At 54.1% G+C, this 137,791-nt stretch overlaps 6 protein-coding genes across 10 annotated transcripts in view; 4 read left to right on the top strand and 2 right to left on the bottom strand.

Annotated features, from left to right (window-relative positions):
• The window catches only part of LOC128846849 (bactericidal permeability-increasing protein-like), a 21,126-nt gene extending 3,955 nt beyond the window's left edge, over nt 1-17,171 (top strand). Inside the window, exons 2-16 of the mRNA XM_054046098.1 lie at nt 940-1,076; nt 1,820-1,934; nt 4,599-4,727; nt 5,882-6,037; nt 7,036-7,099; nt 7,849-7,909; nt 8,258-8,349; nt 9,047-9,223; nt 9,897-9,956; nt 11,982-12,149; nt 12,389-12,456; nt 12,849-12,891; nt 13,664-13,727; nt 13,846-13,922; nt 16,995-17,171. Coding sequence (XP_053902073.1) covers nt 974-1,076; nt 1,820-1,934; nt 4,599-4,727; nt 5,882-6,037; nt 7,036-7,099; nt 7,849-7,909; nt 8,258-8,349; nt 9,047-9,223; nt 9,897-9,956; nt 11,982-12,149; nt 12,389-12,456; nt 12,849-12,891; nt 13,664-13,727; nt 13,846-13,922; nt 16,995-17,036 — 1,419 coding nt within the window. The 5' untranslated portion in view covers nt 940-973 and the 3' untranslated portion in view covers nt 17,037-17,171. The remainder of the gene's footprint in view (nt 1-939; nt 1,077-1,819; nt 1,935-4,598; nt 4,728-5,881; nt 6,038-7,035; nt 7,100-7,848; nt 7,910-8,257; nt 8,350-9,046; nt 9,224-9,896; nt 9,957-11,981; nt 12,150-12,388; nt 12,457-12,848; nt 12,892-13,663; nt 13,728-13,845; nt 13,923-16,994) is intronic.
• Nucleotides 17,172-18,177: 1,006 nt separating this feature from the next.
• LOC128846937 (cytochrome c oxidase subunit 4 isoform 1, mitochondrial) lies at nt 18,178-28,746 on the top strand. Its single transcript, XM_054046223.1, has 5 exons — nt 18,178-18,354; nt 20,184-20,280; nt 23,793-23,954; nt 27,099-27,230; nt 28,257-28,746. The coding sequence occupies exons 2-5, from the start codon at nt 20,184-20,186 to the stop codon at nt 28,391-28,393; spliced, it is 528 nt and encodes a 175-aa protein (XP_053902198.1). The 5' UTR covers nt 18,178-18,354; the 3' UTR covers nt 28,394-28,746.
• A 1,033-nt stretch (nt 28,747-29,779) lies between these two features.
• On the bottom strand, nt 29,780-61,027 carry BCL2L1 (BCL2 like 1). 4 transcript variants are annotated; one of them, XM_054045574.1, is made up of 4 exons: nt 60,881-61,027; nt 58,746-58,814; nt 56,281-56,957; nt 29,780-32,413 (listed from the first exon to the last, which is right to left on the bottom strand). In XM_054045574.1, the coding sequence occupies exons 3-4, from the start codon at nt 56,830-56,832 to the stop codon at nt 32,276-32,278; spliced, it is 690 nt and encodes a 229-aa protein (XP_053901549.1). In that variant the 5' UTR covers nt 56,833-56,957; nt 58,746-58,814; nt 60,881-61,027; the 3' UTR covers nt 29,780-32,275. The 4 variants fall into 4 exon arrangements, with proteins under 4 accessions (XP_053901549.1, XP_053901548.1, XP_053901550.1 ...); XM_054045573.1 differs by having other exon boundaries at nt 60,923-61,027; XM_054045575.1 differs by lacking the exons at nt 58,746-58,814; nt 60,881-61,027 and adding an exon at nt 57,439-57,488.
• A 4,038-nt stretch (nt 61,028-65,065) lies between these two features.
• Nucleotides 65,066-96,608, top strand: TPX2 (TPX2 microtubule nucleation factor). 2 transcript variants are annotated; one of them, XM_054044926.1, is made up of 17 exons: nt 65,066-65,116; nt 76,872-77,041; nt 77,335-77,457; nt 78,981-79,116; nt 80,804-80,938; nt 81,749-81,871; nt 83,352-83,485; nt 88,602-88,759; nt 89,670-89,841; nt 90,030-90,168; nt 90,745-90,961; nt 91,207-91,305; nt 92,179-92,355; nt 93,251-93,397; nt 93,934-94,045; nt 95,288-95,454; nt 96,221-96,608. In XM_054044926.1, exons 2-17 carry the CDS (start codon nt 76,939-76,941, stop codon nt 96,329-96,331), a joined length of 2,253 nt encoding a protein of 750 aa, XP_053900901.1. In that variant the 5' UTR covers nt 65,066-65,116; nt 76,872-76,938; the 3' UTR covers nt 96,332-96,608. The 2 variants fall into 2 exon arrangements, with proteins under 2 accessions (XP_053900901.1, XP_053900902.1); XM_054044927.1 differs by having other exon boundaries at nt 65,078-65,116; nt 76,912-77,041.
• A 7,437-nt stretch (nt 96,609-104,045) lies between these two features.
• MYLK2 (myosin light chain kinase 2) lies at nt 104,046-119,943 on the top strand. Its single transcript, XM_054045875.1, has 14 exons — nt 104,046-104,150; nt 105,260-105,486; nt 105,822-105,908; nt 106,850-107,225; nt 107,755-108,551; nt 109,585-109,690; nt 111,330-111,423; nt 111,737-111,846; nt 112,608-112,749; nt 113,791-113,861; nt 114,284-114,412; nt 115,095-115,247; nt 116,047-116,179; nt 117,450-119,943. Exons 3-14 carry the CDS (start codon nt 105,857-105,859, stop codon nt 117,528-117,530), a joined length of 2,244 nt encoding a protein of 747 aa, XP_053901850.1. The 5' UTR covers nt 104,046-104,150; nt 105,260-105,486; nt 105,822-105,856; the 3' UTR covers nt 117,531-119,943.
• A 10,783-nt stretch (nt 119,944-130,726) lies between these two features.
• On the bottom strand, nt 130,727-136,311 carry FOXS1 (forkhead box S1). The gene has a single exon (XM_054044955.1). It carries the CDS (start codon nt 136,243-136,245, stop codon nt 134,668-134,670), a length of 1,578 nt encoding a protein of 525 aa, XP_053900930.1. The 5' UTR covers nt 136,246-136,311; the 3' UTR covers nt 130,727-134,667.
• Nucleotides 136,312-137,791: the final 1,480 nt, after the last annotated feature.

The raw sequence follows: 137,791 nt of genomic DNA, 5'->3' as shown, positions 1-137,791 counted from the left end.
TACATTCTAATAGGGAGGGGCAGAGTATCCCCCATTGCCCACCTGCCTCTGCAGCATCCGGTGCTGCCCCGCTAGAGTGACTGTGCAAGACGGACCTGGGTCTGATCCGGCCTGGCCATTCCCAGGGACTGTTCGCTCCTGGAGTGTGAGCGCTCATCCTGGGCACAGGACGTCAGCTCTGCCGCCTGCCTGGGTGCCTGAAGAGTGATTCATAACTAGCAAACAGTGAGCGATGAACCCCCAACATGTGCATGACTGTGTGGATTCTGTGTTCATGCAAAGGGCAGCTGCTTCCCCAACAGCTTGTGTGAGAAAAAAAACACCTTTGCAATCAGGGGCTCGGAGGGAAATAGGCAAATCCATCAGCCGGGCCTTTCTCTCGGTTTCCCCTTTGAGTCACTGTGTGGGGAAAGGACGCGGTTTCGCTGGCAGGCCGCAGGAACAGCGTTTTAGCGTCACAGGCGGTGTGAAAAACGGCTCTGTTGCAAATATCAGTAACAGTGGAAAGCACAAGAGATAAAGCTTTCCTGCCAAGTCATCCGAGGGGGCCGGACATCACAGCGTGTCCTCTCCAGCCAGCAACCCATATAAAATGTGGGGATCATGTCTTGGGTTTATCCCCGGGTGTGCACTTGGAGTGACGGGTCTCCTCAGGAGCTGAGGTACTGGCTAGGGTTGTATTCACGGGTCCCCAGGCTGTCTTCACTCTTCCAGACTTGCCAAGCTGCTCCGTGGGGAGAGAGAAAAGTGGTTTCCCATGGACGTGGCTCTTGCGGCAAAGGACTGGCCCAAAGTCATGCTTTAGAGCTGAGCTGGGAACCCAGCCCCATGCTGCAAGCGCCAGGCCTGTAGCTTTCCCATGGGAAGCTGTGGGATGGGTGCTGGGAGCGCTGGGCTGTCACATGCTGCTAGCCGCATGCCTTTGTCTCCCTGCTCCAGGTGGTGAAGAAGATCCCAGCTCCGGTCCTAGAGGATGGTTTGGGCATTTGTCTTTGTTCTGCTGGGCGCTTGCTGTCAGGTGGAGGGAACCAATGCCGGCCTGAAAGGCAGAGTAACACAGAAGGGCCTGGAGTACGGTCAGTTATTACCCTGTTTGTTTTTCACTGGAATTGTGGCCTGTGCTCTCAGCCCGGAGACATCCCCAGGGCCCTGCTCTCCCTCTGAGCCAGGAACGGGCTGGCATCTGTTCCTTGGGATCCACGCTCTGGGAGCAGCCTCACCACTCACTGCAGCCTGTGCTGTAGAACAGAGGGGGAAGACCTGGTTCAGCCAGCCTGGGGAACGTTCCCAGAGCGCTCCTTCCCCTGCATGCCGTGGGGCAGCGTGGAGGGAGGATGTGAGACTGTCACTGCCTTCCTGTTCCCACAGCCCCCACCTGCTCCCTGCAGTGCCCAGCCACGGCCCCCGGCGGCTCCCCGCAGTGCCCTGCCACGGCCCCCGGCTGCTCCGTGCAGTGCCCAGCCACGGCCCCTGGCTGCTCCCCGCAGTGCCCTGCCACAGTCCCCGGCGGCTCCCCGCAGTGCCCTGCCACGGCCCCTGGCTGCTCCCCGCAGTGCCCTGCCACGGCCCCCGGCTGCTCCCCACAGTGCCCAGCCACGGCCCCCAGCCGCTCCCCGCAGTGCCCAGCCACGGCCCCCGGCCGCTCCCCGCAGTGCCCTGCCACGGCCCCCGGCGGCTCCCCGCAGTGCCCTGCCACGACCCCCGGCTGCTCCCCGCAGTGCCCAGCCACGGCCCCCAGCAGCTGTCTGTGGGCCCTGCCACGGCCCCTGGAGGGTCTCCGTAGGCCCCGCCGTGACCCCAGCCTGCTCTCTGATTCAAGGTCAGCAGTTCGGCCTGGAGGCGGTGAAGTCACTGCTGAAGAAGGAGCACTTCCCGGATCTGAATGGTTCATACAACATCCCTCTCATCGGGGACGTGGGCTATTCCGTGTCCAGGTAAGAGCACGGCTCCCAGGCCCTCTGCACCGGACACCTCGGGCTCATCACGGGAACTCCTGGGTCCTTTGATGAGAGTCGCTCGGGGCTGGGCATGGGCAACGTGAGCTAGTTTAGTGCTGCAGGAGCTGCCACCTCACACATCCATCCATCCATCCATCCGTATGGAATGAGAGAATGCCCTCCCCCCATGGCCTGCCACTCCCCTGGGGCCCCGACCCCGCAGGAGACAGGCGGGATCTCATCGGAGGGGGTGTTCCCTCCCTTCCATGCCACGGGACTGGCGTTCTCAGCTGCGGGGTCGGGGCTGCCTGGCACCACGGTATTGCGGTTGGGTGGCCCAGTGGTGCAGGCACCAGCTGGGTTCAATCCCCGCTCCACCCCGGACTGCCTGTGTGCCCTTGGGCCATGTGCACTATGTAAGGGGACTGTGGGGCTCGCACTGAAACTCTGTGAGGGTTGTTTGGTTGATCCTCTCCCAGTACCAAAAGAAAGGGGGAGGGCCAATGGGAAATCAGGACCCTAAGACTGACAGACCCCAGGGCCAATGGGGAGAGGGCAATGCTCCAGGTCAGGCTGATTGACAGGGCAGCCAGGCCAATGAGGGAGCCAGGAGCGTGGTGTCCCGTGTGAGGTGGAACGGCCAGGCCGGAGGGGCAGAGCTAAGGGGAGAGCAGGAGCCCGGCTGGGCTGAGAGCAGGGCCAGAGCCGGGGCCAGAGGAGCAGCCCTGGGAGCTGAGCTGGAGGCAGGGTGCGAGTGGGGCTGAGGCCGGGGCCGGGGCCATGCGGAGCCAGGAGTGTGAGCGGCTGGGTAGTCCAGGGGCCCCAGGCCCCGGGCCCAGCGCAGGGAGGCCCCAGGCATGAGGCCTTGCAGGCCGGGCTGGGAGGGGCTCGTGACCCCGACGGGGGCGAGGCTGGGGGGACGGGCCCTGCCCCCTAGCACCTGTGGGCGTGTGGGCACCGCCAGAGCAGGGTGCGAGCCCCAGTGTCATGGCAGCGCAGCCAGGACCTGGGCAGGGGCGTGGGCCCTGCGAGGAGCAGGCTGAGAACATCCCAGCGCCCCCGAGACGGCCGGGTGTGGTGCCCCAGGCCCACGGGGGAGGGTGACATGTTTCCCTTTCACCTACCCCGTTTTTTTTTAAATTGGTTGCTGTTTAAAAAATTGTATTTGCTTGAACTCAGTGCGGTGAGCAGTGGGGCAGGGAAGTGTCTGGTGCAGAGACAGTGCCCCGGAGTGGGGACACCCTAGCCCCTGTCCGACGTGACCACGACAAGACTAGGGGCCCAGCCTCCCAGGAATCCTGGGCCCAGCCGTGTCGGGGTTACGAGGACTCTGCCACACAGGAGAGAAGAGGGGAGCCCTTGAGGTCAGGCAGGCCCATGTGTAAAGGAAGAGGGAGCGAGGACTCAGATTGTTTCGCTAGCCCATTTCACCGGGGTAGTGTATAAACCAGGAAAGGTCCCCACAATAGTGGGACCATTCCCCCACTTACAATTAGATGGTGAGGTAGGGTGACCAGACAACAAATGTGAAAAATCGGGACGGGGGTGGGGGGTAATAGGAGCCTATATAAGAAAAAGACCCCAAAAACGGGACTGTCCCTATAAAATCGGGACATTTGGTCACCCTATGGTGAGGTGCCCAGTTGCTGCGGTGATGGGTATTTTAGCTGGCTAGACTGTCCCTGCCGGCCATCTCTGTAACAGTCTTACCTCCTGCTCAGTGACCCTGGCCGCAGGACAGTGCCGGGGCTCTGAGCCATGAGCTGCTTCACAGAACCTGTAACCTTTGCCTCCAAGATCAGTCAGATGTCCTGCCCTCTGGGTAGTGCCCACTGTCACTCAACTACTGTGACTCCAAACTGCACCCGGGTGGCCAGGGCTGGAGCTCGATGCACCGAGCTGGTTTAGGTGCATTAGAAATTAGGCACCTGAGTGTTTTTCTTGAACTTCCTCCGCTAACAAATCCTCCCATTCCCCCCGGCCTTCCCTCTGTGAGTGTCTCTCACCTCCTCTTAGCCACACGCTCATCTCCCCTGCATAGGTGATCCCAACTGACCTGCTTCCTTGTCTCACACCCCACCCAGAGAGCTCTGCCCTGACTCGCTCTAACACACACACACTCACACACACTCACACACACACACACACACACACACACACACACACACACACACACACACACGACACACCCATAGATCTGACCTGCTTTCTCTCTCTCTCCCACACTCCCAGGATGCAGCAGCTGCAATAAATGTCCCTTTCCCCACCTTGCTAAAAACAGTGCTGCTCCCCGAGTATTCTCCTGAAAATTGTGGCCAAACACTCACACATACATACATATGCACACCTACCCGCATGCACACACACAGGCACACACACATCCATATGCAGATGTGTGCGTGCACACCCACACACACAGCCCCCCCCAAACACACACACACACACACGCAGGTGTTGTCAGTTTCTCGAGAACCCAGCAGCCAGAGGGGCTGTGCAGAGGGCAGCCCCTGGAGTCCATCCCCCAGCCACACGCACTGTGGAGCGTGGCTCGGAGGTTCCTGGAAGTTCCCGAGGTCCCCATGACAAGCTGTTCCTGGGGCGCGTGGGGGAGCATTTGGCCTTAGGGCAGTCGGGCTGATGGGTCTTTCTGCTGCTTCGCAGGATCCAGATTCAAGAGCTGCAGCTGAATGAGTCGGTCGTACGCTTCTCCGAGGGGACAGGCGTGAGGCTCGTGGTCAGCAATGCCCGCATCCAGCTCCACGGTGTCTGGCGAGTGAAAGTTCTGTTCGTGTAAGAGCTGCTCTGCTGCTGGTGCGGCCACTGGGAGCCCTCCATAGCCCCAGGGACAACGGGGACCCCACCTCCACAATCCCCTCAGCTCCCCAAACTCCCACCCAGGGCCAGAGCCAGCTCAGATGCCATGTGCTATTCTCCACCATAACCAGAGCTGGGTCATCTCCACTGGGCGGGGGCTCTGGGGCGCCCACCTGCAGATGGGACTTGCCCAGTGGGAAGGGCAGGGGGGCTGGCGCTGGCATTAGAGATGCTGACACAAGGTCTGGCCAGAGGCCAGTTTTGCTCCGGGGAGCAGTCGGACGGGGCCCTGCTTTGCGGCTGCTGTCTCCAGTGCCGCCCTGTGGTGCAACCCCAAGAGGGTAACGTTGAGCCTCCTTCCTGCCTGTGCTGAGAGCACTGATCCCCCTGCAATGGTTACCAGCTCCTTAGCCCCCCCACAGGGACCGGCATTGGTTGGGGGCCCCAAGCCCTGCAGAGCCCTCATTTCCTCGCTCGGGCAATGGGTCTAAAAAGATGCGAGTCCCTTTCCTAAAGGGACCAAGGGAAGGGAGCACCAGATGCCTTCTCCTTTGCGGACATATTGTTCCCCGGGGCCATCGGTGACACAGTCTGGGGGGTGTTCCTGCTACCTGAACCTTGGTGCAGGAGCATAGCTGGAAGGGAGGGAAAGGAGCAAGAGGGAACCTCCCCTGCCATCCCCTGGCTCCCCTCCGTGGCTGCACAGGTACAGGGAGAGAGGGGCAGATTGGGAGGTGCTGCTCTGGGGCGATGGAACAGAAGGTAGGGAAAGGAGGTGACGACTCCGTGCTGGGGTAGTGGCACATTCTGGGCAAGGGGTGCTGAGTGCAGCTATTAGGGGGGCAGCTCACAGAAACCACGGGCACAGCTGGCAGCCTTGTGGGCAGCTGAGCAGAGAGGCCAAGGTCTGGATGGGTCCTGGGGGCACTGCTCCCCCAACCCCTGGAGGAAGTCCCTGCAGCGCAGGGCAGTGCGGGAAGCTCTCTCCCTCTGCAGGTACAGCTCCGACTCCGCTCTCCAGTGCCGTCTCCCTGGGGCTCTCACCCCAGCCTCTGGGCCTGTAGATAGGGCAGACCGAGCTCCACTAGCCGGCAGGTGCTAAACTGCCCTGTGCTTTCCTCCCTTCCCAGACCCGACAGCGGCTCCTTTGACCTGAGCGTGAGCGACCTGTCCCTCTCCACCGAACTGGGGGTGAGCAGGGATGACAGTGGCCGTCCCCAGGTGTGGAGCACCAACTGCCGCTCCAGCATTGGGAGGCTGAACGTGAAGTTCCATAATGGAGCCAGGTGAGTTCTGGCTTTCTGAGGCCCTGCTACATCCCTTACCCCCGAGCCGGGCTCAGCTAGGCTGCTTATACTGTCAGCCCCCTTACAGGGGGGGCACGCTCGCTGTGGGGGGCGGCTGCACTCTGCACATCACGGCCTCTCTGTCCCACAGAGCCCGGGCCTGCTCACTGGCTGCACCTGGTGTGGAAAGCACCACGCTGAGGCTTGGACCGCAGGGCTGGCTGGGAGATGGGGGCAGGTTCAGAGCAGTCTTTTCAGAGGGGGAGTTGGGACCAGATCATGTCCAGGGTTTTATTCCTCTGGGTCGGTCAGGGTGTCAGAGTCACTCTGCCATGGGAGGCCAAACTACATTTTTCCTCACGGTTTGTGGCCAGGCCAATGACATATGGGGCAAATCCCTCCATCCCCCCAGATCTCCCATTGGCCAATAGCAGAGTTGCACAAAGAGGGAGGTTACAATATGGCCCTTGTGTACTAAGTGAGCCAGAAACGGGCCAAATCACTCTTGTCCTCAGCCTCAGACCTGGGGAAAGGTGACGGGGGTCTCTGCAGGGCCGGTGCACAGCCTGCCTGTTTGCTTGGCCACTGCCACATGCAGTTACCCTGTCTGAAATTGTGCAAACTAGGCAGACAGTGACACACCTAGATCACTGAAAATCGGGGTCGTGGTGAGCCAGCGCCATAGGCGTAAATGTCAGTATCCCCTGGAGATGAATGGGGGCAGGTCACATCCCCTAGAGCTGTGGTTTCAGGCTGTCTGCAGACTCAGGAAGATGCCACTGCAAGCGCTTGCACTTGATAGTGAATGGAGGGCAGTGGAGTTTCGTCCCAAGGCTTTGAAGAGGTTGACTGTTCAGAGTGGGATTTGCCAAAGCTCTGGGTGCTGCCCTAGACAGCCCTGGGAGTGTTATGGAACTGGGCCAGCGCTGAGTGCTTCGGGAGCCCCCGCCCATAGCTCTGCGCTAAGCACTGACTCTTCTCCTTCTCTCTCCCCACAGCTGGCTTTACAATCTGTTCACAGGGGCTCTCCAGGCACCCCTGCGGTATGAAGTAAATAGGCAGGTGAGTGTTCACCCTGCTGAGAGCAGCTCCCCGGCCCTGTCTGCCAGGACTCGGGAGGTAGGAGGAGGGTGAGATCCGCAAATGCTGAACAAGTGTCTTCCTTCCCGGCCTCTCCTGCCAAGCACTAAACTCATTCGCTCATTGCTACTAGGGGAGCTGCTGGGTACAAGGTTATCAGTAGGGCTTGCTCCTACACCTTCAGCACAGCGGTACAGACCTTTCTCGTTTGAGCTAAAGGAGTAACTCCATGGCAGCATGGTAGGCTGTTATCCACTATTGGATCAGGCCACTAGAGCGAGATGTTGGCCAGTGTGTTACACTTAGCCTTATTGCACCAGTGCAGGTCACTTCAGGCCTCCTGCTTAACGTACCTGGTACATGGGGCAAAATATGGTCCCATTACCATCCCTGCCCCTGTGTGTCATGCTGCTCACCTCTTCGTCCTGGGGCAGTGGAGAGCAGCTCCTGGGTGGGGATTGTATCAGTGTTTCTATCTGAAACCCAGCTGAGAACCCCAAGGCCATTCTGTCCAGAGGAGTGCTCTAAGCATGAGGAAGCGACAAGGAAAGGACGGCAGGAAATTAAACAGGAGTGGATTAGAACGTATCCACACACCCGCCCCATTCCCCTTATGGCTGACCCTGCTTCTCTGTCGAACCAGCTCCTCCATGGCCCCACAAGAGCCCCTGGCCTGTTCTTTCCCCTGGGAAAGGGTTTCTGAATCCGTAATGGTCTCTTTTTCCATCCAGCTCTGTCCTGAGCTCGGGAAAGGGATCCGTGATCTGGAGCGAGTCCTGAAGACCATGCAAGGTAGGACCTGGGAGCCATGGAGACCTGGAGCAACGTGGGGGGCAGATGGGATGAGTCGTCTGAAAGCCTGAGAATTGGGGCAAATATCAGGGAATCCTTAGGTGGGGAGTCAGCGTGTGAGGGAGCAGGACGGGAACGGGCAGCCCAGGCTGAATCCAGGGTGCGCATTCGACTCAGCTGGTGATTAAGAAGAAACGAAAAAAGACAGGCTGGTCCCCCAGCCTTTTCCGGGGGGCGTCGGGCCTGACTCAGACGAGCTGTCTGGGCGCTATTGACCTGGGAGGGGATCTGAGGACTCACCGCTTTGGATTGTCCTGCAGTGTTCCTCTGTCTCTGGCTTCTCTGCAGTCTCAGCCCAGATCGACCCCTTTGCTGCAATTGACTACTCCTTGGTGAACAAGCCAGTGATTGCCAGGGAGCATGGAGACATGGACCTGAAGGTAAAGCAGCCAGGCTGGGCACCAGGCTCCCTTCAGGGAGGAGGTAGATTTCCCAGAACATTGTGGACGTCTTCTGGCCCAGATCTGCTGGGAGCAGGGCACCTGCCAAGGAATAAAGCGACTGCCTGGGCTGAGAAAAAGGAACGTTTGTAAAGGGAAAATCTGCTCTTCAGGGGCAAAGTGGGAACATCTAAACCTATGACTCTCCTGCTGGCAGTGCTGCCTACGCAGAGTGCAGTCCCGCTGGCTGGGCACTGCACCCCTCCCTGGGCAGAGCTACCAGTGCGACTTGCCCGCCATGGACCCACACCTACCCCTGACTCCAGTCAGGTTCAGTCGCTCCCCATTAGGGCTGATTGCCTGTCTCTGGAGTGATGGAGCCTGCGGCTTCCTGCGTTTCTCAGGCCAGAGGGACATTAGATCATCTGCTCTCACCTCCTGTCTTGCCAGGCCAGAGAGCGCCCCTGTCCCCCTTGCATTGAGCCTAGTGACTTGTGTTGGGCTAAAGCAGATATGCTGTTCTGTGGACCGCCCTGGACGTGCCGGCAGAGCCAGGCACGTGTGGCTGAGTCCCAAATCCACGTTATTGCCCAGCAGTTGCTGTGATTGTCTCCTAAGTGGCCCACCGAGGCCTGACCCAGCAGTTGCCCCATCCCCGGGGAGTGGCGCGTAACATGTCCTGTCTCCGTCCCTCCAGGGTGAGTTCTATGGCGTGGGCAAGCACAGAGAGAGCCCCTTCTCCCCCGCCCCCTTCCTGCTGCCCGACGAGGGTGACCACATGCTGCTCCTCGGCCTCTCCGAGTTCTCGGCCAACTCGGCTGCGTTCGTCTACTTCACGGCGGGGGCCTTGCGGAAAAACTTCAGGGACGACATGGTACGGCACTGGGGCAGCCAGCGATGTAGGACGAGGGGGGGCCACTCTGCTTTCTGGGCGGGAGCAGCGGGGAGCCCCCTCCTCTCCCTGATTTGGCTAAGCAGCTCCCAGTACATCTCCCCCTTCCTCCTTGCCTGGTGTGGTGAATGCGCCCCCTGCTCTTTCAGCCCCAGAACAGGGTGACGCTCAGGAGCCCATGGGCCCTGTCCAGCTCCCCCAGGAGACCCAATCTTTCCCGAGAGCTGCATCCAGTCGCTGCAGGAGATTTTGCCATATGATTTCAGTGCTGGCTGGAGGGGAGGCTGTTTATCTACAGAGCGGGTGCAGCACCAAAGCCAGCGTGCCCCAGCCGTGCCCAGGAGGGACCGCAGCGTTGCCACCGTCTAGGTTCTCCCAGGCTCGGCCCTCGTTTGAGGTTGCTGACCTGGGAGCGCTGTACAGGTGCTCAGTGCAGGCTGCCAGCTGGCAGGTTTCTGGGCTCAGCATCATCCCGGATATCCTGGGTTTTTGCATCTCAGAGGTGGCAGCCCTAGGGGAGTTGAAGGCAGAGCAGCTCCAGGCAGAAGGCCGCCCCGCCCATTGGCAGTCTCCCCCGCCTGTCCCGGGTGGCCGTTGCTCAAGCATTGGCACGTGCTCCCCCAGCAACCTGGTGTCTCGCGTGTTTGTGTTGCAGATCCCGAAGCACTCCCCTGTCCGGCTGAACACACGGAGCGTGGGGCTGTTCTTCCCAGAGGTGAGTCAGCTGGGGCAGCTGTTCTGCAGACAAACCTACACAGGATCGTTTCAGGGGGCAAGACAAAGATGTCACATTTATTATGATAACAATTTGATCTCTAACCACTAGCTAATACCTTAATACTTATACACACAGACACACAGACACACACACCCCAAATGTTCTGCAGCTGCTAGCTAGATAATTACCAGTCCTGAATGTAGCTTGGGTTCGTAGCTTGTGGCGGTAACTGGCCAGGAAAGCCGGGCACAAGGACGAGCTGGGTCTCTGTTGGGCATGCACCGATGCCCTTCCATGTTGGCAGCAGAATGTTACCCTCCAAAGTCTCCCATCTCACCCATCCTTTTTTTAGGCTTTAGTTTGAATTCAGAGTCTATGGGTCTTGCTGTGTCACGCTGCCTCTGGGTTTTGGTGATTGATCACTCTGTGATTTTCAGCCTTGGACCTGGCTTTGATCTTCCTTCTATTGTATCTTTGTTCTTCTCTTTTTGGGGTGGACTCTTCTTACTTTGTTAGGGCTCTTGTCTGCATCTTCAGCCCTTGGTGTTTGAACTCTATTTAATCAGGACAGGCTGGGGCTGGAGGTTGATTCCATCATCCATACATACCTCATTCACACATCTAAACTAAACTAATAAGATTACAGCAGGGTTTGCAAAAATGAAGGTTGCAGCAAGCCCTTACAAAATGGAGTGAGCGTTTTAAAATGGGGTTTGAATTACAATATGGCAAACAGTGAACAGAAGTTACAATTGTCACGGAGTGTGGGGGAGTCAGGGCCCTGCACCCCTATTCCTGCGATTCCCCAGGACTCTCAGCCAGCCAGTAAAACAGAAGGTTTATTAGATGACAGGAACACAGTCCCAAGCAGAGCGTGTAGGTACAACCAGAACCCCTCAATCAAGTCCTTCTGGGGGGTTTAGGGAGCTTAGGCCCCATCTCGGGGTTCCCTGCGTTGCACCACCCAGCCCCAAACTGAAACTAAAAACTTCTCCAGCTGCTTTCTCCCCCCTCCCCTCTGCTCCTCCTCTCCTTTGTTCAGTCTCCCGGGCAGAAGGTGTCACTTCTCCCACCCCCATCCTGGCTCAGGTTACAGCTCAGGTATCCTCCTTCAAGGGAATTCCCCCATCCCCAGTGCAACTTCCCTGCAACATTCCCAAGTCAAATCCGCCCGCTCCCTACTGCGTCACAACAGGATAGACAAGAGTAGTGGATGGCAAACAGTGAACAGAAGTTACACTGTAGGCAAGTGTAAGGAATGGTGAACAGTGAACAGAAGTTACACTGTAGGCAAGTATAAGGAATGGTGAACAGACGTGACAATCCTGAAACAGTGCAAGTCTCAGTGATTTAAACGGGAATTGGATCGATAGTGAAACTTACAAAGGCAGCAGCTGAACAACTGGGGCTCTTAACAAGCAGCTTAATTGAGCTGAGCAGCAGTGGACTTAGGAGCTCAACAAGTGGCTTAATTCTCAAGTAGCCAGTTATTGGGGAAACCGGTTTTATGAATGAATGTTGTTTCATTCATAAAACTTTACGTGTGAAGTTACATTAATAAAGGGAACAATTAAAAACAACGTCATTGATCAGTTCTACACAGCTCTTGTGCCCTCCCCGCTGCGCCTGGCATCGTTAAACCCCAACCCTGGGGAGGGCACCAGAAGGCTGGGCTCCCAGGCTGGCTCACACATAACCGACAGGCTGTGCCCATCCTGACTCTTCCTCGGCCCTCTGGGAGTTCAGACCCCCATCCGCGACGGGAGAGGGGAAAGGGGTCACGTGCCCATGGCCGAGGGTCGGTGTCATGCACTCCCAGAGGGTGTGAGTTATGGCTCAGGGCTATGTACACACGGGGTGTGTGTCCCCCTGTGTACATACGGGGAGACGGGGTGAGGCTGCACGGCCAGGGGGAGGATGGTATCCCATGCCCCGGACGGCGGGATGTCTCTCTGGCTCGGGGCTGGTCACTGGCCGTTTCTGTCCATCTCACGGGCCGCTCTGTTGCTCTCCCTGGCTCAGCTGAAGAAGCTCTACCCTGACATGCCCATGGAGCTGCACCTGTTTGCCCGCAAGCAGCCCCTGCTGACCTGCCGCCCGGACAGCCTGGACCTGGCCCTGTTCGGCACAGCCGAGGCCTTCGTCGTCCTGCCAAATGCCACTCTGGCCTCGGTCTTCCTGCTGGACCTGGTAAGTGCTGGGCACAGCCCTGGGCCCACTCGCCTGACATCCTGGATCCCGCTCTCCGAGGGGCGCAGGCGTATGGGTGCAGGGCTGGCGTGGCCCCAGCTCTCCGTGACCTGGGGTGTTGGGGGAGGGCTGGGGCCCTGCGCTCTGGGAGGGGATGGATATTGTGGGGCCTCGGGGGCCATGTTTTAGCTGCTCTTGCTGATAACAAGAATCCAAGTAACGTCTCTCTTTGTTGGCAGGATGCCAGCCTGGCCGGGCAGCTGCATCTCGACTCTGCCAAGGTCGGGGGCTCCGTGGCTCTGACTGAGTGAGTCTGGGGTTTGTCTGGAGCCTCCCCTCCCCTGCCCCCAACCCCAGGGTTATGTCCCAGCCAGGGGCCCTCGCCCACAAGAGGTTCTATCCCCTGGAGTTTATAGCCCAGCCCCAGCCGCAATCTGAGATTTATATCCCAGCTGGACACCTCCACCCCAGGGGCTTAGGTCTCAGCCCTGGGGGTCCCATCCCAGCTGGGAGCCCCACTCTACACCCACCCCTCCCCGCCCAGCGAGAAACCCAACTCAGAGCCCTCCCAGCCGCGCTGCGTCTCCTGAGCTCAGCCTCCCCCTCGGCGCCCGGCCTGGCTCCGTGGGACGCTGTGAGCCGCTACCGCTGTGGGGAGACCCCGCTCAGCCCTGACCTTTGTCTCTGTGTCTCCAACAGCTTCAGCCTGTCCGTGGTGCGGTCCCAGGTCGGCTCAGTCCAGGTGAGCCATGCCGGCAGCCGGGGCTGGGCGGGCGGCAGGGAAGGGTAGGACGAGGCGGTTTCCAGGGGCGCATTGTGCGCAGCCCTGCCTCAGGCAAAGCTGCCACTGAACTGCAAGGGGAGATTGGCCTGAGGACTGCGGGGCGTTGAGCTCTGACTGCAAGTATAAAATCCCAGCAGCCAAGCAGATCCCAGCGCAGCTAGAGCGCACCCCCGCGGCGCACTGGGCGTGTGTAACACGGGGCGTCAGCGGGCGGGATCCAACCTGGGGCCCCTGGTGCTTAGTGCATGAACCTCTGCTAAGGCTGGCGGAGAGTCATTAACCTCTAAGTGGCCTTGGTGCCACTAGATGGGACAGAACCACCCCCAGGAGGCGTGTGAGTTACACGTGTGCACACAGTATACATACACACTCCGAGCCTGTCACTCCCAGTGGCATGACACCCGCTCCCACAAACACTCATCCACAGCCTGTCACCCTCCCTCCTACAGTCGCTCCCACTCACATACAGCCTCTCCTTCCCCTTGTTCCCACACTGACCCCAGCACCGTTAGCACCCCACGCCTGGCCATTGCACGCGCAGCTCCTCTCCGGCACTGCCCAGCTGGGTCCCATGGTGTCCCCCCAGCACACAGACAGCTGCTGTGCCCCCTGGCCCACACAGACTCAGGAGCAGAGGGCACGGCCCCGGGGAGCCGGGCTCTGTCCCGCACGGGGCACGGCCCTGCCGGCCCCACGGAGCCGGGCTCACCAGCTGGCTTGTGTTCCGCAGGTGAAGACGCTGGAGACCCTGCTGAAGCTTGCGCTGCGGATGGTTGCATTGCCAATGGCGAACAGTGAGTCCTGCCACATTTCCGCACCCCGTGTCCCTGCTCTCGGGGTAGCAGTCCCCCTCCTGCCCGCCCACGGGCTCTGGGTCCTCCCCCCTAACCAGGGCTCCTTTCGTCTCCCCAGAGAAGCTGAAGAAAGGATTCCCTCTGCCCAGCGTCTATAACCTCAGCCTGGTGAATCCCCGTGTCAAAATCAACCAGGTAGGGATCAGCCGTGGCCTTGGCTCCACGTCGTCCCCAGTGTCTGCACTGGGAACCCCCAAGCCCATGGCCAGGTGTCTTTTCAGATGGTGGGGGGGAATCTTTGACCGTGATTTCAGGGGCTACCTGAAAACTCTCCTATTTTTTGGCAGACAACTTAGCAATTATCTGACGGAGCACTGTTTCTAATTCCTATATAGAATAAAGAAAATTAAATCAATATTAGCCCCACTCACCTCTAATACCCACATGTTCTGACATCTTCTGGCCAGTCACTTAAGGGACACTGGTTAGGTTTAAAATTGTAATGTCTATTCTTACTCTGTTACTAATTCTGCGGGGAGAGAGACCCCGTCAGGACTCCTGGGTTTTACTTCAGCTCTGGGAGGGGAGTGGGGTCTAGTGAGTTACAGCAGGGGGAAGATACATCTGGGGTCTACATAAGAACATCAGAATGGCTAGACTGGGTCAGATCAATGGTCCATCTAGCCCAGTGTCCTGTCTTCCGACAGTGGCCAGTGCCAGGTGTCCCTGAGGGAATGAACAGAACAGGTCATCATCAAGTGATCCATCCCCTGTTGCCCATTCCCAGCTTCTGGCAAACAGAGGCGAGGGACATGCCGAACATGGTGTTGGATCCCTGCCCAGCCTGGCTAATAGCCATTGATGGACCAATCCTCCAGGAACTTCTCTAATTCTTATTGGGAAACAATGGTATAGTTTTGGCCTTCACAACATCCCCTGGCAAAGAATTCCACCCGTTGACTGTGAAGAAATACTTTTGTTTGTTTTAAACCTGCTGCCTATTAATTTCATTTGGTGACCCCTAGTTCTTGAGTTATGAGGAGTAAATAACACTTCCTTATTCCATTTTTCCACACCAGTCATGATTTTATAGACCTCTATCAGATCCCCCCTTAGTCGTCTCTTTTCCAAGCTGAAAAGTCTCAGTCTTATGAATCTCTCCTCAGATGGAAAGTGTACCATACCCCTAATCGTTTCTGTTGCTCTTCTCTGAACCTTTTCCAAATCCAATATACCTTTTTTGAGATGGGGCGACCACATCTGCAGGCAGTATTCAAGGTTTCGATGGCGCGGCGCTCTGTGGGGTGTTTGGCAGCACGGCGCTCCGCGGAGGGCGGAGGTGTTCGGCAGCACGGCACTCCGCAGGGGGCGAGGGTTTCAACGGCACAGCGCTCTGCGGGGGTGTTCAGCAGCACGGCGCTCTGCAGGGGGCGGAGGTGTTCGGCAGCGCAGCGCTCCGCAGGGGTTTCAGTGGCGCTCCATGCGGGGGGGGCTTGTAGATAAATCTCTGATAATTTTCATATCACTTTACATTGTGCCTCTTCATATAACCTTGTGGTGGGTCTACCCACGTGTGACCTCTGTTTTCATGGGACTTTGTTTCAAAGCCTCATTTAGAAACTTTGCATTGCCCTTGGTAGAATATTATAGCCCCTAAGGATAGAATAAGATAGAAGAAAAATTTCTTTTTGCTAGCAGTAGAACAAGAGCTCTCCCCCCCCACTCTTAATCAATTGCCCTGTTGAATGAATGAGGTGTGAATGAGCAAGGCATGGAAGGCAGCACCTCCAGACAGCCTCAACTGTTGGAGAGGGGCTAGGAGCCAGACCCAAGGACAATAAAACGTGTCAAGTGGGCTCATTAAAGACAAGCAGACATACGGACGGCCTCGGGGGTTAGAAGCAAGCACCTTCTTTTGGAAACACCCTCTTTGCAGCATTGGGACAACACTCAAAAGAAAGCAGCACAAAGGACCAATGGACACAGACACAGAGTTTGAATCTGGTATAGATTTGCATAAGAGGAAAGCTGCTATAAAAGTGAGGTGTCTTGCAGAGGACCCCGGGTCTCGTCTTGTCAACATGGGAGCATCGATCCGGATCGGCAGAAGCCCGGCTCCACCCCCTCCCCCATCTAACTCACCTGGCCAGTGAAGTTAAGGGGAGCAACTAATTGGTAACAACAAGACGGAGATTGTTTGTGTGTGTGTGTGTGTAAGTGTAATATATTATATGCATATGATACAGTGTTAATGAATACATGTATTACTAATAAATGTGGCGTTTTGCCTTATTCCCCCTGAAAAGATCCTGTGCAGTACTTTAAGTACAACAGGCTTCAGCAGTGCAGCGCTCTGCGGGGGGCGGGGGTGTTCGGTGGTGCGGTGCTTGGTGGGAGAGGGGGGTTTCGGCGGCGCGGCGCTCTACAGGGGGCGGGGGTGTTCGGTGGTGCGGTGCTTGGCGGGAGAGGGGGGTTTCGGCGGCGCGGCGCTCTGCGGGGGGCGGGGGTGTTCGGTGGTGCGGTGCTTGGCGGGAGAGGGGGGTTTCGGCGGCGCGGCACTCCGCGGGGGGTGTTCAGCGGCGCTCCACGCGAGGGTGTTCAGCAGCACAGCGCTCGGCAGGGGTGTTCGGCGGTGCTCTGCGTGGGGGGGTTCAGCAGCATGGCACTCGGCGGGGGGTATTCGGCAGCGGGGCGGGGGGGTTCGGCGGCGCAGCGCTCGGTGGGGGAGTGTTTTGGCGGGGCAGGGCGGGGCGGCGCTGGGGGGGGAGTGTTATGGCGGGGAGGCGCTTTTTTTTGCTGCTTGGGGTGGCAAAAAAGTTAGAGACGGCCCTGATTCTCGCCATTTATTCCTACCTTTTGTTTCCTCTGTTTTAACTGGAGTGCCTGGCAATGCTTTCAGGATCATCTACTGATCCTTAATTTAATGTAATGACAAGTCTTTTGTTACCTTAATCAATCGGCCTCTGTTTATAACAAACTCCCTGCCGCAAAGGCAGAAGCCGGGAGCAACACCGAACTCATCCCATGGCAGTTCGGAGCGCCACCTGGGCCTAGAATGTGTGCTGGGGGCGGGGGGGGCAGAGGAGCTCTACTGCCCCCCCCCCCCCATGGTGCCCCTGCTCTTGGGTCCTGCAGGGGCTCGCTCACACCTACCCCATCAGCGACTCCTGCTGGGGGACTCTGCGCCCCCTATGGCCAACGCTCCTACCCCACAGCTGCTGTCATTAAACAGGGACGGACTCTCAGCCTGCCATTTTGTCTTCACAGGGGTTTGTGTTGGTAGCCACAGATGTGCAGTACCAGGCTTGAGCTGCCGTGGCTGGGTAGCCCCCCGTGGAGAGAGCCGCTGCCCCACAGGAGAACGCACACAGCCCATGGCTTCCCTCGCCCCTGTATCCTGCTGCCGCCTGCCCTGAAGCCGGCCTGGAGACCACGGCCAGAGGGGGCATTTTCTGTTATTTTAAGTAAAACTGAATTTTTTATGCACTCAGTCTTGTCATGTTAAAGCCTCCCCTCTGACCCTCCCCCTCCAGCAGTCCCCGCTTCGCTCCAGATCTTCCCCTCCCCCCAGAGACCTTTCAATCCCCCTAGCCCTACGCCAGCATCTCTGATCCCCTTGCTGTCTGGAGGGGAGGGGGAGAGACAGCTTTAAGCCCCCTTTGCACCTCCCTGTTCTAGGGTTGGCCCCTACACAGGCAGCCCCCGGCCTGCTCTAACTGGCTGGGCTGGCTACGGCCGCCAGGGGCCTACAGGGTCGTGCCTCTCCGTCTGTCCCCCCTTCTCCCCAGCCCCGCCCGCTGCACATCCCTTCCGTCAGGGGCTGCGCGGGAAGGGAGCTTAGAGCCGGGGGTGGGGTGGGTGAGGAACACGAGGCCCCAGCAGCAGGATTTCTGGGGCGTGCCGTCCGGGGGGCCCGCATATCCCCCGGAGCCGAGGGTACAATGGGTACGGCTCGCAGGGAGTGTGGGACGGCTCCCCACAGCACAGCACCATCAGGCAGGGCCCAGGCCCCTCTCCCGCGCCCTGGGCCGACGGCAGGGCCGTGGGAAGCCGGGAACCCAAAGGGAGCATGGGCCTGCAGCTGTGCTCAGGGCTGGGGCCCAAGCCTCACAGGGGGTCACAGGTCACCGTCTCTGCCTGCGTCAGGCTCAGGAACCAGCGGCCTGCAGACCCGTGGCTCCCGCCCCCCTTCCTCCCCTGCCTGAGCCTGGCTGCGTCAGGGACTCTTACAGTGTCTCTGGCTCTGGGGGGCGTCTGCCTGGGAACTGGCCCCCTGCCAGCCGGCTGGAGGGATCCATTCCAGCCCACGCAGTCCTGCCTCTAAAGTGCTCGGCCCTGAGGGCTGTGGGTGGGAGGGGGAGTTTGGGGGCTTGAGCAGCGGGATTTCTGGGTGCCCCCTCGGAGGCCGCGCGCTGGCAGGAGGTGGGGGGGGGGGCCCTGCAGGGTGGTATGTTCTCCCACAATCCCACATCTGTGCAGCCGAGTTCTTCTAGAATAAGAGTCTCTGCTGGCCTGGCCGGCGTGTGTGCGCTGGCCCCGTGCCCAGAACCCAGCACAAGCTGCACTTCGGGGACGCCTGTTGCCTCCATTTCCCAGCCGGCTGCAGCCCGCCCTGCCTCGTCCTGCAGTAAGTATGCACGACCCTGCCCGCTCCGGTGCCGGGGGCCAGCGGGGCTGACCGAGGCAGCCGGAGGCCCAGCGACCTGGCACTGCCCTCTCGCGTGAGGCCGGGGGCTGCAGAATCCACAGGCTTTCGGTCCCAGGGCTGGGCCGCAAACAGGGGCTGGATGGTTCTTGGGGCAGGGACGCTGAGCGGCTGCTTCTGTTCTAGCTGCACTTTGGAGAGCAGGCCGGCCCCCGGCCCCGCGTCTGAGCCCTCTGGGGGAGAGAGACAGGAGAGGGGCAGTATCTGAAACGCCACCGGACTGAAGGGGCTTCCCAGGCTCCCCCTACACTCAGGCATTTTGGGGGGGGGGGAATCCTTTCGGCTCTGACATCAGCCTCTAGTGCACTTGGGTGACCCCCAGGGTGGGAGCAGCCCTGGGCCCCACTGTCTCCGCCGCTGGCCAAGGGCTGGGGGCCTTTGTCCCGTCCCTGCGGACCCGTCCCTGTACCCTGCCCGTGTGGGTTAGCTGTGTCCTGCTGGTAGAGGTCAGACAGGACAGGGCCCTGCCAAGTCCCAGTCGCCTTATTTAGAGCGTGGAGGCTGAGCCAGCTGCGACGCCCCGAGCTGAAGGGCACAGAGCCCTCCCCGTGGCTGGGTACGGAGCCCCAAGTGCCCAAGTCCTGCAGCGTGAGGGGCATGGCCAGTGCCAGGCTGGCATTGCGGGGTGGGCTACCATGGCAGGTAGGGCTGCCACCTCTGAGGTACAAAAAAACCAGGACATCCGGGATCGTCCTGTGCCCATACAACCGGCCAGCCAGCAGCGTGCAGAGCCGGCTGGCAGACTGCCTGGCACAGGGACGAGCCTGGGAAAACCTGGCCAGGTGGCACCCCTCATGGCAGCTGACCTGCAGCAGGCAAGCCTGCTCTCCTGCCTGCCCACCAGGAGCAGAGGCTGGTGCTAGTGGGGAAGAAAGCTGAGAGGCCTGGTAAATAACAGGAGAATGAGTCTTGTCAGGCCCGGGCTGGAGCGGCTTGCAATGAAGGCAACGAATGCTCTGCACACCCAGCCCTTGCACCCAGCCTGGAAATGCACTCGCTGGCTGGCACTGCAGGGACCAGGAGCAGGGACGCTCCGGCCGCCTTCATCCAAGCCTCTATGGGCCCTTCCCAAATGCCAATGCTCCCAACACCCCCTTCAGGTCTTGCAGTTGGGGAAACTGAGGCACAGAGAGGGGGTGTGCCTAGCCCGATGTCACCCAAGGAGTCAGTGGCAGAGCCAGGAACAGAACCCAGGTGCCCCGGCGCAGTCCTGTGCCAACTCCCAGGGCTGCTGCTCGTGCCCTTGCCCCCTGGAAGCGGGTTCGGGATACAGTCCTGCCTCTTTCCAGAGCAGTTACCTGAGACAGGATCCTCCCGCCGTTTGCTCTGGAGCGATCCGTGCTGGGGAGGGCTGGGCAGCACCAGGGACGATCCCGCCCTTCCCTGCCACCAAGGGGCACCAAGAGATTCGAGGCCAGCTGGGCTCTACAGCCCAAGGCCTTTCGCCGTGAGCCTGAAGCTGCCATTGGGGAGGGGATGTGGTGCTGGGGGCCGCTGACCAGCCAGGCACCCACCCGGCTGCCAATCAGACGGCACCGGGGAGTAAAGAACGGCCTTCCCGGGACAACCCACTCGCTGCAAAAGGCTGCTTGGTGAGGCACTCGAGGATTCGAGCAAGACTGCGGGGGGGCTCCTGGGTGAGGGGGCAGCCGGTGCGGGTCCTTGGGGTGCAGCTGGGTGGCGCTCTCCCCCCTTGGACAGCACAGCACAGGCGCCCGCGTGACAGCGGTGCCAATGCTTTGATCCCACAGATGCTCTCGCTGCCGGCCCTGCGCGTGGGCACCCTGGCCAGGAGAGGAGTCCTGGGCGCTGCCAGCATCAGAGCAGCACATGGCCATAGCGGACATGGTAAGAGCCCTCCCCTCGCCGAATGCCCCTGCGAGCCAGTTTGGGGGGTCAGGGGAGCCAATGGAGACTGGGCCCCCACTGGCTCTGGTTTCCTCGTCAGGCAGAGGAGGGAGACTGGTACTGGAGCTGCGGCTCCAGGGGGCCGCGTAAGCAGCATTGCGTGTGCCTGGGGACCAGCGGATCTCCACACCACAGGCCACCCCGCTCTGCAGCCTGCCTCTAGCCGGGGCTGCTGGCACGTCGGAGGCACAAGCGCCTGGCCTCAGGCCTACCCTGCCGTTAAACCCCCGCGACTGGCTCAGGTCAGTCGACTCGAGCTGGCAGGACTGAGACATGGCAGAGCTCAGGCCGGAGCGGGCTCTCAGACCCAACGGTGCCCGTGCAGCCAGCGCCCGAACATCTACGCTGCCATTGTACGGCCCTGCAGCCCGAGCCCTGCCAACCTGTCAGCTGACCCAGGCCACCGCAGGTGTGTTGTTCAGTGCAGACCCAGATATTCCCAATAATACCCTGAGTGGCCAACCCTACACTCTGGAGAACAGGGAGTGGATTCCTTCCTGACCCCTGCATGCAAACTGCTTCCGCCTTGCAGCATGGGACTCGGTGCCTCTAACCTAGCACTTACCCAGCATTGTCTTCGCTAGGCCTCAGAGCACCGCGCAAGCACTACGTGAATCACTGAACATTTTGCTCATAAAATGACGCAATTCTCTCTCCAGTCCTGCTCCGGTCTGAGGCTGTTCTCCCCCAGGGCTCAGCCCACCAGACCTGGATGAACTCCTGGCCCTATTGAAGTCAATGGGGGTTTTGCCACTGACGTCAATGGGGCCAGAATTTCAGCCCCGTGGCTGGAGCCTTCAATGAATTCTCCTACGGCAGATATTTGCTTGCTCCAAATTGCTCATATTGCAGCTACTCGTGATTCTTTCTCCCATAGGGATGGGGCTATTCGCTAACTTCCTGGCTCTCCCAGCGTCCTGGTGCCGTTTAGCCCCTGTGGGCCCTAGCGAATAGAACAGACTTGGGTGGGGAGTGCTGGGGAAGGCCCCGACTGGTAACCGGCCGAGACTGGGGAACGCTGGGCCTGGGCCCTTCTTTGTGCTGTATAAAGTGGGCCTGAGAAGGCAGTAGGCTTTACTTCTCTTCTTCTCCTCTCTGCACCTTTTTACATTAGAAATTAGGGTCCTATGTGGAGAAATGAGGCCACCCCAAGCATGAAAGTTGAGCAACTCTGCAGGATTGGGATTGTTAGTCAGACTGCAGTAAACAATAAGCACACATTTAACTTCAGTGAGTAACTCACATTTGGGAGAAAGGAAGTCTTTGTTAAAGATTCAATGAAGGTATGAGCACTCGCCCGACACATCCTTTAACACTAGCCGCAAACTCAGGGAAAATCAGAGGTCGTCTACTCCAGGCCCCTGCACTGAGGCAGGACTAATATTAGCTAGACCATCCCTGACAGGTGTTTGTCCAACCTGCTATTAAAAACCTCCAGTGACGGAGATTCCACAACCACCGGGGGTCATTTGTGCCAGTGCTTAACTACCCTGACAGTTAGGAAGTTTTTCCTGATGTCTAACCTAGATCTCTCTTGCTGCAATCCAAGCCCATTGCTTCTTGTCCTGTCCTCAATGGTTAAGGAGAACAATTTATCTCCCTCCTCCTTGTAACAACCTTTTATGTACTTGAAACTTGCTGTTACTACTCCTTCGGTCTTCGCTCTCTGGACTAAGCAAACCCAATTTTTCCAATCTCCCTTCTTCTGCCATGTTTGCCTTTAATTGTTTTTATTGCTCTTTCTCCAATTTGTCCACATCTTTCCCCAAGTGAGGTGCCCAGAACTGGACACAATACTCCAGTTGAGGCCTTATCAGTGCTGAGTAGAGTGGAAGAATCACTTCTTGTGTCTTGCTTATAACACATGTGCTAACACATCCCAGAATGGGTTTTGCAACAGTATCACATTGGTAACTCATATGTAGCTTGTGTTCCACTATGCCCCCAGATTCCTTTCCGCAGTACTCCTTCCTAGGCCGTCATTGCCCATTTTGTGTTTGTGCAATTGCTTATTCCTCAAGCATAGTACTTTGTATTTGTCCTTACTGAATTTCATCCTATTTACTTCAGACCATTTCTCCAGTTTGTCCAGATCATTTTGAATTCTAATCCTGTTCTACAAATCGCTTGCAATCCCTCCCAGCTTGGTATCGTCTGCAAACTTTATAAGTGTACTCTCTATGCCATTATCCAAATCATTTATGAAGATATTGAATAGAACCAGACCCGGACAGATCCCTGTGGGACCCCACTCGATAGGCCCTTCCAGCTTGAATGCGAACCACTGATAGCTATTCTCCAAGAACGATTTTCCAACCAGTTTTGCACCCACCTTACAGCAGGTTCATCTGGGCTGTATTTCTCTAATTTGTTTATGAGACAGTCATGTGAGACAGTATCAAAAGCCTTACTGAAGTCAAACTGTATCACATCTGCTGCTTGCCTCCTATTCACAAGGACTGTTACCTGTCAAAGAAGGCTATTAGGTTGATGTGACATGATTTGTTCGTGACAAAAACATATTGACTGTCACCTTATTTTTTTCTAGGTGCTTACAAATTGATTGATTGTTTCATTATCTTTCTGGCACTGAAGTTAAACTGACTGGTCTATAATTCCCTGGGTTGTCCTTGTTCCTCTTTTTATGCCCTTTTCCAGTCCTCTAGGCTCTCTCCTATCCCCCACAAGTTCTCAGTGATAACTGCTAATGGCTCAGAGATCTCTTCAGCCAATTCCTTGAATAGTCTAGGATACATTTCATCAGGTCCTGCTGACTTGAAGACATCTAACTTGTCTAAGTTATTCTTACCTTGTTCTTTTTGTATTTTAGCTTCAGATCCCACCCCACTTACCCTGATGTTCGCTAGGTTAGTTGTCCGATCGCTGCTAACTTGTATGGTGAAAACAAACAAAAAAGACATTTAATACTTGGGCCATTGCTGCGTTTTGTTATTGTCTCTCCCCCCTCCCCCTTGGGTACTCCTGAAATCACCAGGGTAAAAAAAAGAGACAAAATGTTAAAATCCTTGTAGCCGCCCCCTCACCTGCTCTCTCTCCATCAACAATGGAAATTAGCCGCAAGCCCAATTCTCAGGCCCTTGCCGGTCACCTGCAGCAGCTTTAAAGCGCTGTTCCCAGTTTATCCACAAGATGACACCAGTGTCCGTTTCCCACAAATTGCTGCTTGTGTTACCCTGTTAACCCCTTAGGTCCTGCCCCTGTTAACTAGTTGCTGTGTGCACCTTGCTTAGCTGGAGCGTGGGAATAAGACTTGCCAGGGTCCCCATACCGCCCTGGGCCGGGGCTGAGGTGACACCGTGCAGACGCTGTACAGATGGACGCTCCCGGCTGGCCGGGCTTCCTCCGGCACTGAGGGATGGGGGAGCTGGCGCAGGGCACGGGGGCAGCGGTAGGGCTTGGCTGAGGCCGGTCTCTGCCATCTCGCTCTCTAGTGGCGACTCAAGAGGACATGTCGGTGCCCCACTACTACGACAAGCGCAGCTTCCCGCTCCCCGACGTCCCGTACCACAAGGAGCTGGGCACGGAGCAGAAGGCCCTGAAGGAGAAGGAGAAGGGCTCATGGAAGCAGCTGAGCAACGAGGAGAAAGTGGCCCGTAAGCGGGAGGGGGCGGAAGCCCTGTTGCTGGGGTGGGAACAGGCGAGGGGGGAGGTCATGGTACCAGAGGGGGGGTCGGGTCAGTTACCTCCCCTCCATCCTCTCTACGCCGCGTCCAGCTCCTGCTTGTGGGCTGGGGGCTGCCTGGCGACCGAGCAGGTTGTGGCTGGGGGACAGCGGGTGGAGGGACGGGCCGTGCTGCTGGGCCTAGGGAACCGGGCGGGCCAGGGCCTCGGGAGCCAGTGAGTGACCTGGATGGGTGGGGGGCGGGAGAGCCTGGGCTAGTCCTGCAGGTACCCTAGCCTGGCTGAGGGGCTTTGTGAATGGGGCTTGGGGGGCTCCTACAGTGTAGGTGCAGGGTGAACGCCCCATGCCCCATTCTGGCTGAGGGACGGAGGTGCTGGGCTATTCAGAGATGTTCCAACCAGCTAAACCACACAGAGAAACCATAACCACACCTCTCCTGGCCATGGCATTAGAGATCTCCCCAGCTCAGCATTACTGTAGGTCTGCTTCATTTAAAGGAAGGGAACTCTGCACCCTCCATCCATAGGCAGCGAGTTATATGGGCCCGTAATGCCCGGGCTCCACCAACGTTATATTTTCAGAGCCATCTTGTCCATAGGATGGACCAGGGCAACCGGTACGGGCCCCGCACTTTGGGGGGCCCTGTGCTTCAAGGGGACACGGGGTCCAGGGTGGCCTGGGAGGTTAGTGGGGGGCCTGAGACCCAGCCCCAGCACGCCCCTCTCTGCCTCTTCCCACCCCCACCCCACCTCTGCTCTGCCCCCTCCACCCCACCCCCATTTCACCCCTTCCCCCAAGCCCCCACCCCTGCCCCGCCTCTTTCCGGGTTCTGCCCCCTCCCCCAAGCAATGCTGGGAGCCAGTGGGGCGGGGCAGGCTGGGGCCAGGTCACTCGCTGCTGCCATCGCTAGGCCCCCCGCTAACCCACCAGGCTGCCCTGGACCCCACGTCCCCCCAAAGTGCAGGGACTGGAGCAGTTGCCTCGGCCCATCCTATGGACGGGACGGCTCCGCTTAGACCCAGTTTGGGCAGCACCAAAAATTATACAAACCTGGCACCCAGGCCTCCGTGGTCTTTGAGCGTGTGATTGCTGAGAAGCCTCCCTGGGCTCCCTCGTGGTCCGTACCTGGAGCCCTGGGCTCCTGGCGTTGGCTGAGATCAGCACTGGCACATGCCGAGTTGGATTCCCCCCAGATATCCCTCGCTCGGAGCCCCATCCTGCAAGCTGCAGCCTCCCCAGCCCTGCTGGCTTCAGCTGGAGCAGAGGGTGCCCAGCATCTGGCAGGGTCAGGCTCAAGTCAGGCCTCCAGTCGGTGATGAAACCCAGTGCCCGTGGAAATTTTAGCCCAGGTCTTTAAGTTGCTGAGGCCCAAAAGCCTCTGAAAAGTCAGCGCCAGGGAGCAGCTCCCTACCCTTCTGCTGCCAACCCCCTTGTAACTTGCATTCTCCGCTCCGCCATTAGTTGACATACCAGGAAACCAGCTGGGGTAAGGCCTTAAATACGCTGCTCCCCCAGGGGAGTGTCCGCCAGGGAGGGTGCTGTGTCACCCCAGAAGTCTCGCTCACAAGAGGAGCCAGCCAAAGGCAGCCGGCAATTTATCGATAGCGCTCTGTCCTGAGCAGGCAGCAGCCGAACAGTTACATCTGTTCCAGGTCAATGCATCTAGTCACTGGGGAGTGAGCAAATATTTATTGCACCAGTCTGCATCTGAGCTAGCCCAAGGAAGCTCTGTGCACATGACAACCTGCTGGCAACAACGAGTAAACTGCCCTTTTACGCCGGGACAAAACTTACACTCAAGAGCTTGGAAACACTGAACCCCAGCCCCACCCAAATCTGCATGAAATACACAGGCTGCCCCTGAATCCTTGGCTAGACAGGTACCAGCACCTGTGGCTGAAGGGCTGCAAGTGGGGGACAAGAATCACCACCTAGATCAATGCACGGAGCCACAAAGGACTGATACGTCAGCTGGGTAACCCCGAACTGGACTCTGTCCTTGTCCTGTTTACAGCTGAGCAAAGCAACTTCCAGGGTCTTCCCTCCCCTAGGCCATTGTCCTACACCATGGAGAACTTAACCCTGGCCTTGGTGCTCTCAAGCGTATCAGTGCCTTAGAAATGCTAATGAATGAGCCCTGGGAAGCATCATCACCACTGCAAAGCAGCCACAGTGAGGGTGAAATGTCTTCCCTGATGTCCGATAGCCCGTAGGTGGCAAAGCCCAGATCTTCTGCTCCCAGACCATGACCCAACCACTCCAGCTCCCTCTTTCAAGCACGGTTCTACCACCGTTTCCCCGGTCCGGGTGCAGACGGGTTTGTCTCTCTCGAACACCATCATATAGACTCTCCCGGGTGTGTCTCCAGTAGAAAAACGAGTCCTGTTTTCAGCACTGGGCCAGTTTCACCTTTGCTGCCCTCAGCAGTAGCACTAGTGTAGATGGGCCCTGCTGGCCTCACCACCATGGTGCTTAGCCCTGCTCAGAACAGTGCGAGAGAAGAGACCCCGAGCCCTGGCTCCACCATTGGAGCTGCACCATGCTGACAGGAGAGCTCCCCAAAACAGGCTGCTGGGCATGGGGCTTCATGCTTACCCTGTTGGAAGCTGGTGCTGCCCCATTGTTGGCCCAACACGGGCGGACAGACTTGGAAAGCAGACATCTCTGCATTTGCCAAGCAACAGGAGCCGTTATCCTGGGACAGTATCCCAGTCCCTGCGATTTCAGTGCTCTTCCCATCTGGATTCATGGTCTAAACGCTTGGACCATGTCTCTAACCTGCCTGTTAACTGCTGTCCAAGTTCTGCCAGAGCAGGCCTGACACTCCAGAGCCAGCTCACCGGAGGAAAGGCGGGTCGGGCAGTGCAAGGAATAGCCTGTGGGAGCAGCAGATGGGATGAGGGGCGGAGGGAGCTCTGAGGTTAGCGGCCAGTACAAAGCCTTTGCCAGAACGGTCTGTAGCTCCCTTTACAGACAGGATCTGGAGGCACCCCCTAGGCTGCAATCTCTGTGCTAACATGGTCTCTCAAGCAGCCCCCGGGGTGGGGGAGCGGACCGGCTGTCAGAGTGGGCTGGGGTTCTCTGTGCCGCCTTAGCCTTGTGCCTGTCTCTCTAGTCTATCACCTGAAGTTCAACCAGACCTTCGCGGAGATGAACAGGCCATCCAACGAATGGAAGACAGTGCTAGGAGGCATCTTCGTATTCTTTGGCATCACTGGATTAATCGTGTGGTGGCAGCGAATCTATGGTAAGGGGGGATGGACCGTATGCTTGTAGGACAACACGTGGGAAGGCAAACGGGACATGGCTGGGAGGCAGTAGTGACAATCTACTGCCTCTGTTGAGGCTCCCCCTTCAAATCCCCATCCCCAATCATTCTGTTCTAGGGGTGTCCATGTTCCACTGCCCAGAACTTCCTGCCCCAGCTTGAGTTGGGATTTGAGAGACACGTCATTCGAACCCTGGCTCTGCTGCCAACCAGGCCTGGACCTGCAGCTGGCCACGTGCTCAGGCCTGGGATGGGGGAAGAACTAGCAGGGTATGGAACTGCTGGGGACCGAAGCCCTGGCTTCTGGCACTGGGCATAGAGGAGCTGGCGAAGCAGAGCTCGGAGCACAGCTGTAGGAGACTTCTATCCATCTGGGCATGCCCTCGAGCGGGTCTGCTCGTAACCCTGCCCAGCCGAGCCCCTCGAAAGAGCTGACACCTCGATCCAGCTGGGGCATTGGTCCTCAGCTCCCCTGAAAACCCCCTCTGGCCCCTGTTGGCCTCACCCCCGGTGCACACAGGCTGCACGAGCCCAAAGGTTTTCTAAGCTCCTTCTTTAAAACAAACAAACAGCCCCAAATATTCTCCCTCACACCCTTCCCTGGGGAAGCAGCCTTCAGTGTAAGCCACGCTTCAGCCAGCAGAGGGCGCCTGAGCCTCTGGCCGCCCCCTGCCCTTGGCCAGGCCAGCTGGTGCTGCTCGCTATGGGGCCGGGCAGGGGCTGGTGCCCACGTAATGCCATTGAGCCAGCCACGTTCCCCAGCCCAGCCTGGCCGTGAATTGGGAGAAGTGGGGTGGGGAGGAGCACAAAGCCGCCCGTGAGATCGATGGGAGCTGCCAGCGTCCAAGGCTGACCTAGGCCTTCAGCCAGGCTGATCCCCACGCCCCGGCGGGAGGGGAAGATGGGGAATAACGGGGCCACGGGCACGGCCCGTCGGGCGGAGAACTGGGCAGGCTGGTCCTGAGCGAATGGGTGCTCTGAGCTCTCCCCTCGCCGTGTCCCCAGTGTTCCCCCCGAAGCCACGCACCCTGACGGACGAGTGGAAGGCGCAGCAGGTCAAGAGGATGCTGGACATGCGCATGAACCCCATTCAGGGCTTCTCCGCCAAGTGGGATTACGACAAGAACGAGTGGAAGAAGTAGAGGGGCCGCCCTCTACCCCCCGCCCCGCCCCAGCCACAGCGGGCAGTGTCTGCACACTGCCATTCCCAGAGCAAGGGGCCAGCGCTCTGGGGGAGAGCAGCTGGAGCAAAGCCACTCTTGTCTGGCTCCCCAACCCCCATCCTTCGCGGGGCTGCCAGCCCCACCACCTGACCCCTCGTGCCTTGTCCGCAGCTCTCCCTCTCCTGCTCTGGGGCCTGGTCCTGGGCAGCGAGCTGCTCCAGTCTCCGCCCTGCCCCACTGGGGGATCCGTCCCGTGGCCCGGCCTGTCTCTGGTGAATGAGCATTTGGCATTGTCCAGTCCCTGCTCACATGGAATAAAACACTACAGTAAATCCACGGTGTGCAGCTTGTCTTGTACCTGACAAAGGGGAGGGGAGGAGAGCCCCACTGTTCTCAGCCCCTGGGATCCTGGTAACTTCCCCCTCAGAACCTCCCCCTGCGTAATCCACTCCTGTCCCCCAGGGTACAGCGAGGAACCGTTCACCCTCGCGCAGTTCCTTACAGCACCACCTGGCCCACGGTCCTCTCGAGTTACTTGGGTCTTCTCCCTTCCCTGATCTCCAGTTCTTACCTGCTGGGAGGCAGAGATCTAGGCCTGTGTTCGTCTATGGAGAGGAGCCAGGCAGGGTGGGACCCCAGCCATGGGCACTGCAGGAACCCAGGGGCTAGTGTGCTCATGGGAGCATTTGAATGGAGTTCTGGGAGCGCAAGCAGCTCCATTCCTTCTCCATCCACCAGCCTGCGCAGTGGCATCGGGCTCAGGCCGCTCCAGGTGAATCTCCACAAGTGCAGTTCATTCACTTAGCGCTTCACAGGACGCATCTTCAGAGCACCTTGCCAGCAGGGCGAAGAGTACTGGGCTCCTGCCTCAGGCTCCTGCCTCAGGCTCCCTCTGGGCCCACGGGGAATAAGCGACTCATCTGAGGCAAGGAAGGGCCAGAGCGGCTATTGGAACCCAGGCAGCTTTAGCGCCTAGTGTTGGGCTCTGGCAAACCTCCTCTTTCAGAGGGAGGGAGGGAGGGCCATCTGGGCACCGCTACGCTGCATCAGCCTGGCGCTGCGGGGCTTGGATAGGCACATTCTCCACTCGACACTGCTGGTGCATGCCGCTGTACGCTGGCTCCTGCAGTGTGGAAAGGGGTTTCAGTGCAGGCAGAGCAGAGAGGACACAGGTGTTTCCACATGACACTGTCTCCACCTGCCATTGGCGGGGCTGGAGTGACTAAAAGCAGCCGGTGCCCTGTCTACACTAGCATTGCACCGGTGTGGGAATTGAAGACAGGGAGCAGCAGTAGCTGCGTTTTGCAGGTGCGCCTCTCAGCAGGGACAGGGCCCTTCTCGGCAAGAATCACAGAACGACACAGCTCCAACAACAGAGTTTATTAATAGGATTGAGCCTCCACCTGCAAATCAAAGCATTTCAAATGCCTGCCACAAGCTGTGTCGGGAGTGACTTTCGCACGCAAAGGACTGGGTGGGCCTAACCCCACACTGCCCGGCCAGCACCGTGAGAGGCTGAGTCAGGAGCTGAGAGTGCAAGGTGGCTTCTTAGTGTCTGTGGGGACCTGCTCTCTCGCCCCGGTTCTCCTGGGGGGACCTGGGGCCTGCCCTGTGCAGAGTGCACAGCAGATGCCCTGCAGGGTGATGGGGGAGCACTGTCAACACACATAAATACAGACATACAGTTAACAAAAATAGTATTAGAATATTCACAAATGAATAAAAACTACTCTCGGGTATTTACAGCAGAGCACAGAGAAGCCGTACAAGGAGCAGACACCTGCTAGGCCTGTCGGGCGCGGACGCTGGGCTCCCAGGAGACGGGGGATGTGTCAAAGCCAGCGTCACGTTAATGCTTCAGGGGGATGAAACGCCAGTCAGGCACTAGCAGGGCCCAGCTCCTCCTCAGCAGCTTGCAGGAGAGAACAGGAGGTGCGGGGCTGCCAGCGGCACAGAGGACAGCCCTCCCCAGACCCGCACCCCGCACGTGGAGGGAGGGAAGGGCGGGTCCCTGTGCTAGGAGCAGGAGATGCCACGCCCTGTGAGGAGGTGAACGCACACTGGAGATGGAACGGCGGCAGGGCCGGTATTAACCCAAATGCTGCTGCTACTCAGGCAATCCCGAGCACTGCTAGAGCGTGTGGCCAGACTTGGAACTCAGCTAAGTGGAACTCTCAGGAAGGCGGGCAGGGGCCTTCCTCCATCTCCAGCCCCTTCTCTCCCTTGCCAGCTGGGCTGCCTCCGGCCGCACTCCGTTCCAGCATCCAGGCTCCTCCATCCCCTCGGAGAGTTCAGGCTCCTGCTTTGCCCCTGGCCCAGGGACGACGATGCTACAGCTCCCTGCTCCTGCTGGTTCCCGCTGGGGCAGCACTCGCCTCTCCCCCTGCCCTCCCGCCCAGCGATGAGGAAAGAGACAGACTCTGCTGCTACCCCAGAGGGTGTGCGTAGGAAGGGGGCGGGGCAAGCAGTTCCATCACTGCTGGGGCAACCCCCACTTCACTCCTGCCAGGCCCTGAGCAGAGCAGTGTTTACTTCTGCCCTTGCTGCAAGCTCCTTGGGCAGCAGCCACCGCGGGCTCTCCAGAGAGCGCCGCTAACAGAGGCAGGGAGCAATTAGAAGCCAAATGTAAACACCTGCCCTGGCACTGCTGCTGACACCGTGTTTTTCTCTGTCCGTGAGTCCCCCACCTGGCATTACCTAGGGGACTCCAAGCAAGAAGAGCAAACTCAGACATGCCTGGTCCCCAGAGTGGGGAAGCGAGCGGCTATTTCCTGCATTTTGCAGCCCCAGGCCCATGCTTGGAGCAGCCGAGCCGAGGCCCGCGGGGTACCTGCTTGGAGCGGTGGGGTGCGGGGTGGGGTGCTCGCAGCATGTAGGGAAGAGTGGTAGCCTAGGGCAAAAGGGAAGGAGGCGGCACAGTGTAACTCACTGCAGAAACCTACATTCATAGGGAGAGAACAGCACGAGGATCCCACTGTGCCCATGCCTGGGGGGACAGCCCTAGCCGAGTGCCCTGGGCTGGGCACAGCCAGCGTCGAGACGGGGCCTTGGCCGCTGGAGCTAGACCCAATGGGACAGCAGATTCGGGCGCATGCAGGAGGAGGCTCCTGCAGCACAGGGGAAGGATTAGGCCCTTCGGGGCTGGGGAGACGCCTACTGTAAACTCTACCCCTTAACTAGAAGAAATGGTTTGAGGTCTGCTAAGGGCAGACCCGGGGCCCTGGCTGCACCTAACCCCTTCCTACCAGCTCCAGGTGCCACACACAACAGCCAGACAATCGCAGCACCAGCTGACCTCACCAAGACCGCCCGGGAGGGGAAGCTGCATTGATGGTGAACAGCAGATCTCCCTGGTTCAGTCTGCCAGAGGCCCACTTCTCCTTTCTCCCCACCTCCCTGCCACGCCCCCGGCCAGAACACCCCTCTAAGCACTGGGGGCTCTTGCTAGATATGCACAAAGCCTGCAATGACGGTGGGGCTGTGTGGAGGGGGCGGTGCTTGCCCCTAGAGCCTTACCCGAAACATCTCCCCTCCCCTCCCGCCCACACAAAACGTGCGTCTCCCCTCGCCCCCCGGGGGAGCACGTTTCCACCCCAATCCCTGCTGTTTGGTGACCTAGGGCACGGGCTGGGGCCCCAGCAGCCGTCAGAACAGCTGCCTTGGGCTCAGGGGCTTTTAGAACCAACAGTAAGTGAAGCTGGCAGCACGCAGGCCCCAAGAGATCTGTGGGGCAGGAGTCCCCGCCCTTGGAGACGGGCTGAGGGCGGGGCGCTGCCCCTCGGAATGATCGCGTTGCTCTGGAGTATAGTGTGGCGGGTTTTTGCCGTTTGCCACAGGCCCAGGGGAGGAGTCAGGGGCCGGTTACTTGCGGCTCAGCAGAGAGCCCAGCAGGAGCACTCCCGCCAGAGTCGCCCCGGTCAGAAGCCACCTGTTGAAATGCTCCTGGCCTTTCCTGCTCTTGGCAGCAGCGTCGTTCCCGTAGAGCTCCACAAACCGCTCCTGCGGGGAGAGAGAGAGAGAGGGGTTAGGGAGCTGCAGAAGCCGGGGGGTGGGGGGCAGGGCAGAGCTCACATTTAAACACCAGACAATGACTAAACGCGGGCTCCATCTTGCGAGTGGGAGAGGAGGGGATTCCTGAACTGCTGCTCGCCCAGGCGCTCACCTGGGCCGAGTCACAAGGCCTGTTCTCGAGTCAGGTGACACTGCCCAAGGCGGGCCCTGCACGAGTCGGTAACTGGCCTAGTCTGCGCTAGAAAAGTCTCGATGTGCCAGCAAACCCTCCTGGCGCACATGCAGCTTATACCAAAAAAAGACTGTGCCAGGAGAGCTTATACCAGTTCCCTGAAGGAAACCCACAAGGCCGTTCCCAAATGACGCCACACACCTCGTTCACAGTGACTGGGCCCCCAGGCGCACACACCACGGCACCATCGCAAGCAGCCTCCTACGCTGAGTGGGGCATGAAACGGATTGGGAGATCCCCCCCGAGGGCGGGGGGAGGATGGGCTGCCTCGCCACATGCCAGTGACTGCTCCTTCACCCCCAGGCCTCTCTCCATGTTGAGGAGGGCAGGTACTGATAAGGCTCAAAGGCGTCTGTGACAGGCAGCAGTCAGGAGAACACCCTTCTACCCTGCTCTGGAAGAAGCCAGCCGAGCAGCAGCCCAGACACCCAGGACATTCCCTTTATTCAGCTCTTTTTTCCTGGAGTTCCCCCACACCTAGCCTGGTCGCTGCCCCACAAGGCTGCAGAAAATGAGGGACTTGCATGGATTAAAATACCTATTAAGCTTCACAAGAACTCTGTCCCATTTGGCTGGGAAATCCAGGACAAGGTACGCAGCCATTCCAAGTTCTGAGAACATTCACCAAGGACAAGACAATTGGATCCCATTTTCAGCACTGGGGAAAGAGAACAATGAGTGTGTTCCTGTTGCAGGGGGGTCTTGCAAAACCCAGAGGAAGTGCATGTGTGCATCCACTTCCCAAGAACCAGAAATAACTCAACTGCTGAAAAAGAGAAGGGCGAGCCTTGGGCACAGTGACGAAAGCTACCGCATGGAGTCGGATGTGGACGTTTCCTTTGAGAACCACTCTAATGCCTAGACAAATTGGGCCACCCGTGTTTAAAAAGAAAATGATTTCAGAGACACGCTAACTAACAGAGATCCTCTACCAACAGTGTAACAAGGAAGAAAACACCTGCTACAAATACATGAGAAACAAGAGGAAGACCAAGGACAGAGGAGGCCTGTTACTCAATGAGGGGGGGAAAGACAATAACAGAAAATGTGGAAATGGCAGAGGTGCTTAATGACTTCTTTGTTTTGGTTTTCGCCAAGAAGGTTGGTGGCGATTGGACATCTAACATAGTGAATGCCAGGGAAAATGAGGTAGGATCAGAGTCTAAAATGGGGAAAGAACAAGTCAAAAATTACTTAGACAAGTTAGATGTCTTCAAATCACCAGGGCCTGATGAAATGCATCCTAGAATACTCAAGGAGCTGACTGAGGAGATATCTGAGCCATTAGCAATTATCTTTGAAAAGTCCTGGAATGTCTCCCGTCTTCCAGAAGACTGGAAAAAGGCAGATATAGGGCCAATCTATAAAAAGGGAAACAAGGACAACCCGGGGAATTACAGACCAGTCAGCTTAACTTCTGTACCCAGAAAGATAATGAAGCAAATAATTTGCAAACACCTAGAAGATAGTAAGGTGATAAATAACAGTCAGGATGGATTTGTCAAGTACAAATCGCGCCAAACCAACCTGATCGCTTTCTTTGACAGGGTAACAAACCTTGTGGATGGGGAGAAGCAGTAGACGTTTTATAGCTTGACTTTACTGCCTCGCATGACCTTCTCATAAACAAACTAGGGAAATACAACCTCGATGGAGCTACTATAAGGTGTGTGCACAACTGGTTGGAAAATCATTCCCAGAGAGTAGTTATCAGTGGTTCAGTGTCATGCTGGAAGGACATAACGAGTGGGGTCCCACAGGGATCGGTTCTGGTCCAGTTCGGTTCAATATCTTTATCAATGATTTCGATAATGGTATAGAGAGTACACTTATAAAGTTTGCGGACGATACCAAGCTGGGAGGGGTTGCAAGTGCTTTGGAGGATAGGATTAAAATTTAAGATGATCTGGACAAACTGGAGAAATGGTCTAAAGTAAATAAGATGAAATTCAATACGGACAAATGCAGAGAACTCCACTTAGGAAGGAACAATCAGTTGCACACACAAAATGGGAAATGACTGCCTAGGAAGGAGTACTGCGGAAAGAGATCGGGGGTCACAAGCTAAATACGAGTCAATAGTGTTATGCTATTGCAAAAAAACATAATTCTGGGATGTATTAGCAAGAGTGTTGTAAGCAAGACACGAGAAGTAATTCTTCCGCTCTACTCCATGCTGATTAGGCCTCAGCTGAAGTATTGTGTCCAGTTCTGGGCGCCACATTTCAGGAAAGAGGTGGACAAATTGGAGAGAATCCAGAGAAGAGAAACAAAAATGATTAAAGGTCTAGAAAACATGACCTATGAGGGAAGATTTAAAAATTTGGGTTTGTTTAGTCTGGAGAAGAGAAGACTGAAAGGGGACATGATAACAGTTTTCAAGTACATAAAAGGTTGTTACAAGGAGGAGGGGGAAAAACTGTTCTTCTTAACCTCTGAGGACAGGACAAGAAGCAATGGGCTTAAATTGCAGCAAGGGAGGTTTAGGTTGAACATTAGGAAAAACTTCCTGTCAGGGTAGTTAAGCACTGGAATAAATTGCCTAGGGAGGTTGTGGAATCTCCATGATGGGGATTTTTAAGAGCAGGTTGGACAAATACCTGTCAGGGATGGTCGAGATAATACTTAGTCCTGCCATGGATGCAGGGAGGGGACTGGACTAGATGACCTCTTGAGGTCCCTTCCAGTGCTATGATTCTATGGGTGCAGACTTTGTCCATGTTCTGCAGAGCCTCTGCTTTCCCATCTTAGCCCGAGAGCTGCTGGTGCCGCCACTGCTAGGGACTTGTGCATTTTACATGCACACTCGCCGTTTCTGCCAAAGGCTGGATGGATTGTTAAACGTGTTTAATCTTTACAGTATAAAACACATTGAATGTTTAATGTTCCAGGTTAAAGTGGCTAGAACAGGTTCTGAAAGGGAAGCGCTGTGTAACTGCATTGGGAATGCTCTCTCTCTTCAGCGTACGTGTAACCAATACAGCGCTCAGCAGCTGAGCTGCCATCTTACTGTTGGCTCATTTCTGGTTTGAGCTCCCCTCCCCGGGAGGGAAGTGTGGGGCAGAACTCTCCGTGAGAGATCAAGGGCGGAGCCCTAAACACCCATCGGATCAGGTCCCCAAACTGCAGCGTGGGCACTTGGAGGCTGCCTAACGGCAGAGAGCCCTGGCCCTTCCAAGGGGCAGGATGGGTAAGCTCCCCCAGGCCTCAATGGCTCCTCCACAGATTAGTCCCCACTAGTGGGGCACAAAGCACTTCAGTTTCCTCCACAGAACAAGCACCAATTGCAGCTACTCTGCCTAGCTGCCAGGCCTGCAGGCATTTACCCCTTCCACCAGGCGCACCGTGCCCGCTGAGATCAGTGAACTACCCATTACACCCTCCCACCCACCCACAAGTTCTTGGGGACCTGCCAGAGACTGCCTTTCACCAGGGCCCAGTACAGCACTGTCACTGTCAGTACCCAACAGGCATCAGGAGTTTCTCCGCAGCCAAGGGCGTGGGAGAGAAGAGGTGGGAGATTGGCATCTGTGTTCCCCCAGCAGGCCCCATGTAGGTCAGCCTTTTTCAGGCATAGGCCCTGAATGGACACAGAAGCCCTGCGCTCCTCACCCTGAACTGTGTGTAAAGAGGGCAAAGGGAAGCACAGGACCAGTCATGAGAGAAGCGTGTGTCAGGGAGGGGAGAACACCACGAGTGCAGGACAGGAGGTGCACCACAAGCACACAGCGCGCTGAACTCGGGAAGAGGGGCGGGGGCAGCAGGGAGACAGCGGAGCTTTGTTTGCTGGGGAGGCTGGACTGGGCAAACCGTTCCATGACTGGAGCCCAATTTTCTATGGTTACTCTAAGAACAAACACCACGTCTGTTATTGTCTGCTCTGTGCCCGCTCCTCTCCTCCCACCCACAGCTCACGCCCAGGGAGACACACCGGCCCTTCTGGCAGCAAACTCCCTCACAACAGTGTCCTGCATTCAGCATTATCAAGCTCCAGGAGTCATTTCTGGGAAGCTGGGTGTTCTGGGACAACAAGATCCTTGGAGTTTCAGGGCACAGGGCAATCTGAGGCATCTACCAGGAATGCAGCCACTCAGGGCTCTGCCTGGTTCCTCCCAGTCCTGCACCTCCTGCCAACAGATGGCAGGTTCCCGCCCCCCAGCTGAATGTTGAAATACATGGAGATTTAATGTGTGCCAGCACAGGAGCCCACTGGAGCCCAACTTCCCCTCCCATGACAGAGAGAAGGGACAGGACAGAATCAGAGGGACAGTGTGGGGGGCAGCTGGGAAGGTAGTCGGGAGAGGGCAAAAGGACACAGTGGCTTGGATTGGGGGGGGGGGGGGGGGGATCCTCACCCCCTACGGGACAAGCACTGTCACCGTAACCACACCCACCCAACTGCATTACTCCTGCACCACTAGTGGCAGAATCCACCCTCAGCCCATAGCCCTGGCAACAAGAGCTCCTACCCCACTCTCCCCTTGCTAGGCTACCCCCCCTGAGCAGCACCCAAGGCACAACTTCAGAGCACTGAGTGCAGTGGTTTTGGAGGGCTGGGGGGTCTCGCACTAGCAGAGGTCTGCCCAGCGGGGCCGGGAAGCTCATTCCCTGAGCTGGGTAGACTCCCACCCATCTTAGAGCCCCCGAAGACATAGGGTAGCCCTGGGGCTGCATGGAGTTGAGAGCAATGCACAGAGCAGGGCTCTCGACCTGAAGGGACATTTCCAATAGTCACGGCAGGAAGGCAGCTTGAAGACATCCATGGCACCGCCTCAATGAGACGCTCAGTCTGGCTAGAGAGCAGGCCCTGACTGCATGCCCAGCCACCCAGCAGAGCCTTGCACCAGCAAAGCTGGTCTGAGAGCCGAGAATGACTGAGGAAGGCCACACCCTCCCCTGAGCTGGTTCCTTGGAAGGGTCAGAGCGCCGGAGGGCTGGACAGGACCTCAAGAAGATGCCTTTCCAGGGCTGGGGGGTTTGCTGATCATCTGGGTCCAGAGCCCATGGAAACATCAGCAGGACACCAACTCCTTCCCACCTACCGAGACACTCCAAATCTCCAATAAGCCCCACCCCAAAGAGTTCCATGAACAGAGCACCGACCCCACCCACAGGGATAGGGCTGCGCTGCAGCTGCAAGAGGTTCTTCCAGATACAGCAACACAATGTGGGCCAAATTTGGGTACCCCGTGCCAAGTGCAGAATTCCCACTGGAGTCAACAGGAGCAATGGGCATTCACCAGGCTTTTGTTTAGATATCTCACTATTAAGCACAAGTCTGACCCTGGGGAGGGATGGGGAGATGAGAAATTCCTGCTGTGGAGGGTATATACCTGCTGCAGGTAAACGGCATGGCTGTCCAGCAGAGACCCTGGCACCTACCAGGGCAGAAGCTCTAATCCACAGCAATCCTGGCTCTCATGGAACGAGGGGTCCAAGTTCAGTACGCAGCAGACTACAGAAGAACTTTACCCCCGGCAGCCCTGAGGTTTATCAAGCATGCCTGTCGGTCAGATTAAAGCAGGAACGCGGCCTTGCAAACGTTTCCCAACAGCATTCCAGAGAACAGGGCAAATCTGAGGCTAGCTTTGTTCTCCTAACTCACTGGGTAAGTAAACAGGCCTGCTTCCCTGTTATGCACAAACCGCACTGCACAGGACTGGAGACCAAAGCGGGCCAGTGAATGGGAATCGATACAACAACAAACAACGGTAATGAGAGCTTGCCAACTGAGCATCTCCCCGCCCCACAAGCAACTGATGGGCCCCAGACACAGATTTGCTCCCAGAGCACTCCATGAGAAGCTCTGTGCTCTGGACGAACCTGACCCGGGCTGAGGGCCCCTTTCCTCCCCCACAGGAGCAGGGCATGTATTATATTCAGACTGCCGTTTTCCCAGCAGGATTGTCTCCTGAATAAATAAGGCTGCGGTAAGTCATCCAGTCTGGAACAGCACAGATAAGCTTGGAGTGACCCTGTGTCTGTATCACGCCTTATTGTGCGATGCACAGAAATCAGACAGGCGGCAGCTCTCTGCTAAATCCCCTCCCGCTGCCAGAGCCTTTAGAGGGGTCTCCTGACTCCCACAGCTGTGCCAAGGAACTGCATGGAACACCTGGTAATGTCCCCATTAACATCCAGACAAGACATCAAGAGACAAGCTGTGACTGTTGCCATGGTCAGCTACGTGGGTTTCAGTTCCTAAGCTACTGCTGTGATTGGCAAGTCACTCAGCCAATTGCTTTTAAACTGGCTCCTCCCCATAAGTCATAGAAAATGCAGCTCACTTCCCCCCATTACTTAGAAGATGTGAAACATCCTGATGCTCCATCACCGCTCCTTGCAGAGCACTCACCCCTCCACACCTTGCTGTGTACACACGCTAAGGTTCTAGCAGATGACCAAATTCCAGCCTGGAGTAAGCAGGGATTTGGGGATTTTCAGACGCCCCTGGGCTTTGCACCTGCTTGCCCCAGGACTGAATTTGGCCTGAAGCCTGTCTCATTTGTCACAGACCCTCCCCTTTTGTGGGCTGCTGCAGAGATTGATAAATGTGCAATTTCAAAAGCAAGTTTTTCAATGGCCTGTTTGGAACAGATGGGGGTCATGTAAAATCCCAAGCGACACCAATTCGTGCTGTGGCCTGGAGCAAATCGCTTACCCTCTCTGCCTCAATTTCCCCCTGTAAAATGGGGATCATTTTACCTCCCTGGTGTATTAATGAGGACAAATTCATTCCTGTTTATATTGTGCTTCAAAGCACCTAACAAGTAGTTCACGCTACAGCCAGTTGGACAGGGCCCAGACCCAGGTGTCAGAGGGTCTCTGTGGCTGCAGCCTCAGATACACACTACTGCTGTTTCTCAACTGGATCAGGTTGGCGACCCCTTTTCCCAAGTCAAACTTTTCACAACCCCCTTACACGTTTTTACTCTGATTTTTACAGTGAATATAACAGTGGTAACAATAAGCCCCTATAGAGGCGGACGGAATAGTTGACCTTGAGGGCTCAGGGTGTGCGCAGAGGAACAAGATATTTTTTTTTAACTTGAGACTGTTCTAAAGTTTTCAACACCTTGTGAGTGGAGTCTCCTGTTCGCCTTTCTTGTCCCCCTGAGGGCTATGACCTACTGATTGCAAAACACGCTCTAATGAAATGAAATATTAGAGGACCCTAGGCACAAAGCATTCCCCGGGCAGCACGGACTCCTGCTCACTTATACCATGTGCCTCACCATGCCAGCCTTATTCTTCACCCTTCTGTTGGGAAGGATGTACTAGATGTGGGTGTCTACAATCCCATCCATTGAGAGGAACAGAGAAGACGGATAGGTTTCACTTCAGGCCTACAGCTCCTTTGGACACTGCAGACCTGTTATATTGTATCCCCTGCACCATTGCTGTGGGGAGGGACAGGCCACTGATGTAAGACTCCTGCCCAGAGAGAAAGAGATCAGGATTCTTGTATATTTCCAACGTCCTCCCTATTTACAGGTGGCAGTGGGAAGGTCAGCATGCTGTTTGTGATAACAGAGAAACCGAGCCCTGAATGGGTTGGCAGTTGTGCCCAGCTAACACACAGGGATGCTACCAATAGTGCAGCCCACATTTTGGAAAGTGGATAGATTTTCCCCTCCAGGATTGGAGTTTAACACATTGGGCATGTCAGCCTTAACAATGCCCCTTTACACATAGAGAAGGGAAAGAGAAAGCCCGCAGCCTCCAAGCATGTGTCTCATGCAGAGAGGTCAAGGGGCTGCAGGAGCATTGTGTGACCTACTGCAGGAGATGGATGACAGGGAGCCGGTTCCAGATCCCAGGAATGGATATTTTAATTTATAAACTGCACTCCGAACAAAGTCTCTTTCTATTGATAGATATGAAAGGCAGCAGGACTGGGACAGAACACTGCACGCTTCTGCATACTCCGCGCTGGCTGGGGAGTCACATGGTATGGCATCAGTGGGAGTACACAAATACCATCACATAAGAAAGGTTTTGAAAAGGGAGATGCATCCCAAAAGCAGACAATCAAAATTTTGGCCTTGCTCCATGCGAGCGAGCCAGTGTTCAGCTCCCCTCGGAACCATGGATACCCAGTTTCTTTCTATTGGGGTCATTTGCTATGACACACTCCCACCAACGTGTCCAGAACACTTGGGGAAGCACTTTGCTCCCAAGGAATGGCTAGTTAATGATTCCCCATTCCCTGGGCAGGAATGCATAAGCTCCTCCCACTGCAAACAGCCAGGTGTGGATATGCATGACCCTGCCACTCCCCAACCTCCATGCTGAGTGCATATATCACCCCCCCCCCACCAGTGTCCCTGGTAACACAGTGTTTATTCAGAAGGGTCCACGCAGTCATTCTGTAGACTCACAGCCCAACAGCTCCCTGATCTGCCTGTTCTCAGCTGGGGCTGCCTCACAAGACAACAGGGGAGAAAAAGAGACAAAGGCACTGTCTCTGGCCCTGGTCAGGTGCCCTAGAGCCCTTTCCATCCCTCCCGCCACTCCCCCAGATGCTGCAGTCTCCGCATCCTCTCAGGAAACTGCCAGACCTTTGTTTTTAGGGTGACCAATATTGCTATGTTGGGAGGGGAGGGGGGGGGAAATCAAGACTGTGGACATTATTTTATTGAGCCCAATGCTAAATAAGGGGGGGAAATCCTTGTTCCCCCTACACAGTCCCCAAGCACCTCTTGCCCTGCTCTAATAAGGCTTCCAGGAAGGGGGATGCGTTGTCAGGCAGAGTGGTAGCATGCCTTGGTAATTGACAAGCTGCCATATTTGCATAGATTTGCAGCACTAAGGGATTTAGACACATTCTCATCACAGCCCCAAAAACGGTCACAAAGAAACTAAGAACTAAGTCTTTCCACTTGGTAATAAAACCAAAGGCCCCTCCCCCACAAAACACCGTGCAGCTGCATCGACACCCTAGCAAACAGAACTGCTCCAGGGAGGTAGGGAGCGGGCACCCAGCAGAACGAAGGGTCTTCGCTGAGGCACGAGAGCTGAAGCAGGCTGGCTTGGCTGAGTGTCGATAGGGCAAGCAGGCTGGCTTGGCATTTTGTTTCTGGTTTTGATAGTATCGGTCTCAGAGCTTGTGGAAATCATTAGAATTCTTCTTGGAAGTTGACTTGTTTTGAAGCGCTTATTTCTAAGAAAAGAAAGTGTTTGCTGAGCAAGAGATAAATGGCATCTGGTGAATACATGGAGCTATCAGGCACTACAGGCAGGGAGCGACAACAGTGGAGGAGCATGGAGCACCCCTCCTCTTCCTCCAGAACCAGAAAACACGCAGCTAACATGCAGCTGGCAGGGCACCGAGGGCGGCACAGCAGATCGGCCCCCCTCCCTTTCCATGTCGACGTGCCTGGAGAAGCCAGTGAATTCTGTGGAAGTCACTAATACTCTCCATTCCAGCCACAGTGCATGGGGCTCTGCCCCCACGCTCGGTTCCCAGACTCAGCAAGCCCAGCCCGGGCCCGGGCAGGCTGGCAGAAGGGACACGGCTGCTTTAGCGCAGGATTTGGTGGACACACTGGAGACTAGCGAAGTGCAGGTCCTCCTAGTTACCTTCCAGTTCATGCACTAACCCAAGGCCTCACTTCCCTTCTACCTGAGATCTAGCCCCCCAAATGTCAAGTTTCAACCTCTTCAGCCCCGTGTTCTGGATCTCAGACTAGTCCAGACATGTCCAGATATTTCTAGCCTCCCTCAGTCACCTTTATCTGAGAGGAAATGTTTAGAATTCCTGAGTTGCTCAAACGATGACTCTCTGATAGCAACAGCACGTTACAAAGAGGATCACAGACAGTCGGTATTGGCTTACCCCATCCTCCCAGGGGTAGATTGTTTTACAATAGGCTCTCTCTGCATTTCACACATCCCCTCCTTTCCCCCCACCCACGAGTCAACAGATACACTAACAAGGATGGGGCAGTAGGTGATAGTGAAATAGAATAGAAGCAATTATGCCAATAGGTAGTGAGATATCACCTCACCTCCAAGTCATCATCTGGTTCAGCAGTGCCGTTCAGCATCTCTCTCTTTGTTTTTGCCACCCCACCCTCCCTGCTGGTCAGAAGACATTGTACATGCACAGAATCAGATTCACAGCCCATACTCCACTCGCCACCCGACCCAGCACAAAAGTAGAAGGGATCCTCATTCCCCTCCACAGCGCTGAAAGCATGATACCCTCTTTCACCTACACTGAGCTTAGCATCCTGAAGGTCCCACAACACTTTACACATTTAAACAAATATGCAAAGTAGGCAGTTACCAATCACTTCACCCACCCTACAATACAGCCACCTCTGGAGTGAGATGCAGCAGCTGTTTAAACAGTGCCAACAATGTTAACCGGGTGTGAAGAAGGTATCTCAGTAAATAACCATAATCTATCAGATTTGAAATTTGGCCAGGACACTGGCATTCACATCCCTATCTGGAGACTGATGGGAACTAGAGCTTTAAATGTATCAGTAGTACCAACCCTGTTAGCTGGGTTAGTTTCATTCTCTTGTGTCTAGGTAACCATCTGAAACGCTAACACTAGACAGGTGGGAAAGAAATCAGTTGCACTCTTTATAGTGAAATCAGGAACAGGGCCAAGTTCGAGTGAAGCAGACAAAGTTCCTTTTCAAGGTACAAGCAGGATTCAGCGAGTAGCAGTGATCCATGAGGACAGGTGAGGGAAGCAGATGTAGGGGGATCATCCCTGTCTAGTCTCTGGGCAGCAACATATTGTCTGAGCCATGGCTGGGATACAGAGGAGAGCAGAGCAGTTAATAGGGGAAAGAAGGGGTTTGGGTACCACGAAAGATTCCTTGGTGTGGCATGGCTGAAGTGCACTAGCATGCGAATGGGTCACCTGGCTCTTTGTACAGCAGAGGAGTCCCTCCTATAGCAGAGGAAGTGTGAGAAGATGACAGGGAGGGAGCATGGTCCTTTGCAGAGCCAGTCTGGGCAGGGTTCAGAAAAAAATTCAATGGCCTTTCACACAGAACATTCCATGTGGAGGAAACAGGCAACAGATCAGCCCCAGGGCCACACCTTCCACCTAGCAATGGCACTGCCACACCTGCTTATTTACAACCCAAGCCTGTAAGACAGGAACTGTTCCAACCCAGTGACTAAACACACAGCGGGGTGACCACCACGCACACAGCTCTCTCTGCCACCCCAAAAGATCTGCTTGGAAAAGAGCAGCGTACCATTCGAGAAAGACACCCAAAACAGTTCAGCAAATACACCAGGCTTTTCATTCAAGGGTCTCAAAGCACTGTCTACTCTAAATATTAATTAGCTCTCAAAACCATCCTATGATGTGGAGCACTATTATCCCAGATGGAGAAACTGAGGCACAAAGCAGTTTAAGTGACCAGCCCAGAGTCATATGCCAGTCTGTGGCAGAGTTGGGAACACAATCCCAGGCTCTTGACTCCCAACTGCTGGTGTTTAGCCACAGGACACTGTTTCCCCTCAAATGAGGCTCTCCGTGTTTCTAGTATACCTATAACTGTAACAGCAGCTGTGTTACTGCTAAAATACCTATGATGCACCCCAGCCACCGGCTAGCAGCTGCCATTCGCATTTGGATTAATGTGCACTTGGGAATGGTTTCATACAGAGATGAGCAAAACAAGGTGTGGAATAGGAAACACCCTGGTTCCAGCAAAGCCCAGGAACAACAGCTGCCCTTTACTCAACTCACCACGTGGGACTGGCATGTACAAACCTGCAGATGAAGCTCAATGGAGAAAAGCACTATCAGAAAAACTGAAAACAGGAGTATTCCCAAAGGCTGCTGCTAGAATCCTGTAAACACAGCTCAGCGGGTCCCCACGTGACTACTAGAGCCCAAGAGAGCCCAGAGGTCCCGTACTCCGTCTCTCTCCATCGCAGAACCGGACGACAGGCTGCAAACCGCACGAGCCCCCTGCATGTTTGTATGGATGCTCAGATATCCCTCAAAGCCAGGACCTGAGCGTCAGGCAGCAACAATGTCCAAGCAGTTATAACTGCCATTGGTGCAAAACACCACCCTTGCAATCCAAATATTTCAGAAAATATGCCATCTCTCCCCCCACCCCACCCCCGCCACGTCCCACGTCAGACATCAGAGAACAGGCCTCAACCCCTCTCCAGAGCTGCTCCTCACACGCGGCTTTGCTGTTGCGCCCCTAGTGTTCTTTCAAGTGCTTTGTCAGTAACTCACTGCCAGCTTCCATGGCGAGTGGGGGGAGACACAAGCAGACTCTGCAGGTGCAAATGCTTCAGGGACTCAGTTTTAACTGTTATGCAAATGACTGACCTACATGGAAGCAGCTGGTTAATTTCAATTACAATAGCAGGGAATTCTGGGTGATGTGAACCCTGAGTCCTCAGCAATCACTGTCAAACTCCAGGATGTTGCGACCCAGGGCTGTGTAGAGATAAAACCTCTGCCATTCCCCCATCCCACTACACACACACACAGCAGGACACCAGCATTTGGTAAGGCACACAGGCTGTCCCAGTTTGCGGAAGGGCTCCAACCAGACTGGGTGTTGGAGTGGAAAGTACAATAAACCTCCAGAGTTCAGTGCACACGACAGCCAAAGCCAGTACTTTGCTAAGCAGAGAAACAGTCACTAGCACATTCCATTCCTAACCCTGCTGCCAGGGACGCTTGTCAAACTGGTTTCATCACCAGCTTCACGGAACCTACAATGTGCTTGCACCACTCGGAGATGACAAGTGTGCACCAGCATTTCCCAAATGTGTCAGAGGGGTTATCCAGAGAGCTGCAGCCCGGAGTCAGCCTGGCCTGGCGAAGCAATCAGCCATCAGATGAAACATTAATGTGCAGCAAAACAAGAGCTGGCATGAATGACTAATCCACTTGCATCCAACTTTCATCAGTGAAAGTTATTCCCCCAGAATCATCAGGGCTGAGCCATAGACCAGAACCAGTATCAGGAACACACAGGAGAGGGAGAGCTGGGAGCCATGAAGCCATAATACAAAAGTACAGTGAGGAACATGTAGGTCGAGCCGGATCCACTCAGGAGATTAGCACCTGCTGGGAATGGGATTGCATTTCCTTGGACTAACCCATTTAATGCCTTTTGGAAAACAGTCTCTATGCGGCTTCTCCCCACTGGACAGATGGTGTCTGAGCCCCAACAGGGCAGACCAGTCTGCTGGCCTTTGGTGAGAGAGGCACATGTTAGGGGCAGCAGGAAGACTCCTTGTCTGGTGTCAGAGCTATCTGAAGCCTAGAAGATATTAGTGCAATGGCTGTGTGCCTAGCGAGGCTGCTGTGTAACACAAGCATCTCCTTTTGGGGGAGACCATGCCTTCAGCACGTGGTGCCCAGGGAGAGGAACTAAGCTGCATTTTCACCCAGTCACACTCTTCGCCCCCAAGCATTAAGAAAGTTCCTGTATCCTTGTAGAACTGGGTCTGAGGCAACAGTTGCTGCAAGGAGGCAGCTTTTGCAAAGTGTCAAGTACCAGGGGGTAGACGTATTAGTCTGTATCTACAAAAACAACAAGGAGTCTGGTGGCATCTTAAAGACTAACAGATTTATTTGGGCATAAGCTTTCGTGGGAAGAAGTGAGGTTTTTACCCACGAAAGCTTATGCCCAAATAAATCTGTTAGTCTTTAAGGTGCCACCAGACTCCTTGTAGCTTTTGCAAAGACACAACCTTTGGGCTTCATTGAACCCTGACACCATGACCACATTCCTCATTCTCTGGGGCCAGAGCTGGGGTGTGCCCTACAGTGCTCTCGGACCCATGACCAGAGTGCAATATTGTCATTTCTTAGGCATTTCCCCCTAGACTGAGAGGCTGGATGCAAGAACATGCTCCCCCACAAAAAACATGCCCTGGGAAAATGGTCAGGTTTGGGACTAGACAAGAAATCGGGACCCACTCCTCCTTCCACACATGGACCCACTCTGATTTTAAATAGATTGTCTCAGCCCTTCTCTCTTGGGTAAGTCCCAGGAACCCTTTGAGCAGAGCTCCTCCTCCCAACACCCCCCTGGGATGGAGCTGGAGAAGGGGAGGGAGATGCACTCATTTAGTTCCTGTTAATCCATGTGAAAGCTCAAGTGATTCGGCCCATGAAGTCACTTAGCAAGAAACCTCCTGACCAACAGGAGAGGGAGCCAAATAGGTCGGACTTCCCTAACATATGCAAGGCAAACTACTGCAGCAGAAGAGGGCTCCTTTGGCATGCTCTACTCTGGGCCTTAGTCACACACTGAAAGCAAATAATTGTTTCATCCAATAAGATATTGGTGAGCCACATGATTTCAGGATGGAATAAGCATAACCAAGCACTTATGGCCACAGGTTTATAGGAGTTTAAATCAGATGCCCTCAATACACAAAGCTGGGGCTTCACTTGAGGGCTACTCATGACCATCTGTACACAGCCTCCATTTCCTAGCCAGCACAGCTAGTCACTGCCTGAGACAACAGCGTCACCACAGCTTTCCCGCCAGCGGAATGCCATTAATCTGCTCCCACTGAAGCCAATGGCAAAACTCCCATGGACTTGTGAGTGGGACCAAGATCATGTCCAAAACACCAGTGAAATGGTCCAGAAGGGATAGGAACCATCTGAATGGAAGCTGTCCTGCTGCTCCCCTCCTCTCTGCACTGACCAGTCCCAGAGTGCAGCAGTCAAACAAGCCTTTGCTCTAACTCCAGTGCACACAATGGTGAACCTGGCAGCTCGCTCCCACATCTGGCTGGGTGTTGAGAGCCCTGTGATTCCCTCAACTTTGCTCGGTTTAGTGCGGAGCTCTTGGATTCAGGTGAACGACTGCACTGGTATCAACAGCAGCGGGGGGTGGGGGGGGAAGATGGGGGAGAAAAATAAAAGATCTCTCCTCTTTCTCCTCACTCTGTAAGGGGTCTCCAGGTGCTCAGACACCTGTGCTGTCAAACAGACAGTTCTGTCCATTCCCCTCTCTTCAGCCCAAGCGTACGATTCTATTTCCAACCAACAAGTCAACCCAGCCTGCACCTGCTGCTTTTGTCACGGGCAACGCACCTCACGGTATGCTATACATAGTTTACAACAGGACAGAATCCTGCTTCAGAAGCTCTGGCTGCATGCTGGCCTCCCTCGGAACGCCGGGTTACAGAGTAGCCCAGAAGAGGCTGCAAGTTAGTCCACAGGGTATAAAGCCCACTGAAATCAGAAGAGTAGATTTAACTCCACGTTCATTCAACTCTCCGCTCCCTTTAAAAGGGGGAGGGGGGGGGGGGGAGGAGGAAAACCACCACCACCACCGCATTCAAATAATCCCAGAGGCAACAGAAACTTCTCTGGTTAAAAGCAACAGAGGGTCCTGTGGCACCTTTAAGACTAACAGAAGTATTGGGAGCAGAAGCTTTCGTGGGTAAGAGCCTCACTTCTTCAGATGTAAGTAATTACTTGCATCTGAAGAAGTGACAGGTTTCAGAGTAGCAGCCGTGTTAGTCTGTATCCGTAAAAAGAACAGGAGTACTTGTGGCACCTTAGAGACTAACAAATGTATTAGAGCATAAGCTTTCGTGGGCTACAGCCCACAGCATCCGAAGAAGTGGGCTGTAGTCCACGAAAGCTTATGCTCTAATAAATGTTAGTCTCTAAGGTTCCACAAGTACTCCTGTTCTTTTTACTGAAGAAGTGAGGTTCTTACCCACGAAAGCTTATGCTCCCAATACTTCTGTTAGTCTTAAAGGTGCCATGGGACCCTCTGTTGCTTTTTACAGATTCAGACTAACAGGGCTACCCCTGATACTTCTCTGGTTAAAACTCCGAAGAGGCCTTTTAATTCCATCCCCTCCTCCCTCCCTCCCCTAGAGGCAGGTGCCAGCACCAAGGGCATTTGGGTCCCCATTAATGGGATCCTAAGAGACAGCAGTGGATCAGTACACGTGAGCATGTGCCTGGGAGAAAACACGTGCGGATGTAAAGATGCTGGCTGCATGGAGGAGCTGTGCTGGGCGTTTCCGCCTGGAGGTTGCCCTTCCCAGCACTGGTGAGCTCCTGTATTCGCTCTCTATCTAAAATAAGCACAAGGATAAAAATAAGTGAAATGCCTAAAAATAAAAAACAAAGCAAGCAGTTTTCTGCACCATAACTAGGTCACCCAGCTCGCCGGCATGCGAGTTGTGGCAGAAGGCACACAACCTTACAGGCCTCCTGAATTCAAAATCAACATGTCTCTCTTCAAATTTTCCTGTCACGAAACCCACACCTGCTCCCCAGTAACCCCCAGCTGGAGCCATCTGTTAACGGTTCTGCCCTCCAGTCAGCTTGGGCTGTTTTGCTTGTGTGGCAAACTGTAACCTTATCCCCCCACCTGAACGCTGCAACAACGAACGCTGCCCCAGAGGACACAACCGAAGCTGCCCTGTGCGTTCAGACGAGGCCACGCTTCCTTCTTTAGAAACAGACCGATGGGCCTGATGCTGTGAAGTGGAGAGAGCTCTCGCAGGCCCAGCGACAGGGGCTCCCCTTTAAGTGCACACCAAAGGGCAATAAGTAACTAAGTTTGAGAAGCCAATAGACTGTCATTGTCACTGGCACAGCACAGATAGGACCGGGGAGTTCTGGGAATGTTCAGAGATAAGAACTCTGGCCTTGGAGAGGAAAGCTAAACAGACAATCCCAGGTCCCATCCCAACCAGGGCAATGTCTGTGAGGGACCAAAATGCTTCCCTTCCCTGTTACCAATGTTACTCTTTAGCCACTTCAGAACAATGGGTTTTCCAAGAGCAGCATCCCTGCCAGGAGGGGCAGCAGGAGAGGAGAGCACCACTCAGCAGAGAGAAGGCCACTGAGGCATGACCTGGAGGATGCCAATAGCAGTTACAGCTCCTACTGCTATCAGTATACAGATCATCACGAGGTGGGGAGACATCTCTGCCTAGCAATTCTGCTGTTGTCTCAGAAACAACCAGCAATCAATCAGGGATGGCTCCCACTTTTGTTATCAGATATCATTAAGGTTCTCAGATGAGGCCATCCTCATTCCCACCTCCCCTCCCAACCCCGCCAATCCAGTTTCTCCCAGGACTGGTTAGGCTTCGCAGTTGCTAGGGAAATAGTTATTTGTCCTAAAGCAGTGCTCCTGGTTCTCTATTCCCACCGCATTCCTACTTTCACTCAACAAAATGGGGGCGAGGGGGGGGGGGTGGGAATGGAGGAGAGGGGAAAGCAAAGAAGAGCTGCACAGACCCTGATACATCACATAACCGCTCAGCCTCCACCACACTCCCGCTGAGGGCCTGCTGTGCATGTTCCCATTCAAATTCTACAAAGGGAGGCTTATGTAGTTTCTGACATCCAGTTAGGGACCCCAAAACGAGGTGTGGCCGTGCATGTCAGGCACGTGCATAGAAAGCAACAATTTCCACGGGGTGAGTGAGGGCTCACCATTCCCAACCCCTCTGGCTGGGTCAGACAAGGCATCTCAATAGCACGGACATGCAAAGACCCAGGGCAGCTCACAGTCGGGGCCTGAACTCCAATTTCAAACACCACCAGCAGATTGGGGGAACGAGAGTTAACGAGAGCATCTGAGAATCGGTAACAGTGAAAAATAGTTTGGAAATGCATCTTGGGGTATTTTTAAAGTACTTTGTTTTTTGAATCCCAGGATCTCAGAGAACTTTACAAACATGAATTCTCACAGTCCACCCTGCAAGGTAGGGAAGTGTTATCAGTGACAGAACAAGGGGGTGAGAGATCAGGAGTTCTGATATGCAGATTCCTGCTTTAATCACAGACCTTCAAAAAATGTAATCAAATTGCACAACACAGAGAGACACCACAGAGGAAAAAGACAGGGAGAGAAGAGAGGCAGAAACTGAGTAAGTGGGGTGAAGAGTGAAAGTCTGCAAAGATTTCTTTCCATCTTTCACTTTTTAGCAGGCAGGAATTCTGCTGCTGGGCTGGGACAGGAAGCAGCAATGGAAGTCATTCCAATGGCATTTCCTGAAGAGCTGTACAGAAAAGCCTCCCAGCTCCGAATCAGTTTGAGAAGATGCCAAAGGTCTGCACACTGAGCAGAGATCTCGAACAATCCCATTGTTCAGACTGCCCCTATCTGCAAGTAGCCACCCTGCCTCTCCACCTGGTACTGAGTCAGTCTTCTGGGGAAACAGATCAGCATGATTGCAGGGAGTGCCTGGATATACCCTCCCTGCTCCACACAAGTGAGACTGTGAGATCGAATCTGATGGAAGAGAAGACAGAATCTTCAGGGCTTCAGCTGGGAGAGAAGAGAACCATCTGGTGTTCCGAAAAATATTGATTTAACCCAGGCAGGTGATGCCTAGAGAGACATCTTTCCCCAGCCCTAGACAGCACGCAGAGTAGATGAATCGGTGGGATATCTGTTTGGAAGACAGGAGGAGGAAAGAAAATAGGAAAAGCCAGTTGCCTGATAATGCAGGAGTCTTACAGTTAGAGAGCACTTCATTGTCACAAAGAGGAAAAATGAGTTGTTCTCAGAGAACACCTTAAAGCTGTCTCCAGTCAGTCAAAGCTGACTGTGCACCTGGAGATACCATCCTTTGTCCAAGATGTCATACTGACAACTTATGGCTATTAAAGATCCCATGGCACTTCTATACAAGAGTCTTACTTCTGGTACGCTAGCCACAATCCAGTTTGCATAATTGTATTTGGATTTCACTTGTAACTTAATAAGAATACTGTATTCTTCTATCTTGGTATTTATACCGTGATCATCACAAATATCTAGTCTTCATTCCATGTCTTCGAACTATCGTACAGTGTTGCTGTGTGTTAAACGACTACATTCCACCCAGAAATAGCTGTTTTTCCTTGAAAAATGTAGTGGGTTCTCTAAAGCTCTTTTAAACATGCAATATACCTATTTGAATCAATGCTTACTCCAACAGGAGTTAATCTCACAGAGATAACTACACACCAAATCTTGGTTATCCAAGCTGTCTGATCAGCCAGTGAACCTCTCGCTGCCCGAATCAAAAGGTCTAAATAGGCATAATTAAAGACACAAACTCCCTTGGATGGCAATGGGAGTCCTACATGCTAGGAACAGAGATCAGCATACCAAGACAGGAGGGCTTGAGAGCACATCTGGTTTGCTCATCCAACCCAAGCATTGATTTAGCATCTGCACACAGGGCAGTCACAAACTCTACCACTAAGTCCACCTCAGCCGTCTCTCAGAGGGCGAGATGAATGCCTCGACATGGTTATTCCCAATCCCCACAGTGGACAGAAATCATAGGAGTAGACATGAAGAGGAGCAAAAAGTCTGCCTGAAGGGTGAGACGCAAAGTCTCAAGTTTTCTCTCTGAAAGCAGAGGATGTATGCAGAGCACAACTTGCCTGTCATACAAGTGTCTGTGTCATTGCCCATCATTCAAAAAAAAAAAAAAAAAAAAAAAAAAAGTGACATTAGAAAAAGGACTCTCCATAATCACATTTTCTAGAGGGTTTTCTCCACAAAGCGCCACAAGTCTCCATCCTGCCGCAATGTAACTCAGCAGGACTCCGTCCAACCTGGCTACCATTCAGCAACTGGGAAAATCTGGGTTCATAGACTATCAGGGTTGGAAGGGACCTCAGGAGGTCACCTAGTCCAACCCCCTGCTCAAAGCAGGACCAACCCCAACTAAATCATCCCAGCCAGGGCTTTGTCAAGCCGGGCCTTAAAAACCTCTAAGGAAGGAGATTCCACCACCTCCTTAGGTAACCCATTCCAGTGCTTCACCACCCTCCTAGTGAAAAAGTGTTTCCTAATATCCAACCTAAATCTTCCCCCCTGCAACTTGAGACCATTGCTCCTTGTTCTGTCATCTGCTATCACTGAGAACAGTCGAGATCCATCCTCTTTGGAACCCCCTTTCGGGTAGTTGAAAACAGCTATCAAATCCCCTCATTCTTCTCTTCTGCAGACTAAACAATCCCAGTTTCCTCAGCCTTTCCTCATAAATTATGTGCTCCAGCCCCCTAATCATTTTTGTTGCCCTCTGCTGGACTCTTTCCAATTTTTCCACATCCTTCTTGTAGCGTGGTGCCCAAAACTAGACACAGTACTCCAGATGAGGCCTCACCAGTGCCGAATAGAGGGGAATGATCACGTCCCTCGATCTGCTGGCAATGCTCCTACTTATACAGCCCAAAATGCTGTTAGCCTTTTTGGCAACAAGGGCACACTGTTGACTCATATCCAGCTTCTCGCCCACTGTAACCCCAAGTTCCTTTTCTGCAGAACTGCTGCTTACCCACTTGGTCCCTAATCTGTAGCAGTGCATGGGATTCTTCCGTACTAAGTGCAGAACTCTGCACTTGTCCTAGTTGAATCTCATCAGATTTCTTTTGGCCCAATCCTCTAATTTGTATCCTATCCCTACCCTCCAGCATATCTACCACTCCTCCCAGTTTAGTGTCATCTGCAAATTTGCTGAGGGTGCAATCCACACCATCCTCCAGATCATTAATGAAGATATTGAACAAAACCGGCCCCAGGACCGATCATTGGGGCACTCCCTTGGGTTGGGCAGGTCAGAAGAAGGGGGAAGAGGTTTCATCTAGTCCATTCCCCTTCCAGTGACGTCCAGTTTTTCAGACTTCAGATAATTCTATTGGCATTGCCTCCTTGGTGTTTACATGTTAAGCATACAGGAAATCAGTACTTTAGGGAACTGTTTGCGTTACTCCAATGGGACAAAGCTCAATGCCCCAGTCAAGAGACAGGACAGTCAGCATCAGAAAACAGCAGTATATTCTCCAGTTCCCATTTATTCATGGAATTGCACAGATGTTGCCAGAACCTTCAATTCCAGCCTTTACTTTCTGACCAGATCTCTATTAGAAATGGAAATGAGTCATTCATCATGAATCACTCCCAGCCTTTGCAGAGCTCTCAGAAAAGCATTATATTCACACCCACTCTAAAAAAGCAAGGATTGCTCTCTGATCATGGCATCCTGGCCCTCCATCCCAAGCACCACAGCAGCTCTTTCATTTTCACCAGCCTCAGGAAAGCAGGAACTCTTACCCAAAAAGACTGTTTGGAACTACTCCTGCCCTCTCTCAGGGATTGGCAGGCAGTGAAATGCTGCCATACTCTAGAAAACAAACTATTTTGATACATACCAGGAGCAGGCCAGCCAGAACTCGCATTCCTCTGTTTGAGACTTGGCTATGGCACCTTTTTGTGAACGGGCCAGGCAATAGCTGCTCAGCACGTACCATACACACTGTAGGTGAGCAGTAATCCTGTGCAAACAGGACAATGACAGAGAGATTACTCCATCATTGGGCCAGGAGGAGCACTCACTGGTTCAAGGCTCAGGGCAGAACTAGCTAGGAAGAAGCCAATGGGTTCTCTCTGCACCTAGAAGCAGTGGGAACGTGAAACAGAAGATATCCAGAACCCTCCATCCCTATTAGGATGGCTGAACTTTTACAAACAGTTGTGATGCAATCTTAACATTAGCACCATTGTTAGCAGCAGCAGAGCTGAACAAGATTGGGAAATCTGGGGGGGGGAAAAAAAAAAAAAAAAAAAAAAAAGGCCTAGTGCTAACAAGGCCAAAAGCATCACTACCTAAAGCTATCAAAGCTCCAGTCTGGTGTCTGGTTCGAAGCCCCTGTAACGGACCCGCACAGTAGATGCACCCCACATCTCTTCTCCAGCTATCAGTGTAGATGAACCTACAGAAACAGCCCAGACCTTCTCTTTGGCCATCAGGGGCATTTGCATGGCCTCCCTGCACCAATGGCTGTGTCCCGTAGTTCGGCCAGCTTGCAACAAACAATACAAGCCAGCCAAGGCAGCTAGAATCACAATCAGGGATACCAGCACAAAGCTGCTTCTCTGTCTGGCAAAAAAAATGGCTAATAGCCATCTTAAGAGCAGGAGCCAGTGGGTGTGTCAGACACAGAGGAATCCTGCCCCTCTTGCAATCTGCTGAACAAATATTTGTTTCAAACAATGAATTTGTGCTCAGACAAAAAGGAAGCGCACTGTGAAACTCTTGGGGTGGGGGAGGGGATTGCAGAGACCAGTGACTTTCCATCAGTGATTTAATCTAAATCTCCCAGGGAGTTCATTTACAAAATCAGATTGCATTATCGCCTAGGTCTCCAGGATACAACCCAATTGTCACCAGCAGCAAGAGCCACAGAGACTGGGAAACCTATTCCAGAACTAATCTCTGTTTTTAAAAGCCAAAGCTGGAGAGGAGAGGGATGAAACCCAGCATTCAGCCGCTGCTAGGGTGATCTACAAGGCCAGAGAGCTAATGGGCCAGAGACAGCCTGTTGAGATGGTCAATGTAACATGAAACAAAATTCAATCTGTTTGGGTAGCCACACCCCAGGCAGTGCCCCAGGACAATTACATTCCAAGCATTCCTGGGCCCTGGGTGCGACATCCTCCCTTCTGCCTCCACTCCTTTACTTTATCCTGGATCCAATGCTGGGCTTCCCTGAGCTCCAAGAGGCAGATCAAATTCACCTGTGCCAGGAGCAGGTGCAGAGCAAGGCTGGGCTGAAATAATCTTGTCTCCATATTCCCCAGCACCTCCTCAAGTCTCCTCTAGCTTTCAGGGTGGGCTACTGGTTGTGGCTGCGGGGCTGTGAAGGGGAACAATTTTCAAAACCACAGCTCATCAACGGGCCACGGAAACAATACTCCAGTGCTTAAATGCCAGTAGCTGAAGAAGTGTTTTTTTTAACCCACAAAAGCTTATGCTCAAATAAATCTGTTAGTCTTTAAGGTGCCACCGGACTCCTCAGTTATTTTAGTAGCTGGAACTGTCCCCCCTGTCCAGCCAGCACTAGTACATAGAGCCACCAGAATGCAGGAGTTAAAACAAGGTGTAAACTAGGCCACCCATCTCCCATTGGCAAAATCCCCTGAACCTAACAAGTTCCACAGTGCAAGCCATCTGGTGATGAGCAGAATAGACTGTGGGCTTCAGTGGGAAACACCTACTCATGTTAACACAAATCCATTAAAAGGGTACACACCTCAATTCTCAGACTACATGGAGGACAGATACCCCGGGGAAGAAGGCCTACTTTATTTGTGAGCAAATCAGAAGGTGAATTCTTATCTCCAGAGGTGGAGAGCTAGCATATCATCCATCACACTTGGCTGCAAAGCCCATCCCCAGCATTTTAGGATCATTGCATTAACAAAGATGGAAGGAAGGTTCAGTCCTGAGCTGGGTTCCCGACCACTGTCGGACATGCTAAGGAACAAGGGCTTCCATCTCAAGAGCCAGCCTGGATTATGGGGGCCGCACAAAGGGTTCCTCCAACATCCAAGGAGGCAGAGAAGCAAGAGGGATTCAGACAAGCCTGGTTGGTGGGCACAGTACCAATTCTTTTTGCTCTGCCACAATGGAGTGACCCCTTGTGGCAAACCACTAAGAATGCGCAGGGAAAGGCCCATTCCAGTTGCATTTGTTTCACTATGGACATCTAGAACAATTACTAGCATGCACAAGGCGTTCAGACAGTTACATTTTAATCAGACTTGTACTAAAGCTGCCAATAAGGTCAGATGAGTGGGGAGCACGGTCCCCTTGGAAGTGAGACAGTTCTTACCCAACCGCCATTCTCTTGGATCCAGGGATCTAGGTGGTCAGTCAGGTAAGTGGTCATCCATGAGACGATGCGTCCAACCAACACCTGCATCTCCTTGTCGACACTCTCCACGCACAGGGCTCCTCCAAAGGAGAAAAAAGCCACAATGCGCCCCCAGTTCACTCCGTCCCGGAAGAGTTCATTCACCACCTGCTCAAAGCTCTGGTATGCCGTGCCAGGGGTGATGTGGAGCTGGGAAGTGAGGTCACTGAAAGCCCTCCGATACCTCAATTCAAACTCATCTCCTGCCTCTCTCAGTGCCTGCCTCACTCCAGTTGCCGGAACCCTTTCATGGGCTTCAAGGCTGTTACTGTGCCCGGCAGCCCCATTCACCACGTGGCTGGCACCCGGGTGCCAGGATGGACTCCCATTAGGGACGCTTGCCATCTCAGCCTCTTCTGCAGACTCAGTCCTGATCTCATCCTCCCCCTCGAACCGACTCCAGCTGTATCCCCGCTGCGATAGCTTGTAGGAGAGAAAGTCAGTCACTAATTCCCTGTTAGTGTTTGACATTTTCACATTAGGGGGATTCTCATGGAGTCCATGGTCCAGAACACAAGCTGACCAATGTGCTTACCAGGTCCAGACTCTCCTCTCCTCTGGAGTCAAGGCAAACATCTGAACCCTGAGCAGACAATCTTTAGAGGGAAAAGAGAGGCAAATAAACTGTTAGTACAACATTATACTCACATTTGGGGCATTAACATCAGTAGCTTCTTCCTAAACTGAACCCTCAAGTGTTTTTGCAGCTATACGTTAGGTAGAACCTCAGAAAACTCCTGGAAAACCATCAATTTCTATGAGAACTAGGCTGAAAACCCTTGGACTTGCTTCTGAAACAGCCACAAGTCACTTGCACATGAAATGCAATCAGTTCAGCCACCTCTACATGAATCAGGGAAAGCCTGAAAGCTCTTTTGTCATGTAGCTGCGCAGAAGGTTGAGGGGTTTCTACACCTCTGCATAAGGTCAACAAGGGCTCAGTGCCCAGCCAGCCACTGCTGCTAGTCTCAATCTAAGCTTCCGAAGAAAAAGCAGCTCTTGCTGAAGTGATCATGCGACACTGCAGGCTGGAAATTTGAAAGCAAAGAAAGAAGCTTTGGAGCCCCAAGAGCTCACCCTCTGCCTGTTCCTCCATTACCTTGATTGAGTGGTGCATGCAGCTCTGCTCTGCTGCAGTAACGCAAAAGAACCCTCCCTCCCTCACGCCCCCTTCCTCCCCGCCTCCCAGAGAAGATCAAAGCTCTTCCTGTTTTTTTTTTTTTAAAGGGACGGGTACTACTGGGTGAGGTGCCTTGAAATATTTGCTTGTGCACTAAAAGAACAATGCAGCCCTCTCTTACTTCTGTCAAGTAACATTTTCCAACAATTAGAGAGGCTCAGTCTAGAACAATAGCAGCTGCCAGCCTGCACAGGAGAGTTGTTTTAAGCTTTACAGCATCATTTTCCTTTTTCCATTCCAGAGAGGATTAGCCCTGTGTTGAGTTTCACCAGCTACCAGGTGCATTGAAGGTGCACAGTTCACTATATCTCCTCACTATATGTTCCATTCTATGCATCCGATGAAGTGGGCTGTAGCCCATGAAAGCTTATGCTCAAATAAATTTGTTTGTCTCTAAGGTGCCAGAAGTACTCCTGTTCTCAGTTCCTCTTTGCTGGATTTAGGTGCCACAACATCCTTAGGAAATCCTATAACAGACCCCTTATGTGTTTTACTGGAATCCCAGTTATAGGTTCACACCCTCAACCCTACTTTGTTAGCAAAAGTTGGGAGAGGAAGTCACATAATAGTTTCAGAGTGCCCAGAAAAGCAAGTAAAGACTGGAAGCACATTAAATCTATGCTGAATTACTTCTGATGTAGTTAATCATTGCAGAGGGAGGTTTCCAGGGAAAAGGAATGCATACAATCACATATAAAAGTGGGCGAGACTTGGCACCCTTGAATTTTGAGGGAAACCCTGAAATATTACCAGAGAACCCTAGACTGGTATAAGGACAGAAATAACCCTACAGAAATGTGCCCCAGATACATTCTTTTTCAGTGTCTTACCATCACAAATACAGTCACCCTCTATCAGGGAAAGGGGGCCAGGGTTTTCTGTTATTCTAAATATTCAGAGCTTTCTGTAACCAGTTGTATTAAGAAACCTTATTGTTCCACAGAGAAATCACCAGGTAGTTCAGTCACTGACTGAAGTTACCTTCATCTCAATACTCTTTATTAAAAGCATTTTATTCAGTTCTATGATTTTACTAGGAGCAGCTTCTCTCTGCCTCATTTCCACCCTGCCCTAGGTCCTACAAGGGGAAGCAGCATAGGGTGGCCTCACCTAAACCCAAGGATCTGTAACAATAGACAGGATACATAGGCTCCCTATCAGAATATGGACTGGAGAGAGAACATACATGCGTGTTTCTACTCACCCTCTAGAGAACCTGCTGAGAGAAAGCTCTGGCCTGGGAAATCTCAGTTCACCGCCCCTGTTGGACCAGCTGCAGAGGAGAAAGACAGCCACTGACTCAGCACGCAGTAGGCTGCTCCCTGACCCTCCCACAACAAAATGCATTGAGCTCCCCAGCTCCCCATCCCGCATGTCCCTCCCCCACTAGTCTTCTAAACCTTCCCTGGCCCCACCCCCTTTCCAGCCCCCAGATCTTTGGAACTCTATACATAGCAAGAGTCCCCTCCTGCTGCTGCCCTCTCTCTCAGGCATTTGTAGTAAGCTCCCCCACTCAGACACCTTACATAGAGGTCTGAGGTTTTTATTGTTATTTTGTTTTTAAATTCATTCTCCTGCCTTCCTCAGCGCTGGAAGCTTTCAAAATCACCCTCTGAAAGCAAACAGGCTTGGGCTAGTTCTTATATCCTCTCCTGAGGAGCTCCAGTGGAGAACTATGTGTTGAGAAGGCTTTGCTCTTGCAAGTTTCATTTGGTCTCTGTCAGCCAGAGCAGGCCCTTGGCGTAGAGCACATTTGTGTCACAGGGTCACAGATGTGATCTCCAAGATAATCAAGATCTAGTATGTATTGTTCCTTAAACGCAAAGATTGTTATTCACCTATCTGAATTATTAGTTGGGTTAAAAAAATAATGTAGTTAAATTCCTGGAGGATAAGGCCACCAATGGCTATTAGCCAAGGTGGTCAGGGTGTTGCTAAACCTCTGACTGCTAGAAGCTGGGACTGGATGACAGGAAATGGATTGCATGTTAATTGCCCTGTTCTGTTAATTTCTTCTGAAGAGTCTGGCAGTGGCCACTGTGAGAAGACAGGCTATTGGGCTAGATGGACTATTGGTCTTGCCCATTATGGTTGTTCTTATGTTCTAGAATGAACTGGGAACCCCTGGACTCTTTTAAGTCCCCATGTGATGAGCTCTTAGCAGTTTCTTTCTTTAAAGAAAGTCTGCTGCATGCTGCACAAGTTAGAATTTCTATGTAGCCTTCATCTTCAGACCCAGGTGGACTTACAGTAATTAACTGAGAAGCAAGGAGAGAGTTGATTACAGTGGTTAAGTACTCATCGAAAAGAAACAGCTGCAATCTTCTGGCAAGGTGGTAAAAGGTGGTCTTTCTTGCCAGTTTTGCAATCCATATATTTGGAGAACCCAAAAGTTGATACTTTGTTGTTTGGAGGGATGCACACCATCAACAGAGGGTGCAGAATTAGAACCCATGGCATTTCATAAACTTTCCAATAGGTCTCACGTATATGTTGAAAAGGAGACTGGGCATGATTAATTCTTGCAGGATCTGTTGGGATTAATGAAGCTCACTCAGTACTATGCCACCAACTCCTGATAGGTCTTGCCTGTGAATCAGCAACATTTTTTGTCTTGTTACTTTTTGGATGAGGGAGGGAGGCTAAAGTTCCAGCACCCTTTATTGTGAAGAAAACCCTACAGATGTAACTCACTGATGCTGAGAGCTGGAAGTTTGTCACAGTGATCATAGCTTATTCATAGTCTCCTACAAGCATCCAGGGCAGACTGTTGGGACCCTAGCAACCCACTCCTGTGGGACCCTCTTTTTTCATGGCTGTGGGGGAGGTACCAATTCGTTGCTGCTGATGGCTCTCTGCTACCAGAAACTCCCTCTTAGCTGGTTGCCCACAGAGGAATTGGCTTCTTTGCTGAACAGCCAGTGTGATTTCTCAGCCAAGAGAAGCAGGATGGTCTAATGGGCTAAGCCCAGGATTCCTGCCTTCCAGGCACCGACTCTCTTGGCTTTGGCAAAGCCATTGAGGAGTTCCGCCTTCCAGTTCTCTCGTCCGCGTGCGATGGGGGGAAAGGACACGCACCTGCGGAGGCTTAGGGGGTCAATGAGAGAATGGCTGTAACCCAGGACCTGAGATCTGCCCTAGCCAAAGGCCTTGCTGGGGTAAGCCCCCAGAACTGGGAGCCGGCCGAGGGAGGGGGACAAACAGCAGGAGAAGAAGAGGAGACACACTGTGGAGATGGAGATCCCCCTCCCCCCTTCCTTTCCCCTCCCCCTCTCCTTGGCCCCGCCCCCTGGAGGGGGTCAGGGGCGGGACCAACAGGCATCCTCCCATTGGCAGCACCTGGTTGTCACTCACGCCTCGCCTGCGCCACTCCGCTCTCACCTCGGAGGCCGGCGAAGAGCCCAACCCCCTGCTCCCCGCCCCCCACGGAGGAAGACGCCGGGGCAGAGATCGCTGGGAGCCCGCGGGGCCTGAGCCGCTTCAGCGGCCTCCTTCCCTGCCCCCAACGGCCGCCTTGTCAGGGCTGGGCGGGGCTGAGAGGGGAGTGCGCATGCGCGAATGGGTCTCCCGCTTGGGGCGGGAACGTCCGGCCAGGCCTGGGCGTTAATACCCATGCGCGAGATGTGTTCCGCTGAGCGTGCGGCGGCGCACGCAGGAGTAGTGAGCATGCGCAACACCCCGGCCTGCTGTGTCAAAGCGCAGACTTTGGCGACCCCGCGTGAGCGCCCTGGAGAAGTGGAGATTTAAAGGGACCGCGCCGCCTCAGTGATGTCACTATGCAGCTGTCGGGCTGGGCCACGCCCAGCTGGAGGGGCTGTGCCCATAGCAGCCCATCAGCGCCGCCTCTGTCCTGTGGGGTTGGGTATCCTGCGTGGGCCAGCCCTGTCCACAGCCCTATGGGGCATCCACTCCCATGCCTGGGGCTTAGATGCGGAAATGCCAGCGGCTCCCAGCTGGAAAGCCACAGGGCTGCACCTATGCAGGGTGAGCAGGCAGCAAGTGTGAAAAATCGGGACAGGGGATGGGGGTAGTAGGTGCTCATATAAGACAAAGCCCCAGCTATCAGGACTGTCCCTATAAAACAGGGACATCTGGTCACCCCACCCCACACGTATGGTTTGTCCCAGCTCTTTCCCTCCCCAGGAAGAAAGAAGTGGGGGTGCAATGGAGCATTTTCATAGAATCACAAGGGTAGGCCTGGAAGGGACCTCACAAGGTCATCTAGTCTCCTCCCCTGGGCTCACAGCAGGACTGAGTAATAATTCGACCATCCCTAAGGCATCTAACCTGTTCTTAAAAACCTCCACTGCTGGAGATTCCACAACCTCCCTGTAGGCAATTTGTCCTAATGTCCAACCTAAACCACACTTGCTGCAATTTAAGACTATTGCTTCTTGTCTCAGAGGTTAAGAACAATTTTTCACTCTCCTCCTTGTAACAACCTTTTACGTACTTGAAAACTTATGTCCCCCCTCTGTCTTCTTTTCTTCAGATTAAACAAATCTAATTTTTCATTCTTTCCTCACAGGTCATGTTTTCTAGACCTTTAATCATGTCTCCTCTGGGCTTTCTCCAATTTGTCCACATCTTTCCTGAAATGTGGTACCCAAAACTTGACATGATATTCCATCTGAGGCCATGCAACAGAGTAGAAGAATTATTTCTCATGTCTTGCTGGGTTGTTTTAATTTTGTACATGCTACTCTGCATCTGTTAGCAGAGGCAGGTCAAAGTGTGCAGGGTGTAACCCCTTGGTGAGTGTGTGTTTTTCAGGTTCCCCTCGGTGCCTGTCTACAGCAGATATGAGTTGTTACAGTCCCCAGCTACAGTAGCTGAAGCTGTAACAGCTGCTGTTTTTAGCTCTGGAGTTCTCCAGTTTAATCCCCAGTGTATTGGCCAAGAGGGGGGCTGGCACCCTGGAGTCACAGCTGCTGGAACTAGGGTGCTGCCACACTCCCTGGCTTCAAGCGGTTTCCATCATATACAGGGCTTATAGTTTGGATCAATGGCTCTCAGCACTCCCACTATACAAATAGTTCCAGCGCCTCTGCCTGGAGTTTGCTGCAAAAGTTGGGGGGGTTTGCAGTGGTGCTTATTCCTGGGTGAGTTCCTTACATATGTTCACATTGGCCCCTGTAATGGTGGGCAGTCACCCCAGGAGTGTCCCATGCCAGTCCTGTGCAGAACTGCAGGCACATCTCGGCCTCACTGTCCCTTAGTGTACTTTCACTAAAGTCCCCAAAAGCTTATATATATATATTGCCCTGTGCCCCTTCAGGTGTCTAGTTTATTGAATCCAATGGCAGAATGTGTTACACATGTAAACCTCCACCTGAAGGGGACCAGGTTAATTTTAGTCCATCTACGCTCCTTACCAGTGAGGCCCTCTTGACCCAGGACCTTTACTGGAGTCTTTGCCGCCTGTCATCAAATATGAAAGGGTTTCTCATCTAGGTTCAAGGTTCCTGCAGAGTTCAAGCCATAGCAACCCTTCTCCAGAATAACATATCATTCATTTGTGAGCTGGAATTCTTGCTACTACCTGGTGAAATCCTCTTGGGGGAACTAGGTTTTGTTAGGGCTTGGTATTCACAGGTCTTTCCTTCCAGATCCTCTTCCTGCTAGGAGTACTCTTCCTCTGTTTTCTTTCCTAGTGAATTCCCTCAACTGCTCCCCTAAAAAGCCCTTTTCTTAGGAACTTCCTCTCTCTTCTCTGTACCCTGTCTGAGCCTTCATAACCTTTATAAGGCCCAGATGCTCCTTACCTAATTAACTGCTGCCCAGTTACTTAAGCAATTGACTCATTCTTTAAGTGGATTTGGGTTGGCTCATTCACCATAGCAAAGTTCGTCACCAGTAGACTGGGTGTCTGACTCCCTCAGGGGCCAGCCCCTCTGACAGTCCATGAGAAAGCTCTGTCTCCTGCATGGACAAGCTGCACCCTATGGTAGAAAGCTTCATTGTACCTAAGGAATGGAGTTGTCAGTTGCAGTCTTCGTCCCTGAGTTCTAGGTGATCTTTTAGATATGCTGGGGTCAGGCTATTTTGCACTTTGAGGCAAGAACTGAGAAATTGAACTTGACTCAGTAGTCTATGGGAAGCTAGGGGAAAGAGGAAAGGACAGGCTTGATGTGCTTGCACGCCTGTATTACCGAGGAGTAGGGTGACCAGATGTCCCCATTTTATAGGGCCAGTCAAGATATTCAGGGCTTTTTCTCATTTAGGCACCTATCCCTTGTCCTGATTTTTCACACTTGCTATCTGGTCACCCTACTGAGGAGATACGCTTAGGGTTGCCAACCCTCCTGGTTTCACCGGGAGTCTCCTGGAATTGGGCTTTATCTCCTGGAGGCTACTGAAGCCAAACTGGGAGATTGTAGGTACTAAAAGTCCAGCGGCACAGCAGGGCTAAGGCAGGCTCCTTGCCTGCCCTGGCCCCACGTCGCTCACGGAAGTGGCCGGCACATCCCTGCAGCCCCTGGAAGAGGGGCAGGGGTCTCCGTGCACTGCCCGCGCCCCAAGCACCAACTCTGCAGCTCCCATTGGCCAGGAACTGCAGCCAATGGGAGCTGCGGGAGGGTGCCTGCAGGCTGAGGCAATGCGCAGAGTCCCTTGCCCCTCCCCCAGGGACATGCCAGCCATTGCTGGGAGTGGTGCGGGGACATCAGGGCGTACAATACCATATTTTACTGCTAGAGATAGGGGAAATATTTCAGCAAATAAACGATTTGCTGATAAATGCAGTTTCGGCCAACCCCAAACTATTTGTGAACACATCACGTTTTGACCAAACCAAAAATCGAAATGGTTATTTAGACATTTGCACAATGCAAATAAAGCTACTGAGAAGTGTGTTGGTGTAAAGTTGGCTAGGTGTGTTGGCCCTGATCCTGGGAGGTGCCTGACTAGGGAGACTCCTTGGCCTGGAAGGTGATGAGGGAAAAGGGCACAACCCCCTAGCTCTATGCTGGGGGAGATCACATGGCTCGACCCACTGAGTGGGAGGCAATAGGGGCTGGAGGGGATGGGAGGGGGTGGGAGACCCCACTGAGTTGGGGGAAGGGTTTGGTATGGGGATAGCCCAAGTGCCAGTGTCACCTGTAGTCTACCTGCCCTACCTCCATAGTTACATCAGATTCACAATGGACTATTCCAGCCACCAAGAACACCAATTGGAACGTAGTCAAACCGCGCCCTACTTACTGAAAGCTGATTGGCCACTTCATCCCCAACGTTGAAAGTTCCTTCTCGGATTGGCTACGCACCCCGGCTCCCGGTGCCTTCTGGGAGCTGTGGTTTCCACGCTCGCCTGCCGTGCAAGCCGCCCTGAGTCTAGAGACTACATGTTCCAGAAGTCTCCGTGACGGCAGTTGGATTCCTGGGAGAGCAGGGCGGGCTTGTTTTCATCCGGGTACTCGGCTGCTTCCCGCGGCTCGTCCAATCTGCGCGTTCGATGGGGACGGCGGCCCGCGGTGATTGGTGCGTTTGGACCAGGGACCGTTGTTCAAAATTGTTAACGGCGGAGCGAAGCGGAGACTGGCGAGCAGAACGAGGCTGGGGCTGGCGGTAGCGGGGGTAAGTGGGTTTCGGCTCCTCAGCAACGGGGCCCCTTCGCCCCCCCCCCTCGCGGGCTCGGGTTTTTCCCGCCCGTCCCTAGGCCGCCTCCTTCCCCGGCGGGGGGGCGTTAGTGGGTCCCCGGAGCGGGCCCCTCTCCCTAGGTCGTGCCTGGGGCGGGGGCGAGCAGCCGCCGGGCCAGCTCGGTGCCTGTCGCTAGGAGGGGCGGGCGGGGGTCCGAGGGTTTGCTCCAGGCCCGTCTCTGACCCGACTCAGCTGCCACGTTTGCCGAAGTTTTCACTAACTCAAAATGGGGGGCGGGTGTGTGTGGGGTGTGTGTGTGTGTGGGGGGGTGTGTGTGTGTGTGGGGGGGGGGGGTGTGTGTGTGTGGGGGGGGGGGTGTGTGTGTGTGTGTGTGTGTGGGGGGGGGGGGTGTGTGTGTGTGGGTGTGGGGGGGGGGTGTGGGGGGGTGTGTGTGTGTGTGTGTGTGTGGGGGGGGGTGTTAATAGTCCGAGGAGTGGAGATGTGGCTGCAGGTTTTGTCTCTGTTCTGCAGGCTCTGCTGTGGCCTGGTCGGTGGGGGCCTGGCTTCTGGGGAGGTTTGGGGGTGGGGGGCTTTGAAGGCCAGAGCAAGGGTTTGGGGGAAGGTTTCTTACTTGATGGGGAGCACTTCCTGAATGTCCCGTCGTTCCTTGATACGCTGTAGGGTGGGTTTTAGTGTGGGGTGGGAGGTGACAAGCAGGGGTGTGTGATCGGTGGGGTTTTGATGTATTGAAGCAGGTTCTTTCAGGGAGTCATGGTAGCCTGTTTTATGATGCTCTCTACTTCTTTGGTGAAAAGAACAGGAGGACTTGTGACACTTCAGAGACCAACAAATTTGTTAGAGCATAAGCTTTCGTGGGCTACACCCACTTCTTTGGTGAAATAGCCTTGTTTAGAGAAGGCAGTTTCCGTTATATCCAGGGTTTACAGTTTGGTTCAAAGACTCTCAGCACCCCCACTATAAAAATTGTTCCAGCACCACTGGCCAGGTGCACCAGGTGTGAGTGGGTAGGCTCAGCCCAGCAGGATCCAAATGTGGAGGGGCTTAGTATGGGGGGGATCCAGATGTGGGGTGAGAGGTTTCTGCATGGGGCATTCTGTGTGCAGGCAGCTCAGGGGATATCTAGAGGCACAGGGGGTCATTTGGGGGGGTGTTTCTGGGTGCAGGGGCAATGGGACTCTGCAGGGGATCTGGGTGAAGGTGGTTGGGGCTCGGCAGCGGGGTCTGGGTGTGGGGAGATGGGGCTTGGTGGGGGGGGGCTCAGTGGGTGGGTCCAGATGTGGGGAGATGAGGCTTGGGGGGGGTGCATGGAGGTGGGGCTTGGTGGGAGGGTCTGGGTGGGGGCCCAGGTGCAGTTGGTTGGGGCTCAGTGGGGTTTGGGTCCAGAGGGGGGAGGAGGTAGCAATTGTCAGGGTGAGGGTTTGATTGGCCTGCTTCCCGGGGAAGCCCCAGCTGCTGCTGAAGGGATGCCACATCCTGGGCTCCTGCTTCCCCCACCACGATTTCCCCTATCCCCATTTCATCCCCCTCCCCTCACTCCCACATTCTCCTCACCCCCCCCCTTTCCTCATTTCCCCACGACCCCTTACCCAGCTCTACTGCGGGCACTCACTGTTGTACAGAAAACCTGAAGGCTCCCAGCACGCAAAAGGGGAGCACGACTGGCACTAGAAACCAGGAGGCGGCGTTCAGCTGCAGAGTCAGGGGAGTCCAGACGCAACCTCCTTCAGCTGGGCAGCTCTGCGCTTGCAGAAATTGGGGCAGGGAGGCAGCAGCAGCAGCAGGTAACCCTGTGTGCCCCCATGCCTTGCCTCTGTTTGGGGTAGGCAATCCCCCAAAAAGGGCACCCATGGTCATGTCCGTTCCCCCCACCCACCCTTGCGGCTTCCCTTTTCTTTCCTGCCGTTTTCTGCAGGGAAGCACAGGCATTCTGTGGGGAGGATGTTTTCTGTGGGTGCGCAGTCCTGCAGAATTTCCCCAGGAGTAATGTATACTGTCTCTTGGCAAAAGCTTAACTGGTAAGTTTTGAGAGTGTCCAGTGATGGGGCTGGATGCTATAGGGAGAATGCCCTTCAGGGATAGGGGTACACCTGGTGTTAACCTGCAAAGCAAAATAGGACTGGCAGAGTCCTGAGGAGAGAGTTTGAGTGGTAGAGCAGTGCTGTACAAGAGCTGCCACAAGATAGACTCCCTCACACTTGAGGCAGGGGGTAACCAGATGACCTATGATACTGGGTGCCCTGAGAAAGTGTCACATTGGGCAAGTTACTTACCTTGCCCTGGTCTTCCCATCTGTAAAATAGAATAATAATAAGGATTTTAAGGCTTATTCCATTATTTATTGAAAGGCACTGTGATGTGACAGCAATGTAACAAGTTACTAACACAGGTACATGTCAAGACACAAGTTTAAAAAAAATATCTGGCCTTCCTTCAGTCACTCATATTCAAAAGCAGTGTTGGATGCTTTTTGGTCATGTTGCCAGGATGGACAAAAATACCCCATCACACCACTTTCAAACTCTCCATAGATGCGCAAAGAGGTGCATGTCCTGACTCTACCGGGGGCAGCCCCAGAGATTCATGTATTTGCAGGATTGAGCCACGTCTGGGAAATTCACTACACAATGCCTGCTGCTATGCCATCATCTGTGGGGTCTCTGGTTGGCACAGTCGTCCTCGGTAGACTATACATGTTTGATGTTGATGAGTCTTGAAATTCAGAAACACTCTGGTTACAAAGTCTGGAACAAAGAACCGTTCTGGATCTCCATAAGAGAGAGTCTTGTCTTTATTGACAATCTTAAATCTATACAATATTAGACTAATCTAAAATCTGAAGAGATGTGTACCTGCTTATTATGAAAACTGAGTACAGTGATTCTTTTTCTTATGTTCTAATCCAGTGATTCTCAACCTGTTTACCATTGTGGGCCACATCCAATACTATCTATGTGGCCCCGAGGATGTCACATGGGCCACAGCTGCGGGCCGCAGATTGAGAACCACAGCCCAGATCTTGCTTCCCTGAATAAAGTAGGCAAATGTGCTCAAAAATATCTGAGGCCATTGGCCACTGAACTTCGTGAAAATCCATGAGTTTTATAGATTGCTTAATTATTTGCTCCATTATCTTTCTGGGTATAGAAGTTAAGCTGACTGATCTGTAATTCCCTGGATTGTTCTTATTTCCCTCTTTATAGATGGGCACTATATTTGCCCTTTGCCAGTCTTCTGGAATGTCTCCTGTCTTCCATGACTTTTCAAAGATAATAGCTAATGGCTCAGGTATCTCCTCAGTCAGGTCCTTGAGTATTCTAGGTGACTTGAAGACATCTAACTTGTCTAAGTACTTTTAACTTGTTCTTTACCTACTTTAGCCTCTGATCCTATCTCATTTTCACTGGCATTCACTATATTAGATGTCCAATCACCATCAAGCTTCTTGGTGAAAACTAAAACAAAAGTCATTAAGCACCTCTGCTATTTCCACATTTTCTGTTGTTCTTTCTCCCTCCTCCTCACTGAGTAATGGGCCTACTCTGTCCTTGGTCTTCCTCTTGCTTCTAATGTATTTGTAGAATGTTTTCTTGTTTGATCTTGTTTTGTGCCTTGGCCTTTCTAATTTTGTACTTACATGCTCGTGTTATATGTAATTCATTAGTTCTTTGGAAAGTTGAGTAGATCTCTGGTTGATTTTTAGGGCTTGTCTATGCTTGAAAACGATTTTGGATAAGGTTTGGTTGTAAATTTTAAAGTGCAAGAGTTACTCCTGAATAATTGTGGCACTCTTATTCCAGAGTAAGAGTGCCTTGTTCCAGTTTAGCTTACTCCAAGGCACCCTTATTTTGGAATAAGAGTGTCAAAACACTGACGTTGTGCAGTCTATATGGTTTTATAAAAATATGATAAGTGAATATAATGTAGTTGGGATATACTTCATAGGTCTCTTGTAAGGTATCAATACAAAGCTTATAATCTACTGAGTGTGATCATCCTACTTGTATAAATGTACCACTCTTGTATCTAAAACTAGAAATATAAAATATAGCTCTGAGGGCCTATTGTAATTATGCAAAGTATGGGCCATTAATGGAATCTTGATAACTCCCATTAACCAGGACCGTTGTCTGCAGATGGCTGTGTTTTACCTGTGAGTCTTCCTGTATATGTGTGTGCTGGCAAGTGGGTAATGAAGTCTTACAGTGACATGTGATCATGTCACCTGAACTGGAATCCATCTTTAACCTGGTGCTTTTCCAGTGAGAGGGGGTGGAAACCCAGAGGGACAAAGGGTTCCCACCTTATGCAAAAGATAGATATATAAAAAAGGGGTGGAACAGAACAAAAGGGGAGGAGAGGAGCCATCATGAAGAATCCCCTAGCTACCAACTGAGCTGGAACAAGAGCTGTACCAGGGGAAAGAATTGTGCCCAGTCTGAGGGGAAAAAAAAACTTACTGAAGCATCTCTGAGGGTGAGATTATCGGTATCTAGTTTGATTAGACATAGATTTGTGCATTTTATTTTATTTTGCTTGGTGACTTACTTTGTTCTGTCTGTTACTACTTGGAACCACTTAAACCCTACTTTCTGTATTTAATAAAATTACTTTTTACTTATTAATTGACCCAGAGTATGTATTAATACTTGGGGGAGCAAACAACCGTGCATCTCTCTCTATCAGTGTTATACAGGGCGAACAATTTGAGTTTACCCTATACAAGCTTTATGCAGGGTAAAACGGATTTATCTGGGTTTAGACCCCATTGGCAGTTGGGCATCTGCGTGCTCAAGACAAGCACACTTCTGTGAGCTGTTTTCAGGTAAACCTGCAGCTTTGGGGCAAGTAATTGAGACCCTGGGTCTGTGTTGGAGCAGACGGGAGGAGTGTCTGGCTCAGCAAGACAGGGTGCTGGAGTCCTGAGCTGGCAGGAAAAACGGGAGCAGAAGTAATCTTGGCACATCAGGTGGCAGCTCCCAGGGGGTTTCTGTGATCCAACCCGTCACAAATGCATAATTATTCAGGAGTAACTCCATGCATAGAAAAGTCCGTTTCTGAACAGAAACTGACCACTTAAACTCTTGTCCTTTATGTACTCTATGAAGTGCAGTACTGTAACTAACTATGTTTGTCCTTTACAAATGCAGCATATGTAGGTTAACTAGCTGAGCAGAGCCAGAGTGAGAACTTGGCAAAGTAGATGTGCCCCATCCCTGCCACCATAGAAAAACTGTCCTTTGATGAAAATGGTGTCAGGTCACTTTCCCAGTGCAGATCATATGGAAGAAGAAATTTTCCTATTCTGCTATTTAACAATGTCCTACAGGAAAAATTGAGGTGGGATGCCAGCATTTATTCCTAGCCTCTGGTCAGATGTTTTGGTTAATCAGTGTACCTGGGATTTCAAAATGCATATCAGCACCTCGTCTTTGAGGGGTGCACAGTATACATAAACCACAAACTGACTAAACTCATCTTGGTTATAAATACACCTCTACCCCAATATAACGTGACCCAATATAACATGAATTCGGATAGAACGCGGTAAAGCAGTGCTCCGGGGGGGCGGGGCTCCGCACTCAGGCAGATCAAAGCAAGTTTGATATAACGCAGTTTCACGTATAACGCAGCAAGATTTTTTTTTTTGGCTCCTGAGGACAGCGTTATATCAGGGTAGAGGTGTACTAGAATAAATATTTCTAAGGAGTTGTCAAGTCATCTTAAACTCCATAATCTACCTAGACTCAAATGGCAGAGTCCAGAGCTCAAACTGATGTGCACAACTCTGAGATGCCATTCTAGTAAACTACTATTCTGCTATAACTCTCCATTGGTTGGAGAATGGATGCAGAGTGTGGGGAATGGGAAAAGAGACTATAAATGTCAATCTGAGCAAACAGTTAGATAAGGAAATGTGTATCTCGGTCTCATTGGAGTCTAATTACCAGCTCCCTGCTGGCTTTCTAAGAAACATGAGGTGCACTGTGTACAACTGGGGAAACATTCCCACTTTATTAATGCTTGTCTGACTCCTCTTAGCCACATAAATGTGCAGAACATAAGCGTACTTCTAATTCAATAACTGCCTCCCCATTATCAGGCAACATTCTCTAGATATCTCACAGTAAGAACAGAAGTAACTTGGCTTCACAGTGAGCTGTTAACTTTACAGCAGTCTGGCACTGGAATCTTGCAGTGGATACAAATATTTGTGAAATTTGATGCCTGATGCTCCAGCTTGGCAGATTGGCTTGTTTGGAGGGGGAGGGCGAAGAATGCAGATGACGCACTTGATTTAAAAAAAAAGTTAGTAGTGTTGACAGAAACCCAATCCTGATTAAGAGGGACAGGAAGGCATCCGATTCCAGCCATGTCTTGAGCTCAGTTACAGTTGGTTTTGGCCATGGCTTTCTTTTCTGCTTGCCTCTTATCAGTTTTTTAAGCTCTTGCCCTGACATTTCCACAATCATGTAGATGACTCTTCTCTAATGACAACTTTCTCCCTAGCTACAGCACTTCTATGTTAGGGGGACTGGAGGTTTCTCAAGTATGCAGCAAATTTTGGAAGGGAGGGTCCATGAGTTGTAAATTACAATGGCACCTGCTAATAGTACTCTGATTTATACCCAGACAAACCTTCCTGCTGAAGGGAGCCAACCTTTTTTAGGCATATATAAATTGCTCTGGACTGAAACATGCCTGGCTTGTTTAAGCAGTGAACTATTCTGTTCAGCTTCTGGTGATCAAGAATATCGCCCGCCTCTGAAGTGGTTGTGTTCGTATACAGCAAACGGCTGATAAGGTTTCCGCTCCCCCATATCTCTCTTGCAGCATACATATTGTCTTAATGTTTGCATTACTCCTTACTATATGAGCTCTGATGAAAGCACAAATATCTTGTGTGCAAAATGTTAAATGATTGCAATGTAAGGAATTGTAACTTAATTCTTGGATTGCTCTGGTATCCGAGAGTCTCTAAGGCCCTGTCTACACAGGCAAGTTTCTGCGCAGTAAAACAGCTTTCTGCGCTGTAACACGCGAGGTGTACACACTACCAAGCCATTTAGTGCACAGAAACTACCCCAACGAGAGGCGTACAGCTTTCTGCGCCAGGGCTACAGTGCTGTGGTGCCACTGTAGACACCCTGGTCGATTACAGCACTGCAATTGGCCTCCCGGAGGTGTCCCACAATGCCTGTTCTTGTCTCTCTGGTCATATGTTTGAACTCTACTGTCCTGCCCTCAGGTAACCAACTGTCATGCCCACCCCGTAAATTTCTTTCGAATTTTGAAAGTCCCCTTCCTGTTTGCTTGGTGATGCATGCAGTGGTTTCAGCACATCTTTCCAGGTGGCCATGCCTGCTCCACGCACCAGGCGATCCCCTGCTTGCAGCAATGCTGAGCTGGTGGTCCTAATCAGCATTTGGGGAGAGGCTGTCCAGTCCCAGCTGCACTCCAGCTGTAGGAATTATGATACCTACAGACAGATTTCACGATGCATGACAGAGGCTATGATCAGGACACATTGTGCAGGGTCAAAGGGAAGGAGCTGCAGAACGCCTACTACAAGGCATGGGAGGCAAACCGCTGCTCCGGTGCTGGGCCCACGAGCTGCCGGTTCTACAAAGAACTGGACGCGATACTTGGTGGCGACCCTACCTCTACTGCGAAGGCCACTGTGGATACTTCGGTGGCTCACATGCCAGTCGAGAGTGGACTGAGCCAGGAGGAGGAAATCTTGGAGGGGGGCGGGGACCCAGAGGCAGAGATGCATGCAGCCAGGAGCTCTTTTCTACCCCGGAGGAGGCTAGCCAGTCTCAGCTGTCGGATGTTGGCGAAGCGCAAACAGGACAGGAGGCTCCTGGTAAGTGGATTTGATTTTTGGGAATCACTGAAACGAGTTGTTGCGGTCAGAAGGGTTGCAGAAAGCAGGCGTATCTCCTACCACACGCTTAGTCTGAGCGGCGGAACACACTGTTGGTTGACTCCCTCACTTCACAGGAATCTGCCTGAGATCTCCAGGAAACTTTTGTGGCGATACTGGGCAATCCGCTGTGGCAGGTTCTTCGGCAGACCTGCTTTGTTTCTTGTCCCATTAATGGTAATTTTCCTGCGCCACTGTGGGGATAGGAATGATTATCAGGCTTCCTCTCCCCCCACCGTGCTGGCTCTCCCCACGAGCCATGTGCCCAGTGTACAGCAGGGTCCAGGAAGACTGATTTTTTTTTTTTTTCCCCTGCCCCTGTGGCTACTCACTATTTGGGGAGGGTCTTGCGGCTCATGAGGACTTGCCTGGGGTAGGCAAGTTAGTGACAGGTGTGTGAGTACTGGCTGTGGTTTTTAAATCCCTGTTCTGTGTGTTGCAAACAATACTGCTTCTGTAAAATGTTGCATTTAAACTTCAGAGAGATGACCTTGGGAGAGCCTAGCCTCCCTCTTTGTTATCGGCAGCTGAATGACTGCACGGAATTAGAAAGCGGCCAAGAAGAACTAAGGAGGACTTTCTGAGTAGTGATATGATGCACTCAACGTCCAAGAGAGAAATTTGAAGGAGTGGCGGGACAGCAAGAAGAGGGACCGAAAGGAGAACGTGGCAAGCCAGAATGAAGACCACAGAGCGGCTCTTAAAGGTTATGGAGCGCCAAACAGACACACTCCAGGCGATGTTAGCTCTGCAAACCGAGCAGCTCCATCCTCTTTTTCCCCCCCCCACCTCTGCAGCCACTGTCACAAAACTCTTTCCCATGCTCCCGCCAGACGCTGCCAACACACACTTATCAACCTCCTGGCTCCAGTCTATACCTGCGGTATTTCACTCCTCTCACCTCACAGTCCAGCACTGCGGACTCCCACTACCCACTGCATTCAACACCCATCCCTCTGCAGTTTGGCCCTGCTGAAGTATAGTGCCTGCTGCATTGTACTCTAAAGGAGAAGGTTGGATATGATCCCAGGACATACACAAATCTTTAGCCATCCCAGGACCCCACCTCCTCCTGGGACCTTCCCTTCCCCCATTCCCCTCACTGCTGATGTGATTGTTTGTTTGACTGACTCTCTCCTCTGGTTGTTGTTTTTAATAAAAGGATTGTGTTGGTTTGAAAGCAAAAAGAGCCCTGCAAAGCAACATACGCTTATGTTAAACCCACATATTGCATCATCTGCACCACTCACCTCCTGTCATTACAAGCACTGCACTCCTGAGCAGAGCAACAAATATTAGTGGCTTTCAGCTTCAAATTGCTGCCTCAAGGCATCCCTGATCCTTATGGCCCCATGCTGCACCTCTCTAATAGTCCTGGTCTCTGGCTGTTCAAACTCAGCCTCCAGGCACTGAGCCTCTGTGGTCCAGCCCTGAGTGACACTTTCACCCTTCCCTTCACAAATATTATGGAGCGTACAGCACTTGACTATAAGCATAGGAATATTGTTGTTGGCCAGGTCCAACTTCCCATAGAGGCAGCACCAGCAGGCTTTTAAACGGCCAAAAGCACACTCAACAGTCATTCTGCATTTGCTCAGCCTGTTGTTGAGCCGCTTGTCAAGTTGCCCCATGTATGGCTTCATAAGCCATGGCATTAAGGGGTAGGCGGGGTCTCCCAGGATCACAATGGGCATTTTGACTTCCCCTACAGTGATCTTCTAGTCCGGGAAGAAAGTTCCTGTTTGCAGCTTCCTGAACAGGCCAGTGTTCCAAAAGATGTGTGCATCATGCACCTTTCCAGACCAGCCTGAGTTAATGTCTGTGAAACACACACGGTGATCCACAAGCGCCTAGAGAACCGTTGAGAAATACCCCTTGCGATTAATGTGCTAGGTGGTCTGGTGCCAGAATTGGAATATACGTGCCATCTATCGCCCCTCTGCAGATAGGGAAGCCCATTTGTGCAAAGCCATCTACAATATCACGCACATTGCTCGGATCGGAGCTGTGCACTCTGGGCAGCTAATAGCGCTGCAAGTGCCACAAGTGTGAACATGCTGTTGTGCAGGCACCTGACAGTGTGAACAAACAGCGGTTTCCCTTCAACACGCTCTGAGGGGCGCTATAACTCCTGGCACTTAAACTTGATGTCTACACTAGCAGAGTTAGTGTTGTATCGTGTCTCCAACTTCTATTGTAATTAAAGTTGGGACTACTTTTGCTGTCTGTCAGTGCTTCTTTGACTAACCATAAGGTCTGCTGTTGGCATTCTGCATACATGGACAAACCTGTGGGGGCAGTGATGTGGCATTCCCCATGGGTTTACATTGCCGTCCTGTATGTATGCTTAAATAAAGAGACATTGCAGCAGTGTTGCTTAGTACACGTGTCTGTTTCTGTAGTATTGCAATTAAACATTCACTGTACAAAGGCATGGTTGTACTGAATGACTAATGTTGCTGAGAGTCCTTTTTTTTTTATGGAGGTGTTTAATATAACAAAATGGTAGCAGAACTCCAAGTTGCTTATGAGGGCCACACTAAAGTGTAGAAGGTTTCTCTTTATCAGACTAAGGACTACAACTTGAAAAATTGGTTTCAGAGTAGCAGCCGTGTTAGTCTGTATCCACAAAAAGAACAGGAGTCCTTGTGGCACTTTAGAGACTAACCAATTTAAAGTGCCACAAGTACTCCTGTTCTTTTAACTTGAAAAATGTGTTTGCCAGCAATGAATGGGAAGATTTCCCTACCCAGTGTGGTTGGTGGGGTAGGAGGGCGCACAGCAAAGCTATTGCAGAACTTACAACTTTCCATTAGAAATAAGCTTCTAGCCATTACAGCTGCAAAACTTCCACCGTGACCTGATGCCATGGTTTTTATTTGACTCTCTAAACAACTACAGTGCTAAAGCTGCTGCTTTTGGTTTTGCCCAGCAGTAGGTTTAAATTAACAAGACTATAGTGTTTCACCACTGTCCTCTGTGGAATTGTGAAACTGTTCATTCCTCCCGAGCTAAGTGGGAGAGGGAATAGAGTGGCAGAGACCTATTTTCCTCTTTATGGCAGCCAGGAGGCTATGCAGAGGACAGAGCTGCTTCTCTCTTCCAGTTGGAGGACTAGGTGTGGCATCATCTTAAAATCTAAGCTTTAGACACTTACTAGCATTGATCTAACAAATGGAGGACCCTCTGCAGGAGCTAGGGTCAACACTGGTAGAATATTCAGCATCTGAGTATCTGGGGGAGGGATAGCTCAGTGGTTTGAGCATTGGCCTGCGAAACCCAGGGTTGTGAGTTCAATCCTTGAGGGGGCCACTTGGGGATCTGGGGCAAAATCAGTACTTGGTCCTGCTAGTGAAGGCAGGGGGCTGGACTCGATGACCTTTCAAGGTCCCTTCCAGTTCTAGGAGATGGGATATCTCCATTATTATTATTATTAATTATCTTCTGTGGATGGCACAGTGGCTGGGCTTGTCCGCACAGTGTTAGCCATTCAGCAGTGTTCAGGGGTGTGGCATGATTCTTTCATGTGAATCTAAAGCTTTCTAATAAGAGAGTAACAAACTTTAGGTAAACCACTGTTATAATTTGACATGAAAAGTAGATCCAGATGCTCTGTGCAGTTGCAATAATACCTAGTGCTTCTGAGCCCAAGTAGGAGTCTTGTCTGATGCATTCTGTCCTCCATATCTAGAGATGCTTGATACTGGTGACTTTCAGGGTCTAACATTTCCACCATTGTGTGGAGCAGTAACAAGTCCTATTGTGATTTAGAGTAAATAACCTAAATTTAAAACTTTTATTTTCCAGTGATTAATCTAAAACTGATTTGTGGTTGTACATGTGACAGACTTCTGGGGACAAGAGTGAGGTGAAAATGTCTCATCCAGAGTCTTCCTATTCCTATGATGCAGAAACTACCTACATCAACTTCAGGACTCTGAATGATGATGACATGCAGAGTGTAGATTCATGGTTTGGTAAGTATCTTAGAGTTTGGTGTCTGCTTTCTGCTGAGGTGAGGCTTTGGGAAAGTAAAATGTCCCTGCCCAGGGAAACTGTCTTGTTAGGCTTGACTTCTATAGCAAGTAGGTTATGTTGAATTATGCAGTAAATGACATCTCTTAAAACCCAAGTACAGTAAAATGCTATCCCTGATCAGAACTAGTGAGTTGACGACAGGCTTAACTAACATCATAATTACTTGTATACCATGTGGTATTGTTACAAATACTTAATATAGAATGTGTTGACAGTGTTTACTCTTTCACAGATCTGAAAGCCGGTTCAGAGAATGTCCCTCCTGCAGAGAATGTGGCAACTGTCTTGCAGCACAAGCCTGCCTCTTCAAAGGCTAATCTTCCTCACGCTATTGTTTCACCAATGGTGAAATCCAGTAAGTTGGCACAATTCTGAAAAAATAACCTCCATCCACGAGAAGTTGAGAGGCATTGGTGCTAAGTGGCATAATGGCTTAGTCCAGCATGGTTCTGTGAGCTTGTTATGGTCTTGGAAAGATATGACAGAAATGTCTTAGTACGCTTGCAGAATTGCTACTTCACAAGCAAAGTTTAGAAATGCACTCTGGAGACGTGTGAAATTTTTTTCCTGCCTTCTTAGATTTGTCTTCTGACCAGACTTTGTATTTGGTCATGCCTTTCTACTGTCCAATTTAGAGAGGTCTCTCAAACACTCTTGCTTCTGGGGTTCTATGTTTAACTTTTTCCTTTTATTTGTTTACACAGTCTTCAGTTGGGTTCTAATACTAGAGATGGTGTCAACTCTAACCCTGGTGAACTTTCTATAAAGAATCTTACATGTGCCCAAGACACCATACCCATCTGTCACCTTATAAACACACTTTCCTAGATTGTTTCCCCCCTGCTGATGGGGGGGGAAATGCCACCAATAGACCCACCCCCATCTTTGTATCCAGTTCCAAGATCGCTACATTTCCTCCTTAAGAGTTACCTGCCTAAGCCACTTGCAGCACATTTTATTGGGAGCACCTATGCTCTTCCGACCAAGACAAGCGTGGAGTATCCTGGTTTCAGAACTCTTTATCCTGGTGTGCTTTTCTCAGAGAGAGAACTATGTGAAAATCCCACTCAACAGCAGAATTATTTGTAAAACAAGACATTAAAATGTAGAGGGAAGGATTTGAAACAATAAGTTCTTATCATAACTAGACTTACAGTTGGCAAAAGTTAAACTAGATAAGGCATTTTTGTCTTAAGTTGCAGAAAAGAGAACTAAAAACTTACAGATTTCAGAGAGCAAACTCATAGGTCTGATTTTTTTTTTTTTTTTTTTATTAGAATCCCTGCGTCCTATTTTTTCCTAGAGCAAGGGAGGTGTGTATGGTGTCTCAACACTTCCCGATGGTCTGCTAGAATATCTAGAAACATTAAGCCCTTGGCTTTCTAAACTATCTCCATAGTTGAATACTAACATCTCCTGAGGCTCAGTCTCTAAAAATGTGTGTGGGTGGGGGAAGGGGCGGCCTTTCAGTCTGTTCTGTACAGGACCTTCTTAGTCTGTTACCATTTAGCAAGCTTTTATATGGTATTTTCTACTACCCTCTTTTAGGCTATGTCTACATTACCACTTACGTCGATATAACTTTTGTCACTTGGGTGTGAATAAGCCACCTCCGAGTGATGTAAATTACAGCGACCTAAGCGCTGGTGTGGGCAGCACTATGTCAGCAGGAGAGCTCCTCCCGCTAACCTAGCTACTGCTGCTTCTTGGGGGTGGATCAATTAAGTCGACAGGAGAGCTCTCCCGTCAGCTTACAGGAGCTACATTAGAGAGCTTTTAGTGGTGCAGGTGCAGCTGTGCCACTGTAAGCTGTCTAGCATAGCCATAGCCTTAACCTGTTCCAAAGCAGAGACTAACTTCCCTGTTTCACCCAATTAGGTGAAAACCATGAGATGGAGAGGAGAGAAATGGCGCAGGCAATGTTGAGACCACAGAATATTGTTGGTTCTCTGGCAGCCTGGAAAGTCCCCTCAAATGATGATTCACCTCCTGCTCCTTCAGGAGCTTCTCAAAGGTAAGAATGCTGGTCAGCTTAACCAAGTTCTGTGAGGCCTAGTGGTGATCCTCATCAGCAGCATGCCCAAGCTGTGTCCTGGGCTAGGTGGGCAATGATGGTCTAGCAGTCTCAACACTTCATGAATGTTTCCATATAGATAGAACTGGAGACTGATATTGGCTTAACCCACCACTACAGAAAGTAGGATTTAAGTGGTTCCTGTCAATGGGTCTGTTTCCTAACCTGAAGGCCCCATCTGTAGGGGTAAGAAGGTAGTTCAGTTTCATACCTGTTGGCTGAGATAGCCAGTTGTGCTGGTGACTTCCAGGATGTGTAGATATCTGGAATTGGACTGAGGCTGTAAGAGTCCTGTGACGGGTTGGATCACAGAAACCCCTTGGGAGCTGCCACCTGATGTGCCAAGACTACCTCTGCTCCTGTTTTCCCTGCCAGCTCAGGACTCCATCACCCTGTCTTGCTGGGCCAGACACTCCCGTCTGCTCCAACACAGACCCAGGGTCTGAATTACTTGCCCCAAAGCTGCAGGTATATCTGAAAACAGCTCACAGAAGTGTGCTTGTCTTGAGCACTCAGATGCCCAACTCCCAGTGGGGTCTAAACCCAAATAAATCCATTTTACCCTGTATAAAGCTTGTACAGGGTAAACTCATAAATTGTTCGCCCTCTATAACACTGATAGAGAGAGATGCACAGTTGTTTGCTCCCCCAAGTATTAATACATACTCTGGGTCAATTAATAAGTAAAAAGTAATTTTATTAAATACAGAAAGTAGGGTTTAAGTGGTTCCAAGTAGTAACAGACAGAACAAAGTAAGTCACCAAGCAAAATAAAATAAAATGCACAAATCTATGTCTAATCAAACTGAATACAGATAATCTCACCCTCAGAGATGCTTCAGTAAGTTTTTTTTTCCTCAGACTGGACACCTTCCAGGTCTGGGCACAATTCTTTCCCCTGGTACAGCTCTTGTTCCAGCTCAGGTGGTAGCTAGGGGATTCTATATATCGACACTCTCACTCTCACACTCTTGCAGTTCAGGTGACATGATCATATGTCACTGCAAGACTTCATTACCCCCTTGCCAGCATACAGGAAGACTCACAGGTAAAACGTAGCCATCTGCAGACAGTGGTCCTGGTTAATGGGAGTCATCAAGATTCCATTAATGGCCCACACTTTGCATAATTACAATAGGCTCTCAAAGTTATATTTTATATTTCTAGTTTTAGATACAAGAGTGGTACATTTATACAAACAGGATGATCACACTCCGTAGATTATAAGCTTTGTAATGATACCTTACAAGAGACCTTTTGCATGAAGCATATCCCAGTTACATTATATTCACTTATCATATTTTTATAAAACCATATAGACTGCACAACGTCACAGTCCCTTTGCTGTTGGTGATACTTAGAAGTTTCTACTGAGTGACGCTGAGTTCAGACTTGCAACCTAGATGCACAAGGGGGCTTTGTACCATAGTACAAATAACAGAAATGATTTAGGTTTTCAATTAGCAGTGTAACGATTAGCTGCTATTAATCTCCTCTTTAGCATATCTGAATGTAGTGCTGTCTGGATTTCAGTGACTCTTTCCAGCAGATATTGAAATACACTATATGGAACTGATTGTCTTTCTCAAAGACTACTTGGGAGACTTGACACTGTTCTTTCCTGCAGGAGGGTATCCAGAAGACTGTCAGCACAACAGAAGAATTCCCAGCAACGCAAACGTCAGGCCAAAGTCAAAGCAGAGAGATGCACTGTCACGTCCATCAAAAAGGAAGATGTTCCACCCACCAAGAAACAGAAAATGTACATCACCAGAGTCCTGCTTGGGGCTGGGTGGTGGGAGTGCTGCTTTTTATCTCTCAAATTACTTAGAGTCCATTCTTCTGATAGGCTTCAGCCTAGATGAGTTGGACTTGCAGGCTTAGGTAGAGGTGATGGAGACCTGGTTCATGATACTAATTCCGTAACACATGAATCCAGTGATTTGTTTTTGTTTTATTTTTTCCCTCCAAATTTGAGGAGGAATGCTGGGCGGGAGAGGGAGAGATACAGCGAGTGATTCAGCTTTGAGTTTCTTAATCCCTATCACTCTGGGCCCAGTGCTTCTGTGAACTGTCTTAAACTCGATTCATGCTACTAGTGAGGATGGAGTCGAACAATTCTAGACTGCGAGAAGAGAATGTTTCTCAAATTCAGTTTAAATATGACTCCACTATATGCTAGGAAACTTTGGATCAAGAAAACAATACGCTAGTGCAGTTGGCACAGGATGGGATGTATGCCTCGGCAATTACTCTTTCCACCTAACAGAGGAGAGTACATACATCAAAGCCCATTCTGGAAGGAGAATCTACATTCTGAAACTTCAGTAATTAGTCTTCCCTTTTGCAGCTTTAACAGAGTACCAGGGAAAACTAGACCACCAGTGCCATGCTATATGGCCAGGTAAGGCTCTTCCTTGGGTTATCTTCAGATGACTGGTGAATTCACTAGGTGTTTGGGATGTCCAGGGCATGTTAGTGAGCGCTAGAACCAGTGTTGCACTGAAAACACTGGCATCCAGGAATGGCTTGCTCAGTTTTGTGTTGATCTTTATCTATTTTGTCACTGTAGCTCTAGCAGTAGAGAGAGAATGACTGAGGTATCGCTGAACAGAGATCACTCCCAGAGCACTGAACTCTCCCCAGCCAGACCCAAGAGCAAGCTGACCATGCCTACCACGCCAACAATGCTGAAGTACGTACAACAATCCCTTTTGTGCTAGTAGCTGTAATTTTAAAATGACCATTTAAGGAAAGCTTGTGGTCTCAAGTCTTACTATTATATGAGGAGGTGGGAGAGGCAGTGTGCCCGCAAGTGTTCTGAGCATGTGTGCAGTAATCCTAAAGTACAAATGAGGATGTAGCCCAACTAGCTATATGTGGACTCCTTGAGATACAAAATCAAAGACTGTAGTTAGCCAAAAATATCGGCTTTACTCTGAACAGTGTCTCTGGAACTTGAGAGTTAGACTTCTGCACTGCAGATCTTCACTTGATGCCTCTTTGAGGTGGGAATGCAATATCCAATAGAAATGGGAAGTTATGCTTGTTGAGATCATAGAGGTTTGGCAAGGGATTAGTATCTCCTCAGGCTGTTGAAGAGAAGCAGGTAAACCTCCTGTAAACTTGTTCACTCCTGTGACCGGGGTCCTAGTGGGGGCCAGCTGTAGTCATTCAATTAGGGTGAACTGCAAAGAATGGAGCAGACAATCCCCAAAAAGCTGGTGGATATTCCAATACTTACATTTTTCAAGACCGCATAAAACAGCTTCTTTATTACCTCACTGGTTACTCAGAAGTCCAAACAATACAGTTCCCTTAAAGGATCCAGCCTCAGGCCTCCATCCAGGCACCTAAGTCAAATATGATGATTTCTGAAAATCTTATTTCATCATATAAAAGAAAAGGTTCTACCAATCCCAAAGGGTTGGAGACATTACCTCCCTGGTTATTGAATATTCCAGATCTTACCCAAAACACGCTACAGCTAGTTCTTATTAACTAAACTAAAATTTATTAAAAAAACGAAAGGAAGTATAGTTGAAAGATCAATATACATACAGACATGAATTCAATTCTTAAGATTCAGATTCATAGCAGAGATGGTGAGCTTTGTAGTTGCAAAGAGCTCTTTTAGAAATAGTTCATAGGTTATAGTCCGATATCCAAATATCATATTCAGGGCATACCAGCATAACTGGGACCTGTCTTGCAACTCAAACTTCCCAGATGAAGCCCAAGCAGATCTGAGATGACCAAATCAGGACCGAAGGATCTTTTGTACAATTTAATGTCCTTTTTTGCCAAGTTGGTATTTCCTCGGGGAACAGAAGGTCATTAGGATGACTTTGAAGGAGGTCCATCACTAGTACTTAGCTATACAAATTAACATAAGGCCATTTGCTTGTTCCTCCAACATTCAGGGTACACTTCAAAGAGAGATGAATACAGAGATATCCCATGTTTACAATTCATTCAAATGCTAGGATGTTCTTTTGATCTCTGAAATATCAGAATACAGCATAGACAGGGACTGTTGATTACATCATTGACCCTACTCGTACATTATCCCTCCACATGTCTTTTGAGAGGTATTTATTTTGCAGGATGTTTAACCCTTTCTGGCCATGCGTCACAACTCCTCTCTAGCTTTCTGACATACTTCACTCTTTCAGGAGGAAGTATCTTTCTGGCAAGCTAAAGAGCACAGAGGAGCAGGAGCTGGAAAAGATGAAGCAATTGCAGCAGGAGACAATGGATCTGCGCAAAAAGAATGAAGAGTCCCTGATAGCTGCTATTGCTGGCTCAGGTAGGCTCTAGCTAAACATGGAGGCTTAGCATCCCATGCCCTCCTAGTGACCCGCGAGGGTGTGGCTATGGATAGTGCCTTCTGGAGGGAAATGTCAACGTATGGCCATTTCTAAGAACATGGAATGCAGTTTGAGCCCCCTTAGCTGTTTGCTTCTCACCTTCCCTTTCTTTGGTGGGTGTACTCTAAGTAAAATGCACTGATCCTGACATGGGCATCTGAGATATCCTGATGTCACTAACCCATCCACAGATTGTCTTGGGTCTTGTATGAATTCTAGTCTGGAGGGTTTGGGTTGATGCATGTCATGGTTCCAGGGACAGAGCAGCACTTCCACTTCTCAGAGTAGAATCCCATGATTCACCCCAGTTCTAGACTGGTTCCTTGGCAGGTGACAGGTCCCAACAGGGTTTGGCACCTGCCAGATGCTTTCCTTTGGGCATGTCCTCAGTATGAAAATGCAGTGACTAGACAGCTTCTCTGAAACAAAAGGGTAAAAATAACAAAAGGTCTACATACATATCTTCTTACTTATGCTTATCACTTCCCTGAAGACTTGGGGCTTGTCTATGTAACCCTTCTGCCCGTCTGAGTTGGCAGCAACAAGGGCCGGGTTCAGTATTAATTTGGTTTAGCTTAATTCAGTTTTGTGCCAAATTAAGGTCACTTTAATTCTGAACAAGAGCATCCACACAGGGACTTAATGCCATTTAATGAATCTATGTTTTAAATTCACACCTTTAATTAATTGGATTAATTTTCCTGAGTGTCTACCTGTAGAAAAACTGTTAGATAGTCCTGACTTAACCTTGGTATCCCTGCTTTCTTCAAGTGCTTGTTCATGTCAATTCCAATCAGATGACTCAAGGCCTCTGTTCTCAAGCGGAACTTGCTCTCCATGTCAATGTTGGAGAACAGAGAGCGGTATGCCTCGCGTGCCAGACTTTCTGAGGGGGAGGCTATTTCCTATATGCGTTTCCGCCTATCCCTCTCGTTCACCAGGTGCTCCTGAAGATACGGAGGGAACAAGCTTTGGTGATATTGATAGCTCCAGCCTGGCCTCACCAGCACTGGTACACATCACTCCCTGTCAAGTGCCATAGTTCTTTAGTTGGGGGGGTTAGCCCCCCCCGACTCTCTGGAGCCGTGGTATGCCGCAGTCCCCAGGGTTTAAAACCTGTGGGGTCTGCACTAAGCGCATGCCAAAGAGTGACCCTCATGCCTTTAGTTTAAGGTGTCTGGGGAAGGTCGCCAAAAGGACCGTTGTAAGATTTGCCACGAGTTCCATCCCAGAACCATTAAAGAAAGGGACCAGTGGCTCAAAGTTCTCCTTATGGAGGCAGCTCTCTGCCCCCACTTGGACCCGGGGTCAGAGGACCTTTCACCCAGCATGTAATCGTCGATGCAGAGCACCCCAGCACCGTCCTCCCAGGAACCGGTGCCAAGAAAGGACTCTTCCCAAGACGCTCAGCACTGGCATGGCTCCTCCCACAGCCAACCAGCAGGCAGACACCGATATCATTGCTGGTGCCTCAGAAGAAAAAGAAGCCAGAGAGCACCATCAGCACCACCCTGGTCCCACATGCAATCAAGAGGGAAGCTGGTGATGATGTCCCAGCGTTCTCCTTCTCCATGGCACCCTCTAGTGCTAGCTCCTCCGGGGAGAGAGCCTAGTCGGTCCCAGAGCTCCCAATGATCGGTTCCCCAAAGTACGGCTTCTCCGTCGTCTTCCTTTTCTGAGACCTCGGAGTTGGAGTCAGATTCCTACCGCTCTGACAAGAGCAGTAGGTCCCGGTTGTGGCGGGACAGATGGGCTTGCCTGGCACAATGGCCCACCGCAGTGGTAGAACCTATCACAGTGGTCCTTCTGGACTCCCTGGGCCTTCCACCAGAGCCAGGGGTCCCACTCGGTGATTTCGGTAGCTTTGGCCACCTTTATCCCACCTCCAGTCGATCAACCAGCCACTGAGCAGCCACCACCTGCGTCGACGCCATCGGCACTGGCTTAGACTTCGGCTCCTGCATGGACAGTGGCTCCTGCACCGACAGCAGCACCAATACTGTCCTCCACGGCCCCAGCACTGAGGGGCATGGCGTTGTCCACCTCGGCACCTACCCAGGCCCACTTGGGTGCTGACAGTGGGGAGCAGCCACCTTTTTGGGGGCCTCCTCCTCGTCGCCAGACGAAGCCCTGGCGGGCACTGCCACAGCATCAGCACTTGAAGACAATAGGATGTTGCAGCAGTTGCTGCGTCGGGTTGCCCAGGGTCTGGGCATCAAGGCAGAGGAGGTAGTTGAGTATTCTGATCCCATGGTGGATATCCTCACGCCCTCTGGACCTTCCCGTATTGCCCTGCCGCTCATCAAAAACATTGCAGGCACCACCAAGACCCTGTGGCAGACCCCAGCCTCGTTGTTGCACTTGGCCATGGGTGGCAAATGGCAATACTTTGTGCCTTCTAAGGACTAACAACACCTATATTCCACTCTCAACCTGATTCCCTTGTTGTGGACACTGCCAATCAGTGCAAGTGGCAAGGCTTCCAAGGGCCCAAAAACAGGGAGACTAAAAAAAATCTCTTTTCGGGAGAAAGGTCTATTATATGGGTGGATTCCAACCAACAGGGCATTGTCAGTCAGTTCTCTTATAATACCTGTGTGGTAATGGCAAAATTTACGGAACTGCTCCCCCTAGACTCCCAGGCTGAGTTTTCGGCCTTGGTTGAAGAGGGCAAGCTAATTTCACAAGCTTCCCTCCAGGCTGTGCTGGACGGTGATGACGCTGCCATGAGTCATGGCTACAGGGATGGCCATGAGAAGGGGCTCCTGGGTCCAGGTCTCTGGTCTCCCGTACGAGGTCCAGCAGACCATACAGGGCCTCTCCTTTGAGGGTGTGACTGTTTGCCGAGAAGACAGATAAAAGGCTACGTAGCCTGAAAGATTTCTAGAGCCACCCTCAAAGCCTTGGGCCTACACACTCCCGCCACTCAGCGGAAGCACTTCAGGGCACAACCTCCTCCAAGGTTCTACCAACAGAATTGTCAGGACCCTTCCTGGAGAAGGACTAGGAGCAGCAGGAAAAGGCGCACCCGTCCTCAGGCCAGGGCTCTGGCCAATCCAAGCCTCCTTCCAGCCAGAGACAGGCCTTTTGAAGGGGCGGTCAAGGACGGCTCACCAGAGCAAGAACTGGATCCACCCCACCTTCTCTTTTTTTGTCCCGACTATCCTCTTTCTACCGTGCATGGCCCTGTATCACTTTGGACCACTGAGTGCTCTGCAGAGTAGAGAGGGGGTACTCCATCCAATACAATTTCACGAATCCGTTTTTTAATTCACACCTTTAATTAATTTTCCTGTGTGTCTATCTGTAGACAAACTGTTAGATGGTCCTGACTTAACTCTGGTATCCCTGCTTTCTGAGGACTCTTGTCTTATCTGCACTGTAACACAATTCAGCGGTGTGAGTATCCGCATGCACCAGAGTACTGCACTGTAAGTCCCTGTGTGTGGGCCCTATGGGTGCAAACTAAAAACCTAGTTAGAGGACCAAAAAAGTGCCACCGTGGCTAAACAAAGTAAAAGAAACAGAGGCAAAAAGGCATCCATTAAAAAGTGGAAGTTAAACCCTATTGAGGAAACTAGAAAGGAGCATAAACTATGGCAAATGAAGTATAAAAATATAATTAGGCCAAAAAAGAATTTGGAGAACAGCTAGCCAAAGACTCAAAGTAATAGCAAAAAAATTAAGTACATCAGAAGCAGGAAGCCTTTTAAACAACTGGTGGGGCCACTGGACAATCGAGGTGCTAAAGGAGCACTCAAGGAAGATGAGGCCATTGTGGAGAAACTAAATGAATTCTTTGCATCAGTGTTCATGGCTGAGGATGTGAGGGAGATTCCCAAACCTGAGCCATTCTTTTTAGGTGACAACTCTGAGGAACTGTCCCAGATTGAGGTGTCATTACAGGAGGTTTTGGAACAAATTGGTGAATTAAACAGTAATAAATCACCAGGACCAGATGGTAGGTTCTGAAGGAGCTCAAATGTGACATTGTAGAACTACTAATTGTGGTATGTAACCTATCCTTTAAATCTGCTTCTGTACGAGATGACTGGAGGATAGCTAATGTGACACCAATTTTTTAAAAAGGCTCTAGATGCACTCCTGGCAATGATAGGCCAGTGAGCCTAACTTCAGTACCAGACAAACTGGTTGAAACTGCTGCAGTTGGGGGGAAGGGGACAGCACGTGGTGCCACCCACCACCAGGCCAGGTGGGCCTATGGCCCTGCTGGGAGGTGGCCAGGTGCTGCCCCTGCCCCCATCGCTCCAGGACCAGCAGCCTGGGGTACCAGGGTGGCTTTCCCTGAGGCTTCCCCAGCTGCTGGGGTGGTCCTGGGTTCGGCCACACCAGTGCAGCAAAATTCACAGAGGCCATAGAAAGTCATGGACGCTGCGACCTCTATGAATGATTTGCAGCCTTAACTATGACTCCCTGTGTGGATACTCTGATTTCTGGAATAAGGGTTTTGTTCCGTATTGGTGTAATCCACTTTGGAAGTGGATTGGGTTAAACCAGGATAAGAGCACTCACGCAGGGAGTTAATCAGGAATAGCTACTCTGCTTTAAATTCACACCCTACCTTAATCTGCATTAATTTCACTGTAGGCCTTAGTCTCCAGACCCTCCTCTTCCCCATAGTTTCGGGACTGAGGCTTTTAACCATTTCCAGGTTCTTTAGTATTTAAATGTTGGGGATGGGCTGGCTACAACCATGATCTGCTTTCTTGCAGATGTAACTCTATTTGGATCAGAGTCAGATCTCTGCACCATGTAGCAGACAGCATGACTATAATTGAATAGACAGAGGTAGACATATCCACAAAAGCAGATTTTCCACATTCTTAACAGCATGTTTCTGGGACCATATCAAATGGCATGTCTAAAGTGTATTGGGCCACAAATCTACCTGGAAACAAAGCTTAATTATCTTGTGAAATATAAAGGGCTGAGGATGAGTTTGCAGGCCTGATATAATGCACATAACTGCATAGAGAACACAGGTTTTGGTTTTGCTCCTCTGGTATCAGTCTCATGGGTTTTTCTCCTTTTTAGGACAACCTGTGAAGAAAACAACTGGCCAGATAACAAAGCCGATTGACTTCCATTTCTGCACAGATGAGAGGATTAAACAGCACACAGAAAGCCAACCTGGGAATGAATACAAGAAGCTGGATTTCATAGCAGCACTGAGAAAGCACCCTCCATCTCCGGTGAGAGGATAGGGCAGCAAGGGTGCTACCTGATTGTTCTAAATCTATTGGTGGCTCTTCCTGTTCTACAGTTTGCTAATGTGGGATTTGCTGGTGGTAATTCACTGGGTGTGAGTGTAAAAGGTCATGTGGGATGTGACCGACTAATAGAGGTGCCGTGGTCTTACTGAGCATCGCCGTGCTGGCTGTCAGCACCTCTGCAGAGTTTCCAGTCTGGCCCATCCCAGAGCTTGTCGTATGTCCAGTCAGCTCGCAAGTGGTGGAGGTGGAATCTGGAATCCCATCTACTGCTCCAACAGGTTGAGTTCCCATGAGGCTCCAAAAAGAGGATCCTCTGAAAATAGAGTAGTATGCCTTCCCCGGTACACCTACTCTTCAGATATCTGAGTGGGAGCTAAGTATTCTTCCCTTACAGGTGATTGCTTATCAGCAAGGCTGTTACAAGTCCTCATCCCTAGTAACCTACCAAGGATTCGATTTCCAAGCTGGAGTCTGCTTATTTAGCTACATCGGAGTATCAGTGCAGTAGGGTCTATCCTCAGCAGTGCTGAGCATGTACATCTATTCAAATCCGTGGGAGCTGTGCTCTCATCTCTGCATGGATTCTCTTCTCTTCTTGCTGTTAAAGTAGTTTTGGGAGAAGAGAATTTCAGGGGGTCCATTTAATATAAATTGAAGATATGACTATGGTATCTGAGGTGGCAGACCAGAACATGAGGAGGAGATTAGAATGCTTTAATCAGTTGGCATAGAGGATTAAATGAACGATTGTACAGTGCCTCCCTCCTGTTAAGCATTGACACTTTCCCTTACTAGCGGGAAGACGGACATCTTACACTGGTGTAGGAGTGAAGCTTTGGTGGAGTGCCTTGTTTAGATTGCTACAATGACCAGCAACTTCTCTTTCCAGGCACGAGTGGTGAAGGGGCCCACCGTCCCCAAACCTTTCAATCTCTCCTGTGGCAACAAAAGGAAGTTTGAAGAAACTACATCAGAGTATGTCCCCCTTGCTCAGCAGATTGAAAACTTCCAGAAACGTACTCCCTCTCGTTACCATTTGAGGAGCAGGAGGACCGATGAAAGTAAGCCTTAGTGATGTGGGCTAGCTGGTAATTTGTGTGCCAAGGTAACAGGGGAGCAGGAAGCAGTAACTTGTTAAGGTTCTGCCTACTTTGTATGAGTCTCTCTCAGCCTGGCCATCTGCTCTAATTAAAATGATCAGTTTCAGTTCCGGCTATTAATTGCTAGTTTCTGTGATTTGGATTTGTAGGTCCAATTCCAGTAAAGCCACTGAAGGCCAGACTTACGCAGCCCAAAACTCCACTGCTTCAAACCAAACAGCGCTTAAGACCTGTAACTTGCAAGAGTGCAGCTGAGTTGGAGGCAGAGGAAATAGAGAAGCTCCGACAGTAAGTAGAAGCATTGTTTAGACCCTGAAATACCCTAGTGTCCACAGAGCAACCTTGAACCAACCCAAAAGTCTCCAGGCTTCTGAGGAACAGTCTTGTGTAAAGCTATAAACAATTGTGTAAATGAGCTTGGTGTATCTAGATTTAAAGCAAAAGGATATAGGGTTGATAATCTAACATAGATATGGAAAATGATCCAGTTCATAAAAAGAAACTCTTGGCCAAGAGTTAGTTAGTAACACTCCCCTAATAAGCAAGTACAATCACCACGTGCAGTATAAACTCTCCTACAACCAGACTTGGGTTTTTTTTTTTTCCCCCTAGTTAAGTTCTAAAATAAAAACATGTAGTCACTTAATCCAGTGGGTAAGGTTGTGCCTGGGGAATGTGGTGAGTGGCTTAGTTGATCCTTGTTGACTCCTAGTAAGGAAGTGGAGCTATGCATAAGGTGAAATATGCAAAGCTCAACTGTTGGTCACTACTGCTGATTTCTGCAGTGGTGGCAAGGGAAAAATGACTTATGACTGTTCTCTGCCTTGTTGTGTGTAGATGATTGTCCCCTCATTCTTCATGCAGATACAAATTCAAAGCTCAGGAGCTTAATCCAAGGATCATAGAGGGTGGACCAATCCTGCCCAAGAAACCCCCTGTGAAAGAGCCCACACAGCCTATTGGATTTGACTTGGAAATTGAAAAAAGGATTCAGGAGCGAGAGAGCAAGAAGCAGAAGGAGGAGGAGCATTTTGAATTCCATTCCAGGCCATGTCCAGCTAAAATCTTGGAGGATATTGTGGTAAGAACTCTTGCAACAAAGCTCTGCTCAAGAAATGAGAACATCTGAAGCAGCAGTAAGCTTCCATTTCAGAGCATGCTTCCCTATTTCTGTCTGATGCTTACTGCAGTTTGTGTCTACCAAAGAGCTCCAGATATCCCTTCACATCGGGGAAGAGCTACAGTAGGTTAATTCAGGCTAGGGTGCTCCTGTGAAGTATTGCCTCGTTAGGGCTAAATTCTCACTTGACTATCTCCTCCTGACAGGGTGTTCCAGAAAAGAAGCCCCTTCCTGTTACAGTTCCTAAATCCCCAGCCTTTGCACTGAAGAACAGAGTCCGAATGCCTGGTAGCGAGGAAGAAAAGGTGACTAATCTGGGACGGTTTCTGGTCTCCATAGCATGTGGCAGCTGGGACCCTACCCTTCCCATAGCCAACCAGCAGCGACTTCACAAGCAGTAATGGGTGTTCTAGTTGAGCAATACTTGCCTTCAAACTTGGGGAACATGATTCAGTGGAGAGACCTCCAATTAGCCCTCTTTCCAATGGCCATTTCCTCCCAAAGGGAATCACTTTTATCTGTCCTTCAGAGAACTCAGATCCTTTTAAGAAAATACATTTAACTGAGTAGACCGTTTATTTTAAAGGACGTTGTTTGGGCTCCTGAGGTACTGAAGGTATGCCTTTTGCTGCTGTCACTAACTTTATCTTGCAGGGGAAAACTACATGGCTTATAGCCTTCTTGAGGAGTGAGGGCTCTGGCCCTGATGCTAATCTGCTGGGGAGGGAAGTGGACGTTCAGGATTTGTATTTTTCGCTATAGTTATTCTAGGTGCAAAGGGAGCTTCTTCATAAGCAGGATGAAGGCTTTTCCGGATCAAACACCTTGGTGCTACCATGGTCCACCTGGGGAGACCCAGGGCCCTTGAGGGTGGGTGGAGAAACTACAATCCAACCTTAGTGAGTAGTAGAACAAGCAAGATTTTTGCATTGTTCATCTAGTTCCCCAAGAAGCCTCAAGACTGATACCTGTGTTATTCCTGTGGCAGTCTGTTGCACTGTACTGTGCCTCTTAGTAGGAGAGGACAAAGTGCCAGTCTTAAGCCCTTCATTTTTAGCAACACTAGGAATCTCCCATCACCAAAAGTCTTAAACCTACCATCAAAGAACAACACTGGTCAGGGGATCAGTGTGTCTCTTGTGTCTCAGCCTGTCTCCTTAATGCTGATGTTTCTTTAGAGAGAGGAGGTGGTCCCGGTGATCAAAGCTAACCCCATGCCACACTATGGAGTGCCCTTCAAACCTAAAGCCCCCGAGCAGAGGCATGTGGAAGTGTGCCCCTTCTCTTTTGACTCTCGTGACAGAGAGAGGTGGATGCAAAAGGAGAAAAAAATAGAAGAGCTGCAGAAAGAGGAGGTGCGTGCTGGGAAATGTCTTGGATTACTCTGTTTCCAAAAAAAAAAAAAAATATCCCATCTCTTGCTACTGGCAGAAATGCTTGTGGGGTTTCATGTTCAAGCAAAACTGCTCCTGTAGACTGACCAGCTGTACAGCGTTTTGCAAACCTATTTTGCAAGGTCTCAAGAGTGCTACAAAATCATGGGGGAGGGTGTCAGTTCCCCTGGTAAGAGTAAATAGATGTCTAGGGAATATCTTCACCTGGGAAGATATTCCAACTGTCCATCTCAGTGTCCTTCAATCCCTGGAGGTAAATAATGGAATTCCTGTTTTCCTCTCCCTCTGTTCTTGTTGGCCCAACATTCAGAGGAAGCATGGGAACTGCCATTCTGGATCAATGCATTGGTCTGTGTGGTCTAGGGGCCAGTAACAGATGCTTCCGAGGAAGGTGCAAGAAATCCTTCAAAAGGCAGTTCTGGAAAGGCAGGCCTGCAAAGCAAGCTTCTTCCTAACTCCCGTTAGTCTGATTTATTTTCTGAAGCAGAAAGACCTTATTCCTTCTTAAACCATTGGTTATCTTTTTAATCACTAATGCATTGCTGGATAACCTTGCCCATGTAAATGTTCATTCCTCTTGAGTCAGCTAAATTCCTTAGGGTTTTCAAAAATATCGAAGGGATTTAGGAGCCAAAATCCCATTTGAAATTCAATAGGAGTTGGACACTTAACTCCCTTAGTTTCCTTTGAAAACCCCTACCCTTGGCATCTCTTGTTACCAGTAAGCTCCAGAGGATGGGGGAGTATAGTGTTTCCCTTAATCAGTTTCACATTTGCCACCTGAAAAGTCAGGGTGATCTTAATCCAAGCAGCACATCTCTTACCATTATTCAGGTTTGAATTTTGTTCCTTGTAGGTACCGAAGTTCAAAGCACTACCCCTGCCTCAGTTTGACCACATCAACTTGCCACAAAAAAAAGTGAAGAACACAACACAACCAGAGCCCTTCCATCTGCAGACAGATGAACGGGGAGCTACCAAGTTGCAGAATTGGCAGCAACAGGTAGGACTAATGGGACAGCAATTCTGTGGCACTTCGGGCCACAGCAACTCTTCAGAACTGGGCCTGAAGAGTCTGGCTTCTATATGAAGTGCCAATTAAGCAGAAATGGGACTTGCTGGCATCTAAAATCAGTTCATTCGTCACAGTGGTATATTCGCAATGGTTCACACAGCGAATTATCCTGCCTTGGGTTCAAGTCTCATCAGACCTTTGGTATTGTGAAAAGCCCCCCGGAACAGCTGTTACCTGCTATTTCCCAGGGCAGCTGTGCACAGCTGGAGCTCTCCTGTAGTCTGATGTTGGAATTCCAAGTGCTGCAATAAAACTGACCATTAGCTTCTGAAGCTGCTCTCCAGGCAGCTCACTGTACAAATGCCAAGCAGACCAGTGCTGCTTGGCGACATTTCTTTGGGGTTTAAATTCTCTCCATTTTCAATTACTGAATTGTCTGAAGTCTAAACGTTGTTCTCTGTGAAGCAGAGAGTGGGGTGCATTTCCGTTACTCAGTTCCTGACAGGACCCTTCTTCCCCTGCAGATCAAAGAAGACCTGAAACGGCAGAAAGAGGCAGCGTGCTTCAAAGCTAATCCAAACACCATTGTGCACCAGGAGCCTTTTGTGCCAAAGAAGGACAGCAAGCCAATAGCAGGTGGAGTTGCATGCACTCACTGCACTGGCTTGCTGGCAGTCCAGGGCTGACGCATAAGTGCTGTTGAACTGCACTGAGAAAAACTGATGATACCTTTTTAGCATCCACATAGCTAGTGGTGCTTGTGCAATACTTAATCAACAAATTCTCTAACAGCCTGAGTCCCTAGGGAAAGGGGGGTGGGGTGGGGGGGTTTCCTCTTCACTGCTCCATCTTTTGTTCTAACATGGCAGCTGCATTAACAGCGTTGGAGTTGGCAGATAATGGTTACTAGCTTGGGATAAGGTCCAGCACATGCAAGGAGCTCCCTGTAGAGACGGCTGACATTTCAGCAGCAGCTGCCAGGCTTTCCCTCCCTTCCCCTTTATGAAGAGGGGCAAAGCCCGGTTTGTGGGAACTGGGAGCTTTTGTCTGTTCTCTATCCTACAACCGCCTTCTCCTTAAAAGTCTGTTTGTAAAGAACTCTTCCAAGAAGTGCCCTAGGTCAGGGGTTCCCAAACTGGGGTGTGCATACCCCCGGGGATATGCAAGACCTCTCTGGGGGGGGGGTACATGGGAGAAATTGTGTAATGGTGGATTTTATTTATTTATTGCATTTTCATACTAGGCAACTCAGCCAAAGTTTTAAATCTCTATGGGAATTGTTATATAAAATACAGTACAGTAGTTAATTTACTTCAAGATGTGCCAATGAAAACAGACGCTGACACACAGAGCCGTCACCTCCAATCATCATAAAGTGCGCTTCAGTTGCCCAGCAACTGTCCAGTCTAGCTGAGCTCAGAACTTAGTCAGGGGTGTGGTTTTTTTGTTTGGTTTCGGTTGTATACATCGCACTATAACTGTGTGTGCACATAAGTGAAATATGGACAGATGGCTAAAGACAGGTGTGTTAAGAAGAACACACACCGTATCAGTGATGAGAAAGGTAAGGGTACATTGGCAGCTGGTAGCTCTGGAAGGAGGTACACAATAAGAAAAGTTTGGGAACCTCTGCCCTAGACTGACCAGCGCCTACATTCATTGGCCCATTATTGGAGAACTGACATGGTATCAAAGCATCCCAGATGCATAAAGCTCTTCCTTCTTCCAAAATCCTAACCGCCTCCACTAATACACTTGAAGCATGGACCTCTAGAGGAGGAGACTTCTGTCTAACTCTAACATAGCTATGCTTTGGGTGACCGTTGTGCCAATGTTGTTCCCTCTTTCTAAACTTAGAGAACCTTTCTGGTTCCATAGTTGCTGAAAGCTTTGAGCTGGCGACAGAAAAGAGAGCAAAAGAGCGTCAAGAGTTCGAAAAGCGACTCGCTATGTTGGAAACTGAAAAAGAGAAGCTTCAAGAAGAGGAAAGACAGCAGGAGGCTGAGCGGGAGAAAGAAGAACTCTCCAGGCTGAGACAGGAACTGGTAAATAAGCAGCTATTCCTGGTCGGGCTGGAACACAGACTGACTGGGCTTGTTAACTTGTCTGTCTTGGACATGCAGCAGCCAAGTGCAGTCCTGAGTCTACTGCTGTAGTGATCTGCCAAGGCTCCGTCTCCTAAATACCCTCTGGGGGTATTACTGATACTTGTGCCAGATTGCTTTCTGAACCTGGCACATCAGCACTTCAGGGCCTAAGGGTACATGTACATAGCTTGAACTGAACAGTGCAAACACCAAAGCAGGCTCCTATAAATGCACATCATGTTGCTTAGGGCAGGGGTTCTCAGTCTTTTTCTTTGATTGCCCCCCCCCCCCCCCCCCCCCAACAGTCTCTTAACTTCACAGCGCACCTGTGCCACTGCATATAAAAGCCAGGGCTGGCGTTACAGGGTAGCAAACAGGCAACTGCGTGGGGCCTCATGCCACAGGACCCCCCACAAAGCTACATTGTTCAGGCTTCAGCCCCGTGCGGTGTGGCTTCAGCTTTCTGCCCTGGGCCCCAGTGAGTCTAATGCTGGCCCTGCTTAGAGGCCCCCTGAAACCTGCTCGAGGCCCCCTAAGGGTTGAGAACTCCTGCTTCGAGTGCAGTACCCAGACCACTGGAAGCACGGTCATTACTCTTTAGTGCCTAAACACAGCTCCCTGACTGCATCCTTTTGGTGGCTGCTGAGCTGTACTATGGTAGAATTGGGATGAGTGTAATTAAACCATGGTAACTGACCCTTAGCTGTCCTTTTTGTTTTTGTAGGTACACAAGGCAAATCCAGTTCGCAAGTACCGCAGTCTGGAGGTGAAGCCAAGTGACCAGCCTCTGACAGTGCCAAAGTCTCCAAACTTTTCTGACCGATTTCGGTGTTGATCTGCACCAATGTGTAGGAGCCCTCCTTTCCCAGCCTCTTGGGTATAGAGAAAACACATGCATCTAACTTGGGACTACTCTTAAATTAATGCCGGCCTCCATTATTTTATTTGATATTGAGTAGCTTTAACAATTTCACAGAGGCAAATGGCTGAAATGTGCTGTGCCTGGATAGAGATCACCAGTCATGTGGCTTCACTCAACATGTAGAGATGTTCCTCTTAAAGACCGAGCCAGGTTTTAATAGTACACGAATTAACTATTTTGCATACTTTAATAAAATAAAAGGTGTTCTGCCAGGCTCAATTCCCTTTTTGTGGAAGGGGTTCAGATGTGTCTTGGGTTCAGTTGGTACACACCAATCAGGTGTTGGCCACCTCTTCAAGCTGCCGCCTTGTTTTCCAGAACCTAAGATTGTTTGTTTTTTAAAACAAATCTCCAGCTGTGACCCTCAATCTGAGTAGTGTCATTCAGTAATGCCTTGGTCTGCAGACTCTGAAACCATAGCTGAGGTATAAACTGCCCCATTCATTTCAGTGGGTGCTCAGTCAGGTGCTGACGGACAAGACTCTTAATAGTCAACATTGATGATCAGTAAAACAGTTAGCAAAGTAATGAGTGGGAATATCGTATGATTATCCACACAATCTACTGTGAGAGACTGCCTGCTCTATCCCTGTGAGTGGGCTTGGGAATATTTCAGAGCGCTGTGTGTGATCATGGCCACCTCTCTTTCCCCCAATTTGACTTCTGCTTCAGCTGCCTTCTCAAGGGTGTAAGGTCTTCAGGTCACTGGGGCCCTGGCCCTCTCCACTTGTAGGAGATACATTTATTTCTGTGGTCTGAGTCTCCTAGGTGGTCTGTTGGCTGTGATAAGGCTGTAATGATGTGGGGTTGAGCCATGCAGACTTTTCCAGCAAGAGCAAACTCTCTAACCTTATCTTGAGGTAGTGGTAAGAAGGAAACAACCATTTCCAATGATACCATCAGTGCAGAATTCTCCATCCCGGGTCTTAGCTCTCTAGCAGGAGACTGACTGAAGTCTCCTAGCTCTGGGAGTGGGAGTTAGCTCTTGGGTGGGGCGGGGCAGCTCACCCACTAGTGCCGTGGTAGTGGGACAAAACATGAGCCAGGCCCCATACTGGCTGTGCCCCCCAACTCCAGCAAAGCATAAATGCTGCCCACCAAACATACTAGACAGTTCCTTCAACTTCATGGAAGGCAAAGTTCTGAGAAGCCAATTCCATCAACAGAAAATAAATGTGCATTAAAAACAAAGGCACAAGAGACTGAAAATTTATCTTTTTCTGGGAGACTAATCTCAAGAGGTGGCTGAAGGAAGGGGAGCCCAGCAGGATGACTTCAGAGCCAAATCCCAAGGGAAGTAACTTTCCCTTCTCTGGACATACCAACTCTACAGAATTCTCACTCCTGGAAAGCAAGAAGCTCAAGGGATGTCGAAAGAGCACAGCTTCCGCAAGTAGCAACAATGTGTATGGGGCAGGTTTTGTCCTCTGTCGACATGTAAAATCACTAACACGATAACTGGGGACCATTTCAGAGGAGCCTCACTCCTTTAGAATTTCAGCAAGTTTTGGGTGATCCTCAAAGGAGCACGAGAGATGCTCTGGACAAATCCCCAACAGACGTTTCCCTGTGCAAAGGGAGAATAGAGGGCTGGAATACCAGAGTCGTGGCAGTGTCATGCTCGGCAGTAAAGGCAAGAGTGAATCCTGTACGACAGCATCTTCAGAGATGTAGAATTAAAAGGTAGGTATCTTCCTTCTGGTTTGCAGTCTCTTAACCTTGCTATTACTTCTACTTCAGTGACAGACCAAGTCCATATTGGGACTGAATAGCTGGGATCTACTTAGTTTTAAAACTTGGTAAGAACCTCTCCTTCCTGTTAGCTGGTGGATAATTGGGCTGTTCAGTGTGTTTGCTTCCCTCCAGCCTTTGCTAATGCTGTGCATATTGACTAGCTAATGCTGTGGCACTAACTTGGGCTGAAGTCAGACATGAGTCACGCTCTGGGAGAAGTCTTGGTACCTCTCCTGCTGGCAGTCAATTTTAAATCTTGGCTATTGAATGTTCAGAGCATTTAGGATACATTTCCTCATAATTCCATCTTCCTAATAACTTCAGATCAACACTTGGTAGTGCCTCGTAGCATTGCGTAACTCTGGGAGATCATTTCTACAATGCCTGGATTTTTTCCTCCTTTCCCCATTCCCTTAATGGTATGTCACAATATGTTCCTAGCTTGTCTGGGGAAATCCTTAGTGCTGATAGAAGCAGTTAAGAAGCTGTTGACTACATAGCCTGCCTGACTTGGCTGAGAAAACCCCAGCTAAGTCAGGCAGGCTATCTTAAGCTTCAGTGCAGCGGCTAGGATTCAGGTAGGGACGCTGTTCTCATTCTGAATTGACACCATCTGCCTCGCAGCCTGCTGCGACACTCAATTTAGACCAGGTATAAAGTTTCCTGGGGAACAGACAAGGTCTGGCTGTGTGGAGTTTCTCAAGCCTATGAAAAGAGCATAAAGGTTAAAGTGTGTGGTGCTTAGAGCTGTGACGCTTGTGTAGCTAGGGAACTGGCGTGCTTGATGCCTTGCCAAGTATCCCAGGACACTCTGTTTTACAACCAGAGCCAATGTGGATGCTGGCTCAAGTTCCTAAGTGGAAAAACACTTGGCATTTTCTTGTTCGTTTTCTGCTCTCAAGAGCAACCTGGAGCACTGTTATAAAGTCATTTTGGGGTGTGGCTTTTCGTTCTTAAACTTGGACTCTCAAAGTGACAACTGGCCCAAGTGCCGGAGGAATGTGTGTCTAGAACAGAATCCAGCAAGCATTGCCACACTCGCTCATGAGCGCTGGCGTAGGGAGAGTAAAAACACTCCGCCCCCAACTTTGCCTTACTCCCTCTCCCCCCCTCCAGTAACTACATTATCTAAAAAAGTCTAAGCAGGGAGGGGGTGTTCCTCTAACTGTGCCAAAAGCCTGGGCCATCCTAAAGATAGCCCCTTTCACTTCTTATCCATGTAAACGATCTACAGACCCATGCTATCCATTGGTACTTTCTAACCCAGTTCAAAGGCTCCATCCTGTAATGCTAATCCTGCCTGCCTGCACATCTTTGACTGGTACTGAAAGATGAAAACTACAACTGCATCGCCTATTGTCTGTACTGGCTCTGTGTTTGTTTTCCCGGAGCCTCGTTAGACAATCTCACAACTCTGTCACTGGCTGTTAAATAGACAAGCTCAAAATGGAGAGGAAGAGTTGAATGGAATAGCCTTGGACTGGTGTGTGTTAGGCCATGAAAAGCAAAGTATCTCACTCTGCCAATGGGGGTTTGGTGCAGGGGCAGAACAGACAATTGGGAAAAGGCAGCAATACGTGGCTGGCATGAGGCTTGAGAGATGGCTTCTAGGTATCTTGGCTGCTGCCCTAAGGAAAGAAGAGGGGGAGGGATAGCTCAGTGGTTTGAGCATTGGCCTGCTAAACCCAGGGTTGTGAGTTCAATCCTTGAGGGGGCCACTTGGGGTTCTGGGGCAAAATCAGTACTTGGTCCTGTAAGTGAAGGCAGGGGGCTGGACTCGACTCGATGACCTTTCAAGGTCCCTTCCAGTTCTAGGAGATGGGATATCTCCATTAATTACAAGAATTTCTAGCTGCATAGTGGTAAGAGGCTACAGTTGGCTTACATGTCCCCTATAGCCATCCAGTTCCATGGGCAAGTTTTCCTGCTTGCTTGCCCAAAGTCAATAAAGTAGTGCCTCTCTCTGCTTGCCTCTGTTGTGTGCTATGAGTGAACTGGTCTTCTGGTCAATTGGCAGCATCGCTATCATTCCTAGTCTCAAACAAACTAACTCTATAATCCATGTGTGCAATGGAATCTATTGATGAAAGCTAAGCTTCTGCCTCATGGATAATTGAATTACCACCTTGAGTAACCTTCTACGAGTGGCAAGAGCTGTCCATTCAGGAGCTTTAAACCAAGTTGCTACGCAGGAACAGATCTGTCTCCTGTAATTTCTGTTCTCTTCTGCAATAAAGGATTTAGGTCCAGATCCTCAACAAGAGGTGGCTAGATTCCACTTTCTTCAGTAGAAGTTAGGAGCATAAATACCTTTTAAGGATGTGTGCCTTAGTCCTTAACCATGCTAGGAGAACCCTGTGCACTCTGCCTGCTTGGAAATGCAGCCAGGGATGCTGAAACGATCCTGAAGATGTGAACTAACTGCACAACTACTGTCGTGTTAGCTTTTAAGCCTAATGATGCGTCAAATTGTAACCACTACTAATCTTGTTCCAATCACTTTGGCGGAGAAGTTCACTGAGTCTCCTTATCCACCCACCATTGATGTCAAAGCTGGGTCGTTTCCCCCTTCCTTGCCATTGCAGGATTGTACTTGCAGGCAGTTCTCCAAATTCATTTTTAAAATGACCTCACCAAGAGAGCTACCACTACCTCAGTTGAGTCTCTCTCCCCCTCTCTCTCTTCCTCCCCACCAGCAAATGTTTTCTTGTCCCCATCTTCTCCTATTCGCCCAAACTTTCCACCCCATTCTACATGTGCTGCTGGGCTGCAAGTGAGTTACCAAGGGCGGGGCCAGAGAACCAGCAATCAGGTTAGGAAGCTGAGTCCAGCTGGGAACTAACAGCATGACTGTGAGGACACAAGATTGCTTCCACCTCCCCTTCCACTGAAAGGAATCCGTGCATCACAATAGTGGCCAATACAGGAACATGCTGGTACAGAACAGTTCATGGTCTTCAGTTCCTATGAGGCCTTGTCATGTGAGTTGGCCACCCGTTTTTGGAAAATACGTCTTTTGCTTTCTTCCTGCCAGATCTGTTCCAAGTACTAGAGCTAGACTGTTGCCTTGAGGCAGTCAAGGACCACCATGGAGTTAAGGGCTTTAGTGGTCAAGTGCGGTGTGTATGTTTGGTTAGATTGTAATTGCATCTCTCAGATATGGACCAGCCCTGCCTGTCACCTGGATACTGAAATGTGCTCTTGGTGTCTGCCTGTGCTTGGCTTTTCCTTTTAAAACCTGATATTTTATTCATTGACAGGTTACAAAGACGATAAATTGCTGTCAAAGATGTTCTGGTCCCAGCAGCTCTCATGATGGGCCTTACTGGAAACCCAGTTGTTATGGGGCTCATGTCCTGTGCTAGGTATGAATGCTGGCTGGGAGCAGAAGTCAAAGGATAGCCACAGGAATGGGGAAGGAGGGTTGAGACAACAAAGTGAGGGATTGTGGCATATTTCTTGACTTGCCTTAAGATTCATAGATACACAGGGCTGGTCACCAGCTAGCTTTGCATCAAACTAACATGGTGTGAACTGAAGCTGACTTACCTATTTTGATGCCAGTCTGTATAAATGCCATTAGTTTAGACTAAAACCCATTAAACGGGTTTGACTTTAGCAAAGTCACTTGAGTCACATTTGGTCTGAACGACGTGTCCCTGCACAGCCTTGGCCAAAGCCTAACTAACCTGGATTAGCTAAACTAGGGCCGGTTTGGGCGTAGCCCAGCCTACGGGCTTGATCCTGCAAGCGCTGGCCTGGTCCCATTTGAAGGGAAGAGTCCTCCTGAGATGAGTACGCCTTATCAGTATCTGCTACCAACAACCCCAAACCTGGCTCCCTTCCATCCCAGCTTTCTGAAGTGAGCAGGGCTGACTTCCTCGCCCCGCGGCCCACCCAGCTGGCCAGCAAACTGCCTCTGCTCTCTGGCTAAGCAGGGCAACTGCAGCAGCCTGGTGGATACTTAGCCAAACCCAGGCAGGCTTTCCTTGCCCAATCCTTCTGAGACGTCGCACTCTGCTGCAATTCCTCCCCCCCCCCCAAATCCTAAGGGTGCGGCAGAGCCAAGGCCCCCAGATCTCCTGCATCCCTAACCTAAAAGGAAAGGATGGCACACAAGTGGAGCGGGAACAATGTAAACTGCCCCCCATAAACAATGCTCTTGACGTTCAGTACGGGCCAACCTGAATCCTGGCTCATCTGTTAGTCAAAGCTGACTCCCCGCACAAGAATGAGGGGACCTGCTGCCTACTTAGAAGCCCCCAGCATCGTCACTTGGGCTCTGCGTTGTTCGCTTTGGGAATGCGCGGGCGTAGGGAGCCGGACCCTGAATGCTAGGCCTGGCTCCTGGCAGCGGAAGCCAGGAAGCTCTTTGTTGGGTTGGGCCCCCTATAGCAGTGGGGAGAGAGAAGCTCTCGTCGCTGTGCGGAGGGCTGGCTGCAAACCCTGCCTCTCCGGTATTAGGCACTGGGGCATCAGCTAGTTGTGTTGTAACCAAAAAGGTCATTCTTTAAGTTCCACTGCCTCCAGTTTTCCAGTGCAGCTGACGAGGGAAGAGAGCAAGCCAGGGCAACACCTCTCCTCACCAGTTCCTTTTAAAGACCCTGCTCGGCGTCCCCACCTCCCAGGGCTGGGGATGTTTCCAGGCCCATTCTGGCAGTTGAGCTTCATGCCAGGATCAGGAGTGACTGTGCAAATGAGTGTCTTCCTCAGCAGGCTTTAACCGCTTGCCTGCTGGAGGCTGAGGGGCCGAAGCTGCCCAGGCTGCCGGAGCTGTGTTACGATGCTTCATTGAGCCCCGGGTGCTATTTGTAGGCCTCACCCCACTCCCCAGGAGCTAGGGCAGTGCAATAAGACCCATGGTACGTAGCCTGGGCCTCAGTTCCCCCTAACTGATTTGCCCTAGATCACGCTGGGACTAGACGGCTAAGCAGGGAATTGAATCCAGGTCTCTCGTTCTAGGCCAGCCGTTAACTACTGGACCATCCTCACTCTCTTCCTCCGAGAACAGCCCTAGAGAAGGTTGCAGTGGGGCACAGCAGGCCCCTGAGGGGCATCACTTAAGACCCAAACGCATCAAAAGGCCGTGCCCTAGCCAATGGGATCCGGCGGTCATTAGGTCTTTGGCGGTCACTAGAAGCCCAGAGCATCATGGGAGTGCTGACGGTGTGCTTGCTACACTCGAAATAGGCACTATCCTCCTTCCATGCTTCCAATCTAGTAGCAGACCCTGCCCATCTCTGGATCTCCAACCGAGCCTGGTGCATGCTGCATATTGGGGGCTGGCTCTGGCAAGGGGGTCACCAAAGAGTTGGTGGCAAAGCTGTGTTCTGAGGAGGGATTGGAATGGAGGGAGGGGAGGCTGTTTGGGATGGGAGAGGTATTTAACTAGATCCTATTACAGCTTAGAGTAGTGCCTACCTGCACCACCTACTGAATCCACCTCTTCCTGTCCTCAGTGTTGTGTGCTACTTAACAGCTGGTACGTTCCACCCCAGAAGTAGCTGCTTTCTTAGTGCTAGAAGAGGGAAGGTGAGTGCACTAGGTGAGAGGTGCTAGACGACCCTGAGTCATGAGTTGTTAGTGACATTGGCTCAGAAGCAGGCAGTGGGCAGCACCGTTATGTCTTGAGGCTCCAGTGCTTTTGTGGGGGGGAGGGGGAGGGAGAAGCTGGGGAGTGTTAGCAGTGATGACTCAAAGCTTATGAACTCCAAGCAGCAGGAGGCCCGAGACCCATTGGAGGAAGACCGCAACTGGGCAGCAGGCAAAGGCCAACGGGTGGGGAAGCCAGAGGTAATCCCAGCCTCCACTGGGAACTGCGCCAGCCTTCCACAGCTTGAATTGCACCTTCCTCGTTGGCTAAGGGAGCAACAAGGCTTCCAGCCTGGGGGACTCTGGCCTTCTGAGGTACCCAAGGAGCTGCCACCCCTCCACAGCCACTGTCCTAAGCGCAGCTGCTGCACCGGCCGTTGACTGTCTCCATGCCCTGGCCCGGCAGGTAAGTGACTGCTGCCCCCTCCATTTTACAGATAGGGAAACTGAGGCACAGGGTGACGTGCCTGAGGGCACACAGCGCGTCTGTCTGAGCTGCCAATAGAGGCCGGGGCTCCTGCTTGCAGTGCAGAGCTGTGGCCACTAGACCCCGCTCCCCAGCTGATGCCCCCACCAGTAGCTCCTCTTTGGATATAAAGCAAAGGGTCAAAAGTCCAGGCCTCTGCGCTCCCTTTGTTGTCAGGAGTGGAAGAAGCGGGAGTGACTCAGCCCCTTGCTTTGCCCTGCACCTGCAGTCCTGGTTCCAGTTATTAGTCCTGCACAATCAACCCAGGAACCCGCTAGGGGTTGGGAGCAGAGGCTGGACTCAAACCTCTGATTTAACTGCAAGTTGTGTAGCTTTCCCCCCCCCCCACCCTGCTCAGTTCGCTGGGGGGGGGGAGGGGTTAGTCTCTGGATCTGTGTTGAAAAGGGACCTGGAGCCTGGTACAAAACAAGGGAATATGGGCACAGGTGGGGCTGTCTCCCACAGGGCCCCACCAGCAGTGGGGTTTATTCTCTCCTCGCTCCGTGATTTTAAGGCTTGCTAGACGGGGCCCTGCCATGCTTTGGGTTCCCAGTGAAACTGGTTTCACTCCAGGTTTGCTGGGAGCACGGGGCGGGGGGCGGGACGCTGCCCTGGAGGGTTCTCGTGGCTCTTGCGAGGGGCCTGCTCCTGCCTTCGCGAGGTGCTCCTGCTCCCCGGACTGGCCCGGAGTCGGGCTGGGAACGCGATGCCAGGCTGCCCTGGGCTCCCCCGGCCGAGGGGTCATTAACAAGCCGGGGCCCGGGGCTGGGAGTGACGGCAGCAGAGCGCACTGCGGGTCCCTCCAGGCCGATTCCTCCTCTCCGGGGCCGGTGCGGGGCTCCCCGGGGGTCTCGGAAGCACCTCGCCGGCCGTGCCACTGGGCAGGTCGAGTCCAGGCGTGAGACCGAATCCCCCCCCCCCTTCCTGCGTGTACCCGCAACGCGCTCAAAAGGGCATTTCGGGGGGCGGTGGCGGCGTTGGGGGGGGGTCTGGCATCTGTTCTCTGTTTGTTTGAATGCCCGCCCCCCCCCCCCCCCCCCCCCGCGCAGGAGAGGAGAGGAGAGGCCGGCGGAGAATGGAGTGTCCTTTGAACGCGCTCCAGCAGTGACAGGTGGCCTGAAAGGCGACGCGTAACGCGCTCACACTGCTGTAAAGGATACTGCTGTCCGCGCACTAATCCGGCTCCGTCCCACGGAGTATAGAAGGGGCCGGCTCCGTCCCAGCACTGGCACAGCTCGCACGCTGCTCGGACCGCCTGCTGCCCCGGGGACCCCAGGTAAGCGGGCCCGCTGCCCCCCAAGCGGCTCTGCGTTTGGGGAGAGCAGGTCCGGCTGCGCCGTGGCTAAGGGCTGCCTGCCGCCGCTCTCTGGGTGGCCAGGGAGTTCCCCGTGGAAATCCAGTGCCCAGCCCGGGGGAAGGAAGGGCCGGCGGGTGGGCTGCAGCCCGGGCGGGCTCTGCTCTCGGCGCCAGGCAGCCCCGGCTGGAGCGCTGCGCTCCGCGGGGGTTCGGATTCCGGTGCCGGGGGCCAGGCACGTCCAGTCTGCGCGCGGCGGGTTGCCAGAGGCGCCCCGGTGGCGTTTGGCCGCTGACATTCCTGCCCCCCTTCTCTAGGGCATGGCGGGGGGGTGCTAGGACCCGCGCTCCCGATGGCTGCAACAGCAGGAAGCCCCGAGCACGGGCTGCCGAGCATGGAAGCAGGTAACGGTGCCCCGCGAGCTGGCCTGGGTGGGTGGCTGCTCCCCCCCCCCCCCGGGACACCGGGGGATCTGCCGCAGCAGGGGCTGCCTACGCCGCTGGGGGGGACGGGGGGTCGCTATGCTGCTTGGTGCGGCACTGGCTGCTGCTTCCTCCCCGCGGGGGCTCGGTCCTAAGTGTGGCCCCCGCCTCGGGGGCTCGCCAGGGCGCACGGGAAACCGCCCCACTAGAGACCTCAGAGCCCCATACCGGGAGGCGGGATTCCCCAGCAGCTGATCGGCTTCCCGCCTCGCCACCCCTCTGGCCTGGGCCTGGGCCCCCCCACATGCGGTCGCCCTCCCCCGCAGCCTAGGAATTGCTGAGTCCCCACCTGGTGCCAGCCCGTGAGCAGCCACGCAAAGCCCCCCCGTGAAGGGCGCTGGAGCAGAGGGTAGGCAGGCAATGGCGTGAGCCCTCCTGACCCCCCGGGCCTGGTGTGCGGGAGGGCTCTGCCCATCTGCCCGGCAGCCCAAGGGCTTGTGGCTTCAGGGCAGCAGGGGGTCCCCACCCCCTGGAGACGCTCAGCTCCCTTCTACTGAGTTGCTCCTCTTGTGCTGATCTGACCGGGGTGGGGGGGGAGCCTGGCCCTGAGCCTCGTGGGCTCTGCCTCCCAGTGAGTGCCAGGGGCCCCCCTTGCCCGGCCCACGTGCCATCCACCCTTGTGTCAGGACAAAGCCAGCCGGAAGGGCACGAGGCAGCCCTGTGGGCTGCCGTCTGGAGCCAGGGGGTCAGGAGTGAGAAGGGAGAGCAGAAGGCCTGTCTGGCCGTCTGGCATGGGGTCTGAACCCAGGGACCTGCCTGCGTAACGAAGGGAAGCTGAGACCTAGGATCTGGGTTTGTGGGTCTCTTCCCTGGGGGTGGATCAGACCCCTCTGGGGAGCTATTGACTTTCTTCTCTTGTGCAGAAGCCAAGCCAAGGCCCGCAGAGATGCCCCAGGGTTTGGAGGGCCCCGCTGGGCAGCCAGCCGCTGCCACGGCTCCTTCGGAGGGGGTGCCAGTGGGCCAGAATGCCGGGCCTTGCACCAGCGTGGGGGAGGACACGGCCCCCGGCGGAGCAGAGAGACTGCCCCAGTCTGCCCCAGCAACCTCGCAGCCAACGGCGAGAGGAGAAAAGGCAGAGCCTGGAGAGAAGGGCGCCCCCGTGGCTGGGAAGGGGGCGAAGGCCGGTGAGAAGAAAGCAGAGGCCAAAGAGGGGGCAGAAAGCCAGAGCCAGCCTACGGCCTCCAAGCACGAGCCCCCAGCTCCCCAGTGGAGCCAGAGCTGCCCAGTCAGCAACCAGAGGTAACATCTCACTTCTCTCTCCAGGAATCTGATCCCCCAGGCAGCTGGGGAGGCTGGTTTGGTGGAGTGGGGAGCCCCTAGCTTGTCTCTGAATGTGGGGGTCCCCTCTCTTCGTCCCTGCTGGGCTCCCCAGTCCTCCACATGTGCCTGGTTTGCAGTGTTCGCACCAGGGCGGGCTCCCTGGAGAACCACGTGCCAAAGGGAAGTACCCAACGTGGGAGCACCGCCAGGTGGCTCTTCTGAGATCCTGGCCTTCCCGGGGGCCCCATCCTGCAACTGGAGTCAGCCCACTCCTGGGCGCAGAACATCGCCACGGGACCCAGCCTCCGGGATCCCCTTCCGCTCATGGGCTCGACCTTCTGAGGGGTTTCCCTCGCCCCCCCGGGCACAGGACCTTTCCGGGACGGGGCTGTTTCCTTACACGCGATGAGGTGCAGACTAGGGCGAGCAGCTTGGCTCCCTCTTCGGGGGCATTAATGGCGGGTTGGATCAGGCGTGCCAGGCTCACGCTGCTCCGTCTCGCTTTCAGACCAGGGGAGGAGCCCCGGGTGGTGAAGATGGGAGCCGAAGAGGCCTCTGCACGTGCAGAGAAGAGTCCGCAGGGTCCAGCAACTCCCGCCAAAGGAGCCAGCGCTTTGCCGGCAGAGCCCAGTCTAGTGGAGGTGCCTGGCCCTGCTTCGGATGCCCCCAGAGACCAGACTTGTGCAGAGAAACCCACCCCAAGTGAGGTGCCCAGCCCAGCTAGTAGCAGCGGGGACATGACCCCCGCAGAGCCCCCCAGCTCAGTGGGGCTACCCCACCCTGCTTCAGACGAGACCCCCGCAGAGCCCCCCAGCTCAGTGGGGCTACCCCACCCTGCTTCAGACGAGACCCCCGCAGAGCCCCCCCGCTCAGTGGGGCTACCCCACCCTGCTTCAGACGAGACCCCTGCAGAGCCCCCCAGCTCAGTGGGGCTACCCCACCCTGCTTCAGACGAGACCCCTGCAGAGCCCCCCAGCTCAGAGGGGCTACCCCACCCTGCTTCAGACGAGACCCCTGCAGAGCCCCCCAGCTCAGAGGGGCTACCCCACCCTGCTTCAGACGAGACCCCTGCAGAGCCCCCCAGCTCAGAGGGGCTACCCCACCCTGCTTCAGATGAGACCCCTGCAGAGCCCCCAAGCTCAGTGAAGCAGCCTTCTCTAGCCTTGAACATCCCCAGAAATGCTGGGAAAACAGGCCCTGTGGCTGAGGAACAGCCACCTTCACCAGAGGAGGAAGAACTGGAGCCCCCGCCCAGCCCCTACCTAACGCCAGACTTCGGGAAAGAGGACCCTTTCCAGATACTGGGTAAGGCTGTGCCGTCTCTTATGTAGGGTGGACTCCATCCAGGCAGAGCGAGGGGGCCGGTGTCTCTGATTCACTGCCCACCAATGGCGCTCCCGCTACTGGTTCCCTTTAAACAAAGCTCCCCTGTCCCCTTGCGCCCGCTCTGCGTCTGGCCTGGTCTTGCTGCTCTCCTTTGACACCTAGCACGAGACCCAGAGAGAGCCTCTCCCTGTGCTATCTAAGAGCAGGGCAGGAGACCCCAGAGCTCAGATCTTTGCGCTATCTGCATTGCCTGCCTAGGACAGCGTGTCCTGGAGCTGAGTAGATTGACAGAGCAGGGGTGTTGAGAGGGAGGGCAGGCTGGGGCCCGAGCTGTGCGCAGTGGGGAATGCAGGGTTGGAGCATGAGGACCGGAGGGCCGGCTCTCCAGAACTGAAGCCTGGGTGGCACAGCATGGAAGTGCCCTGGGGCTGGGCTGTGGGCCCAGGATCAGCAGAGTGGGGTGTGCATAGGGCTGGGGGAATGCAGACTGTGGCTTGAGGGGAGCTTGGTGGTCAGCGCGGAATCGGAGGTCTGTGACTGCAGATGGGGCTGGGAGGATCTTTCGGGGGCTGTCATAGAATCATAGAATCTCAGGGTTGGAAGGGACCTCAAGAGGTCATCTAGTCCCACCCCCTGTCAAGGAGACCGGTGGGGTCCAAAGGGGTCTAACAGGGTTATGGAACGAAACTGGAGCTGCTGATGGGCTTGGTAACCTCCGGATTTATTGTCAGGCTCCTGGGTGGTCTGCGGCATCCTTCGCTATTTATAGAGGGGGGCCACGTGCTGTGACTCAGCAGGGAAGGGACAGGAGTGGGAGGCAGGAGGTGCTGGCTGCAGCCTGTACCAGGCTTTGCCACTAGGTGTCGGCCTCGCCCCAGGAGTGGATGAAGCTCTAGGTCCACCAGCCAGGCGGGAGGTGGGGGGGCTGCTTCCTGAGGATCTCCCCAGCCCCATAGACTCGGCTGAGAAAGCGGGAGGCAGCAGGGTGGTCCCATGTGTCTTGTCTCCGCAGATGATGTTCCTCCGCCACCCGCTCCCTTCGCCCATCGCATTGTCACCCTGAAATCCGGCACCGTGAACAGCATGTTCAACATCAACACCAAGGAGATGCTGGGAGGGTAAGAGCAAGCCGCCAAGGGAGGGGCTGCGGGGCTGGGAGCCCGGCCTGGGGTGCACAGCCGGGCCCCAGCCGTGTTTTCTGTTTTGTGGGAAACTCCGTGATTTTGAAAAAAAAAAATTGATTTAGAAATAGGGAGGGGAAGCCCCCAACCGTCCACATTTCCTGCAAAATGAAGTTTCCCAAACTCTCCCTTGGACCCATTGAAATAGTTTGTTCTGATGTCATTTTTTTGAACCTTAAAAAATGCTTGTAAAACAATGGGGTTTTTTTTTTCCTTCATTTCAAAAAGCCATTTAGAAACCAAATCAAACCGTTCCGCTCCGAAAATGTCACCTTGGGACATTTAGATGCTTTCAAAATGTTTCCTTTTTCTTTTTTGAAAATAACCCAACTTTTGTTACCGTGTCTTTCCAAACCTTCAGACCTTGTCTGGCGATTTCAATTAAACGTTTCCGCCAGCACTGCTCCTGGTGGTGGCCACCACTCCCCTCTCCAGCTCTGCCCGCTTTGAGCCCCCAAAGCGGGCAGAGATGGAGGGAGACTTGTGCTCAGGCTGCCTGGGGCAGATGTTCTTCATTTGGTACTTGGCACCTCACAAGGACAAGATGCCCCTCACTGAAGGTGTTCGGCTGAAGATTCGTCCCAGCTCAGTGCAGTGGTGGGCCCAGTCCCATCTCTGCTGCCTCACTAGTGCCTGTCCATGTGCTGCTAGGACCCTGTATGCCCCTTTCATCCCCACCACAGAGGGAGAACCAGGGGTCACCAAATGAAATGAATAGGCAGCAGGTTTAAAACAAATAAAAGGAAGTATTTTTTCACACAACGCACAGTCAACCTTGCCAGAAGCTCCTTGCCAGAGGATGTTGTGAAGGCCAAGATCATAACAGGGTTCAAAAAAGAACTAGATAAGTTCCTGGAGGATAGGTCCATCAATGGCTATTAGCCAGGCTGGGCAGGGATGGTGTCCCTAGCCTTTGTTTGCCAGAAGCTGGGAAGGGGCGACAGGGGATGGATCACTTGATGATTACCCGTTCTGCCCATTCCCTTTGGGGCACCTGGCATTGGCCAGTCAGAAGACAGGATACTGGGCTAGATGGACCTTTGGTCTGACCCAGTAGGGCCGTTCTTGTGTTCTTATTAGCCCACTGTCTAGTGCCCTGCCCTGCCCTGTGGGAGAGCTGGACTGGGCCTGTAGGGTCCTGCCCTGTGTTGACAAGGGCTGGGCATACTGCGGAGTCCTCCTCCCTGGAACGGAAGTGCTGCTTCTTGGTCATCAGTGCCCTCTTGGACGAAGGAAATCCATTGAACAGCTCTGAGGGGAGCCTTGCCCGGGGCTTCTGGGGCTAAACCCAAGCTTTTCAGCCTAGGAACGCGCCTTCTCCAGGCTTGGAAACCCCAAGAATCCAGTGACCCCCCTGGGACTGAGCGTTAGTTCATGTGACTGGTCAGTTACCCTGAGAACAGGTAACCCACCTCCTTGCCCACTCCTTTCTATGGGGATGCCAGCGAACGGGCATTGTAACCACTGATATCCCACTGCTAGTCTCTGAGCTTGCCCTCTTGCCTCTGGCTAGATCATGCCGGGGGCGGGGAGAGGGGGGATCGCAGCCTCTACTATCTGCTTTTCTTTGCCCTAGGGGGAAGTTTGGCGAAGTCCGCACGTGCACCGAGAGAGGGACGGGGCTCAAACTTGCAGCCAAAATCATTAGGAAACAGGGGTCGAAGGACAAGGTGCGTCCCGAGTGTTCTCCTGAGTCTGCCTGTGCACGTGTGTCTGCGTAGCCATGCGTTAGCCTGGATGGAGACACACGTACATCTGTGCACCTGGGGCTGCGTCACTGTGTGCCCTGGTTTGGGTGTGTACGTCTGTCAGTCCGCATGCACGGGAACCAACCTGTGTCTGTGTGTGGGCCGGCCACTGGCGGAAGTGCCATCTGAGCTGTGCTGGAGCGGGTGGCTTGGGGTGCTGACTCTGCGGGCTGTGACTGCCGACTGCCCCGGCCCTGCCCGTGCTCCACGCGTTGACGCGGTGCGTGTCCCGCAGGAGATGGCCTTGGTTGAAATCGAGGTGATGAACCAGTTGAACCACAGGAACCTGATCCAGCTCTATGAAGCCATCGAGACACCACGGGAAATCGTCCTCTTCATGGAGTTGTGAGTAGCACCCGTCCGCATGGGGCAGCGGCTGGGTGGCAGCCTGGGTGGCTTGACACGGGAGCTTCCCAACGGTGCTGCGCTTGTTCACCAAGGCCGGGGAACCTCCTTCCTCCTGGGCAGTCTCCCTCAGCCACTGTCCCCTGGTGCGAGTTACAGTGCAGTGACAGGTCCCAGCAAGGGCTCCTCCTCCCCACTTCCCCTGTGCTCTGGCTAGGGGATTCCCTGCCCAGGTAGCGCTCGGCTCTGCTTGCATCCCAGTCCCTGGTACCCGGTCTGGAAGAGACGATCTGTAGCCCATACGCCTGAAATCAAGGCAATCTCGCTAACCTCCCTATTGCTCTGCCGGGATCTTGGCTAGGATAGCCTCTCCACTAACCTGCCTGGACCTAGGATGGGGGGCTGCCAGCCTGTGCCTCCAGCTTCCCTCTGACTGTTCCCTGTCTGGGGTCTCCCTGCAGAATTCCCCTTCTCTCGTGAACCTGTACCCAGAATGAGTGGCCTCTTGCGCTATCCAGTTCCTCTGAGCCACAGCCTTGGCCAGGGGTCTCCTCAGTAACCCACCCTCTGCATCCCCATACCTGAGAGGGGCACCCTCCGTAACCGGCACCCGGCTCTGCCTGGGCCCAGGCCGGGGGGAGGTCCTGCGAACTGTGCCCCTGGAACCGCGTAGGGGAGCGTCTCTACGCAGGGCAGGGCGGCTCGGCTGCCTGGGGTCTGCTCGGCGCAGTCCAGTGACGCTGTGGTTGGTTTGTGCACAGTGTGGAGGGCGGGGAGCTCTTTGAGCGCATCATCGACGAGGATTACCACCTGACAGAAGTGGACTGCATGGTGTTCGTGAGGCAGATCTGCGACGGGATCACCTTCATGCATCAGATGCGCGTCCTGCACTTGGACCTCAAGGTGCCACATGCGGAGGGAGGGAGGGAGGGAGGGGGTACAGCGAGGCTGGGGGGCTAGAGGGGAAACCTTCCTAGGTTCTGAAGCTGGGCTGAAGGGCTGCTCTCGGTGAGAAGAGCGCTCCTGGCTGTGGGGCCGGGGTGTGGGGAGGGCGCATGCTGCCTGGGGGAGCTCGGTACGTGAGTGCGTGACAAGCGCAGCCTGGATCATGTCTGGGGAGAAGAGACCTCCAGAAGCAGAAACTTCCAACTCCTGAGCACAAGGAATCCCGCGGTTCAGTGGTGGTGGCAGCACTGGGCCCCAGAGGGAGACCATCACCCTGGGCTCCGCTCCGCGGGCTGGCAAGGCTGGAGTCTTGGCTTTGCAGACCAGCCCAGCCGAGTCATTGTGGGTTGTATGCAGGTAGAAGCGTTCCAGGTTCCAAGCTATTCAAAGGGCAGATCTCAGCATGTGGTCCGGGGGCAGGGCTCTAGGGGGCCTGGGGAAAGCCGAGGGGGATCTGTGGCACATCGCTGCAGTTGGTCTGGGTGGGTCTAAGAGCAGGATTTGGAAGGGTGACCGCGCAGTGTCCGTCTCTCGTTCAGTGCCTACAAACTGCAATCCCGGCGTCCGCCGAGGCACTCTGATGTCAGGGGGCTGCGCAAGGAACAGGCTGGGAGAGGCGATTCTCTTGGACTTGCTCCAGTCACAGCTTGGCCCGGGAGTCACTGGCAGTCAGAACTAGGATTGCATTGGGAAAGGCGGGGATTTTAACTCCTCTTGGGCTCCAAGCCTCTGCGTCACCCCAGTGCTTAATAGGGGCTCGGGGCAAGGATGTGAAAGGTGCAGTGGCCTCCACTGAGGTGCAAGGACTGGCGCGGTACGTGGTCTGAGAACCCTGCAGACTATGTCCCTGATGCGTCTAAGGGACAGAGGGGAAAACTGGCCTAGCCTCCAGTGGGCCTCAAACTCCTCTGCGGGTGGCCTGTAACCGCTCCCTGGGCTGGGGTAGGCGGGCGCGTAGCCGTGAGCTGGGTTCTAACCTCAGGAACTTCATCCCTGCAGCCTGAGAACATCCTGTGTGTCACCTCCACGGGGCACATGGTGAAGATCATCGACTTTGGGCTGGCGCGAAGGTAACTCCCCCTCCCTCCGGGGCCTGGCTTGCTCCTTCTCTTCTCCCTTCCCACGTCCTCTGGGGCTGGGCAAAGGCCACGCTCGGGGACCAGCTGCACTGGCCTTTTGCCTGACCCCGCTGTGGGCCCTGGGGAAAGGCAGGAAGGGATCCCAGCGGGGTGGGGTGGAATCTGCAGTCTGGGCTTGGCAGCAGCTCTGCTGAGTCAGCCGTGCCCCGCAGGGGATAGCGGTTTGGGGCCGTTATAATAACTGGCTTGGTTCTGGCTCAGGCTGGGGCCAAGCCAGGATGTTTCTCCGCTGGGTTGGAGCAGCATAGAGCCACGGTGCCGTGTGGGCGGAGGTGGTGAATGTGGACGGGCGGGGGTGCTGGCCCCGGGGCAGTGCCAGGAACTCTCACTGACCCGGCTTTTCCTGCCCACAGATACAACCCGCGGGAGAAGCTGAAAGTGAACTTTGGGACCCCCGAGTTCCTGTCCCCGGAGGTGGTGAACTACGACCAAGTCTCCTATTCGACAGACATGTGGAGTCTGGGCGTGATCACCTACATGTTGTAAGCGTGGGCACAGGGTGGGTGGCTCTCGGGCTGGCGGAGGGTGAGAACCACTCTGGGCTTTACCCATAGATGTGTCTGGGTTGGCGGCAGAGCTGTGTGGGAGAGGAGAACGAGGCAGCTGTTCGAGCCAAGGGCTGGCAAGAGAACTCCTGAGTCCCAGTCCAGTCAGCAGGTGACCTTGGGCCAGTCTCGGAGTCTGTTTCTCCATCTGTAAAACGAGGCCGGGTACCACCTCGAGTGCCTGAGGCGATGTGGATAGAGGCCACCAGCCTTCAGGGCTGACCCTGCCAGTCGGCACCTCTCCCCAGCACTAACTGCCCTCTCTCAAAGGGAGCGGAAAGCCGCCCAGCGGCTGCTCGGAGCTGGGTGGCTGGAACATCTGGGAGGGGCGGGCTGTGCGCGTGGACAGGAAATGGCTCACCTCTCCCAGCTGAGACAGGATGGGAACGCAGCAAGATGCCAGCTGGGAACACACTGGTTCCTTTCTAAGAGCGCTGGCTTCCCTGCCTCTCTCCTCATGATCCCAGGCAGAGGGAGGGAGCAAGCGAGTGGCTTTGTGCAGAAGGAATTGGGAACCCGCTGAGGAAACAGGGCCTGCGTCTTGTCCCTTCCTGAGGAGCTCCGAGCACAGCTTGAGACCTGTGATGGTTCCCTCCCTCCCCCGCTCCTCTCTTCCCAGGCTAAGCGGCCTCTCCCCTTTCCTGGGAGATGACGACACTGAAACCCTGAACAACGTCCTGGAAGCCAAGTGGTACTTCGACGAGGAAGCCTTTGAGGGCATCTCGGATGAAGCCAAGGACTTCGTCTCGAATCTGATTATCAAGCAGAAGAGGTTTGAATCTAGCCGAGGGCGGCCCAGAGCGTTTGGGTCCGGCTAGCACAGCTGGCATCATGCGCACAGGCCTGAGCCAGCCTACGGCAGCAAGCCCCCATCCGTCACCTCCCACCTGGGAGCAAGCGACCCCGCTCCCTGCTGGTGGGAGCACTGACCCTTCCCCGTGCGCTCCCGCGGCCTGGCCTGGTGCAACGGCTGGATGCTCCTGTCTGAGCCTTGCCAAGCTCGCTGGGGGTGCAGAGACAGGCAGCTCCAAGAGGACGATGCGGGTCCTTGCACCCACGTTGACTGACGAGCTGGCCAGCCTCCTCTTGCCCATTCCCCCGGCTGCACCCCATGGTAACGGCAGGGTCCATGCAGCATTGACGGCTCGGCCGGATCCCGGCCCTGGGGAAGGCGTCTCATAACCAGGGCTCTTGGAAAGAGGGAGGGGACTGGAGTCCTTGCCAAGCAGGGAAGGGAGGAGAGATCAGGCTCTGGTGCCTGGCCCCTGCCTCCATGGGGGATCTCCGGGTCAGAGGAGACTGGGACCCTGCCCAGAGGAGGCAGCCGAGGATGCTAGGCTCACGTGGCCGGCAGCAGCCTCAGGGCCTGTGCAGGAATGTGACTGCACCCTCCGTTCCCTCAGTGTGTTCTTGGGGTTAATTAACACAGGCCTGGGCCCGGCTACAAAGGGCAGCTGGCAGCACCCATGGGTCTGGGGTGGGGAGTGGAAAGCAGGAGCAATGGGGGGGCTCCTTGGGGCGATCGAACCCCACTAGGAGACAGGAGTCACCTTCATTCCTCTCCCCCGCAGCGGCCGGATGAGCGCGGCCAAGTGCCTCCAGCACCCCTGGCTGAACGACCTGGCCGAGAAGGCCAAGCGCTGCAACCGGCGTCTGAAATCCCAGGTCCTGCTCCGGAAGTACGTCATGCGGCGACGCTGGAAGGTACGAAGGAGGCTGCGTGCAATGGGGACCGTCCTGCGTTGGGAGGGGAGGCCAGCCCCTGGGGCGGGTAGACATGCTGGCTGGGGCGCTGGTTCCCTGAAGGGAATGGGGGACGGGAGTGCCCAGAGCGAGTGCTGTGCCCAGAGCGAGCGCTCTGCCCACACTCGAGTGCACAGAACTGGCAGCAGAGAGCCGTGGTAGGACTCCTGGGGGAGAGGAGGATGGGGCCCTACCTCTGCCAACAGCATGGGGTAGCGAGGAGGGAGAGCTTGAGGGCGTCTGTGTGTCCTAAGGCCCGGGGGAGCTGCTGCCCCAACTCTCACCCCCCCCAATCCCTGATTTCATGGATTTGTCCCTCTGGGTGACCCCCGTCCCTGACGTTACAATGATGCTGGGGACCATATTAAACATGACATTGATTGAGCGGTAATTGCGTGGTGTACTCGAGGGCAGCAGAAATGGTCTCTGGAGTGAGGAATCGTGCTGTGCTAAGGGTTGTGGAGTTTCCCTGAAATGTCTCTTATTCCTCCCTTACTTCCATCCCCTGCCGTCACCATCCCCCGTGTCCTGTGTAAGGGGCACCGTGTGCATGCACCCCACATCAGGGCCTGTTCCTTACCTACGGGATCCTCTAGGGTCTCTGCCCCCTGATTCCGTGCCTGCCCCAGGGCTTGGCTACAGAAGGAATCGGTCTGCACTGGGGGGAGCCACTCCCTTTGCCCACAGCCTCACCCTTAGCCTGGATCTGTGCTGTTGGTTTCCTCTCGGTGGGGGTTGGGCTTCGCTGCCAGCAGCCCCCACCGCTCTGCAGGGCGCTCTGCGCTTCACGTCTGTCTCTGATTCAGTCCTGGCTGAGCTGGTGCTGGGAAGCCAGGCAGGGGGACAGGGATGTCTGTGGGTGTCCAGTTTATTTTGGCTAAGAAGTTTCTGAAAACCTTCCAGGCTTCTGAGCATGGGTGAGAGGCAGCTGGAAGAGTCACTGCTCAAAGCCTGGCAGATGGTCAAGTGAAGCAGCTCTGTGGCCTGGTGGAAAGAGCGGTGGATCCCCAGTGGCCCAGAAGGGGATCCTCAGTGATCCTCTGGCTTTGAGAACCACTATTGCTGTCTACCACTTCCTAGCGCGCCTGCGGTGTCCCGTGCTGGGAGAGTTAGGGACTGGAGTATCTGAACTCCCCACCTGAGTCCTACACCATCCCCTAAGAAAGGCCTCTTTAACGAGTGCTGTCCAGGCTCCAAATGGGGAATAACTTCTTTCTTGTTTCCCTAACAGAAAAACTTTATTGGTGTGTGTGCTGCCAACCGATTCAAGAAGATCAGCAGCTCGGGATCCCTGACGGCGCTGGGTGTCTGAGTGCGGGGCTGAGCTGGGTGGGATTTGAGCAAGGCCAAAGGGTGATCCCCTGAAATCTGAGCTGTGGATTGAAGGCCTGTTCCCCGGGGACTGCACAGGAAAGTGGCATGTAGTCCCCGCTTCTGGAGGCAGTAGGATCTCCACTTGGGTCCGGAATCAATCCGCTTCCCAAACACAAGGAGTTCCCCGCTGGGGCAATGAATTGAGATATCCCAGTTCTGTACAGATGTGCAATTCCTGCTCCTACTGCGGTGAGATTACCGCTGGATCCCATCCCGCTGAGAGTCTGGCTCTAGATTCTGTCCCTGCTGTAGATCCCATCCCGCACTGCTACTGCTCGAGGGTCTGGGCCACCGGGATAATGCCGCTCTGACTCCTGAACTGCTGCGAGATGACGCCTCTCGGTCCTGTGCCTTGTGTGCGGCTCCGGATCCGGATCCCAGGCGCCTGCAAAACTGCCTCTGTGGATCTCCTGCTGGTTCAATACCACCACACTGGGATTCCCGCTGTCTGTGATCCTGGACCACTAGGACATACTATACCTTTGATCCCATGGAGATTACTGGTCTGAAGCTCACACACGTGTGGTGTTGCCAGCTTAGCACCCTGTATCCCTGCTACAGATTCTGTGCTGCTGTGACAGCTACCCCGCTGCATCCCGTAGGCTCCTGATCCTAACCACTGTGCAATTACCAGGCCCGGCCTCTTCTGTATCCCCTAGTGCGGCTGAGTCCCATCCTCCCTGTGCTGCTCTTGGCCTGGACCCTTTGCTGTAGTGAGACGACGGCGCTGACCTCGCCGAGCTGTGGAATTGCCGATTGGAATCCCACCGCACGGGCGACCGGAGGTGCGGAGAGCACCTTGCAAAGCCTACACTGCAGCAGCGTTGGACTCCACTTTGCAATTCCCTGCGTCCTGCTGTTCGTGTTCCACTCCCGTTCTGAGACGTGCAATGGGACACGCAGACCAGCCTGCTGAGTGCTGCAAGGTCCCTTCTCTTGCTGGGCTCAGTACGCACCACACACCAGTCACTACCTGAGAACCAAGATTCCTGCTCTCGGCCTCTGAGTGCAATAGGAGACACGCCATGGCAACGTCACCAGCATTGATGGTCACGGCCTCAGGATGCAATGACATCTGTGTACGGCTGTCTGGAGCTGTGCTCCCAGCTCCTGAGTGCAGCGTGCACTCCCCAGCCCGCAGGTGGGATGGCTACTGCCAGTCTCTGGATCTGCTCACCACTGGACTAGCACACGAGGCTGCTGCATGAGCAGAAAACCATCTCTCCCCATGATCGGGGTCCTAGAAGCCAGGCTGCAGGGCCGAGTTCCTGTTAGTGCCGGGAGGCTCCGCGCACAGGAAAGGAGGAAGTGCAGAGCACAGATTCCAGGCGCGTTCCCCAGATGGAGGCCAGGGAAGAAAGAACGAGGCTTTGTGCTAGTTCCTAACCTCCCTGCCCTTCTGAGCTGCCAGCGGGGGGGAGAACACAACCTTCCCTTCACACATCCCCCAGAAGATAAAGGCAAGAGCGCATCCTAATGCAGACCAGCTGGGCTCGCCTCTCTCCCTCGCACATATGAAAGGACTGCTTCAGCCCTGACCACCAACGCACAGGAACTACCCTTCGCTCGCTGGGCCCAGGGACCCCCCGATGGGAGGAGAGTGTGGGAGCTCCCTCAGGGTGTGGCGTTTCCTTTGCCTTCCATCCTGTTCAACAGCGGGCAGGGCTGGATCCCAGGGAAACCCGCTGCCGACCTGCCAGTGATGTCTGAACTGCACGGGGGCATCTAGGCCCCTCTCGGGTGGGAGTTGCCTCCCCTGGTGATGCAGGAGCTCCTGCGTGGCCCAGCGTGCTGATGTAGTAGCCGATGTAGGGGTTGGGGTGGGGGGATCCTCCATGGAGTCGGAGGGCTTGTTCCTCTCTTGGGAGGGGGTTTGCAGAATGAGTGTGAGGCCACGTCCCTTCCCGCCCAACTGACCCCCCCCCCCCCGGGCTTGGTGTGGTCCACAGGCGATTCGTTATGGGGGGGGGCTGCTAGCTAACGGCAGCCTGTATCTGTTAGGCACAGAAACAACCAGACAGCACCTGGCCCAGCCCGAAAGTGCCTCCCACACAGCACGTGCTCTGAGCCACCCCCCCAGCTGGGGTACGTTGGTGGGACTCCGTTGACCTCAGAGGATCTGCACCAGTTTCCACCAGCTGAGGTCTCTTCGTTAGAACCCTTCTCCCTCTGCCCCATTTTCACCCAGGGTCCGCTGGATTTCCTCTGCCCAGCAGAGCACAGCCCCCAGCCCCCGTATATGTGTGCCCTCCCTAGCAGCAGCCCCCCAGTAGTGCAGAAAGACGTACGTTCTCTTGAGAGACCCCAGAGCTCTCGGCTTAATGTAAATAAATGTACAGGTCCGATGCCAAGCGCTTGTAGTGGATTGTATTGTACGAGGTGGGAGGGACTGGCTCTGAGCCCCAGGCGGCCGCATGCTAAGGTCTTCATGTCCCCGTCAGGAGCAGGCCCTGAGACAGCAAGTGGGTTAAATCTTCTCACCGCCTTCAGCATGTCCTCCCTGCCCGTGTGAAATGAACTGGGCCGTTAGGGAACCATTCTGCCCGAGCTGGGCCTCCCCCAGCTTCTCTGGGGTGATCCAAGCAGCTTCTCTGCTTTCCCGTCGCTGCCTTAGACTGAAAACAGCTTCCTGGCTACCAGCCAGGTGCGGTGCCAGCCTGGGGCCTGGACCTTGGGTTCCTCTTCCCTGCAGACGTAGGAGAGCTGAGGACTGAACCCCGGCTCTCTGTAGACGCTCAGGATTCAGCGTCTCAGGTCCCTGGCTCCTGTCCACAGGGTGACCTGGGCATTCGTGCTGGGTGGGCCAGAAGCCAGGTGTTGAAGTGACTCTTGCATTTATTCTTAGGCCCTGGCCCTTAGAGCAGGATCTTCCTTCCACTGCAGCTTCATGTCCCCCTTCTCCAGTCCCCAGCCGCCTCCCTCGCTCCCCACCCTGCTCACAGAATGATGCCCCTTCAGTTCTGCCCCGGCTGCTGGCTGTCCTCTGTCCTCTCCAGACACTCAGTGCACGAGGGGCAGGCGCTCACCCGCTCCGGAGCTAAGTGCGGGATAAGAACTTATATCCAATGGAATTGGGTCCCCAAGCTGCTGGGGGGGGGTACTCTGTGTGTGTGTGTGGGCCGGGGGACTCTCTGCTTAGCCGGGAAGTGGGGTGCTGGAGCCAGACTGCAAGGGCCAGACTCGTTACCATCTGCCCATAGGGGGCCTGTGTCAACCGAGCTTGGGTCTCAGGCCAGTGGGGTGGTATCCACAGCCCAAACCCCACCACCTTCCCTGCGTCCCCAGCTGCGAGGACAGGGGCTCACGCCCCCTCGGCTCCCTGCAGCTTGGAGCAGAGGCTAGTGGCAGGGGAAGAGGGGACGTTCCAGCCCCACTGTCCGTGCTGTGGCTAGTCTGTGGCGGAGCAGAGGGCTGAAGGTCCAGGCCTGCCACCCTCACCTCTTCTTGTGGCCCTTAAATTTACATACCAACAACCTAGTGCCCAGGGGGCTTCCTCCCCGAGCGTCCCTTGGCCCCACGTGCCATGGCTAGGCCAGGGGCCGAGCCGGTAACGTGCCAAGGCAGGCTGGCCAGGACTGGAGCTGCAGGCTGCACCCACTGTTCGGTGGAATATGCCCCCCGAGGCTCTGTCTGACGGGGGGAGGTTGGATGCTGCTGTTTGAACAGGGCTGAGACAAAAGGGGATGGTGCAGTTGGGGGCTGGGGGTGGGGGTGGGGGGTGTTACAGGCTGTAGGGGAGGGGGTTGGGCCACTGAGCCTCAGATACGGTACTCTACTGAAAGCTGCCCGGGATGAGGCGTTTCGCTTGCTGGGGTTGGGTCAGGGGGCCCTGCCTGCCCCGGGCTCTGCCCCCACCCCAGCTGGCTCTGCTCCCCGCTCTGACCCGCCTCCCCCGCTCGCTGGCAGTCTCTCTCTCTCTGAGAGAGGGGAGCAAGGCCCCTCTCTGGGAGAGACCGAAATGCGCCTCTCCCCTTGTCACCACGGCACTGGAAGCTGGCCGCTCGGGGCTTGGCAGCACCGCGTTCCCTGTCACTTTCACCACATCTCTCCCGCTGGCTAATGGAGCGGGAAAGGGGGAGAGGCTGTTTCCCACAGCTGGAATCAGACGGAGGAAGGAGAGTGAGTCAGGCCGGAGGCTCGGCCTTTCCCTGGCAGCACTCCCCAGCCGGATCGACCCTGCGGGGCCAGACACGGTCTGCACCCTCCTGCTGCTTCAGAGCAGCCGAGGGTTCTGGGTTGGAGGTGGAGACGAGTGTCCGCGCGGCTCAGGCTCTGGCAATGCGGCCGTTTTCGCCAGTGTGGACTGGGCTCTAGCCTCCACCGCTGGGAGCTTCCCTGCAGCAGTGCCCAGCTGTGCCTCCAGTGGGAGCTTTTCCCCACGGGGGGGCTGAGGCCAGTTCTTCTCTCGCGGGGCACTCCGTGTTCTCTTTAGCCAGGATTTGTCTCACCCCTTCGCCCTGGCCCTGCTGCAGGGCTGGCTGCAGCAGGTGGCCAAACCTCCGGCTGCCCCAACTCAGGGTGTGGGGCCAGGCAGCATGGGTGGGCCAGAGTTCTGCCCCTTGTGGGGGCCCCAGCTGTATTTCCACACCCTTCTTCCCAGGTCAGAGGGCAGAGTTTGAGGCCCCTGTGTGGGCGGTTTGAACTGAGCCGGGGCGAGCGGTGGTGTTACGTACCAGTGGCACTGAAGTGGTTAAAGCTGCCTGTGAACTAATTCCCTCTCCCCTCCAGCCTAGGGAGTTTCCTCCCAGACCATTTCCTGCTGACAGCCTTTGACCAGTTCCTGTTGTGACCACCCTGCGGTCCTGGCAAACATAACGGCTCCATCTGCTTTGAGTTACACTCAGGGCTGGTGACGTCTCTTTCCTGTCTGGTCCGTGGCAGCTGAGCGGGGCCTGGGATTCTATCAGCCACCTTGGGGCCGGGCTGGAGGGAGGGGGAGGGGGATACAGCTCCTACCCTGCCAGACAGAGACCTGGACAGATGGACAAGTAGCCACTAAACCCCAGAGGGCAGGGAACCATGCAGACCAATGGCTGGATGGACAGACTGCCAGCCTGCCCTGTGTCCTTTATCTTCCAGCTCTGCGTGGCGTGGGGCTGCTTTCCTTAGCCTTCCCACCCTGAGCTTCCCCCGGGACCTTCCCAGCCCAGTAAGTGGCTTGGGGTTATTGATTCCCGTCTCTCAGATGCAGAGTAAGCCCAACTGCCAACCCTGCTCGGTTCCAGGCTAAAAGCGGCCCGGCCCTGAGCCAGGGCCTGCCCAGGCAGAGAGGCAAAGCCAGCGTCCCCTAGGGGCAGAGCCAGCGCTCTCCCTTGCAATGACCGGTCTCGGGCCCAGAGAAGAGGGGAAGAGCGGGGAGCTCTTACTGGAGGTGAGCCCCTGTGGTGCAGGCTGGTGCCTGGAACGGGCGGGATGGGGGGGGTGTCTGCTTCTCCCGGGTACAAAGCACATGTGCAGTGACATCTGTTCCCCCTTCTCCCCAGAGCCCTGGTGGGTGGGGAAAGGGGGCTGCTGCGGGGCAGTGCAGTCCCCCCCAGGGGCCAAACCATGACTGGCCCCTTGAGAAAGCAACCTGGACTCTTGCTTCGGAGCCTTCTGCTGGCGGCGTTCGTCCTGCTTGCCAGGAGCCCCTGGCCCTGGGACCATCCCCCCCCAAGGAGATGTGACAGCAGAGGGGGGATTTCCTGGAGTCACCACTTTTGGCACCTAGCTGAGCTCCCGCAGCCTCCCCGCTGACCAGCTCCTGGGGCCTGCACGTCTGACTCCCCGTTATGGGAGCCCGCTCGCTGTAGCTCCCGGCCTCACATAATTGGGATGCTGCCGTGGTTCCAGCGCTCCCTGTCTTGGGCTGGCCCGTGGCAGCGATTGCTTTTCACGCTGCGAGCCCAGGGCTAGGGCAGCAAGGCCAAGAGATGGGGTGGGGGGGTTAGGTGACGCTCTGGGGAGCAGCTCGCTGCAGCAGTGTGGGCCTTGGCGCCGCAGCCAGAGCCGGCTCACACGCTCCAAAACGAGCTTTCTGCTCCCCCAGCTGCAGCTGGCCCGGCGCGCTCAAAGCCCGCTGGTGCTGTGGGACGTGGTTCCTTGGATGCTTCTCCCACCCCTGGGACAAGGTGGCGGCTGCGGCTGTTTGGACTTTGGCTGACTTTGCCCTGCTGAAAGATGCTGGCAACTCGAACCTTCTCTAGCCAGAGAACAGCCGGGGCAAGAAGGCTCCGCTCCCTCCTTGGCACCTCTCGTGGGAGGCTCCCGCCAGCCAATTTGTGGCATGGACCCCTAGACACGAGAGTAACCGTCTCTTCTCTTTCTCTCCCGGCCCCAAAGCTACCGCTCACCAAAACCGTCAGCTGGGAAAGACGTTGAGCAATGGGGGCCCAACGCTGGATTTCACCCAGCAACCTTGGAGGAAAGGTTCCCTAGCGCGTCACCGCTGCCCTGAGCCAACCTGGCCCTGCTCGTTTGAGGTTCTCCTTAATCAAACGCACTCTGAACAGCCTGAAGCATGAGCTGCACAACTGGCTGCTGAGGGCCCTATGGTACCGTCTCGCCGGGCGGCCAAATCTGCCCCGCCAGCAGCAGGGCCAAAAGAGAAAAGCAAACGTGCTGGCCGCTCTTCGCCAGTCGGGACGGGTCTGCAGGGGCAGCTAGTGCGAAATCAGCGAGGGCGTGAACTTCAAGCACAATGGCCATTCTGCAGGAGCCCCCAGGTGGGCGTTGGTAGTCGGCATCGAGGGCTTGTCTAAACATGGAGCTGTTCCTGGTTAACTCCCTGTGGGGACAAGAGAGCCTGGTTCAGTTTCTCATTAGCCAGACCCGCTTGGGCCGTGTGTGGACAATCTGGAATAGCTATTGCACACCAAATTCACACCCCACCTTAATCCACATTAACTTCCAAGTGCAGACAAGGCTGAAGAGTGCCTTTGTGCAGTTTAGCTGAATCCACCTGGGAAGTGGATTGAGCTAAAAGCCCCTCCTAGCTCCCCGGTGGGCTTTCTATTTCCCTGTGGAGCCGAGCCTGCTGCCTGCTCTCCACCGCTGGACCCGTCAGAGGGTGAGGTTAGCCCTGACCCCATCCCTACAGCTCCCAGTTCGAATTCAGCCCTGCCTCCGTGCTGTGCACTAGGTACTTTCCAAACCCTCGAAGGAGGCCAGTCCATGCTCCCTGGAATCCAGCTACGTCACAGTCGAAATCGATCTTAGCGGGGGGAGGGCTGAAAACACCAACTCCAGCAGTGGGAGTGGAGGGCTCCATTCCTCACCTCTGCCCCACTGGCTTGCTGTCCCCCTTTGCCCACTGCTCCCAAGGCTGTGGGGCTCTGAGCCTGGCTGGAGGGGCTGACAGCCCCAGAGGGAGCAACACAGGAATGGGAGGAATCCTACAGTGACTAGCCTGCGGGGCAGGGAAGGGCTGGCTGGGGACTTGCAGCTTCCTGGGAGGCAGCGAGGAGGAGGAGGAGGATGGGTAAGGCAGGCAGTGGGAGGGGCTGGTGCATTGGAGGCTGATCCGGTTCCTAAGCAGGGCCAGATGGCCCGTGCCCTGCAATGGTGGCTGCTAGGTCACTCCTGCAGCTGCCCTTTGGGCCACGCCGCTGTGCGAGTGCTTCTCCCGCCGCCGCCGGCGCATGCGCCTGGGGGTAAAAACGTGCCATTCTCTCTTCATCAGCTCTTCCCCCGTCACTCTCAGGGCCTGGGGCGGGGGGTGGGGTGGGCAGAGGGACAGTCACGGGGCATCTGCCTCAGCTCTGGGCTGGCCTAGGCCTGTCAGCCCGCCCCAGCCACGGTACTGAGATCCCCTGAGTGACGGCGTCAAGCCGACCTGACCCCCAGTGCTGGCAGTGCTAGGTGGATATGCAGGGGCCCATGGGCTGCTGGATTCATTGTTTCCCCTACTTTGGTTGGTTTTTAACCTTTCCCCCATCACTATGGTGCAAGCCTGTTACTCCCTGGCTCCTCCTCCTCCACGTCCTCGGCGCCAGCAGGAGACACCCCCCCCGCCCCCTCCTCAGCTTGCTCACAACTCTCGTGCGAGCAGGTTTAACCGTGGTTTGGCCTGATCCACGCCCGTGCTTAGCCTCCGTTCAGCAGCAGCAGCGTGGGAGTCTGGGGGTGTCATCTCCCTGTAGACCAGCGTGGCACTGCTACTTTCTCCTGGTGATGCCGGGGGGGAGCCGAGAACAGGACCAGAGGGTGGTGATGGTGCCAGCACCTGTCCCTCCCATCCTGGCTCTGAGCACGAACGTGAGGGGCGGCCCGCGCTCTAGCCAGCAGGCCATGGCCCCGCGCCTTCCTCTGCCTCACCTCAGCCAGCTGGAGAGTTGATTCTCCCCATGAGAAAAGGGGGAGAGGCCTCCTCAGCTGCTCCCCCCTTGACCCCAATGGGGCTATGTCACCTATGCCAGCCAGAGCTCTGGCCCAGAGCTTTGCCCCTCCAGAAAGTCAGGAGGGGCTAGAGTCAGGCTCACATGTCAGGGCCAATCTGGAGAGGGGCTCAGCTGGGGCTCCCAGGACCTGCCCTTCGCTCTGTCCAGTGACCCCACAACATGCGCACCAGCTCCTCTCCAAGCACAGCAAACCCCAGCAGTGCCTAGCATCTCTCCAACCCGCTGCCTGCCGCATGCTCCCACTCCCTCGCGTCTCTCCTTCCTCCTTGCTGCCGCGCTGCACTCGGTGGGTGGGCTGGACAGATGCCTGTGTTCTCCCGTGCAGCCCCAGTTTCCCGGATGATTCTCGCCTCATCCGGAAGGTAGAACTGTCTGGGTGGGAGGAGGAATTGCTGTGTGCTGAGCGCTGGCTGGTGCGGGGTGACGAGAGCAGGGTGCGAGCGGCAGGTGTTTGAACCAGGAGCTCCAAGAGCAACAGCTGGGCTCAAAGCGTTCAACTCCCACCCCTCAGCTCCTGGAAGCGCTGCTCCTCGGAAGGGGACGTGAGAAGCTGGGGGGTGCCCCGCATGGTCGCTAATGAATGAACATGGCAAAGGAACCCCTCCCCCCCCAGGAGAGAGCAGCCCCGCACCTGCTCAAAGCTGGGCCTGTTGGCGAAGCGACGGGAGAGAGCCGAGCACCGACCTGAACGGAGAATGACTTCCCACCCCACCCCAGGCAGGAGCTTCGGGAGGGTAGCACCAGAAGCCACTTCCCGGGGTCTACTCCCATGGCGGCTGCGAAACAAACCATCATCATTCCCCTGGCCTGGCTCAGGAGGAATTAGGGTCTCCCTAGGGAGGTTTAAGAACAACCGTCGCGGATGGTCTAGTGAGGACCTTGCCTGATGCATGCTGCCCCTGGGTGATTGGCTGAGGCAGCCGTAGTGCCAGGCGGGCTCAGCGTGGAGGTTCCTGGATGCCAGGCTGCAATGCAGCCCAGACGCTGGCTCAGTGCCCGGGGCCGGGTTGGTGCTGAGGTGGAATCAGACAGAGGTGACATAGGCGTGGTTGCCCAGGGCAGGTTGCCGGGTCCTGTGCTGTAGGGCGACTGAGGTGGTCACAAGAATGCAGCTCCAGCCACGTGTGCAGGATTCCCCGAGTTTTGCTGTAATACCACGAGGATAAGATATGCCCAGAAACCCAGCCCCAAGTGAGGACATTCTGTCTGTGTGAGGTAATGACGAACCGTCTCCCCAGGGTACAGGCTGAATGGAGAGCAGGCCTGGCCCCGGCACGCGGAGGCTCTGGGAGCTCTGGCAGGATGTTTTCCTTTCCTCGCGGCCTTGATGGGGCTTTCAAGGGTTTGACTCGTTTGTGGGTTTTACGGTGACTTGAAGAAGTAGCAAGGCTCCGAGGAGCCGAGTGCAGCACGCGTTCCCGCTCGCTCAGACCGGACTAGCCAAAGCGCCAGAGACTAACCCAGGAGGGACCAAGCTTGGCAGAGGGGTGGACTGTACCTGTAGCTTCCAGGTACTGACCCAGGTACCAATCCTGGCCCTGAAAACTTCTGCTCCCTCCCAGCCGCCCTCCCTTGCCTAGAGATTCCTCTTCCTAGCGCTATCCTGCCCCATCTCCTGTTAGAGATGAACATAGGGGCCAGCCCCTACTGTACCATCTGTGCCTCCTCCAAGCCCAGGGCCGCTCCAACTGCAAAGAACCCCCAAGACTAGGTTCTAGGTTCAGCCCTCGGCTTTTCCGGGCACGGACTGATGGGGCAGCTCTTGTGAATTTAGTCCCTCAGCAGAGAAAAGGAGCCGGGGGGCAGCTGACTCTTGGGGCTCCGCAGAGAGGGTGGGTGCTCCCCATTTCTAGAGACTGCGGAGTGTGTGGAAAGGGGACCGAGAGGAAACTGATGACCAAAGAAGGAGGAGAAAATCTCTGGCTCCAGGGGAAGAGGTGGCCGGCCATCGGAGAAGGGGTGAGGGCTGGTGAAGGCCTTGGCTACAGGGGAATAATAGTTCCTCTGAGGTGCGGTCCCTCAGGCCGAGCACCCGTCAGCGTCCCCCAGGCTGGGGAAGGCAAAGGGCCTGGTGTTGCTCTCACACTGGGAAAGGAGGATCTGGCCATGGGGCGTAACCTGACCTCTCAGTCCAGATTCCAGTTCTCAGTAAACTGCATTCCGACGCCCAAGGCAACCCTAGATCTGAATCTCTGCCCCAGCCCGGCTCGCCCGCCGGTGGGTGGGCACCATCTCTGCCCCATTCGCTGCGGGAGGCCGAGAGCGCCCTGGCCCTGCCCTGTGTCTGCCCCAGCCCGGCTCGCCCGCCGGTGGGTGGGCACCATCTCTGCCCCATTCGCTGCGGGAGGCCGAGAGCGCCCTGGCCCTGCCCTGTGTCTGCCCCAGCCCTGCTTGTGGCGCTGATTGGCTTTCCCAGCCGTTTGCCTCTGCTGTGTGATCTGGCAGGGCCCGGAGGTCAGCCGTTCCCCGGCAGGGATGAGACACACACACGGAACAGCTCCAAGCTGATGTGCAAAGCCGTACCAATCAGATACACAGCACACACAGCTCGTACCACACACATGCAGACAAAGCCCAGGGCTCAGCTTTTCCGCCGAAAACTCGCTCATCCACCCCCACAAGCCTGTGGTGCCGGGAGCGCCTGCTCCTCGCTTATCTTGCGCTGCTCGAGATTTCAGCCTCTGGTGGAAAACTGTGGGGGAGGAGGGTGGGAGAGAGAGAGGCAGCTGCAGGGTGGAAAGACATTCCCAGCCATGATGCTGGAACCCCTCAGCTCGGGTGAAAGGCCTGGCCCGGATCTGTGGGAACCAGACGGCCCCTGGGCACGGCTCAGCAGGGCTTGCTTCCTCCAGTGCCCCCGGGGAATGTGAGAAGGAGGGAGCTGAGGTCAGACGTTCCCTTCACAGACAGCTTTTCAGACGCCAACGTGATCTATGGCCCGAAATATTGTTTTTCACTGGGAAAAAAATAAATAAAAGGGAGAAAATAAAACCTGGACCCAAGTCCCATCCTGCTCCTTGGATGACGACTCGCGCCCCCTCTGCCCCTGGGCACAGCTAGGATCTGGGGGGTGGTTGGGCTTGTTCACGGGGGGTGACGCAGCTAGAAATATATTTGGTCTCTGAGTGACGCCAGCCCCTTCCCTCCCCCACTAAGCCGAGTGCACAGTCTCTCTGGCTTCGGCTCTTCTTGGTGAGAAACTGAGGAACAGCTGGGGCCTGTCACCTGGCTGGGCCCCCACCCAGCCGGGCCCTGCCTCGTGGCTTTCCGGAGGAGCCAGGGCGAAATGCAGACACGCCATGATCGGCTCCTCACTATTTCTGATTCGAGTCGGCCCAGCAGGCCCTTGGAGGTTGGCTTGTTTTCTCTGGTTCCGTTTCGTTTGCAGAATGGGCGAGGAGCGGCAGGGCAGGTGTGTGGACACAAATGGAGGGTGAAGCAGGTTTGTAGGGAGCCCCACCCCCACCCCCAAACACACACACAGTGTTTAACCCGTGGGACAAAGTTCTACCCCACGCAGCATCCCAGCCTGGTAGCGCTGGCCACGGGCATTGCTGGGGGACAGAACCCAGCGCCTCCTGCACAGACGTGGGACGTTCGGCACCCCGTGCGGGAAAACCCTGTGAGAGAAAGGAGACTGCTCACCCTATTCACGCAGCCTGTGGGGCTGTCTGCTGAACAGGTGTGCCAGGGGCTGTCTCCCCTTTTCTGCCCAGCTCCCTCCAGGCCTGGAGCTGCCACTGGGCTCGCTCAGCGTTGGGTCTCCTCCCCGCCCTCACACTCCTTCGCTTCGCTCTCCTCAGACCTCCCCCCTCGTCTGTCACCTCCGTTCCCCACGCTGTGTCTCTGCCCTACTCTTCCGATCTGCCTCTCTCTGCTCTCCCCTTGTCTCAGGTGCCATAAACCTCTGCCCTGCCCCATGTATGGCCAGGGGGCCCTTAGGGAGGGCACAGGCTCTGACATTTCTGGATTTAGGAAAACGGGGGAGCAAACGTTTCTCTCTTCAGTCTGAGGCTTGGAAAATAAGCTTCTCGGGCTTGTAGGGAAAAATCCCGAGACTGCATGTCTCTCTTAGGCCATTGCTGTGTTGTTGAGACAGGATTATAAAGCAGCCGGTCAAGGCTCTATTCACCCACGTTATGGGTGAGGCAACAACCCTGAATGGTTTAATTATCGGCGGAGACCACGGGAAAGGTCAGTGAAAACTGTCTTTGCCTCGGCAGGTACATTTTGATAGTTTTTCAAAGCTGTTGATACACACTCCTTGGAAGTGCGCAGCCAGCTAGTTCGAGGGGCGGGCCTGTGCGGACGCACTAGCGAGGCTGACAGGCTTAGCTTGCTTCGGGCCCTCAGGGGGTCACTGCCTGACATTTCGCATCCTGGCAGTCTTAGGTGAGATTCTGGGGGTTCGCTCTGGATGGGCTGTGGGTGTGGCCCGGGACAGAGAGGCTCATTTCTCAGGTGCTGAGCAGAGGCTGTGGCCTTGTCTACACTGTGCAGCAAGGCAGGGACGGGTGTGACTGTCCATCGCACCAACATGCCAGGCAGTAACGTCCTGTGTGGCCCCTGCGGAAAAACCACACGCTGGGACTTTCGCTGCATTGTAGCTCTGGCCACACCGGGCGGGGCTGTGCGGCAAGCTAGTTCGCTGCAGTCACGCCATTGCGTGCCACGTGGGGACAAGCCTTGTGCCTGGTTAGACGCCGCTTCAAACACATACATGGTGACTACTGAGGAGGACACAGGACACTCGCCAGTGGTGCCAATGCTCATCATTTTATTGACAGTCTTGCCATAGTCCGCGTTTTTCCTTAAAGCCCCAGCTCCTGCGGTCAGTTATTACCAGAGACTCTCAGCTTTCGTTTTGGAAGTACATTTCTAGCCCTCAGGCTTGCGGAGAAAAGCTTTAAAATGTAGCCCCCCAAGGCTCAAACCTTAGAAGGCAAAGACCCCACAATGTGCCGTTGTATCAAATCTCCTGATTTCTAAGAGAACCTCTGATGTTGTTGGGCCTGGCTCCTGGGTTATGAATGCCTGGGGTTGGGGCAAATGCAAGACACCTGCTCCCAACAGCCTGGTCCTTGCCCGGGGCTTTGCCTCGCCCCAGACTAGAAAAGCAGGCTCCCCCTTGCAGGCGGTGCTGCGTTCGGCTGGCATTTCCTGGGGGCTGCGGCCCCAGGCTGGGGTGGCCCTGGCACGGTGTTTCTCGCAGCAGCATGCTGGGTTTCTGGAGCCTTCCTTTCCACGCCGCACTGAAGGAGGAAGGAATTGTCCTGCCATCTGCCTCGGCGGCGCAGAAGGAGACTCAGCCAGCGCTTGGCTTTGCCACGTGGCCCTGCCGGGGGAGGCCAGAACGACTAGCCCTGTTTTCATTCCGGCCCAGGAGCGTTAGAGGATCATCCCCGGATACCCCGAAAGGCCCTCGGGCTGTTCTTTCGTGGCCGATGCCTGTGGGGTGGCTCTGGCAACCCGATCCCCTCTGTCCACTGGATAATTCCAGCCCCCTTTCCTGGTTCATGGCCAGGAGCTCGGCAGTTTCAGCATTTCCCTGTTTGGCAGGTGAGGAGAGGGACCAGCGTCTCAGCCCGGGGCAACGGAGGTCCATTCCTGCCTGCTGCTCACGAGGGAGGCACCCTAGCTAACCTCACGCCCCGTATGCCATTCCCTAGGGCCCCGAGCCGAGGGGGTAACCTGGTCAACTACTCTCTCGTCCACCCCCATCCCACCCAGAAAGTCTGGAGAGTTCTCACGAATGCATCTCATCCCTCCTCCCTGCAGAGGATGCTGGGGCAGCACTGGCATTTGGGGGGAGGGGGGAAATGGGGGCTCAGACTTGGCACGGACTCGTCCTCGTGCAGGCCTGTCCCCCCGGACTCCCGCCCTCCACGTGTGGCTGGGAGCTGCTCTGGGCCCATCTGACGTGGGGCATTGGGAGAGTGCTCGAAGAAAAGCCAGGCAGACTCTTGGAAGGGGCCGGTGCGAAGGGCCATGCTGCAGCCCAGGGGGTGTATTGGCACTGCTGAGACATCAGCCCAGATACTGGTGACCGGGCAGCGAGCTCGGCTGGGACCTGCTCACACCCCGACCAGGGAACCATGTCTAAGAACAGCCAGCCGCTCCGGGGAGGCACAGTCTGGGGAGGCGTGGGGTGCTGCACACCCTCAGTGGGGGGAGAGGGAGGGGATTAGCCTGGCAAACACTACTCAAGGGACTGGGGGCTCCCTTGCCCCCCAGAGTTTAGCTACAGCTGCGGCCAGAACAACTTCCTTTTTCTCTGACCCAGCTGGCAACTCGTGTGTTATGTTCTTATGCCTCGGCCTCCCCACAGAAACCCTCCGATGCTGTGTCCCAGACCAGCTCCTGCCCCGCTACTTGCAACCTTCAGCCTGGCACAAAGCTTGTCCTGCTGCCCAGGGCCAGGCGAGAAAAGCCCTGCCCCACACGTACATCCAGCGCCTCTCCTGTGGAGTCACACAGCGAGCAGTGAGTCAGACCTGTGTGTCCTCACCAGCAACGTCCTGCATGAGTAAAGCTGGAAGAATTCTGCAAACCCACGTTCACTTTCCCCTACTCCTGCTGCTGCTTTCCTCGCTGCTCTGAGCCTGCCAGGGGCTGCACCGGGGCTGTCCCTCCCTGCATCCTGCCCAACGCCTCGCCTGGAGCTCTTTGGGTTAGGGCTGGGCCTTTCCAAGAGTGATGCAAAGAGCCTAGCAAGGTAGGCTAGATCTCTGATGTGGTTTCTGCACACTCTCCCTGCCCGTGGGGGCTACAAACATGACACCACCCCCACCCCATGCCAAGGGAACCACTCTTAACCCTGCCTGCTGCGGGCCCGTGACCTGGCAGGGTTCCTTCCACTCACAGCTGGCTGTTGGTCTGGGGCTCAGGCTGTGGTACAGAAACGCCCCATTCCCAGCGTGCTGACACAGCTCCATCACACAGCGGCCCCGCTGGCATAGAGGGGCCCGATCCGTGCTCAGGCCTGCGGCGGGGACACGATTAACACTCACACTCCTCCCGCGGCGGAAGACGAGGCTCAGCTGGGTTCTACCTCAGGCACTCACCTGGCCCCCCCTCACCACACACTCTCCCCCGTGGGGCAGGGCACGGCTCTGACCTCCTGCGTCTAGCAGGGGAACGGAGGAGCCCAAAGCACGGGCAATCTGCACAGAGCAGCCAGCTGCACCAGGGTCTCCCACGTCCCAGACTTGCCCCCAGCCTTCCCGAGCTGGCTCAGGGCACCGGCCTGCTGGACCTGCAGCTGGGACCTCTCCCTCCCTCCACCCCACCCCTGTCCTGACACATGGAGATCAGGACGCACGTTCACAAGGGGCAGTTTTGCAGACAGGTGAGCGAGCTCCACCCAAGGGATGGTTTTCAACGTGGCTCCTGCCAGCTGAAAGTGGAACCAGCTCATGGAGGTAGGGTTCCTCCCCTCACCCCCGGGTGCAGAGGAAGCCGCGTGCTGCCCCAGGAAGTGTTGTGCCATAAGGGCCATGCCAGGTGGGTGGCTGCAGCGAGCTCAGCCCCTCGCGGCTTAGTTCATTAGCTGATTCACACTCATTGTTAGGACGCCCTTTCTGCCCCCCGCCAGCGAGTGCATCACAAACCCAGCCCACCTGGGCCTCGCAGGGCCCCGGGACGCACGTGGCCGTGTCCCTGTTTTACAGCGGGGGGCTCAGCCGCGCCGAGATGGGCAGGCACATTTCCATTGATTTTGCAGCCCGTCATCGCTGGGTGCCCAGCTGGAGCCACCTCGCAGGAGCCTGGTTTCCTGGCGCTGCCAAGCACCCGCCACCCTCTGAAAATCAGCCTCTTCACAGCGTCTCGACAGCACTAGTCACGGTGGAAAATGTGGGCCACTGGCCTTAGCGACGGGCCCAGACTCGTCAGTGGCGAGCTGGGATTTGAATTCAGCAGCTCATAGTCTCAGATTTCACCCAGGAGCCTGCACTGCCGGTTCGACTCCTCCCTCTAAGGAACAACCGCCCGAGGCCCGTGGGCCTGGGACGGGTCTGCCCTGGTGTGGACGCCACGCTGCAGCGCAGAGAGCTAACGGCAGAAACCTTCTTACGCTACAAACCAGGTGGGTCCTTTGAACACGCTGCTTTAGAGAGGAAAGTAAAGCCCCAGGGCTGGCTCCCCACTGCCGACCTGAACCCCGGTGCAGAGTGGGTGTGCCATGCTCCTGCAGGGGCACGTGGAGAACACCCGGGGTGCCAAGACAAGTCAAGGTGCAGGGCATGGGACAACCAGCTGACCCCAAGCAGCATCTTTCCCCCCCCCACTTCAGTCCCACCTGCCCTTTGCATGATGCTCCCAGGCCCCGAGGCAGAGACACGGAGGCGAGACGCAGTTGGGGGATGCATTTTATTCCACTGGCCAGGACACGGTTCCATCCAGCCCCTGTCTCCCACGCAGGGTTCTAGTTTGGTGGGATAACAGCCATGGCAAAAGGACGCTGGCAGCGGGGGGTCCGGTACCCAAAGTGATTTCTCCTGGGAGCCCGGGTCCCTCTTAGCTCCCTCAGGCAGTCACCACTGGGCAGGAAGCAGCAGGAGAGAATAACTTACAGGGCGAGTCCCTTCCTCGGAGTCAGCTCTCCGAAGGGCAGGTGGCATGGCCAGGGGTGTCCTGGGCACAGCGGTGGGCGGCAAGAGAGGCTGCGAGGGCACAGTCTGTCCTGGGCAGGGCCTGTCACTCAAAGAAGAACATGCCAGGTGTCCTGTAGAGACAGTGGGGGAGTCCCAGCTGGTAACCATTCCCTCCTGGCAGGGAGAACGGGCTCCCAGCCCACGACTCCTTCTGCTCCCCCTGCAGCTGGACGGCAGGTCGGAAGGGGGGCGGCTGGATGGGGGTCACGGGAGCGGCGCTTGGCGACGCCGTCAGGAGGTGCTCCAGGGCCGAGTTGCACGCCCGCTCGTTCATGCAGAAGCTCAGCGCCTGCACGCGGCACTGGTAGTTACCGCTCAAGCTGTCCGAGCCCGAGCAGCCGAAGGAGCTGAAGACGGGCAGTGTCGGCTTGATGTAGCCGTCGCCTTCGAAGGAGGGGAAGCAGGCGGGCGAGGGCTGCCGGCTGCAGGGCAGCGAGGGCTTGCTGGGCCCCAGCAGGGCTGGGAACACGGGAGCCACCTGACTGAATGACTGGGACAGCCCCATGGTGCACGCCGCAGACTCCTTACCCTCCAGTTCGCTGTCGGGAGACATGGTCGGGGCTGGTGTGGCTTGAGGCGGTTCCTTGATGTCCCTGGTCAGCTGGGGGTGCTGCTGGGTCACTCGCTCCCCCGGGGCAGTGTACGGGGGCTGAGCTATCTGGATGGGGGGCTGAAGCCCCCCAAATACAGTCTCCTTCAGCCGGGGGGGATCTTGCCCCTGGGTCTCCAACAGGCGCCCCTCGAGGCCTGGGTAGCAGGGCTGCTTCTCAAAGAGCTGGGGTTTGGGCTCCGGCCCCTCCAGAGGGTACAGACACGCCTGCCTGGGTTTCTGCAGGTACTTCCTAGGGGTCAGCAGGCTGGCCTGGCCTGGCTGCTCTGGGCAATGGATGCTGGGTTCCTTGCTGCCCTGGCCACACTCCTTGGTACCCACTGGGACCTCCAAGGTCAGCGCCTGTCCAGCTCCTGTCCGCCCCGCGCAGGAGCCGAGCAGCTGGCTGGCGGGAGCAGGCGAGGAGTAGCTGCTCTCTGTCTTGATCTCCTCAGCCAAGAGGGCCAAGGGCTGGGGGTGCTGCCGGGCCCGACACTTGGGCTGTTTCTTCCGCGCCCCCTCCGCCTCGCCCTCCGGCCCATCCCGCAGGCCGCGCTTCCTGGTGAAGCGGCGCCGGCGGCGCAAGAAGCTGCCATTCTCGAACATGTTGTAGCAGTCGGGGTCCAGGGTCCAGTAGTTGCCCTTGCCGGGTTTCTTGTCGTCCCGCGGCACCTTGACGAAGCACTCGTTGAGCGAGAGGTTGTGGCGGATGCTGTTCTGCCAGCCCTGCTTGTTGTCCCGGTAGAAGGTGAAGCGGCTCATGATGTACCGGTAGATGCCGCTCAGGGTGATCCTCTTCTCCGGGGTGCTCTGGATGGCCATGGTGATGAGGGCGATGTAGCTGTAGGGGGGTTTGGTCACCTCGCCCATCTGGGAAGGGGCCCCGCTGCCAGCACTCGGCCCGCTGCTCTGGGGTGGCGCTGAGCTGGGGCATGGAGCTAGCACCATCCCCAGGTTGCCGCAGCCTCCTTGGTCGCAGACGGGAGGCAGGATGCGCAGAGAGGAGGCAGGCATGGGATACTCCAATTGCATCCTTTCCGGGCAGGGATCCCTCCCGTCCCGTCCGGAGCAGCTGGTCGCTGCGAACTCCCAGCTCCAACTCCTGTGGAAACCTTGTTCCAACTCGGTTAAAACTCTGCCGCAGCCCAGCCTCCCGCCTCTGAAAAAGGCGAAAGGGGGCGGAAAGTCCCTCCTCTTGCCCAGAGCGTTGTGGGGGCCGCCTAGGGCGGAGCGAGGGGCAGCGGGAGCTGATAATCCATCTCCTGTTCATTCTCAGAGGTTCCTGAGCCAGGCGGCTGGGGAGGAAACACAACCAGGCTGCTGGTCGATCCAGGGCACGCAGCATTGCTGTTCCCAGACAGAGTGGGTGGGAAGCAAGGGGGGTGGAAGGGACAGGGAGGGAGGGAGGTGGGAGCTCAGTGCCAGGCTCTGTCCTCGGGGGAGCCCTGGGGCGAGGCAGCCTGGGTTTTGTGCCCGCGTTCTCTCAGGGCATCCCGGGCTCTGATCCTCACTCACGCTCCCTCTTTCGAGGGCTCTTAGGGCTCTTTCCCTCCCCTCACCCCATCTTTTCTGGGGATCTCAGATCTCCTGGAGATCTGCCCACCATTGCTCTCCCCAGCTCTGTGCACCGGCTTTGTTATCAAATGTTTAATGTTCAGTACCCCCTGCCTGCCCCGCCCCGGCAAGGGAGACTGGGGGAGGGAAGAGAATGGTGTGGGGAGACTTTGGGCTTTTTAGGGGATCCCCAAGGGGAGGAGGAAGGGGGTGCAGAGCTGGCAGTCACCTGGCTGGTTTTTGACCAGCCTGGCCGGTTTTTCTGTGCCCATGTGCCAGTCGGGGGACGTGGCATGCCAGGGGTAACTTGGCAGCTGGCCACATGCATTGCAGCGGGGGGCACACCCGGGTCCAGTGGCCAGGGGTGGGGCTTCCAGTGGGGGTGAGGTGAGGGGGCTTGTGGGCAGTGGGGTCAGGCTTTTTAAGGTCAGGTTGGGTGTGAGGGGGCATGGCCAGTGGCCTGGTTTTCTGTGCCTGGGAGGTGGCACCCGAGAGGCAAGGCAGGGCAGGGCAAGGCAGGACAGGGGGAGGCTGCAGGGGACGGGGAGGCAGCATGTCACCATGCACAGGGCTCCTGGGGTCGCTGGCACCCTGGGGAAGGAGCTAGTTTGTCCTGGCAGAATAAACTTCTCTAGGCTCCTGGCTCCCTCTAGCGGAGACTTGGGCTGTTAATAACAGCAACACTGAGCGCTCCCCTAGGTAGACTTTACAAAGGATTACTACTGAAGTATCATGATCCCCATTTTAGCGATGGAGTGGGGAAACTGAGGCACTGGGCAGTGCAGTGATTTGCCCAAGGGAACCCAGCAGGCCAGTGGCAGAGCCAGGACTCGACCCTAGACTGGGACTCAGTTGTGCTCCAGCCACTAGGCCACGCTACCTCCCGGTCCCTGTTTCTGAGGCCAGGCTCACTAGCCCGAGTGGCTGCTCTCTGCAGCCTGTCCCTGCCTCGCTCTGTGCCAGGTCCTGTTCCCAGGGCAGTTTGGTTCTCGCGTCCTATAGCCTGTGCCCTGGCTTTAGAGCC

This window comes from Malaclemys terrapin, chromosome 12 (assembly GCF_027887155.1).
Source record: "Malaclemys terrapin pileata isolate rMalTer1 chromosome 12, rMalTer1.hap1, whole genome shotgun sequence".
Taxonomy (NCBI): domain Eukaryota; kingdom Metazoa; phylum Chordata; order Testudines; family Emydidae; genus Malaclemys; species Malaclemys terrapin.
Note: the sequence above shows the minus strand (reverse complement) of the source record. Positions and strands in the feature narration are given on the sequence as shown.

Excerpts from the sequence above, each read along its gene's own strand:
- LOC128846937 (XM_054046223.1), top strand. The coding sequence starts at position 20,184 with ATGCTCTCGCTGCCGGCCCTGCGCGTGGGCACCCTGGCCAGGAGAGGA. Across the intron at positions 20,281-23,792 it reads ACATGGCCATAGCGGACATG|TGGCGACTCAAGAGGACATG; the intron begins GTAAGAGCCCTC and ends CTCGCTCTCTAG. Across the intron at positions 23,955-27,098 it reads CAACGAGGAGAAAGTGGCCC|TCTATCACCTGAAGTTCAAC; the intron begins GTAAGCGGGAGG and ends CTGTCTCTCTAG.
- BCL2L1 (XM_054045574.1), bottom strand. The coding sequence starts at position 56,832 with ATGTCAAACACTAACAGGGAATTAGTGACTGACTTTCTCTCCTACAAG. Across the intron at positions 32,414-56,280 it reads TCCAAGAGAATGGCGGTTGG|GAGCGGTTTGTGGAGCTCTA; the intron begins GTAAGAACTGTC and ends CTCTCCCCGCAG.
- TPX2 (XM_054044926.1), top strand. The coding sequence starts at position 76,939 with ATGTCTCATCCAGAGTCTTCCTATTCCTATGATGCAGAAACTACCTAC. Across the intron at positions 77,458-78,980 it reads TTCACCAATGGTGAAATCCA|GTGAAAACCATGAGATGGAG; the intron begins GTAAGTTGGCAC and ends TCACCCAATTAG. Across the intron at positions 90,169-90,744 it reads GAAATAGAGAAGCTCCGACA|ATACAAATTCAAAGCTCAGG; the intron begins GTAAGTAGAAGC and ends TTCTTCATGCAG.
- MYLK2 (XM_054045875.1), top strand. The coding sequence starts at position 105,857 with ATGGCTGCAACAGCAGGAAGCCCCGAGCACGGGCTGCCGAGCATGGAA. Across the intron at positions 113,862-114,283 it reads GACTTTGGGCTGGCGCGAAG|ATACAACCCGCGGGAGAAGC; the intron begins GTAACTCCCCCT and ends TCCTGCCCACAG. Across the intron at positions 114,413-115,094 it reads GGCGTGATCACCTACATGTT|GCTAAGCGGCCTCTCCCCTT; the intron begins GTAAGCGTGGGC and ends CTCTCTTCCCAG.
- FOXS1 (XM_054044955.1), bottom strand. The coding sequence starts at position 136,245 with ATGCAATTGGAGTATCCCATGCCTGCCTCCTCTCTGCGCATCCTGCCT.